The 121,896-nt window shown below is 44.9% G+C and overlaps 1 protein-coding gene, 1 long non-coding RNA gene and 1 pseudogene across 3 annotated transcripts; 2 read left to right on the top strand and 1 right to left on the bottom strand.

Moving 5' to 3' along the window:
• Window positions 1-4,198: 4,198 nt before the first annotated feature.
• TGFBR2 (transforming growth factor beta receptor 2) lies at window positions 4,199-93,371 on the bottom strand. 2 transcript variants are annotated; one of them, XM_070455298.1, is made up of 7 exons: window positions 92,754-93,371; window positions 57,867-58,035; window positions 53,201-53,391; window positions 28,346-29,145; window positions 26,346-26,487; window positions 9,489-9,616; window positions 4,199-6,741 (listed from the first exon to the last, which is right to left on the bottom strand). In XM_070455298.1, exons 1-7 carry the CDS (start codon window positions 92,845-92,847, stop codon window positions 6,562-6,564), a joined length of 1,704 nt encoding a protein of 567 aa, XP_070311399.1. In that variant the 5' UTR covers window positions 92,848-93,371; the 3' UTR covers window positions 4,199-6,561. The 2 variants fall into 2 exon arrangements, with proteins under 2 accessions (XP_070311399.1, XP_070311400.1); XM_070455299.1 differs by lacking the exon at window positions 92,754-93,371 and adding an exon at window positions 69,011-69,153.
• LOC110144548 (uncharacterized) lies at window positions 12,227-33,001 on the top strand. Its single transcript, XR_011483578.1, has 2 exons — window positions 12,227-13,189; window positions 32,445-33,001. It is a non-coding gene; the product is annotated as an uncharacterized lncRNA (long non-coding RNA).
• Window positions 93,372-111,427: 18,056 nt separating the features above from the next.
• On the top strand, window positions 111,428-112,748 carry LOC110144553 (tyrosine--tRNA ligase, mitochondrial pseudogene; annotated as a pseudogene).
• The last annotated feature ends 9,148 nt before the right edge of the window (window positions 112,749-121,896 follow it).

The following is a 121,896-nucleotide window of genomic DNA, read 5'->3' as shown; positions in this document are numbered from 1 at the left end:
AAGAACTGACTCACTGGAAAAGACGCTGATGCTGGAAAAGATTGAAGGCAGGAGGAGAAGGGGATGAGAGAGGGTGAGATTGTTGGATGGCATCACTGACTCGATGGACATGAGTTTGAGCAAGCTCTGGGAGTTAGTGATGGACAGGGAAACCTGGCGTGCTGCAGTTGATGGGGTTGCAAAGTCAGACACAACTGAACAACTGAACTGAATAGAAATCAATACTTACATGCACCTATCTCTGTCCTAACCACTTTGAAAATAGTTAACTCTATTTTTATAGTTATTCTTCCTACTCTCCCTGGTAGGCATCATTTTACTTGGTAAGGAGTCAAATAAAAATGATTAAAAGGCTCACACCATGTCAGATAGTCAGTGCAGAGCTCGGATTTGAACCAAACCGAGGACGTCTGGCTCCAGAGGTCCCAATTTTAATGATTTTGTTATGAATAGACAAAATATGACATTCTGAAGACATGTCATTCTTTTTGATGACTCTCTAGCACCAGGGCTATCATTACTGTCTACATTGCAGACACAGAGGGGGAAGATTAGAGGACAGTTTTAGCAATGCTGTTTTGCATAGGCTGCATGAGTGTGACTTTTCAGGAAGGGGTGTGTGTGTGTGTGTGTGTGTGTGTGTGTGTGTAGAAAGTGAGACAGCACACATTTCCCAGCATGGGCAATTTTAGCTTAATTAGAATAGGAAGACTCTTAATAACAAGCTATTTTTAAATGCACCAATATCAGGAGGTATATTAAAATTAAATTTCACCACATGAGGCTGATTGGCAGGCTATGTAATGGGGGAAAGTTCCCAGTCTTGTCTTTATCTGAACAGTTTGCAAAGTAGGCCCCAAAGCCACGGGCTTACGCTCATGGTCTGGAGCTCTAATTATCCAAGTTAAAAAAAAACAAAAACTAATTGGAAATGTGATAAGTAACGATTAGGCAGCCTATTTCCGGAGGGAAATGAACAAAATTGCAGATGTCAACTTTAGTGACTTTTGTGAAAACGGATGGACAAGTTTGCTTAAATGAAAACTTCCTGCCACTCAGGAAGGCTTTTCCCTCAGGACTAGACTACTAGTGGACATACTGCCATGTGCATAGAGATCCTAAAAGCCACCACTGTACACTAGAACTGCCAGGCAGAGCGTGCCTGCATTCCAAAGCTGATGAGGGGTGCGAGGGCCAGGACCCTGCTGAGGGCACTTGGAGACTTACCGCCACCGGGAATGCTCCCGACTTTGCAGTAGCCAGAACTGAAACAACCGGGCAAAACGGAGCCCGCAAGGAGGGTCAGAAGACCTTGGCTCCCGTTTTGGCTGGAGTGCTTGGGCCGGAGCCCAGAGTCCATTCCTTTGAGGAACACTCTTTACTCCCTGACGGCCACCCCAACCCCTCCAGTGTGCACTGCATCTTCCTCATCTGGGTTTGACCCTCAGGAATCAGACCCTCGAGCACCCTGGGCTCCACCTGCCTTCAGCGCGCGCTTCACCTTGTGTTCAGGGTCCATGTGTGAGCTCCGGAATCTGACTGAGCCTTAGAACCGCTCACCACGGGCCCTTACTGATACCTCGCTCCCTGCATTCGCTTCCTAAGCTCTGATGTGGAGGTGAGACTACCTCATAGGTTGGTGGTGATGATGAAAACAGATACAGATGGTAAAACACAGCACATGGTGTTTAGTGCTTCCCAGCAGCTTGTATGGATCTGCTTCCTTGCAGGGAGCATGCTGACCTCATCATTTCTCATCCCAGCCCCTGCAGCTGCCAAAAATAAGGACAATTATCTACTTAATGCATTAAAAAAAAGTTAGTTCAAGTTTTTAAAGTCAGCTATATTTCAAGCCATAATATTTGTAAAAGTCCAGGTTGAATGTATTAATTTTTTTCTAGCACATGCTAAAAAATAGACACACTAAAAATATGTTTTTAAAGGCTGGCGCAGTCTGAAACCTCCTGAAGGAGCGTGCACATTCGTCCCACAGTCCTGCTCTCACCACGAACTTAGGCAGCACTGCTCACATGAGAGGAAGCATGTCAGGCAGCACAGATGAGGACACGCACACCTTCCCTGTTCTGGTTGTGCATACAGTGTCTGGGGGGCGGGGTGTGAGAACGATAGTGCCGTGCGGACGGGGCAGGCCGTCTTGTGGTGATGTGGCCCTGTCATGCCGCTGGGCAGGCCGGCCCTCAGGAGACAGTACAAAGTAGAGAGAAGAACCAAGCGTTGCTCCGAACGATTATTCCAGATCCGAGGTCCAGGACAACTTGGCTCCGCAAGCAGACCTACCTCTCTGAGACCCCAAGTTTCTTACCGGAGTCTTCTGAGCATGATTTCTCATCTGTGAAATGGGCACAGTACCTGCCTCAGGGAGCAAGTCCAGGCCAGTGCCCAGTGAATGGGCATCTTCCCCAGATGACCGGTGTGCACCCAGGACAGAAGCTGCCCTGTGCTCCAGGCTTGCGGCTCATGCATTTGTCCTCTGTGCTGCTGGCGCTCCCTAAGGTAGATCTCAGTCTTGGCCTCTCTGGGAAGCAGCCCTGGCGCCCTAAAGCAGCCTAACATTGGCCAATATGCACTGAGGGCTTTCCAGTTTCAATACCAACTCCAGAAGCCTTTCCAGCACTTCTCACCAGTGTTCTCTGGCATCAGATGGAGCCTGTAAAAATCCCGCCATACACATGATTAAAGTGAGGCACGGGAAGGTGTAAGTAATTTACTCAGGTTGCGTAGGTGGTAAATGGAGGAGCAGGTAACCACTAAAATTTGTAGTCTCTAAGACTGCCAAGCTACTAGTTGAGATAGCATTAGAACTAATGCCCACAGGAGGACAGGACCATGTCCAGCTAAGGGACCCTCAGCTGGGAGCCACGATTTTGTCCCCAGGGGATATCTGGCAACGTTTGGTGATGCTCTTGGTTGTCACAGCTGTGGGGGTGGGTGCACTGTGGGTGCGAATGCATATTGGTGCAACCACTATGTAAAACAATATGGAGGGTCCTCAGAAATTTCAAAATAGAGCTACCAAACAATCCAGCAATTCCACCTCTGGGTATTTATCCAAACAAAATGAAAACATTACCTTGAAAACATATCTGTGCCCCAAGTTCACTGCAGCATTAAGCCAATATATAAAATTAAGTATCCACTGATTGATGAGTGGATTTTAAAATGTGGCACATATATACAACAGAATATTTTTCAGTCATGAAAATTTAAATCTTGCCATTTGTGACATGGAAGTTGAGGGCATCATGCTTAGTGAAATAAGTCAGACAGAAAAACGCAAATACCATTAAGATCTCACTGATATGTGCAATTTGGGGGGAAAAAAAATTGAGATACAGAGAACACACTGGTGGTTGCCAGAGAGGCAGAGGGTGGGAGTGGATGAAATGGGTGAAAAGGGTCAAAATGTATAAATTTCCAGCTTATAAAATAAGTCCTGGGGATCTAATGTATAGCATGGCGATGATAGATAATAATACCATTTTGCATGTTTGAAAGTTGCTAAGAGTAGGTTTTAAAATTTTTTACCATAAGAAAAAAATTCTGTTAACTGTGATGATGGATATTACCTAAACTTATCATGGTGGCCCTTTCACAATACAAATATTGCATCATTATGTTGTACGCCTGAAACTAGTATAGTGTTGTGTATCAATTATACCTCAGTGAAAAAGCTCCAAGTGAGATGCGGTGGCTGGGTAGACAGGAAGTGACAGGAAGCAGGACACCTGGAGAAGGAAAAAGACGGTGGCAGCCCGTTACTGTGAGGAGGAAGGGAGGGCAGAAGCAAGCATGTGTGGAGCCAAGGCTGTGCCACACCCCGTTAGAAGCCAAGCTCTGAGAGAAGCCGAGCTGCAGGAGAAGCCGCACCCCAGGAGAAGCCGCGCCAAAGCCGCGCCCCAGCAGAAGCCCGTGGGAGACAATGGACATGGTACTCTTCAGAGATGCGGAGCAACACCGTGCCAGCCCAGAGATGAGGAGCAAGCCAGCACCAGCACCTGCCACAGGTCACAGTCCGAAGTGACTGATTTTTAGAAACAGGGACCTGCCACAGTCAGGTGAAGATGACAGGGAATGTGGAAAAGCTGGAGAGGACCTGTCTTGTGGATTTTTCTGCAGACTACAAAATGACCAAATGAGGCTTGCAGGCTCCTATGAACAGGAACAGGAGGCAGGAAGCTGACCTGAGTATTTTTGCTTTATTCAATCGAATAAACATTTTATTTATATAAAAGACAATGCATAGAATGAACATAAGTGCTTGACACATTTGATATAAAAAGAGTATACAGCATTCACATTCCTATTTTAATACATGAGTATTGCTGAAATGTTCCATAAAAGAATAAAACTTTCCCTTTACGTAGTGAAAAAAGTCAGTATTTTTAGGAACTACAGAATGTTATTCCTTGGTCTTTTTCTTGAATGAGGAAAAACAAACATAAAACAAGCCACAGTATCATCTACATTCCAGTTTATGCTGATGATGACCCAGAAGTGATAAAGCTCTTTTGAATCTTGGAAGTTCCCATAATGGACCAGTATTCTAGAAATTCACCACTAGAGGTCGATGAGCAACAGCTCTTGGGGCAGCGTCACCAGCCCTAAAGTGCACGGGGCTTCTGGGCACTCCCATGGCATTGTGGCCAAGCTGCCTTCTCTCGGTCCACCTGAACCGTGAAGGGCTCCTAGAAATTCCACCTAATCCCAACTTCAGCGTGTCTGCTGAAACCCCAATGAGATGCGGCTTCCAAAACCCAAGCAGAGCTGATCTGATCATTGCCAGTCCCTCTCCAATATTCCTACCTATTTGGCCGAAAATAAGCTTCAAATCATTTTTACAAAAGAGCTTGTTATTTGCAGCATTAATACCTGTTTGTGGATTACCAAGTTTCCTATGGAGGATTAAAGCTCATTCTTTGTTCTTACCCACATGGACACAGATTTCCTCACTGTAGATGGGACTCCTGTGTCCCACATTCAAATTCTGCAAACACTGGGAAGGTGGGTGTGACTAAGAGACTGGTAACCATGACAACTTCTTGGAGTAAAGGTCTCCCCGCTTGAATGCAGAGGGGAGCACTCCTAATATACAAGCAGAAGAGATCTGGGTTAACGGGGACCATCCAGAGGCAGTCCCTGTCACTCCAAAAAAAAGGCCAACTTCAAATTTCAACCCCAGGAAGGGGCTGAAACCACACCCTATAGCCAGAGAATGATTGCGTGAATGCACATGTCTTGCAGGGGACCTTGGCTGGGGAAAGAAGGTTTAATTCCCAAACTAGGGTGGGAACAGGGGGAACACGAACGAATGTTCACAGGGGGAGAGAGCAGCTTTCTAAGCGTGTCTACACCTTCATCTGTGAATGACGTGGGACAGCGACAACGGTAAGCCACCTGCGACCTAGTCTCACTCAGGGATCCAAAGTTTTTTTGCAAAATCTCCCGATATTTAAAAAGTGGCTCAATTTTGTTAAACACTGTGCTGGCCAAGCAAAACACACGTTCCGAGTGCCTGGAGAGACAGTCCTGACCACGGCGGCGCCATGCTGCGGCAGTACTGGCCACGTGGGCAGAACGTGCTCAAGTCCCCTGGAGCCTGGAGCATGAGACCGACCAGTGATGCACAGCACGCGGGAGACAGAAAGCAAGCGTGATGAGAAACTGAGCATAAAGAACCTGGGAGGGAGATCCGTCCCCTTTTAGGAAATGGGGAGCAGTAACACAGGTATGGGGGTTTTTTAAAAAGAACAAGTTCTCGTTAGCAAAAGGTGTGGCAATTTCATGGGTAGGGAAAGCGTCCTGATTTTTCTGTAGCTTGTAGAGGTAAAGATGGGACTTAAAACACTGACGCGATGAGACTTTCTGAGCTAGCTGAGGAAGGAGGGTCACAAACCAGATGTGGGTGTGAAGCTCAGTGCCGAGTCCAGGAGAGATGACAGGACGTGCGGACCTCGGGGTCTGGTCCCCAGACAGTGCGGCTCCGACTGGCTCCACAGCCAGAACAGGACCCAGTGCAGGGAGTTACTAGGTTGCGAAAGCAAGTGCAATATGGCACAGCAGGCTCCAAGACCCGAGCCTCTCTCTGAAGGCGGAGGCCCCCCACCCGGTGTGCCCCGAGCCCAGCACATGCGTGCCGCCAAGTGCTGAGGCTACCCCAGGGCGCTTCCCTCTGCTCTCGCGAGCTCGCCCATCCAGCCCACTTCTGGGCACGTGTGATCTCTATCCTCACCTCTTTCCAAGAGTATGGCTGTGTATATATAGACATATATAGATATATATAAACATAGCTATTTCATATTTATATACAGGCATTAATAAAGTGCAAATGTTATTGGCTATTGTAAGATCAATCTCATTTCCTGAGGAAGTGCTAACACAGCTTATCCTATGACAACGTCAAAGGCAGAGGCTGCTTCCTGCCACCCCCTCCCGTCTCGGGAGGGAGCACCCCGGGTTCCAGGAAGCGTCGTCAGGGGCAGCTTCCTGCTGCCCCTGCTCTTTGGCCACAGGGCGGCCGCGCTGGGCCGGCCGCGGGAAGAGCTATTTGGTAGTGTTGAGGGAGCCGTCTTCAGGGATCTTCTCCTCTGAGCTGCTTCTCCCCGAGAGCCTGTCCAGGTGCTCCAGCTCGCTGAAGCGCTCCGCCACGCACTGCGCCGTGAGCCGGGCCTCGGGGTCGTGGTCCCAGCACTCGGCCAGCGTCTCGCACACCGTCTGGATGCCCTGCGGGGGAGAGGGTCCACAGGCCCCTGAGAGGGGGTGGCAGCTCGGGGGAGAGGGAGCCCCCGCCCTGTCCCCCCTGCTGGCCAGCGCCCCGGCGCCGTCTGACCGAGGCATTCCGGGGGCTCCCGCTCACAGGAAGCGGGGAAGCGGAGGCGCAGCACAAGGTCTCCCAGCAGGCTTCCGGGGGACAGCAGTCTGCCCATTTGTGAAAGTTCCCAAGAAGTGGGCTTCTGCTGCCATTTCCCACCTCTCTATTCTGGGGAGTGGGGGCGCAGTAACAGGCTTTACCTCACTGAGGGAAGTTGTAGGTTCATGGCAAAATCAAATGGAAATTACAGAATTTCCATACACATACCCCCTCCCCCCACGCAGACCGCCTCCCCCACCATCAACACCCTACATCTGTGTGAGACATTTGTTAAGACCAGTAAACCAACACTAACACGTCAGTACTGACCACAGTCAACCAGAGCGAGGTTCATGGGGAGGCGCAGGATCCCGGTTCTGACAAACGTCCATCATTACAGCCCCCACAAGGTCACTGCCCTGAACATCCTCTGTGTGAACCTCTTCAGCCCACCTTCCTTCCCCAGCCCCCAGTAACCACTGGTCTCTTAACTGTCTCAGTGGTATTGTCTTTTCCAGAGAGTCAGGGCTGGAATCCTATGTGTATGTTAGTCACTCAGTCCAACTCTTTGCGACCCCATGGACTGTAGCCCGCCAGGCTCCTCTGTCCTGGGGGATTCTCCACGCAAGAATACTGGAGTGGGTTGCCATTCCCTTCTCCAGGGGATCTTGACCAGGGATCAAACCTGGGGCTCCAGCACTGTAGGCAGATTCTTTACCATCTGAGCCACCAGCATCCCTGTTTAAATAGGGCTGACTATCCCAGCTGGAGTGACGTGTGGGCATTATTCTGGTTGCATTTGTCAAGTCCACACGCTTTATGAGGACCCAAGCCCATCTTCCAGCAGTTTCAAGGACACCCTCTGCTAGGCCCTTCCTCTCCAGCTTCAGCTTGGACCCTGGAAAACAGCTGTCTTCATATGTCCTGCAGGCTGTATCAGGGGGCTTGACCTAACCCCCTAAAGGCCCCACTCAAAAAGGCCCATCCAGAAAATGCTGTCCACAACAGACAAGGGTCTTCTCTCACGGCTTTAATTCTCATTTTGCATTGCAAATATTTTTGTTAGTTCAAGTTGTTTTTGGAAATAAAGCAGACACGGACTAAATACATAGCCCAATGGGTGGAAACAGGCTGCGCCTCTCGGAGGCCCAACCCTGTCACTGGTGAGCCTGCACACAGGTGGCCCCGGGGGATGGATCCATCCCAGCCCTTCCCTGAGTGGCACTTCCCTGTCTGTAGTCTGAGCAATTGCACCCAGAGCCAGGACCTGCCCTCCCTTCCTGCCCCGTGAGTGAGCCCATGATGTTGGATTAATTGTATAATTCCCCTAATTGATGGTATTGACTGATGGCCCTGTTAAGACTGGAGTGTTATTGTTGGTACACAAGTAACATTTATTTTATTCTGGCACTGTAATTACAGGCAGTAAATTAAATTAAATATTAAGCATTAACTTGAAATCAATAGGGCAACAAATCTCATTAAGAGAAAAAAAATGTATTATGCAAATGCTTTCCAGAATTTCATCATCATGAACAGTGGCTTCATTATAAGCACTGCACAGCAGAGGCAGCAGAGCTGAAGGGAGCAGTGTCGCACCTTCTGGTTTGGGGTTAACGCGAAACAGCTCTGCGTTTCCAAAGTCAAAGAGGCTCTGCTGAAACCCGGGGAGAAACCCTGGGCCCCCGCGGCTGGGTCCGCAGCCTGCTGCAGGCTCCCCCCGATGTTATCAGGGCCTGCCCGCTGAAGCGGCTCTCAGCCCGGCGGGCACACACCAGGCTTCCTGCTCCATCCATCTCCTTGGCCACCCCTGACTGTGGTTTCTGCTTCTCATCTGCCTTAGGAAACCTAGAACTTAGCCCAGCCCTCCCTGGGTGAGGGAACTCATCCAAAGGCAGCCATAAAAGGTTTACGTCAGTGGAAAGGACAGGGTGCTGGGGAGCCAGGAGCACGGGGTGTGGTCCAGGGCTCCTCCCTGCCGTGCCAGACGTCCCTGCTCCCGCAGCCCATGCTCCCCCCCGACCCCCCGACCACTGCCCCATCAAAATGCCCCCGAAGCAAAGACTCTGCTGCGGACGGACGGCCACATCCACTGCCTGTCAGGAGGCTCTGCAAAGACAGATTCCTGTTTGTTCCCCTGCCCTCTGCTCGTCTTTGCCTTTCTTCGTCCTGGCCTCCTCCTCCCCAACAGGCCTGCTGCCGCAGCCTGAGGACACAGCAGCCCCTTGCAGGCCAGCTGGCGGGCAACACCCCTCCTTTCTCCCTAAGTAGTTCCTGCCAATGTTGACGGTTCCCAGAAGAAAACATTTGGAACCCGGAAAAGAAAAAAACACAACCTCTCTATGGAGAGGAGGCGTGGCAGAAGCTGTAAACAGAGCATTTTCGTTCAGAACCAAGGGGTCTTGGAAAATATGACAGGTGCCCGTCACATGAGTCTGTGTGAGCCTTCTCACTCGTGGTGGGACAGACAGTAACAAGGTCATCCCATTCTACTGAAACTCCTTTATGAAAGAACCAGGCAGGATCCCGGAACACATCAGACTGATGCCCAACGTCCGGGACTTCTCTGCTGCCTGAGATGTCCCTCTCCCTCTGGGTGAATACAACAGTCACTCCTTACCTGGTGGTTGAGCCAGGAGCTGGGAATCTCTGGTCGGCCTCGATCTCTCAGCACATTGTCCTTCATGCTTTCCACACAGGGATGTTCCCGCACCTTAGACCCGAATGGAGGCTCATAGTCCTTCACTTCTGTTGGAGAGAGCAGGCGGACACAGGCCTTGAGAAGGGCATGCGCAGTTGGGATTCTGACTGTCAGGATTCGCCTGTGATTACGCTGGGGTGGTTTTTAATTCTAATGGATTAAAAGTATAAGGAGGGGTCACAGAAGGACCTTGAACTAGTCAACACGTGACTGTTCAGTGACCATGACGTGCTAATGGCTGGAGACAGATTGGAGAACAAGATCAACAAGGTCAGGGGATACAGGCTTTTAGGATCGTGGTTCCTGGGAGGGAGAAACATCTTCCATATTACAAAGGTTTGTGGCCCTACAGAGGTTCACAGCACATAAATAGATTTAATATGTGGTATTAAGTTTCTTGCAGAGATTCAGCCATATAAAAAAGGAATGAAACTGATAGATGCTGCAACACAGATTATGCCAAATGAAATAAGCCAGACATTAAATGACAAATATTGTATGATTCTCCTTATGTAAAATACCTAGAATAGGCTACTTCACAGAGACAGAGAGGAGAATATGGGTTGCTGGAGGATGGAGAGACTGTTCACTAGTACAGGGTCTCAGTTAAGGAAGATGGAAAAGTTCTGGAAATAGATAATAATGATGATTACACAACATTGTGAATGTACTTCATGCTACCCAACCACACCACTTACTTTTTTTTAAATCGTAAACACTTAAAAATGGCTAAACTGGTGAATTTTATATCATGTATATTTTCCCACAGGAATAAAAAGTCGTGGGGAGTAGTGATTAAGAAAAAAAAAAAGTCTACAAAGGTTCCTTTCAATAGTAATAATGAAAAAGAGGTTCAGAAATGCTGTTTTAGTTAGCTGACAGAGGAGAGAGGTTAATAAATAACAAACACAATTTAAAAATGTAATTTTCCTTCAGTGATATTTGCTAAAAAGAAAATAATGAAGGATGATGTAAACCCTTCATCAGAGTTTCAGGTTTCAACTAAGTCCATTTCTTTTCATTTTTTAAGGGAAATTCATGTCACTTATTTTCTCCTAATTTTTTCCTATTGAAGTATACTTGCTCAGTCATGTCCATCTCTTTGTGACCCCCTGGACTGGAGCCTGCCAGGCTTCTCTGTCCATGGGATTTTCCAGGCAAGAATACTGGAGTGGTTTGCCATTTCCTACTCCACAGTATTTGAAACCCTGGGATCAAACCTGCATCTTTTAGATCTCCTGAACTGGCAGGCGGATTCTTTACCACTAGCACCACCTGCGAAGCCCCTTACCGTATTATATCAGTTTCAGGTATACAACATAGTAACTCAGTATTTTTAAAGATTGTGCTCTGTATAAAGTTGTAAAACACGAGCTATATTTTCTATGCTATACATTATATCCTTGTAACTTACCTATTTCATAGCTAGTAGTTTGTATCTCTTAATCACCCTCACCCATTTTCCTCTCCCCTTACCCGTCACCGTGCTGGCAATGAATGACAGTTTATCTGTCTCTATTTCATTTTGTAGATTCCATATTTAAGTGAAATCAAGCAGTATTTGTCTTTCTCTGTCTGCCTTATTTCACTAAGCTTAATATCCTCCAGCTCCATCCATGTCATTGCAAATGGCAAAATTTCATTCTCTTTTATGGCTAATATTTCATTATGTTGTGTACACACATATATACTTCATTTTTGCCTGTAGTATGAAAAAATGTTCTCATTTCATTCTTTGATGTGTAACTGTCCAGCTTTCCCAGCACTGCTTATTGATAAGAATGTCTTTTCTCCATTGTATATTCTTGCCTCCTATGTTGTAGGTTACTTGACCACAAGTGTGTGGGTTTATTTCTGGGCCCTCTATTCTGTTCCATTGACCTACATGTCTATTTTTGTGTCTGTACCACACCATTTTGATTACTGCTGCTTTGTAGTACAGTCTGAAGTCAGGGAGCATGATTCTTCCAGTTTTGTCCTTTTTCTCTCAAGATTACTTTGGCTATTTGGGGTCTTTGGTGGTTCCATACACACTTTAGGATTATCTTGTTCTAGTTCTGTGAAAAATGTCATGGGTATTTTGATAGGGATTACATTAAATCTGCACACTGCTTTGAATATTATTAACATTTTAACAATATTAATCTTTTATTCCATGAACATGGGATATCTTTCCATTTACCCTTCTTCAATGTCTTACAGTATTTAGAGAACAGATAGTCTTCTACCCGTGGTTAAATTTATCCCTAGGTATTTTATTCTTATTTGATTGCAAATCAGATTTTTTTCTTAATTTCTCTAATAGTTCATCATTAGTGTTTAGAAATGCAACAGATTTCTATATATTAATCCTGTATCCTGCAACTTAACTGAATTCATTCATAAGTTTCCATTAGATTTTTGGTGGTGTCTGTAGGGTTTTTTACATATAATATCATGTCATCTGCAAATGGTGACAGTTTCTTCTCTACTTACTTGGATGCCTCTTTTTTTCTTGTTTAACTGCTGTACCTAAAACTTCCAATAATATGTTAAAGAGGTGGCAACCATAGGCATACTTGTCATGTTCTTAATTTTAGATAAAAACCTTTCAGCTTTTCACAACTGAGCATAATGTTAGCTGTAGATTTATTGTAAATGGTCTTTATTATGTTGAATTACGTTCCCTCTGTATCATCTTTGTTGAGAGTTTTTATCACAAGTGAATGAATCTTAGGTCCTATCCAAAGTGGCCCAGGCATGAACTCTAGGTGAAGATTAGAAAGGCTGTTAATTTAAGTGGGTGGGACAATACCCACGTCAGTGAGTCACAGGACAATTGAGAAAATAAAAACAGTACAGTACTGAAACATGTCTGGGCCCAAAGGGAACAGTGGGCATGATTCAGTATCTTCCTCCAAAGTAAATACCACCTTTGGCCTTTACTTCAAAATAACCCTGTTTAATGAGTGAAACTTTCAATAAAGTACGCTTACAGGCTTAGAATTGAAGAAGCATTTAAGGCAAAATGACATTTTGAAAAGACATGGCTTGTTCTTGTTTATTTGACTTTCCCCCATTCCCAGAACCCTACTTGCATATTTATCTTCTTCAGCCCCAACCAACTAGAAGTGCTGGCAGGATATTGTTTTTTCTTAGCTGGGATGAAGGCTTCTCTTACTCTCCTCATACCCCCCACCACTTTGAGACAAGCATCCTACTGTGTGTCTGCTTCTGCTTTCAAGAGCCCTCAGCCCCTAAATCTATACTGCTCTGGAGGTGAGATCTGAACTTTGATTTGGATAATACTTAGTTGTCTTATTCCTTTCTTCCATTCTCTTACCTTTTTACCAGACTGTAAATTCCTAAGGACTAAGACACAGACTGAGTTTTGTATTTTAATTCCCTCCTGAAATTATGTCTTATACATAGGTGGCTTTCAATAAATATGAGCTGGCTTGGATTCAAGCAAGAACTGAGAATCAGAGTTTGTCCTCAGTAAGGGTTTCCTCTGACCCAAGTCTTCATTTCTCTAAACTGAATGGGCTTCTGAACTGGATGACCTCCAAGTCCCTGCTCCAGAGCTGTCCTGTAACCCAATCCAGTCAACTACTGATGCTCTCTTAGTGCCACGCCTTGAGGTATGTATAATATAATGCAATGTGATAGGAGCTGCATATGATATAAACCGCTCCTTAGACAATGTATTAGTCCACTGACTCTCCCTTTCCAGCCGTTTTGGCTGCCATAGCAGGTGTGGCTGGCAGCCTGCCTAAACCCCCCTTACTGAGCCATAGGCACTAGCGCCCCAGCTGCTGCAGGCATTGGGTTGTAAGGGCACACGCTGTCTCCTTCTATGGAGAACTGCCCTTGGCAAATAGGAGCTTCCTGGCCTGGAGATTCCTAGAATATGACAGCCTCAGCCCTAGGGGCAGTCTGAGGCCAATGACAACATGGGAGCCTGAACAGTCTAAGTGTCTTGCCTCTGGAGGATATGACTATGGTGCAGCTCATGTCTAGATCAGGCTCAGTCCTGGGATCAGGCTGGTGGCAGTGCAGGTGGGGAAAAACGAGGCTGTGGCATTTTCCTCTTTGTGTCCTTGATTAAATAATGTGAAGAACAGCAGAGAAAGCAAGTCAAAGGTTAGGCCAGAGAGTGCCATCTTTTAAAAATCTGGGGACTTCCCTGGCATTCCAGTGATTAGGACTCTGTGCTTCCACTGCAGGGGCCACAAGTTTGATCCCTGGTGGGGGAACTAAGATTCCACATGCTGTGTGCACTGTGGCAAAAACAAAAAAAGGAAATACTTCTATGAAAAGAGAAGCAAGGAGCTTAGAGAGCAAGTTTAGCACTTAAAACAAAAGTGCTGACAACATGCATCATAAGTAGGGATATTGTTGGTTGTGCCTGCCTGGATCCCATCACAAACCAGAGATGAGGACTTGGGAAAGAGAGGGCAACACTTCGTGCCCCAGTGTCCATATCCACAGCACAAGAGAGAACGTGCGTACCGCCACCGTCACTCAGCACAGAGCTCCCTCGGGACCCACAGGGGCTGGTCCCAGGACCAGAGGCAGGTCCCAACACCTGTGGACGCCAGTCTCCTGCTTGATCCTCTGTGTACGTGAGCTTTGCATCCACGAGTCAAGCAGCCGTGGATCATAAACTCAATGCAAGATCCGTGAGTGGTTAGAGCTAGGAATTCAGAACCACAAATGCCGGTGGAAGGTACACAAACTGTCAACTGACAGCAGATGGAAGATAAACCCCGAGTCAGGGGTGTGATGCGGAGCTGGGTGTGGGCTCTGTGCCAGGGTCCCCGGCCCCCAGCAGGATCACGCTTCAGATGTCCCCCAGATGACCGCCTGGGGGCACGGAGCTCACCAGCTCCCTCCGCGTCCTGTCTCACCTCCTGCTCCTCTCCTAGGCCTTTGCTGCCTTCTTTTCCCTACAGACCGCTGAACTTGGATTCCTCTTCAAGGGTTCGGTCCGTCCCCAGGCTGACACCCCACTCCCCACAACAGGATCACCTGCTGAGACCAGCCCCCCACACCCCAGGGCTAGGTGCACCAGGGACACCCTGGGATCTCCTTGAAGGCTTCAAACAACTGCTGCTCTAGGAAGCTTCTAGATCTCGCTGCTCTTCTTTCCACCCCCATCCCAGGCTCCCCTGAGGGCCAGGGCCTCACCCCCACCCCTTGGCATTTCTTTGTCTGGCTGGAGGCTGTCAGAAGAAAAGTCCGCATCTCAAGCTCTGGCTCTCAGAGGGGCCTGGGCAATAGGGATGCTCCTCTTAATGTCAGCATATGGTCCACAGCTGCTGTTTTGATCGTGGTTCCAACTTCACAGAGCTGCAAAATTGTTGGCAGTTTTCCCCAGAGCGGAACCCTTTTATATCTGTCTTCCTTCCAAATTATCCTGCCTCAAAACGCAGGAAGACGAAGTTGCTATCCCAGGCCCTCTTCACTCCTCTCCCACCCTGTTCCCTGCCCCCACCCCACTCCTTTCCTTTCGATTCATTTTTTCTGCCTCACAGGCTGCAGCAAGCTGAGTTTGTTTCTCGTAGTCTTGTGAAAATACTTGCTCAGCTGGCTGCTGTGTGTCAGCTGCTATTCAAAGGCTGACATGGCCAGGGATTTGAAAGTCAGGCGGCCTGGGGGCCAGTTTGGCTGGGTGACATGAACACTGTGTCTGCCGTGCTCCCAGAGTGGGGGCCCTGAAAGGACCCGCCTTCCTCTGCCTCCCACACATTACACACAAACTCTTGCATGGACACCAGACAAATCAAAAGCCAGGACAGAGATTTCTTTGTAAAAGAGAGCCAGTCTCTGGCTTTGTCCTGGAGAGATGGTGAGTTCATGACTTACTCCTTTATAAAACAATAACACACCAGCCAGCTCCTTCCATCTTGTTCCCTCCTCAAACAACTCTGAAAAACCTGTTTTCTTGGTTTTTCTGCTGCATACTTCCAGATGGCCTAAGTCTCTGAAATAACAGTCTCTGTTACTAGCTATTGACCAACTCTGCTTTTTCTTTCTGCAGCCATCATCCCCAGCCCTGATACTGACACATTACTTGTCTTTCTAGCATATTTTGTTGTTGTTCAGTTACTAAGTCATGTCCGAGTCTTTGGCAACCTCATGGACTGCCGCATGCTGTATCAGCTCTTCATTAGACACTCTGTCCCTGAGGACAAAGATTTGTCTCACTGCTGCACTCTCAGCATTTTAAAAGTTTTATATCGGTCTATAGTTGATTAAAAATGCCGCACTACCATCAGGCATACAGCAAAGTGATTCCTTTATACATATATATGTATCTGTTCTTTCCCAATTTCTTTTCACATTTAGGTTATCACAGAATACTGAATAGAGTTCCCTGTACTATGCAGTAGGTCCTTCTTGGTTATCTATCTGACATATAGCAGTGTGTATATTTCAATCCCAAATTCTCTATTTATCCCTCTCTATCACCTTTCCCTTTAATAACCATAAGTTTTTCTGTGAGTCTGTTTCTGTTTTGTAATTCATTTGTATCTTTTAAGGTTCCATATATAAGCAATATATCGTTTGTCTTTTTCTGTCTGAACTTATTTTACTTGGTATGATCACCTCCAGGTCCATCCATGTGGGTGCAAATGGCATTGTGTCATTCTTTTTCATGGCTGAGTATTATCCCATTGTATATATGAACTACATATTCTTTATCCACTCACCTAGCAATGGATATTTAGGTTGCCTCCATGTCTTGACTAATTTTAAATAGTGCTGCAATGGGCACTGGGGTGTCATCTATCCTTTTGAACCATGGTTTTCTCCAGATACATGCCCAGGACTGGGATTGCTGGATCACATGGTAGCTTGAGTTTTGTAAGGAACCACCACACTGTTCTCCCAGTAACAGTTTAGGAGGATTTGCTTTTCTCCTCCTCTCTAGCATTTATTGTTTGCTCTGACTGGGGTGAGGTGTTATCTCTTTGTAGTTTTGATTTGCATTTCTCTAGTGATCACTCCAATACTTTGGCCACGTGATGTGAAGAGCCAACTCATTTGAAAAGACCCTGATGCTGGGAAAGATTGAGGGCAGGAGGAGAAGGGAACAGAGGATGAGATGGTTGGATGGACGGCATCACTGACTCAATGAACATGAGATTGGGTAAACTCCGGGAGTTGGTTATGGACAGGGAGGCCTGGTGTGCTGCAGTTCATGGGGTCGCAAAGAGTCAGACACAACTGAGCAACTGAACTGAACTGAACTGAGTGATTAGCAGTGTTGACCATCTTTTCATGTGCCCTTTGGCCATCTGTATGGCTTCTTTAGAGAAATGTGTATTTAGATCTTTGGCCCAGTTTTTGATTGGTCTGTTTGTTTGGTTTTGAGCTGCATGAACTGTTTGTGAATTTTGGAGATTAATCCCTTGTCAGTCTCGTGGTTTGCAAATATTTTCTCCCATTCTGTGAGTTACCTTTTCATTTTGCTCATGGTTTCCTTTACTGTGCAATAGCTTTTGAGTTTAATAAGGTTCCATTTACTTTTGTTTTTATTTCCATTACTTTCGGAGATGGATCTAAAAAGACACTGCTGTGATTTATGTCAAAGAGTGTCCTGCCTATGTTATCTTCTAAGAGTTTTGTATTATCCTGTCCTGCCTTCAGGTCTTTAATCCATTTTGAGGTTATTTTTGTGTATGGTGTTAGAGAATGTTCTAATTTCATTATTTTACATGTAGCTATTTTTTCCCAGCACCATTTATTGAAGATACTGTGTTTTCTCCATTGTATGTGTTTGCCTCCTTTGCAGATTGATTGACCATAGGTGCATGGGTTTATTTCTGCCCTTTCTCTCCTGTTCTATTGATCTGTATTCCTGTTTTTGTGCCAATACCATACTTTTCTGATTACTGTAGCTTTGTTGTACAGTCTGAGGTTAGGGAGCCTGATTTTTCCAGCTCTGTTTTTCTTCCTCAGGATTGCTTTGGCTATTCTGGGTCTTTTGTGTCTCCATGCAAATGTAAAACATTTTTCTTCCAGTTGAATGAAACATGCCACTGGTAATTTGACAGAGACTGTACTGAATCTGTAGATTGCCTTGAGTAGTATAGTCATTTTGACAATATGTCTTCCAATCCAGAAACATGGTATCTTTCCATCTGTTTGTGTTACCTTTGGTTTCTTTCATCGGCATGTATAAAATTTTTGGAGTACACGTCTTTTGCCTCCTTAGGTAGATTTATCCCTAGGTATTTTATTCTTTTTGATGCAATGATAAATAGGATTGTTCCTTTAATTTCATATTCTGGTCTTTTGGTGTTAGTGTATAGGAATGCAACAGATTTCTGTGTATTAATTTTGTATTCTGCAATGTTACTAAATTCACTGATGAGCTCAGATAGTTTTCTGGTAACATCTTTAGGATTTTCTATCTATAGTATCATGTTATCTGCAAACAGTGATAGTTTTAGTTCTTTTCCAATTTGGATTCCTTTTCATTCCTTCTCTTCTGATTACAGTGGCTAGGATTTCCAGAACTGTTGAATAGACTGATGAGAGTGGACATCCTTACCTTGTTCTGATCTTAGAGGAAATGCTTTCAGCTAATCACCATTCAGTGGGATGTTGACTGTAGGTTTGTCATATATGGCTTTTGTTATGTTGAAGTATGTTCCCTGTATGTCCACCTTCTGGAGATTTTCATCATACATGAGTGTGAATTTTGTCAGAAGCTTTTTCTGTATCTGTTGAGAGGATCATATAGTATGATGATTTATTTATATCATATGGTATGAGTTTTTACTATAAGAAACATTTATTCCTCAGTTTGTTAATATGTTGTGTTATGCTGATTCATTTGCAGATATTAAAAAAATCCTTGCATCTCTGCAGTAAATCCCACTTGATCATGATCTATGATCCCTTTACTGTGTTGTTGGATTTGACTTGCTAGTATTTTTGTTGGAAGATTTTTGGGTCTATGTTCACTAGTGATGTTGGTCTGTGATTTTCTTCTTTTCTGATATCTTTGTCTGGTTTTGGTACCAGAGTGATGGCCTCACAGAATGAATATGGGAGTGTTTTTTGTTTCTTGGGAATTTTAAAATCATGGCTTCAATTCCATACTTGTCTGTTCATATTTTCTATTTCTTTCTGGGTCAATCTTGAGAGATTGTACCTTTTTAAGAATTTGTCCATTTATTCTATCTAGGTTGTTCATTTTATTGGCACATAGTTGCTTGTGGTAGTCTCTTACGATCCTTTGTATTCTGTGATGTCCACTGTAGCTTTTCCTTTTTCATTTCTAATTTTATTGATTTGAGTTTATTGATTTAAACTTATTTGATTGAGTTTTTCTTGATGAGTCTGGCTAAAGGTTTGTCAATTTTGTTTATCTTTTCAAAGAACTAGCTGTCAAGTTTCACTGATCTTATCTGGTGTTTTCTTTGTCTCTATTTCATTTTTTACTGCTCTGAGCTTTATGATCACTTTGCTTGTACTATGGGTTTTATTTGTTATTCTTTTTCTAGTTGCTTTAGGTATAACCTTAGGTGGTTTATTTTGGATTTATCCTAAGATAAGACTATATTGATATAAACTTTCCATTTAGAACTGGTTTTGCTGCATCTGTTTTGCATTGTCATGCTTTTGTTTTCATTTGTCTCTAGGTATTTTCTGACTTCCTCTTTGATTTTTTCAGTGATCCATTGATTGTTTAGTAGCATACTGTTTGGCCTTCACATATTTTTGTTCTTCACAGTTTTAATGGAATGCTCTTTAAATATCAATCAACTCCCTTTGGTCTAATGTGTCATTTAAGGCCTGTGTTTCCCTATTTTCTTTCTGAATGATCCCTGCATTGATGAAGTGTGTCACTGTCAATTTCTCCTTTAATGGCTATTAGTATTTGCCTTATATATTGAAGCTCTCCTACATTGGGTGCACATATATTTGTGCATAATAAATGTATCACCATTGCTATATCTTCTTGGACTGACCCCTTGATGCCTATGTAGTATGCATCTTTGTCTCTTGTAACAGTCTTTACAGTCCGTTTTGTCTGATGTGTGTATTGCTACTCCAGCTTCCTTTTGATCTCCACTTGCATGGAGTACCTTTTTCCACCCCCTCACTTTCAGTCTGTGTGTGTCCCTAGGTCTGAAGTGTGTCTCCTGTAGACAGCACATATATAGGTCTTGTTTTTGTAAGCATTTAGCCAGTCTGTGTTTCTTGGTTGGGGCATTTAATCCAGTTACATTGAAGATAATTATCAATGTATATGTTCTTTTTTTGCTATTTTATTAATTGTTCTGGAATTGTTTCTGTAGGTGTTTTTTTCTTTCCTTTCTCTTTTCTTCTCTCCTCTTGTGGTTTGATGACTTAATTTTAGCATTGTATCTTGGCTGCTTTTTTCTGTGTGCATCTACTGTAGATTTTCCGTTTGTGATCACCATGAGGTTTGGATACAGCAGTCTATATATAAACAAGCTTGTTTTAAGTTGCTTGCCTTTTCATTTCAAGTACATCTCCAGTGTCCTGCATTTGTGCTCTCCTAGCCTCACAATCACTGGTTGTGACATCATATTTGAGGGTGAATAATTCCTACCCTTACTGCATGTTTGCCTTTAATGGTGAGCTTTGCGATTTGTAATTTGCTTGTTTCTAGTTGTGGCTCTTTCTTTTTTGCCTAGAGAAGTTTCTTTAGCATTTGTTGCAAAGCTGGTTTGGTGGTGCAGAATTCTCCAGCTTTTGCTTGTCTGTAAAACTTTTGATTTCTTAATTGCATCTGAAAGAGAACCTTGCTTGTAGACTCCTGCTTGTAGATTATTGGTTGTAGAATCTTCCCTTTCATCACTTTAAATATATTATACCACTTCCTAAGAGTTTCTGCTGAAAAATCAGCTTTATAACCTTATGGGAGTTCCTTTGTATGCTCTTTGTTGATTTTTCCTTGTTGCTGTTAATATTTTCTTTGTCTTTAATTTTTGTCAATTTGATTATTGTGACTATTGAGTATTCCTCCTTGTGTTTATCCTACCTGGGACTCTCTGAGCTTTCTGGACATGGGGACTGTTTCCTTTCCCATGTTGGAATTTTTCAGCTGCTATCTCTTCAAATATTTTCTCAGGTCCTTTCTCTCTCTTCTTGTGGGGCCCTATGATGAAAATGTTGGTGCATTTAATGTTGCTCCTGAGGTCTCTCAAACTCTCTTCATTTCTTTTCATTCTCTTTTCTTTATATTCTGTTCTATGGCAGTGATTTCCACAATTCTGTATTCCAACTCATTTATCCATTCTTCTGCCTCATTATTGTATTCATTTGAGTGTATTTTTCATTTCAGTTATTTTATTGTTCATCTATGCTTGTTTGTTCTTTAGATCTTCTAGCTCTTTTTTAAGCATTTCTTGCATCTTTTCTATCTCTGCCTGCATTGTTTCTCTGAGATCTTGGATAATCTTTACTGTTATTACTCTGAATTCTTTCTAGGGTAGATTGCCTACCTCCATTTCACTTAGCTGGTCACCTGGGGTTTTATCTTGTTTATTCATCTCAGACATACTCTTCTGCCATCTCGTTTTGGTCTACCTTTCTGACTGCAGTTTGTGTTGCGTGGGCTGCAGGGCTGTAGGCCTTCTTGCTTCTGTGGTCTGCCCCCTGGTGGATAAGGCTGGTATGAGACGCTCGTGCTGGCGTCCTGGTGGGCAGGACTGGTTTCTTCCCACCCGTGCATGAAACTGGTTCTTGTCCCCCTGGTGGGCAGAGCCGTGTCAAGGGGTGTGTTTATTGGGCAGTCACAGGCTCAGGAAGTTTTTAGGCAGCTTATCTGCTAATGGGTGAGGCTGTGTCCCCACCATTTTGGTTGGTTAGCCTGTGACATCTCAGAATTGGAGCCTATAGGCTGCTGTGTGGGGCCAGGTCATGGTGAAAAAAATGATGGCCTTTAGGAGGGCTCACAGCAGTGAGAACTCCCCAGAACTACTGCCACCAGTGTCTTTGTCCCCTAAGTCACAGCTGCCCCCCAACCTTGCAAGAGACCCTCTAATACCAGCAGGCTCTCATGAGTTCACTGCCTTTTCCCCTGGGTCTTGGTGTGCACAGGACTCTACGAGTGCCCTCTAAGAGTGGAGCTTCTGTTTTCCCCAGTTCTGCAATCAAACCCTGCTGACCTTGAAAGTCAGATGTTCTGGAGGCTTCTCCTCCCATTGACAGACCCCCAGGCTGGGGAGCCTGATGCGAGGCTCAGAACTTTCATTCCTTTCATTCCTGTGGCAGAACCTCTGCAATATAATTACTTTCCAATGTGTGGGTTTCCCACCCAGCAGGTATTGGATTTGATTTTATCGCAGCTGCATCCCTCTTACTGTCTTTTTATGGGTTCTTTGTCTTTGGACCTACGATATCTTTTTCGGTAGTCTTGATGGCTTTTAGCAGTTAGTTGTGATTTTGGTGTTTTTGTGAGAAGCGGGGAAGCTCACTAGCTTCTACTCTGCCATCTCCTGAGAGTCTCTGCACCCTTACCATTTTGAATAATGCCTGCCACACAGAAGGTACTCAAAGAATACAGGTTAGGTGAAAGAAATAATGAATAGTTACATCTTCAGAGAAAAAGGGTAAAGAAGTTATCTCAGACTTTAAGGCATGGAGGCATGTGAGGCACACATGCTATAGCATTTAACAGCTTTGGGATTCCATTAACAGACTCAGAAAGTCCACCACTGGAAACATTCTGCAGTGAGGTGATCACTGAATGTTCCCAAAGTGTGTGACTTTCTTGCCAGGTGCTTTCAGAAAGGCTTCAAGTCAGAGGCCATTATACACAGAGTAGGACTGACTACCCCTTCCACAATAATAATGGTAATCCTAGCTGCCACAGACTGACTAAGCTATCAATCCTCTAGTAGGACAGTTAGGGCCTGTGGGCCAGAGTCAGACAACAGGGCTTTTGATTTCTGTCTCCACTATCCTACCGCTTGAAGCCTAGGTTTACCCACCTGTAAAATGGGGCTAGTAACAGCACACCCTTCAAAGAACCCTTGGTAAATGGTATGAATTGTCCCACAATGCTATTGCTTATGTAATGGTAGCTGTCGTTTCTTGGTTGCCTTCTTCATCTGGACCAAACCTACTTCCACCAGAAAGCCTTTCATTTTTGCCCACCTTATTCACTTATGACAATGCATTTCTTGAGCTCCTAGGTGGACTCTGGTTAGGTACGGGAGCTGGACCAGCTGGCTTCCAGAGGGTGCTCTTACTGCGTCTGCTCGTCCTCACCTAAGAGGAGCGCGGCCTCTCCAGTGTCACGCCTTCTCTTGCTCATGTTCCCTCTGTGCCGCTTGCACAGAGAAGACACTTCTGAGGCTTGCTGCTCCTGCAAGCACTCATCTAACCCTCTGCCTGACCCTGATGTCTCCCTATCTTTAGCCGACCTGGGCACTCAGTCTGGTGCCCTGCCTCGCCTGCAGAAAAGTCTCCTTCAGTGCTCCAGGTCTGACAAGCAGCACCAGCCACAGCCCAGCGCTGAGTCCTGTGGTGAGCGCAGGAAAAGCAGGCAGCGCCTGGGCACCCAGGCCAGAAGTTTGGGCTCAGCCTGAGAACAGAATGGAGTCCTGTCCTCCAGGCAGGGAAGCTGGGGTTTCACAGTCTCCCCTGCAAGAGAGCCCCTTGACGCCTAGGCTCCTGCTTCATTCAGTCAGGGGTCCAGCTCCTCAGAGTAACTGGGAGGGAATATCAGTGGATCTATTTTGTGAAATAAAATACCAATCTATAACTCACCACACTGAAGTAAGCATTTTCCACATTTCCGTTTCTGAAATGAGACTGTCCATGAGAAAAAATAGTAATTTCTTATGTTGTATTTCAAGTTATACAAAGAAGTTTAAGCTTCAGGAACACCTTTTATATCCTTCCCTCTGTATAAACTAAAGCCTAAGATCCACTAGAGTGGTATTACCTATTTTATGTGTAAAGAAAGAAATGTGTCTGAAAGTGCAAATTTTTAAAAAGGAGAGGGGGAAAAAAGCCTGTTTCATCAGTGGACAGTAAGCTTTTTTACGGAAATCTGTGTTTGTACAACAGGGAAGCGGCAACACATCCTAACTCCCCTTAGAAGGTCCTAACTTTAAAGTACCTTCTAAGAATCTCTTTAAATATAAAAGTCTCTGAAATTAAGATTAGGCTGAAAATCTGCCTTTACAGTTTTTGAGACACACATACATGCAAAAAAAAAAAAAAAATAATAATACTTTTAAAAGTAGGCAAAAGAAAGGGGTTACTAACACATGAGTTCACACTTAGACAAGAGAAGGGCTGTCTGCTGGACCAAAGTGAGGATAGACAAATTACTTTGATTTTTGCAGCCTGATGGGAGAAACAGTACTGTGGGCTTAAGATCAAACAAAATGAGAACTGGGATGCCTCTTTTCTGGTTCCCCAAAGCCGCCTGTTCTTATCCTAAAGGTTATGAGGCTTACTGAACAAATAGGACCCTGTTCCTTCCTTGGGAAACCTTGTTTATACTATGTCCATTTTTAGATCTTGTAAAAGCTGGTGAAGTTGGTTCTTCCCCACTAGCCAGAATTCTTCCACACTCAGCAAATATCAACAGGAAAGGCCTTCAGTCATTGATAACTATGGAAGCAGGGAGCTCAGATCAGGCCTTGAGAAGCTGGTGCCACTAACAGAGGGGACGCAGAGACAGTCTCCAGCCTATGTTTAGAGAATGATGGGCCTTTGTGAAGGGATAAAAGAGACACCAAAATCTAGGTGAGTTTATTCTGACAGTGCCAGCAGCACTGTCTCCTCTTACACAATTCACACTGGTCCGGTCTAAGGATTCATTTTGGAACTGTCAAAGCTTCAAGCAGAAAATGATTCTGTGACTGAAACTTGGTTAAACAAATTTCACTGTGCAAGGGAAAATTCAGTTACTTTTGGAAATACTGTGGGGGAAGACATCGCATGCAGAAAACCGGAAAATAACCTGGTTAGCCAGACAGGAAGTGCTATGTCCTGTGAAGAGACCCAGGGGTATGGGTGATGGGACAGCAAGGCTCCCAGCCTAGCCCGTCCTGGAGAGTCAGCTAAAGCAGTTCTCAGCAGGAGGAATGACCAGAGCCAGCAATGGTGACAACCTAACCCACCTGGAGCAAAACACTGGAGCGTCTGGCCCAGTGACCAAAGCTGACCTACGTGACAAAACAAATACTGACAGTATTAAATATCCATGGAGTAAAATGCCCACAGCCACAACCCCATACTCATGCAAACACAGAGTAAAATGAGTAAATAACAGGGGCTGGTGAGAGAAAGGACAGATATTTCCCGGGCATCTATGAATAAACGTAGAAGGGATAATAAAAATAGAAAATCACCATTAAGCAAACATTACAGTAATAATCATTGTCTGTAAGAACTATTAATTGACCCTAAAAATCAGCAGGTAAAATTATTATTAAAAAACAGGTCTAGTCTCCTTATTAAACAGGTGTTTAGGAGAAACAGGTCAAAGTGGCTTCCCACAAGATGTGTATTCATTACAAATGGAAAAGGTAGTATCTTCACAGGGAGAAGGCTGGAGCCACCCTCACCATGTGATAAGACTGGACAGCGCACTGGCGTGCCAGTCGCACGCAACACCGATGGCACATCATTTCTGTGGTATTCCTGCCTGGAAATGCACAATCCCAATGTAACCACGAGAAGACATCAGAGAAATCCACAGTGAGAGGCTGTTTATAAAATAGCTGGTCTGAATTCTTGCCAAGGTCATGAAAGAAACAGACTGAGTGACCATCACACGTTGAAGGAGACGAGGTGGCCTGGACCCTAAGGTAATGTGGAATCCTGGAGTGACTCCTGCTCCCCAGTTCTGGGGACTTGGAAATACAAGTCAGTCCTAGAGATTAATTAAGTATGTGGTACCGATGTCAGCGTCCCGTCTTTCACAGCTGTGCTTGGTTTAGGTAAGATGTTAACGGAGGGGAAGCCGGGTGAGGAGCATGTGGGCACTCCCTGAACTGCTCACGCAATGATTCTGTCAGTCTAAAACTATAATGAAACAAAGCGTTAAACATAAAATTAGAGTGAGCTTGACTTGACTTAGCATCCAGCCAGGCCCAGGTTAGGATATATAAACTAAGGTGAGACCTCCCATCCTGACGGTAACCACTGAGAGGAGGCTCAGAAAAGGATGGGGTGATGTAGACATCAGCCATTCCCATCTCTAGGAAGATACGGGGACAGCGCTCTCTAAATATGACATCCCCGGTACCGCTGAAGGATGCTGCATTCCTCAATAACCTGTCTTCTCTAGATTTTTCAAAACCTAAACAAACCCGTCAAACCCTTCTGCTTGTTTTGTCCAGCAAAGGAAAGTTATGTCCATAAAAGTAAGTTTTGAGTCAAATCTATTTTCTGGACCTCATAATTCTGAAAAACCTTAAAATACCAAAAAAAAAAAGAAAAAAATCAGATAATTTTCTAAATCATGGTTCTTGTTTGATAAGCAGAAATGAATTCTTATAAATATTATTAGTGTTCCTCTCTTGCCAGATTTGTAGATACCAGTGGAGAGATGGGTCTGGGGAAAAGTAATTATATACTTCAGGAAAGGAGATAAAATGCTTTATGCTCCAAACCTGGCTTTCAGCTACAGAACCAAGGCTTTTTAGCACAATTAGTGATTCCACATCATGCTGGAGTATCTGTGTCCTACCAGATCTCAAACAGCTCTTCTGCATCCCTGCACTCGTGCTGAAGCAATGAGCACATCGTCTGAAGGTGCCCAGGATGGTGGTCCACGCCTACCTCCCACTGCGTTGCAGCGAGACGTCATCTCCCAGAGCACCAGGGCCATGGAGTAGACATCCGTCTGCTTGAAGGACTCGACATTCTCCAGATTCATCCTGGACTCGAGGACCTCTGGAGCCATGTACCTCGCCGTTCCCACCTGAGGAAGAACACACACAGCCCGTCATCGCACTCCCGCTGCAGGTCTGCTTTCAAACACAGCCGACGCTTGGCCCCTACTGAGTAGTCAGTGCATCTTTAAAACGCATGGTGCTGTTTAAGATAATGAGACCTGCACAGAAAGGTAGAGCTTATGTAATTTTTTGAAAAACAGGTTGTCTCTCCCTGAAAAACCTTGAAAGAACATAAAGGACAAATGCCAAAATAAGGAAATGGCAAAGCCCAGAGCTGCTGTGTCTAGGCTCAGGACACAAGACCATCAAACCACGTGTGCAGTGACGTCCTTGCAGAGAACCTGAGACCACACTGGTGACTGATACTGTCAGTGCTTTTCCAAATTAAGTATCTTTTCATTCTTGAAACTCTAAGACATGAGGTGAAAGTAATAATTGCCTGGATTCTTTTTGTCCCCTGAGGGTTGCATTAATCTTCTTTGTTCACCCCACGGCACGTTCTAGGTGCAGAGGATGTCATACAATTACATAAAAGCTCTGCTAAGTGGAACTGTATGAAAGCATTTCCATTACAAGCTCAAACCTGGTCATTTTATCATTTTGATAGACATGCTGTGTGATTTTTATCTGACACTATGAAAACACTGTGATACATAGGAAAAAAGAAAAAAATATTTCTAAGGAAAAAAATCATTTGAGTGAGTGACATGCAGCTTGTATAGACTGACTAAATAACAGCAAAGTCCTACCTTCCCAAGGATCCAGGGGTATGTCAAGTTAGTTGATAATATTACCCCCAAATAATGCCTTTTATTGTCATGCATTAGAAGAAAATTTTCTTTTTAATAAGTCCCTTCATGACTGGTCACCCTGGCACATTGATTCGTCCGAGTTCAGCGTGCTGAGCTCCTCACTGGATGTGCATGCCTACATCTGGAGGGCTGCCTGCGCAGTGACGAGATGCTCCAAAAGCACAACGCTCAGCCTGGTCAGAGGAGGCAACGGTGCTCCCAAGACTTTACTCCCAGTCACAGCCAAGCTTCTGGTGTGTGAAGCATGGGGCCCATCTTTTACAAAGGATGACAGTAATGCTGTGTGTGCGCGTGCTAAAGTCGCTCCAGCTGTTTCTGCCTCTTGCAACCCCAGGGACTGAAGCCCCCCAGGCTCCTCCGTCCATGGGATTCTCCAGGCAAGACTACTGGAGTGGGTTGCCATTTCCTCCTCCAGGGGATCTTCCCGACCCAGGGACTGAACCCGAGTCTCTTACATCTCCTGCACTGACAGATGGGTTCTTTACCACTAGCACCACCTGGGAAACCCAACTGAATGTTAGTCAGTTTCTAATAGCTCCTTAGCCAAAAGAGTTTCCGTTTTAATCTGTGAGGTGTTTCAAAACAAGAACCCTCCCTTCACCCAGTCCATCACTCACTCTATAGATACTTATAGGTCTCTTTGCCTGTTCAAGGCCTTGTGTTGGATGTGACCAAATGTATGTGGATTTGGACTTCAAGGAGACTGCCTTCTAAAACGGTAAAAAAAAAAAAAAAGAAAAAGAAGAAAAAGAAGCAATATAAGGACTAAAACTACAGAGCAGAAAGAGGCTGAGTACAACCCTAAGGAAAAAGAGATACTAGCAGTGCTTGAAGCAAAGAAAAAACTGTCTAACTGGACGAGAAATGAGGATTGACTCAAGGAGAGAGTGGCTGTCCTGGATTGGGAAGGGTCTGAGCGCCAGGGAGAGAAGGGCTGTGGGCTGGCGGAGGCGCCCTGGCAGGAGAGCAGGCACTTCCCGGGCTGCGTGGATCCCCTGGACGAGGTCGGAGTGCAGGGCGGACGGAGCACGAGCGGGAGGGGCGCCAGCAGCGAGGGGCAGGGCCGCCCTACCTGCCCGCTGTTGGCCAGGTCGTCCACAGACAGCGTGGGGTCCAGCCGCAGGGAGAGCCCGAAGTCGCAGAGGCAGCAGGTGAGGTCGCCCTTGACCAGGATGTTGGAGCTCTTGAGGTCCCGGTGCACGATGGGCATCTTGGGCCGGCCGCACAGGGTGTGGTCGCTGTGCAGGTGCGCGATGCCGCGGGCCAGCGAGCCGCCCAGCCGGCGCAGGTCCTCCCAGCTGATGACGTGGCGCGTCAGGTACTCCTGCAGGTTGCCCTTGGCGTGGAAGGCCGTGATGAGCCAGTACTGCTTGCCCAGCTCCGTCTTGCGCTCCTCGGCCGTCAGGAACTGCAGGATGTTCTCATGCTTGAGGTTGATGTCTGAGAAGATGTCCTTCTCCGTCTTCCAGGAGGCATACTCCTCATAGGGGAAGATCTTGACGGCCACCGTCTCGAACTGCTCAGACGTGTTCTGCCTCAGCTTGGCCTTGTAGACCTCGGCGAAGCGCCCCTTGCCCACCAGGGTGTCCAGCTCGATGGGCAGCAGCTCCGTGTTGTGGTTGATGTTGTTGGCGCAGGTGGAGCTGATGTCGGAGCGGTCGTCCTCCAGGATGATGGCCAGGTGCTCGCTGAACTCCATCAGCTTGCGCGGCTTGCCCGAGTCCCAGGCCGGGCTCAGCTTCTGCTGCCGGTGCACGCGGTAGCAGTAGAAAGTGACGATGACCGCGATGGCAATGCCCAGCGGTGGCAGGAGGCTGACGCCTGTCACTTGGAAGATGACCAGCAGCAAGTCGGGGTTACTGCTGGTGTACTCTGAAGGGGAGACAAAGAGAAGGAGCAGGTCAGCAGGTGTGCCCTGCGAAGAAGCAGTCACACCCCAGGCACTGTGGGTTTTCCCATCAGCACAGTTTTTATGGACACGGAATGGTAAGTTTTTATTCCAGGCATGGATGCTTGGGTGTGCTTGTCCATCTGGCCATCTAGTCAATGTCTTTTACTCTTCCCTCAAAACTTAGCTTGGAAATCAAAATTCACCATCAACCAATCAGAGAATTGAGAACAAGCCAATTACAAGCTGAGAACAAGGCCCTCCTCACGGGCCGTTAAAAATGCTTTGCTGACACTATTCACAATAGCCAGGGTATACAAATAACCTAAATGTCCATCAACAGATGAATGGATAAAGATGTACATATACCATGGACTATTACTCAGCCATAAGAAAGAATGAAAAAATGCCACTGTCAGATACATGGATGGACCTAGAGATTACCATACTAAGCGAAGACAAATATATAATATCACTTATATGTGAAATCTACAATACAGCACATATAAACCTATCTACAAAACAGAAGCAGACTCACAGACACAGACACAGACACAGGCTGATGGTCGCCGAGAAGGGGTGGGAGAGGGATGCAGCACGGGTCTGGGCTAAGCAGATGCCAACGGTCGTACACGGGATGGATAAACAAACTCCTCCTGTCGCACGGGAACTGTGTTCAACATCCTGGTCAAACCATAATGGAAGATAGTAGGAAAAAGAATACACACACGTATATATGTATATATAACGGAGTCAGTTTGCTATACGGAATTAACATTGTAAATCAACTATACTTCAATAAAATTTTAAAAAACAGGAAGAAGGAAAACTTTGGTGATTGACTCTTGAAAACCTAAGTTCTTACTCACACTGGCAGGCTGCATGGAACGCAGGCTAGGTGGGGCTAGAGGCTGAAGTGTGATGGGACAGAACGGTTGCGGGAAAAGACTGAACTACAGGAGAAACAGAAACTCTGGTGGAGATATGGATGGTCCCTGTTACCCAGCAGAGAATGAGCCTCGAGATTAAGACTGAGGGGACATATAAAATGATACTGACACAGAATCAGCATCAGATACCGCAGCAGATGCTGCAGAAAATAACATTCCTCTCCTGTAACTCCACCTTTACCATCTGGACTATTCAATGGGAATGTTTTCAAGTGGACACCTGTTTGTAACAATATAAGATGTCTTATAAATAAATGTGTTTGATTCTCTGCTTGTTCCTCCCATGAAAAAATAAACTCTACAGGGGTAAATCTAAGGGTACTGATCACCACTCTACTAAGCAGCTGGCGCAGGGCACTTAGATGCTCAGCAAATGTTTCCTGTAGAAGCTGGATGAATGATTAATGAGGCAACATCCCTCCCTTCTTGGATAAAGAGGATGTGGTACATATAGACAACAGAATACTACTCAGCCATAAAGAAGAACAAAATTCCATTTTTGCAGCAACATGGATGAAGCTAGAGATTATCACACTAAGTCAAGTCACAGAAAGACAAATACCATGTTATCACTTACATATGGAATTTAAAATATGACATAAATGAACTTATCTATGAAGCAAACAGAATCACAGACATAACAAACAGACTTCTGTTTGCCTATGGGAGGGCGTTGGAGGAGAGATAGATTGGGAGTTTGGGGTTAGCAGATGCAAACTAGTATGTATATGATGGATAAATAACAAAGTCCTACTATTTAGCACAGGAAACTATATTCAATATCCTATGATAAACCATAATGGAAAAGAATATGAAAAAGGGAATGTATATATGTGTATATATATATATTCCTTTATATATGCATATTGGAATGTACATGTATATGTGTATAACTGAGTTAATTTGCTGCACGGCAGAAATTAGCACCACATTGTAAACCAACTAGGCTTCAGTTTTAAAAACTCCCTCCCATTCTCCACGCTGTTCACAGGGGTCAGCAAACTATGGCCCCAGGGCACAGGGGCTGCTCTTGTTCAGCCTCAAGAGGGACGGATTTTCCATTTTTGAAGGGCTGTTTAAATTAAAAAAAAAAAAAAAAGACACTAAGTAGTTCATACATCAGAGATCACATCTGGCCCTAAAACATGTTACTACCTGGCCCTTTACAGAAAAAGTCTGCTCACCCCCCTTCTCCTGGTGCTATTTTAACAACCTGCAATGCACTGGTGAAATCTGAAGAGACATCACGTTGCTCCAATGTGAATATTCTTTTATGTTTGAGAAAACAACTCAATGAAAAAGTTCTAAATATTAATTGCATAATTATTTAGCTGTGTGTCCAATTCATTAAAGGGGGTAAAACATCCCAATGAACTGTTCATGTATCACTGATAATTTTTCAATTCCTGTCCATTTATGAAAAACAGTATTCCTTGCTGATTTCTAGTCTTTTTCAGGTTAAAGGAAACACAGAAACAGAAATCTGAAATTTACTGATTAAAGAAGACTCTAGAAATCCCCCTTTCAATATCAGAAACCAAACTGTTACCTTCCCCTCAAATTTCCTGTGATTTCTTTTTGAAAACCTACACATAAAAATTTGGTGGGGAGGGAATTATCTATTAACATCTGTCAGTCTTGAAACTTCAAAGAGGTGGTGAAAAACCCTAACAATAGCAAATCAGGCTGAAAGGAAGCTCTGGGATGTGGCTTTATCTAAACAGAAGCCACCCACACCCTCTCAGAGTTAACCCCTGAGTTGCTCCTAGGAAAATCAGCAGCTGAGGGTATAGCAGGTACAAGTTAGCTTCTCCTTTACTCAGGGACCAGCAGGAAGTATTTCTTCCTGCCAACCCCCAATTACACATAGAAGAGTAAACTGAACACAAATTATATACTTCTCTGTGTGCCCAGAGTTTTATATAATATTTATATTTAATTGACAGAAAACCCTATGAGAGAGATACTGCTATTATTATAAACCCCATTCTGTACATTCTCAAACTCTGATTAGAGACGCCTGCTCTTAGCCCCATGCCACACTGTTTCTAAACTTCACATCACTGGGAGCCAATTAAGAATGCCTTTATACAAGCTCTCAATTTGAGGAAGTGGTTGTCTTCACTTGGGGCTGGCCTGAGTGACTTCAGGCGTCCACTCAGTGATCCCGGGGCGTCCAAAGGGGCACATTTGGGTGTGCAGATTGCTCCCCTCGGTTCTTAACGAAGAATCAGAGTGGAGCAGTGTTCCTGCAACTGTGCATCTCTCTCCTGTCTGGGAATCAGAAGTCTTATACAGGAAGAACTGTAAGCCTTTTTGCTTTCTTCTTTCAGAACCCATCATCACAGGACACAGCATGTAGGGAACTCAAGACATAATTGCTGAACTGCTGGTACTGAGGGAGGAGGCAGATGGGCCCCCCACCAGGATAAAGCAACTGGAAATTCATTCTCTATTGACTAAAACTCCAAGACAAGAATAGCAGGACAATTAAGGGAGAAGGCTGGGCGCTGCTCAGACCACATACTTCTCATTCCGGAAGTCAGGGTACCTCCCCGGACCACACATGCACAGAAACGCTCCCTGCAGACCAAAGAGGGAGCAGTGTCATGGGATGCGCTACCCAGAGGCCTCTTTGGCAGGATCCATCTTGGCCAAGAGATGTTTGCGCACACTTGGGAGGATCCTGAGATATACAAAATATGGACTGTGGACCTAGCAAATCAAAATGACTGGCCAAAGGAAAACTGGAAAAAATGCCCCATATAAGTGATTTAAACTGCCTTGAGGAAGCGACTCAGGGACTCTCCCTCTGAGTCTGCCTGTGTGTCTATCCATACACACTGTACTCTTTTTCCTGCTAATAAAACACTTTACTTGCTTCACTACATTCAACTTTGTGGAAGTTCTTTTCTGCAGAGCTGAGAGGCCAGGGCCCTTGTCACTGACCACCGGCCTAGTGGCTAGGATCCAGTGCTTTCACGGCTGCAACCCAGCCCCAATCTCTGAATGGGAACCCAAGCCCCGCTCCAAGCTGTTGCAGGCCGAGGACACCCGAGATCAAAGATCAGTACTCTCCATGAACTATTTCTTGGACGCTCAAGTAACCAGTGCTCAGAACCTTGTTGCAACAAGGGACAACAGTGACCACACAGAATTCAGGGGTTCCTACAAAGGAGGGGGTGTCTCCCAGGGGCACACAAATGTGGCTGTCAGCCTGGGCTCCAGAGACAGAATTCAGTGGGCCTGTAAACTTAAATGGGCAAAATGACACCTTTTTATTTTCTCTAATCTTTAACTAAAATTTCACATTTCCCAGCATGAGCCATACCATGACTTTGTCACTAAGAGAAACCACAGATATTTTTATGCTGTGTTAACGTTTCTTGCAGAGGCCTCAATGAATCCTTTATATTCAGCACTTAGCCATTTCAGTTTGTTCCATCTGATGCTAGATCTTGTTACTTAAACCATTACTATAGAAGCAAGGATGACTATATCACAAACTTCTTAAATCATCTGTACGGTTTAATTGTATGACTCTATGTTGGATTTTCTCTGAATCCCTGTGTGTGCTGTTTTAGACATTTAAAGACCTCACTGTGAAGAGATCCGCAGGCTGCGCTAGGCGCCCCAGTGTGCACAGCACACACAGCACCAGAGAGCTCTGGCAGAGTGAAGGCGGCGAGTGCTGGTCTTTCTGCCCGGGTTTCCTGGAGCAGAAACTTCCAGATGCCTCTGTTTCTGCAGGAACTGAGTAAGGGAGGAAATGGTGCCAACAAGCGATCCTGACCCTCCTGGGGGTGGTGTGTTGTATGCCCCACGGACAAGGGTAGATTCTGCCCTTGTGAGGGGAGCTTTGAAGTGGAAAAGGATGGGAAACCCTCCTCTGAACTAAGTCTATGAAGAACCATGGAGATAACCAGCACATCATGGGTTTTACTGAGCTGAGTCCTGGGTCCCTCACTGTATCAGCAGCATCCAGCAGCCAAGTCAGGTTCTGTTCACTGCCCAGTTCACAGAGGAGGCTACGAGAGGGAAGGGGAGGGAAGGTGGAAAGGAGGAAATGGAGAGAGCGCGTGGGGGTGGGCAGGGCAGGAACTGAGGGGACCCGTTTCCTACAGGTCTGACGGCTCCGGAGCCCGTGTTCCCGCCACACCACCAAGCTGTCTCCCCAGCAGTGGACCCAACAGGCTGTTTAATAATTCCCAAAATTTCCAACCAAATGTGTCCCACATACAGGAGCCCAAGTGAGCTGCAAATAAAGAGCCATTTGCAAATGTCAGAATCTTGATAAATATTTTTTAAGGACAAACATCAAAGATAAATGTTAGTATGCCATAAAAACATACAAACTGGCAGAAAACCTCAAGGGGAAATTCCTTGATATAGGTTCCTCCTGAGTAATTTAAAAGTAAACTTGCCTAATCCCACACACACACACCACAATGAAAAGAGGTCATTCCCAAGCTCTTTCAAGTCCTCTGTGAGGCCCAAATCCATCACTGCTTTGCCAAAAGGAACTTAACACTGAATCTCTATAATTTTTTTTTCTTCAAAAAAGTCACATAGTGAAAAAGACATTAATTTAAGGTCAAGAGTAAAATGCACATATGGACTGCTTAATGCATCGTGATAAAAACCACATCAGCAGAGCTAACTGAGAGAGACCGCTCTGACTCCACTGCTTGAACTGGCTCTGCGGTTCCTCTGACTCAGTGACGCAGTCTGGGCAGAAATTCACCAAGACACGAAGTGACCCAAGCAACAGAAAGGCCTACAGATGCTCGCTCTCTGTACGCCTCAGTGCGCCGGTGAACACTGCACGACAACCACAGAGCTTCTCGAAGCCGGCAGTGACATCTAACCACAGAGACTTTCACACGCCAACATGTTCATCTAAAGCAACAGGATATATACGCAACTGGCCGAGAGCCAAACAAGGAAGCTGTGCACAAGAGAGATAGGCTGGGGGGAGGGAGAATTTCCTGTCTAAAGTCACTGGGTTAATGGTGATACTTAAAACTGCAGCTTTCATTTATTGAGAACCTACTAAACGGCAAACACTGGTTTCATGTGGATTATTTTGAAGCCCTACAGCCATGCTGCTAGATCTGAATCAGGCCTCATTTCCTAGACATGCACACGGGGATCCTGTGTGTACAGTGGAGGCTGGTGTGGCAGGTCATTTTCTAGACACGCGCATGGGGATCCTGTGTGAACAGTGGAGGCTGGCGTGGCAGGTCACTTCCTAGACACACTCACGGGGATCCTGTGTGAACAGTGGAGGCTGGTGTGGCAGGTCACTTCCCAGACACACTCACGGGGATCCTGTGTGAACAGTGGAGGCTGGCGTGGTAGGTCACTTTCTAGACACACACATGAGGATCCTGTGTGAACAGTGGAAGCTGGCGTGGCAGGTCACTTCCTAGACACACTCACGGGGATCCTGTGTGAACAGTGGAGGCTGGCGTGGCAGGTCACTTCCTAGACACATACGGAGATGCTGTGTGAACACTGGAGGCTGGCGTGGCAGGCAGTGGCCAGCTGCAGGGGCAGTGTCCCTTCAAGAGGGATTTTGACGGTGGCTCCCAGGATCTTCAGCCAACAGAGGGTTCAACATGAACATTTAGAGAAAGGACCAGAGTATACAGTCAGAGAGGAGAGAGAGCGAAGAGAAACACTGACATCAGAGGACTGGAGAGCAAAGACACAGGAGGATCAGCAACACTCTGCATAGACTCCGCAGCAGTGACCAACACAGCGACGGACCAAGGGGACACTGACGCAGGGGCCCGGAGAAGTCAGACTCTCAGGACAGCCAAGACTCACACGGCCTGAAAAATGTTTTGCCAGTAAGGTTTGAAAACTTAAACAATACTGGTCAACGTCCTAAAAACTAGTATGTGTAACTTACTAAAAGTGAGCCAAGAAAAACTTGAATAATCTTACAAACATTAAAGAAATTGAGTAGTTAAAAATCTTCCTAGAGCATAACTGTAATTTTGAATCTTTTTTAAAGCCCATGATTCACTGTCCAATTTCTTAGTAACAACAACTGGATACACATGTCAGAGTTTGTTTTTTGCAGAATTGTCAACCCCCTAAACGTCCTACAATAAAAATGCCAGTGGACTCCTTATAGAAATGTTTGACCATCATCTAAACAAGTGGGGAATCATCAGATATATCTGGAATGTGCCTGTATGAAATCAATGGTCCACCTGTTTAAAGTCAAAGTCACAAAAAACAAGAGACACATGGAAGAATCAAAACAACTGAAGGCCATGCGTGGTCCTTGACTGGATCAGCAATGACCACACTGCTTTGGGGAAAATGAACCGTGACTGTAATACACCCCCACCCCCCGAAACACACCCCGTAATGGGAAGGCGGTGAATAGAAAGGGAAGAGGTACACAGGGCTCATTGTTGAAGTCTTTCAGCTTGGCTGAAACTGTCGTTTTCCCAGTAGAAACTGGGGAACAACGTATCCAAAAACATGGGGGCAGTGATGTTCCCCTCAAAGCCCCTAATACACACCATCTCAGATGGAGTGGAGAGCCACCAAGCTTTCAAGGAATAGGTCATTTCAGTGTCACCCAAATTCAGTAGACAGGAAAAGCACACTATCTCATTCTTTGAAAATAGAACAACCAAAAACAAAAAGAATATATGCAAATTACAGAACAATCTCACTCACATACTGCAATTTGAAAAACAAATTCTAACTAAAAATGGTTGTGTCTGACTCTTTGGGACCTTATGGCTGGCCAAGCTCCTCATCCACAGGACTCTCTGGGCAAGAATACTGGAGTGGGTTGCCATGCCCTCCAGGGGATCTTCCTGACCCAGGGATCAAACCCTTGTCTCTTATGTTTCCTGCATTGGCATTCATGTTCTTTGCCACTAGCGCCACCTGGGAAGCACCAATAATAAAAATGGTAGCAATCCAAATCCAGCCAAAGCTATAAAAGTATTATTTTAAATTAAAAACAAATATGCAAAGAAAACAACTCCTATCACTGACCATACTATTAATTTAAAGGAGAAAAAAAAAATGTATGATCAATTCTGTAGATACAGAGAAAGTATATGACAAAGCAAAAGGCCTCCATAAGGAACACACACCAACAATCTTCAGCAAACCTTATTCTAATGGGGATATTTTACATGCATTCCTTTGAAAAACTCTTCAGGCAGTGAGGCCAACTAGAGCTATTTCTGCTCATGACTTACATCCCCCCAACCAGTACTTGGAGGCAGAAGGGTGGAATGTGCCGCGCCAGCTGAGAAGGCCTACCCAGACAGGCTCATCACACCCGATCAGTGTTGTCTGGTCTCCAAACGCCGCTGGGCTTGCTCATCTATGCTACGAACAGAGCCACTGACGGGCAACTGCCCTTCTGAAGATACAATTTACATGTAAGGGACGATGTGGCATCGGGAAGACAAGCTCACAATATTAAAAGCACTCTTCATTCAGTCCAAAAACCCTATTATTTCCAAAGAGACCAACACAAAGTACATTTCCTTAAAACAGCTTATTTGAGAATTTTTATCCCAAGTCTCCTGTATATCCCCAAATCATCTCTCTGCCCTGCTGTGTTTGCTGCCTCAGGTTTAAGGTCACTTCTTGTGCAGGACATTACCCAACAGCAACTTAATTTCAAATCCTGAACTCCTTGTAGCCCTTGGAAGGAAACTTCTCTTGAGCTTTCCAAGTCTACAATCTAAGCAAGGTATTGTAGTTTATGGTCCTTCTTTGCCTCTAAACCAGACACTACATTGAGCTGAGATTTGATTTCATGATTTTCTTAATACACACTTACAAGTTGCCTTTATTGACAATGTGAAGAAAAAATTGTCAATACAAGTCTAGAAAAAAAAGTTCTAGACTTAAACTAGTAATATTTTGTCAGGCAATAGAAAGCCCTAAGAATAATCAAAGTAGATTCTACAATGGCAGTCCAGTGATCAGGACTCTGTGCTTTCATTGGCAAGGGTCCAGGTTCCATCCCTGGTTGAGAAATTAAGATCCCTCCCACAAGCCATGCAGCATGGAAAGAAAACAAGACAAAAACTGACAGTCCAGTTCAGTTGAGTCGCTCAGTCGTGTCCGACTGTGACCCCATGAATCGCAGCACGCCAGGCCTCCCTGTCCATCACCAGCTCCCGGAGTTTACTCAAACTCATGTCCATTGAGTCAGTGATGCCATCCAGCCATCTCCTCCTCTGTCGCCCCCTTCTCCTCCTGCCCTCAATCCCTCCCAGCATCAGTGTCTTTTCCAACAAGTCAAATATTCGCACGAGGTGACCAAAGTATTGGAGTTTCAGCTTCAGCATCAGTCCTTCCAATGAACACCCAGGACTGATCTCCTTTAGGATGGACCGGCTGGATCTTCTTGCAGTCCAAGGGACTCTCAAGAGTCTTCTCCAACACCACAGTTCAAAAGCATCAATTTTTTGGTGCTCAGCTTTCTTCACAGTCCAACTCTCACATCCATACATGACCACTGGAAAAACCATAGCCTTGACTGGACGGACCTTTGTTGGGAAAGTAATGTCTCTGGTTTTTAATATGCTGTCTAGGTTGGTTATAACTTTCCTTCCAAGGAATAAGCGTCTTAATTTCATGGCTGCAGTCACCATCTGCAGTGATTTTGGAGCCCCAAAAAATAAAGTCTGACACTGTTTCCCCATCTATTTGCCATGAAGTGATGGGACCAGATGCCATGATCTTAGTTTTCTGAATGTTGAGCTTTAAGCCAACTTTTTCACTCTCCTCCTTCACTTTCATCAAGAGGCTTTTTAGTTCCTCTTCACCTTCTGCCATAAGGGTGGTGTCATCTGCATATCTGAGGTTATTGATATTTCTCCCAGCGATCTTGATTCCAGCTGTGCCCAGTGTTTCTCATGATATACTCTGCATGTAAGTTAAATAAGCAGGGTGACAATATACAGCCTTGATGTACTCCTTTTCCTGTTTGGAACCAGTCTGTTGTTCCATGTCCACTTCTAACTGTTGCTTCCTGACCTGCATATAGGTTTCTCAAGAGGTGGGTCAGGTGATCTGGTATTCCCATCTCTTTCAGAATTTTCCACAGTTTCTTGTGATCCACACAATCAAAGGCTTTGGCAGTCAGTAAAGCAGAAATGGATGTTTTTCTGGAACTCTTGCTTTTTCGGTGATCCAGCGGATGTTGGCAATTTGATCTCTGGTTCCTCTGCCTTTTCTAAAACCAGCTTGAACATCTGGAAGTTCACAGTTCACATATTTTTGTCTGAGGAGGCCTTACAAATAGCTGTGAAAAGAAGAGAAGCGAAAAGCAAAGAAGAAAAGAAAGATATTCCCATTTGAATGCAGAGTTCCAAAGAATAGCCAGGAGAGATAAGAAAGCCTTCCTCAGCGATCAATGCAAAGAAATAGAGGAAAACAACAGAATGGGAAAGACTAGAGATCTCTTCAAGAAAATTAGAGATACCAAGGGAACATGTCATGCAAAGATGGGTTCGATAAAGGACAGAAATGCTATGGACTTAACAGAAGCAGAAGATATTAAGAAGAGGTGGCAAGAATACACAGAACTGTACAAAAAAGATCTTCACGACCCAGATTATCACGATGGTGTGATCACTCTCCTAGAGCCAGACATCCTGGAATGTGAAGTCAAGCGGCCCTTAGAAAGCATCACTACAAACCAAGCTAGTGGAGGTGATGGAATTCCAGTTGAGCTATTTCAAATCCTGAAAGATGATGCTGTGAAAGTGCTGCACTCAATATGCCAGCAAATTTGGAAAACTCAGCAGTGGCCACAGGACTGGAAAAGGTCAGTTTTCATTCCAATACCAAAGAAAGGCAATCCCAAAGAATGCTCAAACTACCGCACAGTTGCACACATCTCACACACTAGTAAAGTAATGCTCAAACTGACAGTTATTATTCTGTATATTTAGAGGAAGCAGAGTGGTAGAAGTTGGTTGAGACCTTGGGATCCTGAAGCTTCTGCACAGCAAAAGAAAGCATAAACAAAACAAAAAGACCACCCAAAGAATGGGAGAAAATGTCTGCAAATGAAGCGACCATAAAGGATTAATCTCTAAAATATGCAAAGAGTTCATGCAGCTCAATATTTAAAAAAGAAAAAACAATAAAAAAAGCAGGTGGGGGTGTTCCTGGTAGCTCAGAGGTAAAAAATCCATTTGCCGATGCAGAGTATACAAGTTCAACCTGACACAGGAGGATCCCACAGCCCGTGGAGCAACTAAGCCTGTGCTCTGGAGCCCAGAGCCACCAGTACCGAGCCAGCACGCTGCCACTACGGAAGCCGCGTGCCCTGGAGCCAGTTCTCTGCAATGAGAAGCCCACGCGCCGCAACCAGAGAGGAACCCGCACAGCAATGAAGACCCAGCGCAGCCAAAAATAAATAATTTTTTTTTAATTCTGAAAAAAAAAATGACAAGAGCTAAATAGACATATCTCCAAGGAAGACACATATAGCCAAAATGCACATGGAAAGATGATCAGTATTTTAATTATTAAAGAAAAGTGAATCAAAACTACAATGAATCAAAACCACCTCCCATTGATCTGAATGGCCATTATCAAAAAATCTACAAACAATAAATGCTGGAGAGGACGTGGAGAAAAGGGAACCATCCTACACTGTTGGTGGGAATGTAAATTGGTAACAGCTACTATGGAGAACAGTATGGAGGTTTCTTAAAAACAAAGCTACCATATAATCCAGCAATCCCACTCCTAGGCAGGTATCTGGAGAAATATGTTGTCCAGTGTTCACTGCAGCACTATTTACAACAGCCAAGACATAGAAGCCACCACAATGTCCCTCAACAGAGGAACATGCTGTGTACACACATATAATAGAACGTTACTCAGTCATGAAAAAGAATGAAATAATGCAGCAACATGGGTGGGCCTGGAGATGATCAAACTAAGTGAAATAAGTCAGACGGAGAAAGACAAATGTCATATGATAGCACTTCAGGTAGAATCTAAAAACTGATACAAATGAACACATTAACAAAACAGAAACAGACTCCGAGATTTCAAAAACAAACTTACAGTTACCAGAGGGGAAAGTGTGGGAGAGGGATAAATCAGGAATATAGGATTAGTAGGTACAAATAATTGACACTATATATAAAACAGATAAACAATTAAGGACCCATATAGCACAGGGAACTATATTCAATACCTTGTAATAATCTACAATGGAAAAGAATATGAAAAAGAATACGTGTGTGTGTGTGTGTGTGTATATATAAAACTGAGCCACTTTGCTGCATACCTCAAACACCCACAACACTGTAAATCAACTATATCAACTTAAAAAAAAAACAAGTAGAAGGTTATGGAGGGAGTCAGTCTGGCTATACTAAGAGAAGACAGGCAGGTGCTTTTTGGCCATCTGGTTTGAATTCTGTTTTCCCAGAGGCAAAACTCAGTTTTCCATATCTAGTGATGTTGGACCCAGTTACGATAAATAAAATGTTGAAAGCGAACAAAAGGTACCAACATCCCGTTAACATTTAGTGGCTGAGTTCTTAGTGTGTTCAGTCAACATACAAGGGAAGCATTCCTGAGTCGCAGCCCTGGCCGGGCGTGGGGATCCCTAGAGGAAAATATACAGGATCTCCTAAGAAGCAAAGCAAACTGCCTCCTTATTCTCAGACATCCACATCCTATTAGCTTTCCTCTGTTCTCGCCCCATCTCTCCCTAACATCCTCATCCATCATTCTACATATATACTTTCTCATTCGAGAGGTACTACATATACATACTTTCTAACTTGGGAGTTCCAAAATTTTGTATATTTTCTCATCTTTAAAAATACTGATGGCATGCTGCAAAAAGAACCTCCTGGAATGCGGCTGTTCAGGGTATGCCCTCAGACCAGCGCAGTCAGCAGGCGCCACCTGGGGACGGAGGGAAACGCGGCATCTCAGCCCTGCGCTACACTGCAGCAGCAGAATCTGCATGGGGCACAGTCCTCTATCAGATTCACTTACACAGTGCGGTTTGAGAAGCACTGCCTCAGCAAACATCCCTTGGAAGTCTGCCACAGATAGGACTTGTTGGCAAAGCCCTAGGACAACCATACTCTGCCAGCCAGTGAGAAAATGGTCCATGAGAATGTTCTAGTAGAAATACTGCAGGGGGAGTGCAGAGAGAGATATAATTCCCTATCCATCATTTCAAGAAAAAGTAAACAAATTCAGCCAAACAGTAAAAAACCATTTTAATTACACAACAGAAGGCCAGGAGCTCATGCAGGGCTTAATTAAACTTCCAGCATGTGGACAGCACTGTTTGACACTCTAGACAGACTTTGAGAATACTTTTCCCCCAAATGATGGAATTCTCTCAAGCCCATTTGATTGTTTTCTAATTGTACATATTTCAAAACTAAGATTTTGCCTCCCACTTCACATCCCATTCCACAGTCTCCATTATGTCACTTCTTCCCTTCCTCTCTCCCCTGAAAAGGGCCTTTCAGGCAGTCTACTCCAGAATGACACCTTTTCAGAACACTCCTGAGAGGTGCAGATGAAACCCGTCATAAAGGTAACCACAGCGGGCCTCCACCCCTCTGTAAGTCACCCCATTCTCTACATCCCAGCAGACATCTTAGGAGAAAGTCTTTAACACTGGGTTATTCTAAAACATATTCTTTATAATCAAGTATGGCCTTCCCGTAAGTCCACTTACCAGCTTTCCTGCTATTCTCTCAAGAAAAAGACAACACAATGATTCCCCCTTCTATGGGATGAGAGTTCTCAAGCTGTTGCTGGGCATTTAGCCCATTTCCCTAAATCACCTTTTTCAGGCTCAACATCTCTATTTTCTTCAGTCTCTCCTGAAGAGACCTATTTATCACACTCATATTTATCAGACCCTAAAATCTGCCCGCCCAGCATGAAGCAGGCACCCCATATACGCTGGGTCCTTTTTTGAGTATCAAGCAATCTGTTCTCTGAAATTGTTCCTGTTCCTCACGACTCTGTGACGTTTCACCAGGCCCAGCTCCACCGTGTGGAGCGTGATGACGCAGGACTCCCACCGTGCGGAGCGTGATGACGCAGGACTCCCACCGTGCGGAGCCTGATGACGCAGGACTCCCACCGTGCGGAGCCTGATGACGCAGGACTCCCACCGTGCGGAGGGTGATGACGCAGGACTCCCACCGTGCGGAGCGTGATGACGCAGGACTCCCACCGTGCGGAGCGTGATGACGCAGGACTCCCACCGTGCAGAGCCTGATGACGCAGGACTCCCACCGTGCGGAGCCTGATGACGCAGGACTCGCAGGACTCCCACCGTGCGGAGCCTGATGACGCAGGACTCCCACCGTGCGGAGCGTGATGACGCAGGACTCCCACCGTGCGGAGCGTGATGACGCAGGACTCCCACGGTGTGGAATGTGATGACGCAGGACTCCCACGGTGTGGAATGTGATGACGCAGGACTCCCACCGCCCTTAGCCAGTTATGAAGACGGCTCCTGGCTCGTGTGCTCTGTCTCCTTGTCCCTCTCTTCACCAAGTCCCCAATTTCAGAATGACCTGAACTCACCTCTGAACCCGCTGAGCAGATGCCAAGCCCGCTTTCTGATAAGCTGCTTATTCGCCCTCAGCCGTGTGAATTGACGGGCCTCGTCTGACGTGTGTCTGGCTGTTCCCCACGTGGTCGTTTCAGGCAGAGCCCGGGTCCCGTCCCTGCCGTGAGCGCCCCTGCCCCGGGCCGCCCGTCCTTCCCACAGGAGACAGCGCCTACGAGGAGCCAGGCTCTTCCCGCGGCACGGACCCGTCTCAGGACCGTATTCCTCCACGGGCTGACCCGCGCTCTCTGGAGTAGGATCTCCTCACCCCCGTGTCCGGGGCGAGTCCTCCGAGCGCTCATTCATGCTGGGCTTGGTGTAGAGCCCCGTCCCTGCCGCTGCCCCAGCCCCCTCATTCTGTTCCCTGACTGGAAAAGAACAGTCTGGGTCCTATTGTCTACGCTGTCTCAGGGCCCGTCATGTTTTCGGGAAACCTGAAGGTAGAGAAGCCGGGCTGGAGTGACCTCACTATCCTCTCCAACAGGGAGGCCAGAAGGCTTTAGAAAGGCACAGCAATTGTGCACGTTACCAACACCTGTCTTGTTACCAAAACACCTCCGCCCCCTGCCTTCCCTTCAGTTCTGCCCGAAGCTCGCTCTGGCTGGTTTTCGGCCCTCACCCCTGCCCTCTCATCTCCGGGCTGCAGATGAACCTGCCCGGAATGTGTCATTTCCCCGGTTCTGAGATGCGCACCCAGGAGGCCCCTGGCCTTGTTCTGAAGAGCTTGCTTGTGGGGTGTGGTGAGCGCCGTGATAACCTCTAAAGGAATCCTACTATCCCCAGGGAGGGCTCACCCAGGTGTGTGTCCTGCTTGTTTTTCTGCTCCTCTATCCTCAAGGGCTGAATCTGGCTACTTCCTGTGGTGGCTGCCGCTCTAATTGTTACCATCCTCCTTCAGGTTATTTGGGGAACAGGATGAAAAATATAAATCCCTTTGGCAGAACAAACTGTCTTGAATTCAGTGGTTTCCAACACTGGCTGAGTATTAGAATATCTTGGTGAGCTGTTTTTTTTTTTTTTTTTAATCCTGACACCATGCCCCAGACCAATTAAGTCCGAAACTCCAGGGCTAAGACCCAGTTAATGAGTCGTTTTTTAAAGCTTCTCAGGTGTTTCCAATGTGTAGCCAAGGCCAAGAACGACCTCAGCCTGACAGAAGACTAGGATAGGACCCCAGAAAAAGAAGTCATGAAAAGAATTTTAATCACCAAGTGTAGGATCCGTTGTTCCTGACACTGCAGCCAGCAACAGACGTGTATATCTATTTTTTAAAGTAGAGAAGCAAATATGTATTGTTTCTTTAAAAGTTAATATTAGCTTTTGTAAGGCTTAATTATTGCTGGGAACATTGAAATTTTACATAATTAGCAACGAGCAAGAGTTATTTGAGGATCAGAAAAGGTTTTCCAAAAAACCAGTCAGCCACATGTCCAACTGGAGGTAAATACAGCCTCTGGGGTTCAGAACAGGCGGAAATGAGGGTCGGTTTCGCAGTGGCTAGCTGACTCCAGTGTTTTTCCACTGGTGGGACACTGGGATACTTGGACAGGAGCAAACAGTCTCCTGGACCCTTCTTGCCATCACCTATCCGTGTGTTGTTTACAGAACACGCAGCAGCGGCTGTGAGAGGAGAGACTTGTAACAAGGCCAGCCCACTGGCCCAAGCGTCTCACTGGTCTCTCACATCCAGGGGCTGGGATTTGAGACAGACTGTGTCCTTAGTGGATTCCACTCGGCTGTGATTCACGTCAGAATGAGGTTCCAGGGTAGAAATATTCAGAGCCGGCAACCACACATGGCCTCAAAGCAACTTTGTTTACTTTGCTGCTTACGGAAAAGGGAAAAAAACCTACAGAAGCCAGTTGCTTTGCCTGAAGACACTTCAAATACACGCTAAGCCTCACTGGACTGAGTCACCACGCCCTCCAGCATGTAGGATCTTTATCATCTCCTTGAACAGACATGGGCTGTACTCGGGGATTTGGGGGGTGCTTCTAAGTCATTCATGACCCAAGGCTCCTTCAGCACTGAGTCATCACCTCAAATAACTGATTTCTTTTCCCTGGAACGAGACATGGAACTTCAATCCATAATTTTCTCATCTAACAACTTTTCTCTACCACATGTCCACACTTACTTTTTTCCTTTTGCATTGAGACCAGAAAGTAAATCTGCTTTGTTTTCCATGAAACCGAAAGGCCCAGCTGGCGAGCCGGCTGTTTTGAGTGGTGAAGGCACAGCTCACTGGCAGCAGCACACCCAGGGCTGCCTGGCACCAGCATTCTGCCACTGCTTTACCCGCAGAAACTCGGCGCTTCCCCACGGAACCAGCCCCTGCACGCGGGAGCAGAAGGAATGCAGAGTCTGGAGAGGAAGGAGGCAGCACGTGCAAGCCCTCCCTGCCTCACAAACCGAGGCGCGTCCACAGAGCGCCCAGAGTGGGTCTGCTGGGTGGCGGGAAGCGACAGGATTAAGGTCACACAGGTCCACGGGACCCAGCTGGCTGAGATGATCTGCTAGCAAGTTAAACAGAGACAGGAAACCGCGTGTCTGATACTGTAAAAAAAAAAAAAGTCATCTGTCTTCCTGCCAGCTTTAGGCTTGCAAACCAGAGAGTCTGTTTTCATTTAAAAGAAACTCGACAACAATGAGAGAGGAGAGAAGGAGACTCTGTGGCGACCAGGAGCCCCGGCCCCTTGCGCTCGGCCTCTGGGGTACCTCGGGGCCTGCAGGCAGCTCGCGGGCAGCTAGTGGCACTCAACATCGCTGCCTGGAGGCTGCATCGCTATTTACCACATCGGGTGAACTCTGAGTCAGAGTGGTTTCTAGAGCCCCGGTTTCTAAGTTAATTAGATATAACTGACGTATTTACTGATAGTTCCATCCTGTAAAAATATAAAATCTCATGCAACCTAGAGACAGATGGAGTCACAGGAAAGGCCAAGAAAAATTAAGAATGGGAGCTGGAATCAAGACAAATGGAATGTAAATGTAGGAAAACTGGCAAACGGGTGATGTCAGTATACAAAATCCTCACGAACATACTTGCCAGAAGCATGACTCAAGCTTTTCTGGTAGCTAGCACTGTAGGGAGAAATACAGTAAAACATAATATCCACATCAGGGGCTGGCCCGAAGCCGTGTTTTGTAAATAAAGTTTTATTGGAACACAGCCGTGTCCGACTTGTTTACATACTGTCTGTGCCTGCAACAGAGACTCTTTGGCCTGTGAAGCCCCAAATAATCAGAAACTGGTCCTTTAGCAAAGAAGTTTGCTGATCCCTGCTCTGCCTGAAGCTCTCTATGCTTCAAGCTGTCCTGAAGATCAGAAGCAAATATACCCTCATGAAGGGAATATTATCCTTCCAAGGCAGAGAGCTGAGAGAAATTTCTCCTGGTTTCCTCAGTAAGGTGACAATGCAGAGAATAGTTTCCTCAACAGCGTTCCTGACAGATTTCCTCTGATTCCCAGCGCTGTTGCTGATGATGGGCAATACCTATACATGTGTCTGCTGAAGGAATTTTCTGGAAGGAGAACACAACACGATGTTGGTACAAAGTGCCTTACTCCTCTGGCTAAATCCAAAGACAAGATTCAAATGGATCAAAGGAAACAACAGTGACTCTTTACAGTCAGAACGTATTGCGTACTTGCTCTCTGCCAGGCCTTATTCTACGTTCCACACATAAACAAACACATTTATCCTCACAGAAATCCTATTCAGAGTGAGCACTGTTTTCTATCCCCATTTTTCAGAGGGGAAAACTGAAACTGGTTCATCCAAGGACTGCTGCTACTGCTACTGCTAAGTCACTCAGTCGTCTCCGACTCAGTGTGACCCCATCCCTGGGATTCTCCAGGCAAGAACACTGGAGTGGGCTGCCATTGCCTTCTCCAATGCATAAAAGTGAAAAGCGAAAGTGAAGTCACTCAGTCGTGTCCGATTCTTCGAGACCCCATGGACTGCAACCTACCAGGCCCCTCCGTCCATGGGATTTTCCAGGCAAGAGTACTGGAGTGGGGTGCCATTGCCATCCAAGGACAAACCACTTATAAATAGCTTAGCTGGGATCTGAACCCAGAAAATCTCACTGGGGAGACCACGATCGTCTCAAAAGATGAGCATCCCACTGGCCATCATTTGTGAAGATCATTCCTCTCACAAGCCCGTGAACGATATAGCCTCTGGTTGAGCTGCCTGCCTCAGACTGGCTGAATGGGAAGTCTGGGTGCAGTTCAGCGATCAGGTGTGTGTCCATAGCCTTGCACAGAGTGAGACCATTGTTAACAAGCAAGCCTCCCACCCCCGAACATGGGAGGTTGATGGTATTCCCTCAAAAACAGACCAAATTATCCAACTCTCCTGCAGACAACTGGTGGAGACCCATCTGTGAAATCTTGGGAAATTTACATCACTCTCTAGAAACCCATTTCTTTGTGGGTAAAATGAAAAGTTTGGATGAGCTAACTGCATGGGCTTCATTTCAGCATAAAAAAGTTATGACTCTGAAAAGGACCGAGATGACAAGTGCTGGCAAGAAGGTGAGGAAAAGGGAACACCCTACACTGTTGATGGGAATGTAAATTGGTGCAGTCACTGTGGAGAACAGTACGCAGGTTCCTCAAAAAAAGAAAAACAGAATTTTCATTTGATCTGGCAATTCCACTCCTGGGTATTTATCCAAAGAAATAAAAACAGGATCTCAATGAGATACCTGTACTCCCATATTCATTGCAGCCTCATTAATAATCAGCATGACATGGAAGCAACCGAAGTGTCCATTAAGGGATGCATGGATAAAGATGTGGTGTGTAGACACAATGGAGTAGTATTCAGCCACGAAAGAGGGAAATCCTGCCATTTGTAACAGTACAGATAGACTTTGAGGGCATTATGCTAAATGAAATAAGCCAGACAGAGAAAGACAAATACCCCGTGGTATAATTTACATGTGGAATCTTAAAAAAAACAAAGCAAACTCATAAAAACAGAAAAAAATGGTTGCAGGTTGCAGAGTTATAGTCAGTGCTTTTTAACCACATTAGAAATAAATTTAGGTCCAACTGAATCCAAGAATACACACATTTAACATAAGCAAAATAAATGTGAGGAAGTCAGCAAAAAATTTTTTAAAAATGGTGGTTGCCATGGGCTGGAGGATGAAGGAATAGGAAGATGTTGTTAAAAGGGTACAAACTGTCAGTTTTAAGATGAATGAGTACTGAGGATCTGGTGTAAAACATGGTGATGACAGTTGATAATTATTGTACAAGTGAAATTTACTAAGAGAGGAGAACTTAAATGATCTCACACACAAAGAAGACAAATATGTGAGGTGATGGATATGTGAATTGCCTAGATGGGGGAGCGGGGAGGGGAAATTCTTTCACAAAGTATATGTATATCAAGTCACCATGATGTACACTTTAAATTAATCTACAACTTTATTTGTCAATTATACCTACGTAAATTTGAAAAAAATGCTAGAGTATGATGTAAAAAAAAGTTATGACTATAGGAAACAAGGCAATGCACCTGAAAGCAGTTAGCACAGGCAGATTGACCAGAGCAGGCTCTTAGCCAGGAAAGAGACCACTGCTACTACTGTTCCAGGAATCTTCACCGGGGCTTTGGGCATGCTGCACGCCAGGTAAGGCAGGGGCTGGGCCTCTGGCCTCGAAACCAAACTTTTCAGAGTCCAGGATTGAGGTTACTGCTAATGCCCCTTCCCGCATGGCCAAGGGGCCTTGCCATTTCCAGAAGTTCAACTCCAAGTCAGGAGGAGAATGGGATGGCCAGGGATCCAGCCATGGGGGCTGGAAGTAGGGCAGAGGCGCGCCTCCTTCAACCTGCCAGGAGTTACCTTCTCACCCCCGCAGATGAACATAATAGAAAATTGAGGAGCAAAAGGATGCAGGCGACCTCCTTTAATGCCTCTCTGCTCCTTGTCCAGGATTCCTCAGGCTACCCAGCAGCTCCCTTTTAGATCCAGTTCAGAACAGCATCTTGTGAAATGCATCCTGAAGGCATTCCTACATGTCTTCCTGCTTTAGGCAATAGTATGGTTACAATTCCACAGAAAAAGTAACGTGAAGATTATCATGGAAACCAAAGAAATGTTCCTGAAAAGGCACCTCACCTTCTCTACGTGGAGCTCCGTGCTGGCACAGTCTGTGGAGTCCACACACACATACACCACACACACACACAAAATGACTTCACTATCACTATGGAAAAACGCCCCCATTTCATTGGGGAATTCTGTCACACGACAGGACTGAGTCAAGCTTACTTAGCTCATTTCCAAATGACCAGGTTTAAGATCAACTGTATCCTTCTTGGGTTGACTGATTCGTTTGGCAATGTTACCAAAACGTCCATCAACAAACGAGTGGATAAAGAGGTGGTACACATATACAATCGAGTATTGCTCATCCATAGGAGAGAATGAATAATGCTGTTTGCAACAACCTAGATGGACCTAGGGATGGTCACACTAAGTCAGAAAGAGAAAGACAAACATTGTGATATCACATAGATGTGGAATCTAAGATATGGCACAAATGAACCTATCTATGACAGAAACATGAACACAGGAAACAGCCTGGTGGTTGTCAGGGGGAAGGGGTTGGGAGAGGATCAGCGGAGAGGTTGGGATTAGCAGATGTGAGCTTTTACATACAGAATGGATAAACAACAGGGTCCTACTGTGGAGCACAGAGAACTATATTCAATCTCCTGTGATCTGTCACAAAAGAATATAGAAAAAAAAGAACGTGTGTGTGGGGGGTGGGGTGTATAACTCAGTCACTTTGCTATATAGCAGTAATTATTAATCACACATTATAGGTCAATTATACTTCATTTTTTTTAAAGTTTTCATCCTTTAGTGTAAAGAATAGATAGTGGCAATAAGAGAAATCGATCCCAAAGTGTTCTTTCTAATACCTGATGTTGTAGGTGAGGAAAATATCCCACCATAGAGGAAAGACTTATTTTTAAACATACTCCTTGGAGCATTTTAGAAGACTCTGAAATCACTCAGATATCTGACTCATCAGCTGTGCTGGATTTCTTGAATTGTACAATGAGAAACTGCCTTTATGCTGATTATCTCACCTCACAAGGAAACAAACAGTCTGATAATGAATAAGAGGGAAAACATGAACATGTGTCCATGATTATCACATGAGTTGAAATACACTGAAAACTGAAGTCATAAACACCTTAAGAGCTTACGGGAGTACACACATACATATAAAATATATCCAATTTTCAAGCCATTTGTCAACTTTTGTCACCTTCGAATGAAATAAATTAGCCCACTGTGGATAAGCCAGTATGCAAAAGGAGAGAAAAGTTTCACAGATGATAGTAAACATGAATGGATATTCCACTATTAGGGATTGATTCTTTTGGCTAAGCCTGGGCCTTCTTTTGAAAGGTGAAGTACTTGGGGAAGGTTAACATGGTAACCCAGGATACCAGGGTTGCCACGTTTTAGTGATTAAATCTAGTTACAGCATCTCTCCTAACTTAGATTACATAAGGAAAAAAAGAAATGGCGTGCTTGTAGGATGAAAAAGTAGGACAGAGGTATGATTTTGAAAAGTGTTATGGTAACAAAGTATACATACCTGCCTTTGTACTCTGAGAATTCCACCCAGATGGGAAGCTGGACAGGAAGGGAGGGAAACTGGCTAGAGGACACAGAGAAAGGGGCGGGTCTGCAGTGCCCACGGGCAGCGCAGAGCATGAGACTCATTGTTTCCCGTAACTGGCACGCACACGGTAGAAGGGATAGGATGTCAACCCAGCACCTGTGTTCCAAAAGGATTTTTTATTGAAGTGGACCTATTGAGGGCTAAAAAACTTTTCCTTATTCTGATTTACAATCCTAATACCAAAAGAATATTATTTTCACTACTGCCTGGAAAAATTAAAAGACATAATCTCCAGTTTTGGAGAAAGTAGATGGAAATTCATATGCTTATGTATCTTTGGAGGCATAAGAACAATTTAATAGCGGTTATCCAAATTTAAAATGTGCATATCTCTGATCTAGAAATTTCATTTCTAGAAGTCTGTCTTGCAGAAATATTAGCACAAATGTGGAAGATGTCTTTACTGTAGCACTAAATGGAAAACTGGAGATATCTAAAACAATCTATCAACAAGGGAATAGTTAAGTCACTTGTAGAAGATATGCTTATATGAATTCTAGACAACAATGAACAGGTTACAATAGATCTATATATATTATCTTGTTTAAAAAAGTAATAAAAGTGGCTGAGTGAAAAAAAAATATTGCCAGGTAATATTTATGGTATGGTTAACTATTTGCACTGAAAGATGGATGAGTGGGTGCAATGAATGGATGGACAGATAGATGGATAGACAGATGGATGGGTGGGTGAATGCATGGACACAGTAACAGATGGGTGGACAGAAAGACGGACAGATGAATAGATGGATGGGTGGATGAATAGACAGGTGGACAAGTGAATGGCCAGATGGATGGACAGATGGGTGAGTGGATAGACGGATGGATGGGCAGATGGAGGGAGGGAGGGTAAGTGGGAAAGAGGGAGGTAGAGAGTGGGGGAAGAGGGGAGGCAAGGAAGGCTAATATGGATGAACGGCAGAGACAGGGGTGCATCCAACAGGCCGTGAATACAGCTTATCTGCTGGGTTGGGAGTAAGGGAGCAGGTAAAGATACTTCCAAAGTTGTTATATACTGCTAGATTGTTTGTATATTTGATAATATACTATATTTGACATATACTACCTTTGTCCTTAAAAATCACTGAACATTTTTCTACACTGAAGGAAACATGGGTGCCCTCCTCTCACACTGAGACAGATGCTGAGCTTCCCCAGTGCGCACTGGCATCTTAACGCGCTCCCTGTCCTGAAGGTGAGCCTTAGCTCCTCACGGCCTCTGCGCCGCAGCTCTCCTCAAGCGCAACAAAGGCTAAGTACCCTTTAGACAAATCCGAGGAGTGAGCATGTGCACACAACCACCTGAGCTGACTCAACGGACGGCTCTTCCTGAATCACACAGCTTCCGCCCACCGCTGGACCAGTCGTTCTCAAACTTGAGTGGCGCCAGAATCACCCGGAGGCCTGTTTAAATGCAGACTGCTGGACGTGCACCCAGAGTTTCCAGTTCCACAGTCAGGGTGGGGCCCGGAACCTGCATTTCTATCAAGTTCTCAGGTGATGCCGCTACTGCCTTTCTAGGTCTTGTGCCTGGAGAACCACGGCTCTGGGTAACACAAACTATTTCTCAGTGAAGAATCATAATGTGGCTCCCAGGAGCCAGACTGGATACAGACCGGAGCCGACCCTGTCACCCCTTAAGCCCCTCTTTCCAGCAAGTAAGGGGGCCTGTGAGCCCGCTCCCAGCACCAGCCATGGAAGGCCGTACCTGCGCCTGCAGGCTGTTTGGAAGAGAACACTCACCTTCGGAGAAGATAATGTGGTCGTTGCACTCTTCGGAGCTGCAGGAGCACATGAAGAAAGTCTCTCCAGACCCCTTTCTTTCCTTCATAATACACTTTGAAGAAGCAGCATCATCCAGGACAAATCCATGGTAGGCAATCTTGGGGTCGTGACAGACCGTCTCCAGCGTGATGTTCTCATCATTCTTCCTCCTGGGTGCAGAGAAGGCGGGTGAGTGTGACCCGAAGGAGGCGGTCTGGGCCGCATCAACCTCAGGACGTCGTCTCTAAATGGCGCTGCCTCCCATTACTCCCGGCCCCGTCTCTCCCGGCCCTGTCCCTCCCGGCCCCGTCTCTCCCGGCCCCGTCTCTCCTGGCCCCGTCCCTCCCGGCCCCGTCTCTCCCGGCCCCGTCTCTCATGGCCCATCTCTCCCGGCCCCGTCACTCCCGGCCCCATCTCTCATGGCCCATCTCTCCCGGCCCCGTCACTCCCGGCCCCATCTCTCATGGCCCGTCTCTCCTGGCCCGTCACTCCCGGCCCCGTCCCTCCCGGCCCCGTCTCTCATGGCCCGTCTCTCCCGGCCCCATCCCTCCCGGCCCCGTCACTCCCGGGCCCATCACTCCTGGCCCCATCTCTCATGGCCCGTCCCTCCCGGCCCGTCTCTCCCGGCCCCGTCCCTCCCGGCCCCGTCTCTCATGGCCCGTCTCTCCCAGCCCCATCCCTCCCGGCCCCGTCTCTCCCGGCCCCGTCCCTCCTGGCCCCGTCCCTCCCGGCCCCGTCTCTCATGGCCCATCTCTCCCGGCCCACCTCTCACAGCTCGCCCGGCATCTCCTGCTCTTTCCCACCCAGCCCACTTTTCCCTTTGCTTATCTCAGAGTCCACTTAGGATCATAACATCGGGAATTAACTTCTTGGAAAATGTACACTTGAAGCCTTAATTCACTCATTCAATCATTAGAGGGGGGGCGTGGGGAAAAGGAGATGGCTAGGTCCTCGGGGTGACTCTAAACCTTCCCTCCTGACCACCCTGTGAGGCTCCCAACACATCCCTAGTTTGTTGGATAGAATCTAGTTAAATTATTCTCAGGGAGTGCGTCTGGCAAAGAGGCTGCGGTTCTGCTCTTTTTGTTTGCTGGGCCCGGGGCTCCATGAGTGAGGGCGCCATCCCAGCCAGCAGCTGGCGGGGTTGGAGACAGAAGAAACTTCTGGATGAAGAACTGCAGGTTTCTTGCATGACAGAAAGGGACATGAGGGAAAATACAGAGATATGTGGGAAGGAACTGCAAGGCGTCCTTCCGTGCCAACCATAAACCGAGTGTCCCTGCACACCGCACACTCGGAGCCCAGCTCAGCAGAGAGCCGGGAGACTCCCCCACGAAATGTGTGCCATCTGCAGCATCACGGATGGCTTTGGGGGAAGTACGCTAAATGAAATAAGACACGGGAAGACAAATACTGTATGATATCGCTTAGATGTGGAATCTAAGAAACACAACAGAACAGTGAATGGAACAAAACTCAAGCAGATTCACAGAGAACAAATCAGTGGGGAGGTGTGGGGGGTTGGGAGGCACAAACTACTGGGTGTAAGATACACTCAAGGGTGGGAATATAGGAGTATTTTCTAATCATCGTAAATGGAGTGTAACCTTTAAAAATTAAAAAATAATTTTGAAAAACACTAAAAAAAATCCTCTCCTTAACTCCCAAGTTATTGGGAGGTCTTGACAAAAACAGTGGCCGTGAAACAAGAGGCCCTCCTTACCCCCACAGGGTGCGGGCTGTGTGCAGAGAACTGAGGGGCTCTCGAGGGGAAGACAGGTGTGCGCTCGTCTGTGCTGGGGGGTCTGTGTTTGATTTGGTAACACAATGAAGGCGCGCCGAGTCCGCCAGGCTCCCAGGGAAGGGCATGGTGTCGCTCCTCTGAGAAGCTTCCAGAGGCCCTGGGGTGGGACAAGGACGAAACTGGGAGCCATGAAGAAAAGCCTCTCCAGAGCCCTGAGCCGGTTCTAGGACCGCAGGGACAGGGCTCAACCTCAGTACCTGAGGCAAAACAGAAGCACAGTCACGGATGTAGAAGACACATGTGTGTTACCGGGCGGGGGGGGGGGGGGGGTGGCCTGGGGCTGACATGCACACATGACTACACGGCTGACGCTAATAAGGGCCTGCTGGGTAGCACAGCACTCAACACTCGGCAACACCTGTGTGGAGAAAGACTCTAAAGAAGAGTGGAGATACGTATATGCATATACAGAAACATGTGTGGGCTTCCCTGTTAGCTCAGATGGTAAAGAAACTGCCTGCAGTGCGGGAGGCCCGGGCTCAGTCCCTGGGTCGGGAAGATCCCCTGGTGGAGGAAATGGCAACCCACTCCAGTGTTCTTGCCTGCGAAACCCCACGGACGGAGGAAGCTGGCAGGCTACAGTCCATGGGGTCACAAAAAGTCGGACATGACTGACAGACTTCATTTCCTTCACTTCACACATATATGTGTCAAAAAAAAAAAAAGGACTTGAGGCTCCGCAAGGCCCTTAAGAGCCTCCTCCACCCAGTGCTGTAACAGTGCCGCCTGGACAGACAGGGCCCACTGTGCAAAACATTCTGGATTCACTGAAGCACCGAAAGGAAAAATACAGGGAAATAAACACAGACTTCTTTGTCCTGCAACTGAAGAGATTGTCAATATCCATGACAAAAGAACCACAGTAATCAAATTAATATTGGTTCCAAAATATTTCAATCCTTGAAAAGGACTTAAGCATTTCCCATGGTGAGAGTGAACAACTGGCGTTAATTCAACAAGTGAATGAATGAGAAGACTAAAGCGGATCACAGACAGCAGTCTTCTACTCCCCGCCTGGCTGTTTGTAACACAGACTCGAGCCTGCGAGTGAGGGTCCCGGCACACAGGCCCTGAGGCTGTGACAGCTCCGTCCAGGTGCTGTGGGGTGATGTCCCTTCAGGGAGCAGAGCTGCACAGAGCGGGCGAGGGGTCTGCAATGAGGTCTCAGCCGCCCTCTGGGCGGCTGGGGGCTGGGAGGGCCCACCAGAGCCGTCCCAAGCTGAGGCCATGTGGTCGAGCGTTCGGGCCCGGCACCAGCCAGTCCCAGACGGCTGGGCCCCGGCACGGGCCGGTCCCAGGCAGCTGGGTCCTGGATGCAGAGTGCCTCCAGCTTGGTAAGTGGAGGGGAGCGGCCCTCCCAGAGGGCGCGGGGTGAGTGCCTCGGTGCTGTGGGGGTGGGGGCACAGGGGAGCACCCACACGAGCATCCCCTCTCCTCACCTCTGCATGTGTCTTTCTGCATACAGGGAGGAACAATATTCACTGTGTTTACTCTACATCTGAAACATGGAGGGGACAGAGCGGGTCCCCACATGCTCCTACCTTCTGAGATGGCAAAGCATCAATGCCAGGGGTGCGTGGTTCACATTCTACCCCCTGCACTTGGACTAGGGGTAGGGAAATCCCCCTTAATGAAAAAGTCTGCTCTTGGTGCAGAAGTTAAGTTCTCACCCCCAGTGGCTATGTAAGCAAAGGTGAGCAGAGAACAGACACGGAGGAGGAGCCTGGGGTCACCCGGCCTGGGGTCTGAAGCCTCCTGCCCTGAACCAGACCGGTGGCCACTCTCCCCCTCTTGACCTTGGTCTGATGCTTCCAGAGAAGGGTGCCTGCCCCCCGGCAGGAAACCACGACTGAGAGAGCACCGCAACCGACCCTGAGCACAATCTGTCTGTCCGTCCCCTCCCACACACGTGCCCCTCTCCTCGAACACCACCTCTGTCAAACCGTTTGGCAAAAGCAGGGCTCAGGGCGGGACACAGTGCAGCTGGTAGGTAATGGCGAACCCCCGTGACAGGTCTTGGCTGCGAGCATTCCTTCAGCTCTTAAGAGCCGGATTCGTGCCCTGGTGTGCAGCGAAATGTGCCAGGCTCTCAGATCCATTGTCCAGGCTGAGGGCACATGGTCTGGAGGAAGTCTCCAGAGACTCCTGTCCAAAGGAGCAGGCAAAGATAACTGGGCGGATATTCTCATTTGCAAACAGCCAGGAGACACAGAGCTTACTTTAAAAAAAGTAGCTGATACATTGAAACCATCCGTATAAGTCTTCAAAATGTTACATTTCATCAACAAATGTACACTTTTTTTTTTAAAAAATGAGGACTTCCTTAATTATCACTTTTTTTTAATCTCTGGCTCATACCCCCAATTCATAATATGTGTTAATAACTACGTGCTAATCAAATGATTCCCACTATGTGTGTGTTTGTGTGTGTACGTAGCAAAAATGAGAGGATGAGGGAGGGAAGAAGAAAGAGGAAGAAAGGGAAAGGGAGGGAGGAGAGAATCTGCTCCCAGAGAAAGATGCGGAGCAAGTGCGTCCCTCTTGCAGCAGCCACCAGCCGTCTCCGTGAAACAGGACCGAGTCTGCCTCCACACGGAGCTCTGGACATCACTGCGCAGTCCCCAGGGGTGTTGGTCCAGTGGCTGGCAAGCGGCAAGTCCCCCGACTCAAGGAAGGGGAGTGTGTGTATCTGAAAGTGCAGAGTTGTCTCAGGAAATTGCACCATGTGACTGAGAGAGAGGGTCTGAAGCGGGGGAGACGGGACGAGACACGCGACCCTAGGCCCCGCGCGTGCGCACTGCTTGAAGAGGAGGACGGAGGAGCATGAAGAGGCGCCCTCACCAGACGGCCACGCAGACCTCCTCCGGCTTCTCGCAGATGGCCGTGATGCTGCAGTTGCTCCAGCAGGACTTCTGGTTGTCACAGGTGGACGACCTCACGTCGCAGAACTTACACAGCTGCGCCAGCTTGACAGCGCCGTTGCCGTCAGTGACCACCATGTCACTGTTAACTGCGAAGAGAAGAGAGACGCCACGCGGTGAGCCGACAGAACCAGCTGCCCACGGAGTCCTGAGCGATGCGATCTCGGATGAGCCTGCGGGCGTTAAGGAGGAACGTGGAGAGGGCTGCCCAGCACCTCCTCGCCAGAGGAGGAGGCTGGAGTGAAAGCCAGCGAGCGGTGGGGATGGCTGGGGTCGGGAAGGCCTGGCGACTTCTTGCCTTTGTCAGTGACCATCGTAAGGCACTCCTCTCACCAAAACCTCCGCGCTCAATCCAGAGACAGGCGTCAAGCCGGCCTACCACGTGGTACTGGGTGCTGTTGAATGTACTCTTAAAGGAAATTATAGTTTAGTTGGTGGGTGGACATGAAAACAGACCAGGGCAGGGCAATTCAGAATAGAGGCAGGCACAGAGGATGCGGGAGCCCGACGAGAGCCGTCTCCCAACGGGCAGATCGGGGTCACGCGGAGCACAGCTGCCACGTCTGGAAAGGGGGTCAGCTGGCTCAGAGCAGCCCCTGGGGAAGAGGGCAGACTTGCCGCTGCTTTCCTGACCTACACTCGCCAGAGCATCAGGGTCTTCTTGGCAAAAGCCTGGCTCTGACTTCTCCCTATAAAGTGTGTGTCCTAGACAAACACACAGGTGAGTGCCAGGGCTCTGCCGCCTGCCCCCTCTCCGCCTCAGCCCTCCCGGCACCACCGGCTGCCCGCTCACTCTTCACGCATTCCCTCGGGGACACCAGGGCCTCTCCCAGGAGAAGCCAGGCTCCCACCTGCCTCAGGTCCGTCCGTTACTCTGGCCTTCGCCTGCCTGCTTGTCGCCGTCCTGGTCTCTGTTAAACGTCACCGCGTGGTCCCAAAGTGGCCCACAAGGGAACCAACGCAGGGCTTTGTCTGATCTTCTGCACATTCTCCATCACCCAGTGGCTTCCAATCCACACCAAACGCAAGTGCCACACGGCCTTCTCTGCCTTCTTCCCACGCTGCTTCCCCAGGGCCAAGAAGAGGGCCTGTCACACGGATGCTATCCAAAAAGGTACTGATGGATGCTGCCTAGCTAATCCATGAAGGAGCAAACACAGAGGTGCACATCTGGCTCTGGCACCAGGGAGCGAGGGACCGGGCGCTCCCCCCTCACCCCGGGCAGAGTGCTAACAAACAGGAGACTCCTTCACGTTCACCAGTGCCCCGCTGAAGGCAAACTGTCCCTGCAACACACGGCACGCTACGAGGCTCTGACGAGGCATGATACCCTTGACTCTCTTCTTCCTCTGCGAGACCCGCTTCCACTGGCAGCGCTGGTAACTGAAGGCGTGAGCTGGGAGATGGAGCCCGGGCTGTCCTCAACAAACATGAACTCAAAGGCCCCTCTGTGCCAGGCGAGAAAAGACAGGGCGCCCGGGCACAGGGGCCCCAGCCCAGCCCGGCCCTCAGGAGGTGGGATGGTGCTTCTCCCAGGCCCGGGCAAGTCCTCCTGGTCCGCCCTGTGTGAAGGGCGCTCGGGCCCGAGGCCAGACGCACAGCTCCAGGGCCCTCCCCTGCCGCGCCCTGCCCATGGAGTCTAGTCTGCCCTCGACATTTTGCCACGCAGCCTTCTGTCGCTTGGGCAAAGCACCTGTTTCCTGGGTCTCTAAAAATAAAAACTTACATAAATTTAAGATTTGCTTTCTTGTGGTACAATAAATATAGAAGCAAAAAAAAAGGCCCATTCATCCCTCTCAGGCCTCAAGTCCATTTCAGGAAGTGTATTTTGAGGTAACAAACTATTTTGAAATTCTCAATGTCTCCCGGACCAAGAGCTCTAACTAAACTTAGCTAAAAATACAGGCTGCAATGTTCTCTGAATCTTGCGTTCCATTTGGGACTAAGACAACAGGGGGAAAAAAAAAAAAAAATATATATATATATATATATACACACACACACTGGTTAGATTTGGATCCATTTGTGAAACAGCTAATTTAACCCTTTGGGCTTCCCTAAAAGACATAGGCAAGGAAAAAAAAAAAAAAGCCAGGCCATGTTCTGTTTATTTGATTTTTGTTTTTTAATAGTGTAGCTTCAGACAAACATCTATTTGCTGATTAGAAAGCTTTGCTACTTTTAAATATAAAATCAAGCCTCTAGGACTTGGAATTCAGCCTTCCAGCTTTTAGGATTTTAGCCTCTATTAGTGGTTATCAACTTTGGGGCCAATGCTGAAATAAATCCATCATTTAGGGTGCTTAACAAATTCATGGAACACTCCACCCCGCAGACATGCTGATTTAATTATTCTGGAGGGTGGCCTGGGCACCAGGACTTTTAGAAGCTGCTCAGACAATTCTCACATGCAACCGAGGCTGAGGCACTGCGCTGGAATTAGCTGGAAATGACATAACGCGCACAAAGCAAAGCAGCACAAACATGCCCTCCCTGTCCCCAGCACACGCGCGTATAATGCACGCGACAGAGGAGGAAAACACGCACCCAGAGCCACGCGATCAGCACTCAGACACACTGCCGACGCAAAGGAGTCCTTCCCTGGGCTGGCAAACCTTTTTCTAGCAAAAAGCTAAGAAATGCGACAAACGTGACAGTCAGGAGTGATGGGAGAGCGAGACAACCCCACGTGACTGGTGGTGGAAGCCGCAGCAGCAGCCACAGATGTGCGGACAAGCAGAAGTGCTTCAGATCTGAGGCCTGCAAAACAGTCCACAGCGAAGAGACAAAAAAGTGTCATCCAAAAAAAGAGAGAGAGAAAAAGAGAAGAAGACAGAAGGACCAGCAGGCTGCAGGGTTAGGGGGCCGGGCCTCGGGGAGATGCCCGGCCTGGCTGCCCAGTGGGGAGACCAAGCAGAATTCCGCCGGTGAATTCTGGGGAAGAGGCAAAAGGACAGCTTGACCCCCGCTTGGAGGCACAGGCCCGTGGAGGGGGGCAGCTCACGATCCTCACCTGTTTGTCAAGGTGTTCAGTTACCACAGAGCCTCCTGAGTACCGCAAGGAGGCCCCATTTTCCCCTTTGTTACAGTAAAAGCTACCACTGCTAAGGTGAATGGACTTTCTAGCTTGGCGGCTTTTCTTCTTTTCCAGTTTGAAAGCCTTGACACAGGGCATAGTCTTTGCCTTGCCCGCACCCCCACCAGCCACTCCCTATGAGCTGATCAGGAGGCTCCTGACCTGGACCATTCCGCCAGCAATTAACTTCCAACCTCTGCTTAAAGCCAGCATCGTCCTTTGGGAACAGGAGCGCTGGTGGGACAGAGAGCTAAGTGCAGGGACGCAGCTCTCTTCACACCTTTGTTGGGGGTCACCTAATCCAGATAAAAGATTTCTGCTCTCACTCTGGAGCGAGGGGGTAGAGAGAAATGCATGCAAACTTTGGTTCATCACTTCACTACTCCCTGAAGGGCCATGGTCCCAGGTGAAGAAACCTAGCCCCCCTCCAGAGTCCTCACAGGTGTCTGAGAACATGCCAGATAGTTCAAGGCTAATTAGAATGGGAGGCAAGAGCGGTGGGGGGAAGGAGCGGGGGCAGGGGGAGATGGTCATTCACTCCACACACGACTGCCTCTGTGCATTCCAGTCCACAGGAAAAGAATGGCAGCCCACTCCAGTCCTCTAGCTTGCAGAGCCCCATGCACAGAGGAGCCTGGCGGGCTACAGTCCACGGGGTCGCAAAGAGCCAGACACACTGAGCCAGCACGCAGCGTCCTCCAGAATGAGACGATCTCTCACCGAGAAAGCCACCCAGCAAAGGAAGTCAGCGAAGGCGGCCTGCTTCAGCATGTGACGGTCACATGGACTATCACATGTCACTTCTTTTCAAGCAGACCCATGAGTAATGGCAAGACCTTCAGTCTTGATCATGTTACCTTCCTCATTTTAGAGCATGTTTTCCCCAAACTTGCTGCCTAGAGACCTGCTGCCAGGTCTTGAGAATATGAACAAAGTAAATGCCTAGCTGTGTCTATTTCTAGAACAGTACTGTTATCTTTGAAGGTCAAAGATGAGCAGCCTAATAAGGATTAGATTATTCCATAAAAATATTAAGGATTTTGCATACAAACTGTGACTGTATATATACCTTTTGGAATGGTGTCTAGCATTAGCTGAACTATTAGGTAAAGTCTCAAAGTTCCAGAAATAATTCCAAACATTTGGGCAGAAATGCACTTTGGTAGCTTTGAATTCCTGCATCTATCTACTGTCATTTTATGACATGCTTTGAGGGCACTTAGAAATTCATTTATTCTACAAACACCTGTGGATGTCTTGCTTTGTGCTATAAATTTCATAGCAAGGACTATTATAAAACTGATATAACCAAGTGCAGCATCTCAAAGAATAATCCAAGGCAACTGGCGAACAGAACCACTATGACTCACAGCAGAGCTCCTCCGATATTAATAAGCACACAAATTCCCTGGGAACATGCTAAACCCACACGGGTGTGTGTCCTACGCATACTGGTTCATGCAATGGCGGGGACGGCCAGTCTGGAATTTCTAGCAGGCTGGCAAGCTGGAAACTCAGGCAGGAATCAGTGTTGCAGTTTTCAGGCAGAATTTCTTCTCCAGGAAACCTCAGTTCTTGCTTCTATGTAAGGCCTCCCAACTGACTGGAGGACGCCCAGTCACGTTACTGAGGGTAATCTACTTTTCGGAAGGTCAGCTGATTGTAGCTGTCAATCCTCTACCTTCACAGCAAGCCCCAGACTCCTGTCTGATTACAGAAGCAGCACTGGAGCCTGCCTACCCACTCACAGGTGCCCGCCCCTCCTCTCAGGTAGGCACTGACCTGTCCTCAGCTGACGCTGAAGCTGCCCATTCACTCTTCGGCACTCTTGTGGAGAACCCAGGTTGTGGCTGGCCATGATTCCCCTGTCTCCACTCATTCTGGATCTAGCAAAATTGAATACTCATTCCTCACCATTTTTCCAGCCATGGTATCCTATGACAGTCCTTCCCATCTGCTCTTCTCTTGAGCCTGGCCCCATAAATGATTGTGGGCCCAGAGGCTCTGATCACCATATGGTCCCGGAATGGAAAGACTTGTTCTCAGCAAGAAGGTTTTCAATTGCAGTTGGCACTTCAGAGTCAGACACGGAGGCAACCGTCTGGCAGCTAGCCACCATGGTCTGCGATGCAGGCAACAGACACCCGGGGCCCCTGAGACCAGTGGGACCAGTCTACTGGCCTGTCACACGTGTTCTCTAGCCCAGAACGAAGCACCAAACAACTGCACAGGACCCTTCCTGATTCATAATGAAAGAGAGACATTCCCCAGTGAGTCAAAGCCTTTGGCCAACTGCTATAAATAAATAAATAAATAAATACACCAAAAAGACACCTTGTAATTAAGCCAGAGATAGTTGAGAAAGGTTTTCCTTCCCTGAGCATCTGCTGCATACTCGGAACTTCTAACACAGGGCAATACCTTCTTTATTAGTTTTAAAATTGTGTTTTAACCCTCATCCTTAAGTAATGATAAGTATACTGAAGCAGGAGAGGAGGGGCTTTTCTCCAATGACAGTCCCCCAAGGTCTCTGGGCACCAGGAGCAGTTCTGGAAAAAACTACCACAAAGGTAACTGGGAGGCCAGAGTCTGCACGGGAAAGACACAGACACTGGCCTGAAGGCATCCATGTTTTTCATGCAAGTATTTTTTGTAATGATAATACTCCTTAAAGACCCTCCAAGCATGACCTAGTCCATACTCTAAAATCTATTTGAAAAGGCAAGGAGATCATTCCTAGCAGTCAAAAGCCTAGTAAGAAAAGACACATATTTTTCCACATTGAAACTGCCTACCAAATGGTCAACAACCGGGGACTCATCAGGTCTCTGTAATCCTCTCCACACAGAGAGAGACTTAAAACAAACATTAGGTGGGTCCACACCCTCCTGTGGCTTACGTACTAGATAGAAAGACAAGGCTATCAAAGGCAACCAACTTGCTTTCCGAGCAAGCATGAGGTCAGAAAAGGACAAAAAGCTGATATAGGGAGAGCCACATTCATGGAGGAGCTTGTCCTTAAAGGGTGGGTGGTTTTCAGAGGCGTGAGAGGGCAGGAAGGCACTCTGGGAGCAGAGCGTAGACTGCGAGCAGCTGAGCAGAGTGGGGAATCCAGGCAATGCAGGGGCAGGATCTCTGGAGACAGAATCATTCAACAACGATTGCTGTTCTGACAGATGGAGGAAGGAGAGCCACGGGGATGTCCGAGGTCTACACAGCCCACAGCACGGCCTGACCAAAGCTAGATCTACAAAAGGCAAGGAGGGTGAACAGGCATAAGAAAACGTCCCAGCGGAAGCAGAACAGGCAACAACAGAATCTGATTTTCTCTACCTAATCTATTATGAGACTATAGAATAGGACTGTTCTATCCTCATTAGAAGGACTGTTGCTGAAGCTGAAGCTTTAATACTCTGGCCACCTAACGTCAAGAGCCAGCTCATTGGAAAACACTCTGATGCTGGGAAAGATTGAAAGCTTAAGGAGAAGGGGGCGACAGAGGATGAGACGGCTAAACAGCATCACTGACTCAATGCACCTGAGTCTGAGCAAACTCTGGGCGACAGTGAAGGACAGGGAGGCCTGGAGCACTGCAGTCCACGGGGGCCGCAAGGAGTCAGACTCGTCTGAGTGGCTGAACAACAACATTCTAAAAGTGAACTGAAGACACTCAAGCCTGGTTTAAAAACTTAAAAATCAAGAGCTGGTGAATAAACCACTGAATCTGGACAGTTGCAGGCCCTCTGCCCTCTTAATAAAACTCTAGTCTAATCTCACTGTTATGAAGGTAACTATGAATGCCCTGGAAAGGTGGCAGGGGTACCTGTGTGTGTTTATGTGTGTAATTCCCCACCCTCTTTGACTTGTTCAACCGAGGGAACTTAGCTTTGAGGATTTCTTTTCTTTTTATTTTTTATTTTTTTGGCCTTTTTGGCTCACGAGTCTAACACTTCACTATGGGTCTATGGATGGCTTTAAGCCATATAAACATAAATTTGTATTCCCCAGACAAGCAAATTAAGGAATTATGGGATGTTTCAAAGGGATTAATCCCATAGAGTACTTTAAATTGAAAACTTGATTGTGCCTTTGAACTAGGATTTTTAAATTTTGATTTGCAAGGAACTATTAAAGGAGTTATATACATATAAAACTAAAAATATATGTTTAATACAAGCGAGAGCTGAGTAGACTAACACACATAAAACAGCTGAGTAGGAATCCCACCTGCTTCTTCCCTAGTTCACACTCCCCGGCCCCACTCCCTCCAAACACCGCCCAAGTAGGCAGGCGCTGTTCTCTTGCTTATCCCCGAACTTCTCGGGTCACCGAGGAATGGAGGGCAGTTTGAGTTCTCAGACAAGCTGCTGAATTCGCGCTTTTTTTTTTTCCCCTGATATATGTCCCAGAATCAGGTCACATATCAGGTGACAAAACGCAAACATTTAAAATGACTCTTGCAGATGGAAATATCTGTCTTGTTGCCAGAGGCAGTATTTCAAAATTAGGCACTTCTGCCTGTTCAGAGAGCTGCAACACTTTTAGGTCTCCCAACTTTAACAGAGATCTCATGGATAAAACACTCTTCTGAGAAGGCTGGGCAGAGGTGAGAAGGCTGGGCAGAGGTGAGCAGTCTGCAACAAAAAGCACTGTCCAAACTTGCCAATTTTAGTTCATGACTGAGAAAGCTGGTTTTTAACAGCGCATTTATCTGTAGCGCATAAATCACTGCAGAATTTTTGAAATGAGCCAAAACCCAACAGCATGCAGGCATTGGGGCTGAGGAAAAGAGGAAACAAACACAAAAATGAAGCTACATCAATGCACATGGGATTGATCACTGAGTGAAGAGCAGACTGTGGCACTATTTCACAGACCATCAAAATCATAACCATCCTGCTAGGAAGGGCATTAAAGTTGGTCCGTTATAGAAAGTAATAGTAACGGAGACAACAATTCTCCCTCAGGTGATATGACTTGACAATGGACTGCAGTAACAAGGAAAATAACACAGAGATTATTGAAAATAATAGATGATTAACTCTCTTAGTGACAGTCAAAACAACATGGTAAATAGTCTGATAGAAGCAAGATAATGAGCACAGGATTTATGGAGTGTTATCACATTCCATTTCAGCCAAAATCATTTATTACTTAGCAAAAAAATTAGCCAACATAAACAAACATGCATTATTTATCTGCCCTGGAAGAGCCTTCACATTAACCTTTTATGGAAAGGTTGGACAGAATAGAGCATGGCTCTTTCTGCAAGATGTTTATGATCTGACAGGAAATAAAAAAACATGCACAAAATGATTTTTACCAAAAGAACTTTGAAATGGTCTACGCAAAGATATGCTTTTCCATTAAGTTATTTATTTATGAATTAAACAATACTTTAACTCAAAATGCTGAGGCAACTGAAAGCAAAATGCCAGAACTAATACAAAATCCTGGTAGGAAAGGATTTTTTTAAAAGGTAGCAACTATCTGACAATCAGAAAAATAAGTATTTGGGTTAAGCTGTTTGCTTCAACTAAGCAAGGAATTTGGTCTGAGTATCAATTTCCTGTGAGATCTGGCTTTTCATTTCTAAATTTCTGTGGCAATTTTTCCCTGCCTCTCTTTCAAAATGTGCTTCAGTGTCCTGGTGCGTGCCCGACGCTGGAAAGGTTTTTCAATCACAGTTTTATGAAGTATGTGAAAATGTCGGTCAAAGCAGAAAATTCCCATATTTGTGATCTGGAAAAGGGCTGAAAATACTACTACACTCATGAGAGATACTCCTTTAGGTGGTGAGTCTGGTTCGAGAGGCTGGGTTTCTGGCAATGAAGGTCCCTGGGGCTGGCCCAGGCTGGGAGATGCCACAGCCGAGATCACCAGGCTGGGCGGGAGGTGGGGATGGCCCCCAGATACGGTCCAAGTTCTGTTTCAAATGTGAACCAAGTCTGAAAATGAGGAGATGTCACATGAAAAGATGGATTTCTAACTGAATTTAAGAAAATAAAAAGATGGGGCAGCAGTGGGCCACCTCATCTCATGATGACTGCGTCTGGAGGGGAGGGTCGCACCCTCGAGGTGGTGCAGAGCATCTGTACCTGCGCCTCCTCCCAGCTGCTGCCCTGCGCCTCCGGCCTCCCTGCCCCGCCCTGCAGCCATATGATATTTTCCATTAGTGAGTATTTATCATGTCCATTCGATGCCCTCTTCCATTACTAGAGGTTTCACAGGAATGTAAAAATTTGCGATGAACTCTCTACTATGGGTATTTCCCAATATGCATTTGCTTTTCTACTCTGTATCCTCACATTTCAGGTCAAGGAGAAGGAACATTTTCTACTTCAGAAATCAGATCTATGCGGACTAATACTAATAACAACAATAATTATTTCTATTATCACCATTTACTGGATGCAAGCCAAATGCATAGCCCAGTGCTAAGTTCTGTGATGATTAGTTCATTGACTCATCACAAATACCATGAAATTTTGTCATCATCATTTTATAGATAGGGAAACTAAGGGTCGAAGAGGTGAATAACTTATGGAAGGTCAATGAGAGACAGTCAAGGAAAGACAAAGCCATGGGTCATATGTAAGCCCTCGTCTTTCTTGCTATGAACAATAAAACAGATTCCTGCTACAGAGGTCTAAGAGCAAAAGTGTACACTCATTTGGGCCAAAGGCAAAGACCCTGAATGTGGTCAGCTGGAGTTGAGGGGAGCAGGTAGAGGGTGGGGGAGCAGTAAGCTTCTGAGAAGACAGCTTTGGTTCTCTGCAATTACTTTGCTTATAATAAGGGCAGGCTGGTAAAGTCCAAGACTTTTCAAGACAGAAATGTGAGTGTGACTTCAGGTTTGGGGGTCAGCCACTTAACTTCTTAGAACCTCCATTTCTTGATCTATGAAATGGTACTTTTTAGGGTCAAGATGAAGAGAAAACAGGCTTGACATACATGTAAAAACCATCTAGACAGAAGTGCCACACAAGCACTCTGGTGAGAAAAGGAACAGGGCAGGCAGTGCTCTCTCTCCATTAAGAAAATTACAGGAAAGGCATGCCAGCAACAAAGATAACTAAGAGTCTGGTAGATCTATTCCCAGTTATCAACTGGATGCAGCAGTCTGATGACTTCCAAGAAATCTTTCAGGACATCTGAGTGAATAGACAAAATGAAATATAATAACTTTTGTTACTGTGATGCTCCAAAGCTTTCAGAGATAGAATGGAAACAATCATTGTTACCAAAAGGTTCCCAAGAGTGCTTAGGGTCTTCTAACAATCCTTCTAGAAACAAATCATGTGGCTTTAAAATATTGTTCATAACCAGCTTAGACTGGCAAATAGGTAGTAAGCTGAAGGTTAAATTTTCCAATCCTCTGCTGACCTTTGCAAAACATTCAACAAGCCAGAACTGGTCTGCTTTGGCTTTGAGACACCTAGTGTGTTATCTGGCAACGTGCTGATAAAATTAGTGAATTTCAACACTCAGAGACGGGAGGCAAGGAGGGACGTTAAGATTCTGGAATTCTAATGTGCTGAAATAAGGTTAACGTTTGGCTCTCCTTCTCAAGCAAACAGAACCGGGACGCTGAGGTTCACAGCGGACAGAAACCGAAGAACACAGACAACAACCTGGCTAGAGTTGTAAGTGTCTAGCTAAGAGGGGCTCCATGCCATTCAGATATATGGAAAGCACTAGTCCTTAACCTCTTTTCCTTTAGGCCATTTCATCACGTAAAAATTCACGGAGGGGCTACTGCTCCCCGAATCACACCAGAGAACACGCGAGACAGGGAGTGGAGAAGGCTCTAGATGACCATGGCCTGGCTCTAGGCTCCCAACCAGTTTACACAGTTCATCCCTTGACCAGTCAAATACTGTGCTGAACACAACGATGTCTTAAGTCCTTCTCATTTTGGAAAATATTCACAGTTCCATCCCCAAAGTCCTGAAAGCTGAATAGTTCAAACACGTCCCAGCACTGACCTGGCAGCCCTACTTAAGTGGCATGAGATGTCATGTCTCCGTTTACATGAGAAAAAGCTTCAGGACTACTGCGTTGTCGCGTGTTCTCTGCAGATGGAGAAATCCACTGTGGGCCACTTCTCAGCACACTGCAAAAGGACCACAGCCCCCCTTGATGCGCACAGACACACACCTGATCAGGGCAGCTGACCCGGGCTTCTAAGAACAAAACTAGAGTGTCATCCGGGCATCACGGGATTGGGAAGAAGGAAAATGTTGTCAGGTGACAGATGATCACTTTCCGCTCAGCCCACAGAGAGGCACTTCCACTAACTATGAGGGATGAGGAGCAAATTCCAATTTAGAACACAGACTTTTACTATTAACAGTTGACTCCAGATCCACTTCCCCAGCTCAGTTTGAAACATAACTAATAACAACAGGTATGGTTACACAAAAATTCTTTTGCTTGCTCAATACCTTGATTATGTGTGACATAGAGTTATGAAAGACTGATGTGCCGGTTCTCACTTTACAGATGAGGGAAATGTTTAGGTAACTAACTGAGGCTGGTAGGCAGAGGCTGGCAACTTCATGGGGGCAGGAATGTCACCTGTCTTGTTCCAGGACAGACAGTCTCAGCCCAGGTGGACCACATGTTAGGAGCTCCATAAGTCTTGGCTGAGTTAAAGGCCATAATTCAAAATCAAGCTCCTAATACTATGCCATCTGTTTAAGGTTGATTCTCCCCAAAATGCAAATTAAGGAAAAGAAAATACAGTCAATTTTAAGGAAATGAAAGTAAAAAGCACTCTGAGTCTCACTGGTATGTGAACAGGGACCCAATTCTAGAAGAACTTGGCCATGGGCAAGGGAAGGGGAAGTGGGGCACCTTTACTGGATTAAGAGCAGCCAAACAAACCTTGACTTGCTGGCATCAGAGGAGGAAAAAGCATGCTCAGGTTCACTTTGGTTTCTAAGATAGCACCACCCATTTTGAAACCCCCCTCTTCATGTCCTTCAAGCAGAGGAAGTGAAACAGAAAAGAAACAAGTTTCGAGCATTGTTAAGTTCAAGAAAGGACAACAAAGGGTAGGAAACTTGAAACAAAATGAGAATCTGCCCTTAAACTGGGCAACTTGGCCTGTTCTCTCAAGGCGCAGCTGGGCGAGAACGTGAGGCGGGTCTCTGCCCTTCCTGGGCAACACTCGTGGCTGTCATGACCTTACAGTTACTTGCAGTAAACAGTGTGAAAGGCTCTGGGGAGGGAAGTAGCTGTGAGCGGCACCATGCTACCTTCCAACAAGTGACAAGTTAAAAGCCCCCCCTTCCACCCCTGCAAGTCCCGACAGCCCCACAGTTGTTGAGAAGAGAAAGCAGCATTTACGTGATGATCTTTGTCAACAGGCTGCAGGAGGGTCAAGATAGATCCCAATAGACATTTTACTTTTTAAATTTATTTTATTTAAGTATAGTTGATTTACAACATTGTGGTAACTTCTGCTGTAAAGCAAAGTGATTCAGTTATACAGAAATATAAAATTTTAAATATTCTTTTCCATAATGCTTTATCACAGGATACTGACTACAGTGCCCTGTGCTACACAGTAGGGTCTTGTTGATCTTCCATGTTACGTATAATAGTTTGCATCTGCTCCGTCTAAACTCCAATCCCACCTCCCCCTTGGCAACCAAAGCCTGATCTCTCAGTCTGGGTCTCACAGATATGAGAGTCATATTTTAGATTTCATATGTAAGTGACAGCATGTGGTATTTGTCTTTCTCTTTCTGACTTCACTTAGAATGATGATCTCTAGATGCATCCATGGTACTACAATGACATTATTTCATTGTTTTATGGCTGAATAGTATTTCATTGTATGTACCACATCTTCTTTATCCATCCAACAGTCATTTTAATAAGGAAAAATGAGAACCACAAGGCCCTGGAAGTGCATCTTATCACTTAGTACTGGAATCCAGTGGGCTGCTTCCAATGATGGGTGATAGTGAAGTAACATTCACAACAAGGGCTAAGGGTGGAGTATGCAACTTCAACTTCAAAATGTTGTCAATTACCTTTGACTAGGAAGTCAAGCTACAATACTTTACAGTTCTTCAGAAGAGTTTTTATGCAAGCTCTTATATGCAGCTGACTTCAGTGTCTTTGAATCTGCACCCAGTCTCATTCATTAAACTGAGCTCGTGCTGGAGCGAAGGCCAAGGTGTGTAGAAAGCAGCATGGTTCCTAGGAAGCTGAGAGAGCACATCTACTCCATTTCACAGTCTCTCACCACCTTGGTGGTGGTGGTTTTAGTCGTTAAGTCATGTCCGATTCTTGCAACCCCATGGACTGGAGCCTGCAGGCTCCTCTGTCTATGGGATTCTCCAGGCAAGAGTACTGGAGTGGGTTGCATTTCCTTCTCCAGGGGATCTTCCTGACCCAGGAATCGAACCCAGGTTTCCTGCCTTGCAGGCAGATTCTTTACTGACTGAGCTACAAGGGAAGCCCCCTCACCACCTTAGTCTGATCTTCTTACCTACACCAGTGCTGGTGCAGTCTGGCTCCATTTCTTACGGAGCACAATGTAAGATGTTTCTATAAATGTAAAAAGAGAAGTAAATATGAAAGCCAGGAGGCAGCTGGGCGGGGCAAAGGTGACAAGCGGCCTCTAGTTTTAGGGCATCTGAACCGGCTGTTGCCTCCGACCAAAATGTTCTTGCTCCAGACACCTGCCTTCTGCTCACGAGGATATGCCAATCATCGCTCTCTGCCCAGACTCTGAACTCACCATCCCAGCACAGCAGCAGAGCCCCGTCTGCTCACTGGCACACACGGACTTTGTGCTCCAGACTGTGGACACTGCTTGGCACGCAGTAGTCCCCCGTCGAGTTTTCCATCTCCCTCCTTGGGTTCCAAGAGAAACCTTCTATCCTCATGATAAATTCTCCTCACTTGTAAAGAATTAACACATATTTTCTGGAGCAAGAATAAAAATATACTCACAGAGAAAACAGGACAATAAAGACAAAAAGATGTCCTGGAGCCAGACGTGGAGGTATGAAAAGTTAAGGCAGAGTTTAGAGAAAACGAAAAGCTCAAGATCTGGTTGGTCAACATTAGCTATAATATAAAGAAGTCAGTTCAGAAGTCAAAGAAGGATAAACAACAAGGTCTACTATATAGCACAGGGAACTAACTATGTTTAACATCCTATGATAAACCAGAATGGAAAAGAATGTATACACAAGTATAATTGAGTCCCTTTGATATACAGCAGATATTAACACATTATAAATCAACCATACTTCAATAAAATTTAAAAAAAGAAGTCAAAGAAAGTTGACATTTCAATTTAAATTAACTAAAGTGAAATAGAATCAAATCTCCAGTTTCAAGCAGCAATAGCCACTTTCAAAAGGCTTAGTAGTCACATTTGGCCACGATAGATTTTAGAGCATTTTTCATTACAGAAGAAAGGTCTACTGGACAACACAGATACAAAGAAATCCCCAAAGACCTGGGTTTCTCATCTTCCGAGGAGCTCTGAAACCAAACGCTCCAAGGGACACGGAAGGGGAAGCAGGACAGAACAGAAAAGATGTCCCCCAGAAAAGATGTGCTGACTGGCGACGATGTCCTTGGAAATTAAAGCTCCATCTTGACTTCTTAAGAAATGTGATTTGTACTAAATATGTGTTAAATGACTGCCCGTGTGCAGTATTACAGCTGAGGCAGGGACAGAAGACAGTAGGGGACAAGGGCTAGAGTTCCAGAGTAAACCCACACACTGTGAGTGGCAGCCGCAGAGGGTTCCAGAAGTGAGAAAACATGGACTGAACTAGATCTGCAAGAGGCTGGCGCCTGGGAGGACCCACGTCAGCTGGCGCCACTCTCAAGATACAAATCCCTCTGTCTAAGACAACACTGCTCACAAAGTGAGGCCCATCTGACTCCTAAGGTATCAAACAGTTCTTATTAAACCCCATCTCAATGGCTGAGACCAAATGCAGAGTGAGGCACACAGATCACATTTCCACTCAAAGCCCACATAAGCCTACAGCAAGGAAATGAACATTTCAGGAAAAATACTAGCCTTTTTTTTTTTTTTTCAAAGTCTTTACAAGGGTGTAAGTCACAGCATGCCAAAGAAGGGTGAGCTCCCAGAAGAACATAGCAGAAAGTTGACCAAGGTGGGGAGGGTTTATTCACCAGGGAAAATTCCAGTGCTCTCAGGGAAGTTTCTTCCCCTGGAGTCTTTTGAAGGAAGAAGAACCCAATGAAAAGCATTCCTTCAGGAAAAGATTTCTACCTGCCTCTTTAACTTCTCTTTACCCGGTTTCTCAGGAGGAATATTTTACAGTCTCTGCCTTTCCCTGGGCAGAGACATTATGCATATTCTTTTCCTACAAGGCAGTACTGTTTGTTCAGTCTTTTAAAGATTAAAACAAACAAACAAACAAAATCCCTCCCACACAGATAATAAAACAGGGCTAGCTGTATCCTCTTATAGCAAATTATAATTCAAGTGTTACTGCAGATGAGTATTTCCATAAACATCAGGATATCATGGATCCAGGAAAGAGATGGACTCTAATTCCGAAAGACTCTAATTCAGTCTGTCCCACTAAAAAATGACCTGATGACCCTCCCTGGATGACTTGAGGAGGACGGGAATTTTAAGGCAGTAACTGTCCCGTCCATTACGGTAGCCGTGTGGACAGCTCTATGTGCATGTGGATATGTCCATTCAAGCTAACTGAAATAAAATAACATTTATGATTCAGTTCCTGAGCTGCAGCTGATGCATTCCAAGCCACCCGCATGTGGCTAACGGTTATCACCGAAGACAGCAGCCACGGATGCTAGGTAAGGTCACCACTGCAGACGGTTCCACCGAGCCCTGCTGCTCACCAAGATGGCGGCAAGGTTTGTCTTCATGTCGTCATGGAGACCACGAAATGAAAAGCTCCCTGAGTACCACGTTTCTGGGCATCCTTCTCCACCTAGTGAATTCCTTGCAGAGGTTTATATATGTTGTCCAATCAACCCAGCCTCCCTGGGCGCAGGCCCATTCAAATGGCATTAGGTAGAAGAAAAGGATTCCGCTCAGGCGCTCCTCAACTGAAACGCTGCATTCTTCAGATTTCTAAAAGTATGAAGCATACGTTTGAGGTACGTGTGGCGCAGACATGCCAGGAAAATATGAGTGAGACCTGGTAAAAGAAAGTGCTTGCTTGGAATGAGTGAATCTGTGCCCTTGTTTTTTTCACACTGTATTTCAGAGGAGTCAGCAGGCTGTGAGTGATGTGAGGTCTACGTGGAACCTAAGGTAAGTGTTAGTCACTCAGGTGTGTCTAACTCTTTGTGACCCATGGACTGTAGCCCGCCAGGCTCCTCTGTCCATGGGATTTCCCAGGCAAGAATACTGGATGGTTGCCATTCCCTTCTCCAGGGGACCTTCCCGACCCAGGGAATGAAGCCAAGTCTCCCGCATTGCAGGCAGATTCTTCACAGCCTGAGACACCAAGGGTAAGTGGGGATACTGAGGGCCCTGGGCCTCTTAAGAGCTTCCCCATATATCTTTGGAGGTGTAACGAAGAAACTACTGTTTTAAAAATTTATGAAGTGTTTGGGGGAGAGAAGGATTGGGGGTCTGTGATTAGCAGAGGCAAACTAGTATATATAGGATGGATAAACAACAAGGTCCTACAGAACATGTGTGAGTGCTAAGTCGCTTCAGTCATGTCTCACCCTTTCTGACCCCATAGACTGTGGCTCACCAGATTCCTCTGTCCATGGAATTCTCCAAGCAAGAATACTGGAGTGGATTGGCATGCCCTCCTCCAGGGGATCTTTCTGACCCAGGAATCGAACCTGCATTTCTTATGTTTCCTGCTTTGGCAGGTGGGTTCTTTACCACTAGTGCCACCTAGCACAGGGCCACTATCCTGTGATTAACCCATAATGAAAAAGAATATATCTATGTGTATAACTGAATCATTCTGTTGTGCAGCAGAAATTAAAACAAAATTGTAAGACAACTATACTTCAATTAAATTTAAAAATATGCATGTAGAACCATGAGACATATATTTCACCATGGGATCAGAAACAAGGGTCCAGGAGCTAACTTGACATGCAGGGAGGTTGTGACGGGCTCCCCTGCCTTTTGCTCATTGCACACGAGTGATAGGAAAAGAAGAAAGGAGCCCACTACCTGAACATCACACCCTCCTGGTATTGCAATGGTTTGAGGATGACATGCCCCTACTTATAATCTGCCAGTCACCAATTAGGCCAAAGGGTTTCCCCAGTGGCTCAGCAGTAGAAGAATCCCACTGCCTATACGGGTTTGATCCCGGGTAGGGAAGATCCCCTGGAAAAGGGCATGGTAACCCACTCAGTGTATCCTTGCCCGGCAAATCTCATGGACAGAGGAGCTTTGCAGGCTATAGTCCATGAGGTCTCAAAAGAGTCCAACCTGAGTGATAAACAATAACAATAATTAAGCCTAAAGGCCCTCATAATCTTCCTGCTCAAAAACCCCTTATCAGAAACCCTTTGATATATTCATTTCCTCTGCTTTCCTCACCCCAGGCCTTTCTACCTCCCCGCAAGATCTCCTGTCGGGGCCAAGGCATCACCACCAAGGAGGCCTGCCCTGGCCCCCCAGAGTTCAGTGCCTCTGCCAGCGGCTGGGAGGGTGACTGGGGCCAGGAGAATGGCTTCTCCGAGGAGGCCTGGTGGCCGCAGCAGGCTGAGGCCCGCCTTGGCTGTGGTCAGGCAGCTGGAAAATGGCCTCGGTGTGCTGGGCGGGCACACAGCACAGGCAGGCGTCTTCCCAGCTTGCTGTGTCCTTGGAGCAAGTGCACAAGTCTGACCTTGGCTGACGAGGGGACGGTGGTGCCCGTCAACCGTTTCCTCCTGTGGAAAAGTCATCAATCTCCAGCCCAATCCACAGCGTTCTGCCCCCTTGGGTCTTGACTTTTCACCACCTTTATGGTGACATGGGCCTGTATTTACCCTACTCTGCAGATAAGTTTCCAGGAGTAAAGGGATTCGGATCCTCCTTCAGCTCTATAACAAAACCTTGCTTTTATCGGTTACACTGGATTTAAAGTCAGAAGATGTGAGATTTTGAACCTAAAAAATGGTACTTCTTTGCTGGGAGACCAAATAAATCCCTTGGTCAAATTCTCCATTTGTAGCCCAGCTGGGTTAGGCTAAACACGTGTTTCTCACTCTGGGTTCCACATGAGAATCATCTTGGGATCTTTCAAAACAAAACTGATGCCAGGGCCTAAACCCAGGGCAAATAAGTCAAACTTTTAGGGGTTTGGTTCAGGCATCTAAAAGCTCCTTAGATAAACTAATGTGCAGCCAGAATTTTAAAAATAAGTGCTGTTCAGGGAGGATTTATGCTATACAGAATGAAGAAGTCAGCAGGGACAAACTTAGGGTGTAAGGATAGGGGCATGGTCTCTGGACATAGGTGGCCAGGCATACCAGCCATCGTCCTGCTGTTAGGAAAACCAGGACTGCATTCAAACTGAACCTTATTATAAATAGGTAGGGTCAAGTTCAACCTAAGCAATCTTCCTATGCGACTCAAGAAATCATTTTAGGATGAAGCAGGGATCATAAACATAATGGCCTCCAGGCACTTGTTTGCTATTGTATGAATTCCTTCCAGGAAGATCATTTTTAGATTAATTTTTAAGAGCAGATTTCACAAGTTCCTATCATTTAAAGGGTGGAAGTCCTCTGCCAATCACGAAGGGGACAAAAGGCCTAAAGGAAGGTCTGTTTGAAAAGTCTGAGGAGCAGGCTTCCTGAGAAAGCTGAATTTCTCAAGTGTTTTGACCCCCGTAAGGGAAAATGAATAGTGAGTTCAAGGAGACGAACGTGAGAAAGCATATCTCCCTTTAGAGAAACTAGCAAAGAAGTTAACAAGATACACAGTTCCTTAGATCAGAGTTAACAGTTGTAGATAAACTCTTCCTTCAGAAAAATCACATAGTTAAGTAGACGAAAAAAAAAAAAAAGTTAAGTTTTAAGTTAGTATGCTCCAGGATTGTAATTTCTGTTTCCAGTCTTCATGAAATTTTTCTTTTTCTATTTAAACAAACATATTGAGCACATGCTTCTATTTAAACAAACATATTGAGCACCATCTATATGACAGATCCAAAAAAGGACCATTTCTAAAATGTTCAAAATGTATTTTCCTTATTACATTTGCCTTAACAGGAATCAGTATGTAAAATGATACATTTTAAAGGATTATATAAAAGGCATTATTCCAGAGGATTTACTACAAGTCCCTTTACAAAAGAAAGTGTATAAAGGTAACACTGAAATTTACACTGAAATTTATTATAGTTGGAAGAGTCTCTCCAATTATGATACAAATTCATGAACCCAGTCATTACGTAAAGAAGCTCATCTGTTCTAGGAAACGTTCACTGAGGAAGAAGGATCAGACTCATCCGGGGTCCTGGTATGGGAAATCATCCTGATGGACTGCTCAGAGAGAAAGTGGTCGATGGGACATATGGGGCGGCTTTTACGCACTTACTTAACTGAAATACAGTAAAACAACAGCATAACCCAACTTCTCTTTTATCAGCTCTCTGAACTATCCTTGTGTGCTGGCAGCCTGAATGGTGCTTCTGCCAACGAGGTCGTTTCTTACCAAATCCTTTCAAAGTGTCACAATCACAGGTGCAGTCTTCACAGCTCCTCAAGGTATAATTTCTTTACTATCAAAGCAATGTGACTAACCCTTAGATGTCTAATGTTACTCATATTCTGCCAGCCCAAACAACTCTGTTTCTCCCTCCATCTTTTCCAGACATCTATCTTTAAGAAGATCTTCGAAGGGATCCCAGAAGTCATTGATCTCTGGGCCGTCCCACATGAAGACCCTCACGCTCCTGACCACATCATGTACCCTGAAGCTCAAGGTGAGAGGAAACCCAGAAGACTAGGGCAACGGCCACAGGCCCTTCACATGGCGACATCTGTCTCCTGACAGTGGTGACATAACGCTCAGAAAGCAGACCACATGGTGTTAAAAAGAGAAACTGTCCCCACAGAAAAGGGGAGAGAGAAAAATGACTCACAACACAGTCTGAACTCCAGTAAGACTGGTGGACAAAACCCTCAGAAGAACATCTGGCAGGAGGGAATGATCCAGTCCTAAACCCGGCTTCTCAGGTTTAAGGCCAAAAAACGAGGCTCTGACACCAACCTTCCCATTCCCTTTTCTACAATTCAGTTATGGAGACAGAAAAACATGATGGGACCAGAGTTCTGATCTTATATTTAATTAGAAATGAAGCAGCGAGGGAGTATGATGACTAAAATTGATGAAAGACAAACGATACTTTACGATGCCTCTGGGGGTTTCATCTTTCTAGGCTTCCGTTTCCACGTCTGTGAAATGGGATAAGTAGACCCATCTTGGAGGGTTGCCTCCAAGGTTACATGTGATGGGCAAAGCAAAGTGTTTTACAGATAACAAAGTATTCTGTGAACATACGGGATGATTAAAACACCATTATAATCACACACGGTCAACACGTTTTCTTCAAAGTTATCTGACTACTCTTTCCACTGGTCCCCTCTCCCCAGCTCGTCTCGATGGTAGTGCGTGTATATGCGTGCTCAGTCGCGTCTGACTCTTTGTGACCCTATGGGCTGCAGCCCACCAGGCTCCTCTGTCCATGAATTATCCAGGCAACAATACTGGAGTGGGTTGCCATTTTCTTGAAGTTATTCAAATCACTTCTCTTTTCTGTTTCCCTGGCACTAGTTTTTCCATCTGCCTGGACAAGTAAGCAAAGGACTGTTTTTACAACATTTGCTGTGCTTTAAACTTTCATTTAAAACAGCTATTTTAACAATGAAAGACATTGTATATGCTCCCAAGAGATACGCACACAGAGGGTGGTGGGCAGAAACGCTCACTGAAATCAGGTCCTTCCCCTGCGGCCCTGCTCGCTGCTGATAAAAGGCCAACGAGCGCATTGTGTCCTGAGGTTTATGTGGCGGCTGTCAACCGGCACAACCCTCAGCTCCCCATGGCCTCACGCTTCTCTTACAGCTTCAAGACACTGCATCTGAGACCGCACCAGGGCCACGTCTGCTTCCGTGGGCTGCCTCTGTAACTGGGGAGATGATTCAAGAAAAGTGACTTGGGACCAATTCGACTTTGCCAAGATTTTTCAGGGGCTTCCTCCAAAAACTTTAAGGAATATAAATTATTTTAGAGTACGGGTCATCAGCAAAACAGTCCACTGTATCAGAGGTCAGGAATTGTTTGAGGCTTCCTTTTCCAGAACTTAAGGCTAGATGTATAAATAAAGACGTACAGAGAAGAACAAAACTGCTTTGACTGGCAGAACGTGAGTGACACAGACAACTAACATTTAGTGCATTGTTCTTACATAAAAGAAGGCATCCCTTGAGAAGCAAAGCCAATAGGCTTAGAGCAGAGGGGCTTCAAGGTTCAAGTTCACTGGCACTCTAACACTCAAGAAGCAACCACTGCACTGTTAGGAAACCAGATTCCGTCCTGGCCCCAAAGACACGAGAGGCCTCTAATTCAAAAACTGGTAATGCGACATACTGATTTTGACAAACTGCTTTGCAAAGTGTTGAATAAACAGAAGTGAGTCTAAAATTGCCACAAACATCCCCACATTTTGGAATATTCATGTTTTCAACAGTTTTGAAAGCTCACCAACGGCACATCAAGTTAAAAGCATTCTCTGTCTAGTAAGTGCCACAGAAACATTAAGACGCAAATTCCTTATTTCACCTCCTTTCCCCCCATCAATAGAGCAGGCGGGGCTAGCTTGCTAGTCCATGTCTATGTTGTTTTATGAAGTCTACTCCAGAATTCCCGCAGAGGAGGGCTGAGGGCTGAGGGGTGATGACTCGGCTGGAAAGGAGGGGAGATGTGTCTGGAAGCCGTGCTGGCCCAAGAGGCACCCCAGCAAGGGAGCGTGGACACAGGGGCTGTGGAGAGCATGGTGATGGCGGGGCTGGGGCCTTCCGGGCCTTCTCTGGAGACCCATCCCTGTTAAGTGCCCACCTAAGGGAGCCTTTCCACCTGTCTCCTGCCCATAAGCTATTTCCACAGGACTTTTCCAAACGTGCCAACAGGAGTCCCTTGCAGATAGGATGTTTTCCATTGGGCAGGGAGGATGATGTCTTCAGCAGCTCTCCACCGGCCCACTACCCCAGCATTCAACAGCCCCTTCTCCAACCATCCCAACACAGGAAATAACCTATGAGTCAGAAAATGAAAGGCAGAACTGGCAAAAAAGAACACACAATTGTCCTAAGCCGTCAGATGGTACGATTTACTTTGACTTTTTCTGGCCTCTGTGGTCATAGCACGTTGGGCCCTCGACAAAAGATGCGCACAAGAAGATAAATGAATCAAAGGCGGGCTGTGATGGGGTGGAAAAACAACAGCCCTCCCCACCCACAGAGTGCAGCTCCCCCGAATTCACAGAAACTACAGGCTGAACACACAGGAAACCTCCGCTGTAAAGAGCCACTTACACAAATCAGGACGCTCGATTTCCCACAAGCCCGTGGCGCTCTCAATACCCCCACAGGTGGCTATAAATAACCTGCCCTGGAGGACACACCTAGGGGAGAGCAGGCGGTCTAGCAAAAAATAAACTCTTGTCACCCCCCCACCCCCACCCTATGTTGGATTTATAAGCAGTGTCCCTGGCCTTTAGAAGTAATGAATTTCAAACCCAACAATCTTTTCAGTGACAATGCACGCTGAGCACCAGGGAAAAATCGGACAGATGGCTCTCCCTCAAAGGGTTTTCCTTCTAGGATGAGATTTAAAACACACACACATCCAGCCACAGGGAGCTTCCCACCAGGGCTGCCCAAGAGGAAGCCAGGCCTGACGGAGAGACTGTGAAGGAAAAACAGGACAAATCTGACTGCAGATGCGACAGGAGAAGTGGGGTTTGGCCAGGCGTTGTTTCAAAGGAACAGAGGTATCGCAGGGTACGAGGAGAGAACGGGAAAACTGCGGAGCAGCAGTCGCAGGTTAGAGAAGCTGAGTGAAACCAGGGCCTCGGGATGCAAGAGGGCAGAACGGGGGCTGAGGGAGAGGCTGGTCCCACCAGGCCTGCGGTCACCTAACTGATGCTGGGTCCTGTCTGTGCGTCCGAGGACCAGGGATGCACCCAGACCTCAGGAAGGAAGCGAGGGCCTTGCAGTCACCCGGGGTCCATGGAGAGGATCCATGGAACGCTCTCCAGCAGGTCACCGGTCAACATGACAGCCAAGGGAGACTTAACTTATGGGATACACGCTGTGTACTGCAGAGACGAGGGGTGTCCATGGGCGGAAACCAACGAGAAGAGCCTCACAGAATGACGGAAAACAGGAGTTCAGTCTTGCACTGTGGTAGCATAATTTAAAAGCAAAAATGCATTTCTTGTACCTAGGTAACTGTTGTAAATAGTGGCTGATTAATCAAGAGAGTCAGAGGCTTCTCAGGTGGCACTAGTGGTAAAGAACCCGCCTACCAATGCAGGATCCCTGGGTCAGGAAGATCCTCTGGAGTAGGAAGTGGCAACCACTACAGTATTCTTGCCTGGGATGGACAGATGAGCCTGGCGGGCTACAGTCCATGGGGCCACAAAGACTTGGATGCGGCTGAGTGTGCGTGCGCGTGCGCACACACACACACACACACACACACACACATGAGAATCTATTTGAAAGTTACTCTGATAGTAATTTGCGATCTGATAGAAAAGAAGCAACATGAGACAAGGCTGCAATGGAAAGTTTTTTCTATGTTTTGTTTGTTTTTGCCAAGGAAGATGTCAAAAGAAAAAAAAAGTCAGAAAATAAAATTATTTGGAAAAATAAAAAAGGTGTTATGACAATGAGTTGTTTCAACTGGCAGGGAACCACAACTATTGGAAGATAAAAGCTGCTGAGGTGCAAACACTGCCTTCTGTTGAGTAAAATACAGAAGCTCATCAATGAAGAAGCCAGTCATAGGGCTCTCAGGGCAGTCTAAAATTAATGTTGAGGGATTCAAGAAAAATGGAATCCTCCCTGAGCATTGACCAAAACCATATCTCAAGACAATAGATTTTTTTCCCATATTGAAAAGTAGAACCACTTCCTGAAAAACCTGATATTAATCCATTAATTTATTGGAAACATACTTTATATACAAGGGAGTGCAACATATTTTAAGACATGCCAGCATATCTTAATTACATTAATTAATACATTAATAATTAATCAATTAATTAATACATTAATCAATTAAGCTCCTGACTTAATCACAACCTACAAATGTCAAGGAGTTTTGCGATTAAATACCTGAAGAGTAAACATGATGAATGCTGAGTTTAGCAGAGAAAAGGATCCCTAGGAGCTACACTTGGTGGTCTTGGGACAGTCCGTGGAGGAAACAGGCACGAAAGATGCTCTGGGTAAAGTGCAAGTGAAAGTTGCTCAGTCGTGTCTGACTCTTTGCGACCCCATGGACTATATAGTCCATGGAATTCTCCAGGCCAGAATACTGGAGTGGGTAGCCATTCCCTTCTCCAGGGGATCTTCCCAACCCAGGGATTGAACCTGGGTCGCCTGCATTGCAGGCGGATTCCTTACCAGCTGAGCCACCACAGGAGCCCAAAAGACATGGGTTAAAACCTTCTCAATTAACTGACTCACTTTCAGCAATTTTCTTTCCTGCTAGCCTCAAAGCATTACTTACCCTTGGTTAAAACGGGCCCTGTGGTTGAGGATGAGTCAAAATACCCTCATAAAATGGGCTGCTACCCTTCCTTGAATCCTTCCTTCTTTTCCTCATTGACAGAAAAGTCTGATCTGACAAATTGAAATCTCTGCAGATCACTTGATACTCCTGTGGAAAGGTTTCCACAGTATGACAACAGTGCTTCTCACACTTTAATGTACACATACATGAATCACCCAGAGATCTCGTTAAAATGCAGAACCAGATTTGAGGCAGTAGGTCTGGGTAGGGGTCCAACATTCTGCATTTCCCATAAACCCTCAGTGATGCAGATTCTGCTGGCAGCTGGACCGCCCTTTGGGTAGCAAAGTACTGGAGCATCTTTCGTTGTTGTTAGCAGGGGGTGATAGAAAGGCATCATTTCTGAGCTCAGGAATTTGGCCTCATGGCACACTTCAGGTCATGAAAGGTAGATGTGGAAAGGGAAATGAGGCTCCTGGAGAGTGAGAAAGGAGAGCCAGAAGGACTGCAGGGAGAGGGGACGGAAAACAGAAGAGGACCACAGACGAAAAGGATGGCTGGCCCGCTGGCCCATTACAGTGAGTAAGCGGTGATGAGAGAGATTAGAAGAATGCCCAGGGTGGGTTCAGAGGGTTAGAGATTATTTTAAAACAACAGACTTCAAGGGATTCCAGAACAGGGAATACAAAGTGTTACTACTGGGTGGTTTTTGTTTTTGTTTTTCCCTTTTCACATATTTGAAGGCACATTTTATCATATGGTCTTTCTTTTTTTGCTCAATACTATGGGTTTGAGAGACTAAAACATAAATGTGAGCTGTGATAACAAGACAGTCATCCAAAGCAACAATCAGAAGATTCCTCTGCTGCTGACTATACAGAAATGCAATTATGGGACTCAGAGCTACTCCCCTGCCGAAAAGAGTAGCTGAAAACTGCCCAGATGGAGCAAATTCTGTCTTTTCTGAGAATGTTTTGAGAAAAGAGATCGAGAAATTTTTGAAAAGCAAGACAAGACTAGTTATATTCAGACAAGTTTCCATTCTTTTCCCCCAAAAGACAGATGCTCCTTCAGGGTTCTCTTTTCCTAAACATAGAGAAGCATTTCCTAACTCTCTACCTTAGGAAAACTATTCACAGACCTTCTTACCAACTCAGAGGAAGGGGAGGATGCCAACACTGTAATTAACCAGAGGGAAATGGTTCCCACCCGAACCCAGGCCGCCTTTCTCTGGCTAGGAAGAGAAAGCAGGAGTTGCAGGAAACATGCTCTTTACTGAGGATGTCTTGCACTAGGAGATTTCCAAAATAACTGTGGTGTATTTCTTTTTTAATAGCATCCATTCCCAACAAACTCCAACTGGATGTCTGTGGTATTTGTCCGTTCCAATCTGGGATGACTTTCAATAGTTTTCTATTTTGATTAGTTAATGATCATGTTTTCTAAGTCAACATGATGATTTCCTTTACTAACACCCAGCTTTTTCAGGGCAGAAAAAGCTGCAAATCTTACCCAGTTCAATATTTGTCACTCTACATTGAAGAAAAAGGAGACCCATGGAGCCCAAAGAAGGTGCCCAGGCCCCGAGACACCTTGACGGCCAGTGTGACGGGGTTTAATCTTCATCAGCTGTCTCCAGCAGAGACTTAATCTCAAAACCACCATGGGTCAAAGCAGAGTTAGATCATTCAAGATCAAGGCTTTGTGATAATTACATATTTACAACTTCTTTTTCTACTTGGCATAGGGCCTCTAAACTAGGAAAATGATGAAGACCTTGGGGAAAAGAAGTTTTGGTCTGGTGATGTAACAATGTAGACTTCGGGGTATTTATATGGAGTTGGGGGTGGGGAACATTTAAAATTTATTTTCTAAGTCAACAAGCAAACCCTACCATTAAGCTGAAGTTTATCAATTTTAAGGGCACTCTTTAAGAAAAAGAATATAAACATTAAGAACAGAAATTTAGGTATGAAAGTGAGTATTTAGAATTTAGAGTGGCATCTTACAAATTCCAAATTTTGAGAAGCTGCAGATACCACAAGTATGAAATTTAAAAGAAAACAAATTAACTGCCTGATACACCTCTCAGATACATGCTACTACAGTTTTTGGTTGCACTGTCTTTAATTATCTCCTCCAAGGGTATTTCATAATATCTCTTTAGAGAAAATTTAAAATAACTCTACATTTCTTCTAGAATTGTTAACCATAATTTGTAATTTATTCTTCTTTTCCCCTTCTTTCTGGATGCACTGTATGGCATGCAGGATCTTAGTTCCCCAACAGGGATTGAACCCACATCCCCTGCAGCAGAAGTATGGAGTCTTAACCACTAGACTACCAGGGAAGTCCCTGGAATTTTTAAATTTATTCTTGAATAACTTGGAAGTATTTTTTTGGCTTCATAATTAACCTATGTAAGTAGTGTCATATGAATGTTTTGAGATGCCTCTAAATTTGGGAAAGCCTCTGTATCAAGTTTCTTCTACAGATGAGCTGTAATTTTCAGGGCATTGCAAGATGTCTTAAATATTCTTTACCTTGATGACACTTGTTAACCGTATTGCCAGGGTCCCTCCTAGAGCAAGCAGGCAGGCCTGTACCGGGGAGAAGCCTTGAGGTTAAGTTCTATCCACATCATAGTAAAACCACCTTGGCACACCATATATATCTCCCACCTACTTATACATCTTTGAATTCATCCTTGAATTTTCCCAGTCCTTCCAAATAAAGTGCCTGATTTGCTCAGAATACTTAAACTCTTTGATGGCCATGATTCAGCCAGGGCTATTTCATCTGATGTGTATATTTCATTTTCCCATTAAGGTCACAAGATAGGCCTAATGTCTGACTACCTGGTGTATGGATTAAACATTCTTTGATTTAAAGAAATTAAATGGGATAACATTAAAAAAGGCCAAAGCATTAAAAAAATGTTGGCTATCACCACTATTTCTCTGAACCCCCAGAGTCTCCCAGCACCCAGGCTATAACGGAGAAGTGGTCTGTATCGAGGTGGCCTGTCCAATACAGCATAACACTTAGGGTCTAGGTACCCAAACCCGACCATCTTGGGTTCAACCCCAGACTAACCATTTGCTAACTGAGTGGCCTTAATTAATTTCCCTGATCTCTAGAAGACTTACTACGAGCACTATAAAGTTGACCTGCCTGGAGGTTACATAACACACATGAAGGGCTCAGTGTCATCCAATCAGTGTAACTAAAATCATCATCGCATTATCAGGACACCTGTCCACAAAATCTCTCACATGAAGCTTCCTCAGGACGAAACACCACCGCGGGGGCCTGAGCCACCGTCACCTACTTTAGCAAAGTCCTGCAGAGTTCAGGACAAGCAGCGGTCATCCACAAAGCAGCGGAGTGAGCCTCCTGCCACAGCTAATGAATCCTCCACCACAATTTACACCTTTAACAGAAAAAGGGGAAAATGTCGATAATACACACCTGACTCCCTATTTTCCTTCAAAGACACTCATGTTGATTCTGCGAAGCTACCAGCTCCCCAAAATGCACAGTTTTGACAAAAATACCTTATACAGTATCCTAAGGGCTTTTTATTTCTTTGTACTGTACTGATATTCCTGTTTCCTTAAAAAGGCTTGAGAAGGCCACAGATCACTCAAATAAAATATTTACAATAGGAGAAGAAAACATGCAGATAAGCTGCACCGTGCCTCATGTTCCCAATACCAAGAGGAAAGGCAAGCAAGACACTGGGGAATCTTAAAGAAGCTGTGTGAGTGAAATCCTGACTAGAACAAGTCAAACGAATAGAGCTTAAGTTTTCTGCAGGAAAAGACAAGCCATGAAAAACTGAATTTCCTCAAGGAGATACAATACTATGATTACAGCCAAACTCTTAGCCTTTTCACTAATGAGCAACCTCTTTACTCCAGGGAAAATATGATACAATCAACAACAACTAGTTTTGTGCCTAACACCTCAGCAAAGGCATGTGGTTGGTATAGATCCACCCCCGGCATCGGAACACCCAGGGCAGCAGCATACATGTGGTGGCCCACAGATCACAGGTCAGAATACTCAAAGTTATAGATCACACTAATCAACTGTTCAATAAAACAGGTTTGATCCTTCTGCCTCAACTGACAAATGCACCTTCATAACGTCTTAGAAAATACCAAGTTCAACTCTCCAACTCTTGACCTGCTCAGAGTCCAGCCCTGGAAATGGGGAAACACCGTCCCAGACCCGGACAATGATCTACCTTCCTCTTTCCACTGGCTGCTCCATCCAGAACCAAGAGAGGCCTTGTGACACGTAAACCTCCCCAGTTTTAACGTTCACACTCCTTACACCCCACATATACACAGCTGTGCCTTCGCCACCCCTCAGGCCCACAGACCAGTGGCTCCAAGGGCCCACAGGAGGATGGCCCCAAAGGTCCACACAGGCTGTACAAGCTGGTCCACAGCCATCTGAGCAGCCTACTCTGGGTTGCCAGACACCTGAAACTGATCTACAAAGGGGAGACTTTGAGGACTCCCCTGGGGGTCCAGCGGTTAAGAATCCAACTTCCGGTGCAGGGGATGGGTTCGATCCCTGATGAGGGAACTAAGATCCCACATGACGTGGAGCAACAAAGCCCACGGGCCACAGTTAGGGAGGCTGTGCGACGCAATGGAAGATCCCACGTGATGCAACGAAGATCCTGCATGCAGCAGCTAAGACTCAAGGCAGCCAACTAAATAAATGAATACTTTTTAAAAATACAAAGGGGAGACTTTGGACTCACAGGCCATGGACAGGGGCCTGACCAGAGAAGAATAAAAGCAGTGCCCTCTAAATTCCAGAGCAGAGGCTCCTGTTGCCTGTATACTAGGCCTATATTTTAACTAAGCAGAAAAATTTGGGCGGGGTGGGGGTGGGAGGGGGGCGGCGGGGGGAATATCTTATTGGAAAAGAGTAAAAATAAATAAAATAAAGAGCTGCATAAAATAAAGGGCAGGCAACTTTCCCCAGATACGATCTCACCATCCCACACACTTGCCCCAAGATAAGTCCATTCTAATGATCTATAGCTTCAGCCCCGAGAACAGACCTAGGGAACCCTGAAAAGGCTGAGCAGGAAATCCTAAGTCAACCACAGGCAAGGAGGCAGTTGAGTGCCAAGACTGAAAATGCTGATTACGGCAAGTAAAAGAGAGATCCTTTCGGGAGGCAAAGAATATTAACTGCTTACAAGTTTTCCAGTGAGTGAGACACCAAAAATCTAATCATCCCCCTTTGTGATCCTGGATAAATCCTACTCCTCCCGCCCACTCCAGCAGCTGTTGGAGGTCTGTGCACAGATGCTGGTCCTGCACGCCTGGAATCTAGGGTTGGCAGAGCACATCTTGAGAAAGAGTCCACATCCAGCTGCTGTCAGTGGTCAAGGGACGGGTCCCCGCAGGGTGTCCCCCGACTTAGACGCTATTATTAGGAATGGCTGAGTTTCCCTGGGCAAAGAGACTCTCCTTATCTTGATTTTCTGTAGTATGATTACAATCAGGAAGAAGGCAGATCACAGGAGCAAAGCGAATCATGATCTCTGGGGCACTGAATGGACACTAGATGGTAAATTCCCCTTCCCTGTGACAACCCTTGACTCACTGCATACCTTCCATCTCCACACACATCCACACAGATACACCGAGGAGAAGGGCCAAGCAATATACAAGGAAGGCGAGATTAGAAAATACACACAGAGGCAAACTTCAAGCGGCCTTGTACAGACGCCACCTTCCCCATTTATAAAATAAAGATAATGAAACTCATCTTCCCCATTTTTTCTGAGGATTAAACTGGATAGTAATGTCAGGCCACTGGCTCAGAGCAGGTTCTCAAATGTTACTTCTCCCTTCTCCTTACTTGTCCTTGAGATGAGCCAGAGTGCCTGCTTGGCTTCCCAAACCCCCTAACATGCCAGGCAAAAAGGACCATCATCGTTGTCCCACCTTAGTCAGAAGCCACAAGTGCATACAGAGCAAAATATTACGAGGGAAAGAAGGAGTGTGAAACACATGGTGAGCATTCCTGCTGCTAATGCCTATCTGTTAAATCACTTCTACTGAAAATCATGAGTTATTCTGGAATGCTGTACCATCAGCCCCAAAGGGCAGGACCCAACAAGGTGAGAGAGTTATGTTTTTCTGTGGAAATTGGCTAAATAATGCCATGCTGCAGCCAGGAAAGACATTTCCTCCACACCCTATTTTAAACTGTTTTGGTGGTTTGCATCAGACCTAAATAATAGCGACACTGCTCGTCTGCAGACAGCAGCTGCCCCACGGCCACACTTCCCTTAGACAAACTCTGCTTCACTGCTTAAAAACCCAAACAGAAGACCCTGATGAGAAAAGAAACTTCAAAGCTAAATTTAGATTTCTGCACTTCATTTTTAACGAAAGTCTCCTTTCGACAATTTTCTAGGAAAAAGAGGAGGGAGGGAATGGATTTGTATTCCCAGTATTCACTGGAAACTATCTTTGGGAGAAACTTTGAAAAAGTTCTGCAATGGCTTTGAATGCCCTACACAAATTCAACCGAACAGCTAAAGAGGCTGGATGAACACTTCTCGCAGCTTTCCACCATGTTTGTCGGAAGTTAAATGCAGCTTTTCCAAGAGATCATCAGAATAAAAGGACCAATGACACAGTATAAAACAGCAAAATTGCCTATGGAGGTCAGAGCTAAACTATTCTCGCTAAAAGTAAAGATTTGACCATTCAGACCAAACACCCAATGAACAGTGACGGCCTGGGTGAGAACATGCCCCCTGGCCTGCCCTGCCTCCCGGAGGATGAAGTGGGTGCTAAGTGATGCGCCAGGTGTTGCCGGAGACCCTGGAGACAGAAAAACAAGTAAGACAAATCCACTGCCTTTGAGAGAGTCCCATAGAGAATTCTGCCTTACTGTTGTTACCAGAGAGGCCTGCCCCCTGGAGGGAAACTTTCGCTCCAGCCAGGGCACTGAAAGCAGGTTTGCTTAAGAAGATAACCCTTGAGGTGAGTCTTAAAAGATGACTGTAAATTAGCCAAGGCAGCAGGAGTTCCAGACAGCAGGTTGAACAAAAGTGAGGTGACCCAGCTGAGGGCCTGGAACAAGGCGGGCACATAAAAGAACGGATCAACGAAAAACCTATGTTCAGAGGGACAGTGGAGAGAATGGAAGGAAACACTCAACAAAGTGGGCTTCTGACAAAGGGGTCCATAATGCTTCCCAGCACCCAGGGTTAAAATGTGAATCCTTCTCTGGGTCTCAACACACTCCTATATCTTAGGCTCAACAGAGGCAAAGACCAGGCCTGTCTTGTTCATTCAAGATGCTGTTTCCAGGTCTGAGCCACCTGCCCGGCACAAAATGACATTATAAACACTGTTAAGAAGGGAGAATGGGTAATGGACATTTTCTGCAACAGCACCAACGAAGTGTCATTCTTAATTGGAAAAATAAGGTTTAAAATTTTTTTTTAAGTTGTGTTGATAATGGAAATGGGGACCATGTAGCAGGTATGCTGGTTCTACAGACAGCAATGTTTCAAGGTGGGGTGCTACCTTGAAAAAAAGACCAAGAATCCAAAACGTGATGAGTATCTTATAAAAACTGTAACTGCTTTAAAATAAGATGTCATTAATCCAAGTGGCCTAGAGGTAAGAAATGTACTTTCTGGGAACAAAAGCAAATAGATCAAATTCTAGGCCTAGTGGTTTCCAGAACCCTGACAAAATCAGCAGTGATTTGGGAAAAGAAATTTATCTGTACTGACATTTTTATCAACACTGAGTCCTCAACAAGGATCTCCTATTAGGTATTTGAAAAGTAAAAGTTATATTTTTCAGATCTGAAGAGTTTTCAGACATTTAAAGTTCTCCCCCAAAGAGCAATTACTTAATTTGAGGCATTTAGGATAAGTGAGTCTACGAAGTCAAAAACAAAAACTAAGATACCTTTAAGAATATATCTTAGTGAAGTTTATTCGTATACTGAAATCCTTGGCTCACCTGTCCATATCCTAAACATAAGATGCAATTTTTTTTTTAAGTAACTGAAGAGAAGGCTATAAAAAAATCTGATTTCTTCCCTTACTATGCATTAAGATACTTTGAAAAATGTCACGACAGGTTACTAATTATGTTAGGAAAATCCTGAAATCACTGACTTCCATGGAAAATTAAATACAAGTGGAATTATGTTTCCTATCTTGATTACAGCTACCTTTGACCTTTAACTATCTTCAAAAATGTAACTTCAAATGAATACCAATTACAAGGGTTAAGCCATTTTGTGGCTTTAATTCCATAAAAATATGAAATCTGTGGGTTTTGTAATACTGTTTAAAAGCCCAAATAAAAAGCCAGTTGGCTTTGAAGCTAATTGTTTAAAAGTGTGTATGTAGATGAACTGAGACTGACTCATGAACTACTGAGTCTGGAATTTGCAAATCATAAATCTGATCCTTGTAAACAAACCCGAACAGAATCAGGGCCCACTAATTTCCTTCTTTCATAAACGGAAACAAAAGTTTTAATGATTTGTAATGTAAACTGAAAACTAAGGGTACCATTTAAAATATTAGCAAAATATCACTTGGTTTTTTAAGAGTCTGGGGTGTAATCAGAGAGTCGAACATTCTGGTACTGCAGTTTAAGAAAGCATCCAAGAATGAAACAGTGGAATGTTAGTAAACTGTAGAACTCAAATTTGTGTTAGGATCTTTTTGTTTACAACACTGCTTCTTGCTCATTCTATTAAAAACTCCCATCTCCATGCCACCTTCAGCATAAAACATAATTGTTAAAAGTTGTCAATCCACTTCAAGTACTATGGAATGTCCTGTGTAGAAACTCCTCCACATTTCCTCCAGACAAAACCAAAAGTGGTCTGCCTCTGGCCCCTGGTAAACAGAATGTGTCCTCAAGAGTGAAGGGGGCTGTCTGATCCTCTACATTTCATCCCTAATCCATGCAGGGCATCTCCAAGTCATCAAACAGAGAGAGACATAAGATGATAAAGATGAAGGGAACTAAAATGATCCAAACCTAACCACGTCCTTTCACAGATGAGGAGACTGAGGCCCATGAAGGTGCAAAGACTCTGGGTCTGTTACCAGATCCCAGATGCATATACTCAGTTCTGTAGCTAAGGGTTGCAAAATTTCTAACTGTCGAGGTCTCAGGGGTTGGATACTTTCCATAACAAATCCTTAAGAGCGCAATTTCTGCATTTTTCTCCCCTCAAAACCCTCTAGACATCAAGATCAGGTGGGCAGGGGGATTTAAGATTTTAACTCCTCTGTTTCCAACAAACCGCTGCAGAGAGCCTTCAAGCCCGGAAGGCGGGGCTGTCCTGCTCCAAAGCAACATCTCAGGCACCCAGCACCTAGCAGGCACTCAGTAAACACTCCGCCTTCCACCTGACAAGCCCCCCCACTCTGGCCTCATCCATGCCTACCCCAAGTGGAACCAGACAACTTTCCTTTGGCAATCGTTCTCTTCCTCGAAACTTTGCTAAAGTTACTCCGGGCCAAGAAGCCCGGTCCGGGGGCATGTGACCCTGGGAAGGGGCAGAGAATGGGGGACCCTGCCCTGTCGGGGCGCTGGGCCATCCCAGGCCCGGACCAGGTGTGCCAGCCGCTCACTCCGAGGCCCGCCGCGTCCTGCCTCTGCCGATCACCAACTTCTCAAACTTCCCTTTCCGGGGGTGGGGGCGGCCCGGGACGCAGCGCCCTTCCTGCCCGCACAAAGGGGACCGGGCGCCCCGCGCGCCCCTCGCCGAAGCTACTTTCCTGGCCTTTGGAAAGAAAAGCCCACCCGTCCCAGAACAAGGCACCGGGGCACAGGGACCCAGGCCACGTCCCGGCTTCCGCCCGCCTCCCAGGCCGACTGTCAAGCGCAGCCCGGCGGGGACCCGGGGACCCCGGCGCCAAGCCCAGGCGGGGAGCCACTCACCCGACTTGGGAACGTGCGGCGGGATCGTGCTGGCGATGCGCGTCCACAGGACGACGTGCAGCGGCCACAGGCCCCCGAGCAGCCCCCGGCCCATGGCAGCCCCCGCCGCTCCTCATAGACCGGCCCGAGCGCGTACGCCGCGCCTCCGCGCCCTCCGGCCCCGCGCCGGGCGCCCAGCGGCGGTGCGGCCAGATGTGGCGCCGCGGGCCGCGGGGAGGGTGGCGGCGGGCGAGGCGCGGGGGGCCCCGGCGGCCGAGGGGAGCGGAGCTGGAGGCCGGCCCGGCCGGCGGGTGCGCGCGCGGAGTGTCGTCGGGCCCGGCGTGCGAGTGACTCACGACTTCGCCCGGGCGCCGCGGGGGAAACAGGAAACTCCTCGCCAACAGCTGGGCAGGACCTCTCGCCGCCCGGAGCCTGCTCCCCGGCTCGGCTCCCGGCCCTCGCCCTCCCTCACAGCTGCCAATCACGGCCCCGGGACCGGCCCCTCCGGGGCTTTGGCAAACTTTCAGCGGCCCCTCGCTGCCCTCCACGTTCCTCACTCCGAGGACTGCTGAGCAATAAGTGCACAAGTTCCAGAAAGTCACTGAACGCAGGGTGTATGTGCACTCTCCAGGGCACCCCCAACCAGCATCCTCCCACTTCCCTACAACCCTCTTCGGGCTGCTCCTAAGTGCCTCAGAGCGGGGTTTTCAAACTTCAAGTGGCTACCCAAGAGTAGATGCTGAAATCCGAGTTGTTAGCAGTTTTTTCCCCCAATAAAGTAGTATTTCCTCATTAGACTTTTGTTTCAATTAATTGTGTTTGCCTACACCATCACATTGTAAAACGTTTATCTTACTGCAGGTGGAAAACTTCAATGTGCCCACGGACCCCCTGAAAATCGTGTTAAAAGGCGGCTTCTGCTTCAGCCTGTCTTAAGAGGCATCGTTTCTGATGAGCTCTTGGGTGATGCCTCTCTGTTGGAATCGCCTGTTTCTGGGAGTGACTCAGTGAGCGATTACTAATACAAACAACCACAGAGTGATAATTGTAACGGGAAATGTTATCTTCAGAATGTATCGGGTAAGGCAGAATGTGTGAGAGTAAAAGTGGCCTGGGGTCAGCTAAGTGCCCGGGCTTGCCTTCCAGCTCTGTCTGTGATAGGACAGGGCCCTGGGGCCCTCCCTGCAGAAGGGGATATGGGTGAGAGGGGAACAGGATGAACTTCCAACTTCCCCATCTCGGTCAGGTGACCAGGTTTGCCCCCAGACAACCCTGGTGTATAATTGCTTCAAAGTTGAATTATTAACAGGCCCCCCCTTCTATTTCCCATGTGTCCTGGTTAGATTATGACTCATATGCTCACCCTACTTCTAGCCCTGAAAGACTTAGATTCAGTACAGCCCTCTGGTCAGGAGATCTTCCAGCAGGTTACACAATAAAACGCTTTTATCTGAGAGAAAGCTTGTTTGCAGAGGCAGGTGGTCAGCCTTACTGGGAATAAAGGCAACTAGCTCTCCCTGGAAACCCAACCCTGCCATCTTCCCTGTCAATCTCAGAGTTCTTTTGCGTGATCCTGGAACAAACTTAAGTCTTGTCACCACTGCTCCACCCAGCATGGAAGCTGCTTCTGCATGCATCTTCTGGAAAAGACCACTTCCTAGCTCTAGAATTTGGGATGCAGGAAGTGGGATGAAATCAGCATGGCTGGGCATCTTCCTTCCCACTAACAGCCTTGCCAAAGCCCCTTGAGTAATGGGGGAAAGCTGAGTTCAAAATCCATTTCTCTTGTTTCCTCCACAGTCGCCGCCCAGGCCACCACCATCCCCTGAGTCGGAGTTTCCTATCCATGCATCCCCAGTCAGGGCCATTCTGGGCCTTTTCACTCCATTTCTCAAATTAGAGTGAAAGTCAATTTTCCGAAGGGCAAACCAGATTGTACCAACTCCTATTAAAGTCATTTGCAGACCTTCCGCAGCTCTTGGGCTAGAGGATGGGAACAAGATCCTTTAAGGTGCCCTGGAGCCCCTTCCTTTCTAGTGACCTTCCCTGGTTCCTCCTCTTCCACTGAGAGCGTCTCTAAATTCCCAGAACTTGCCCGGTGTGTGTTCCTCCCCGCTCCACCAGAGGGGTGTGCACGCCCCTTCTTCTGCTTCCTCTGTCCTCCCTTCCACCCAGCCTGCTCCTGGTATTCCTGGGTGAATCCTGACTTCCTTGATGGGCAAGCTTTCCCCGCCCTCCCTTTTATTATAGATTCACTTGGCACCGTAGGCCTCTCCTTTTTAGCACTTACTACACCTGCAGTTTTATAATAATTTGTGTCATTTTTTTTCCTTTCCACTCTCCCAATTTAAGTCCAAATTTCTCAAGGACAGGAATTATATATCTTTTCCTCCACTCACTATTGTATCCTCAGGACCTAGCACAGAATAGTTGTTTAAGAGACATTTGTTATGTGAATAAATGAATGAGGTAATCATTGAGTAGAGAAAACTGTACTTAATCATCCTATTTAATCACTTGAGACAAGGCATTCTATTACCTAACAAACTGAGATATAAACAAGCTAAATTTTAGCTAAGGATGATGTCATACTACTTCCTTTTCTTACAAATGGAGATGTGGTTTTTTTTTTTTTCTTTTTTTCTAAACTCACCCAAGTTCCTCTGGCCAGTATACATACACTCACTTCCTTACTCCCAGAAACACAGTGAGGCAAAATAAATGCCCAATCAATTCCAAAGGCTTTCTTTTCTATAATTATTGCATGCAATGAACAGACATTCTACATTCTTAGAGGCCCAGTTTAAGGTATTTGAATCCAGGATGGGATATTTAACTGGTGATCTCTGTCATTGTATATGATTAATACTGATTTTAATTTTATTTGCCTTTAACATTTCTGATATAATCCTCAATCCCCTGTGAAATTGAGAGTCTGAATTCAGCATTGCCAAGTGAAGACTCATCTTTGAGAAACTACTGAGGTGAAATCAGTCATGTAAACTCACGTATACTACAATTTGACAATCTTACAAATCTGTCAATATGACCTTCCTTTGGGGATTTTCACTGTAAGAACAGTCCGATACCCTTAAGCCACAGTCCTCACACATAGTTGCATATTTAACTTAATGTCATCTACTGCGCATTCACACAAGCAGTTAAGATCCAGTTGCAAAAACTAGACCTTTTACAGATGGAAACAAAAACTAAAAGTGTGACTCCGGGCTTGAAAAACAAGGAAGGGAGTCTTCTCTGGTTGTCTAGTGGCTAAGACTCCGAGCTCTCAATACAAGGGGCCCAGGCTCAACCCCCGGTCAGGAAGCTAGATCACACATGCAGCAACTAAGACCAGCACAGCCAAGTAAACAAATAAATAAATAGAAGGCTGGAGTAACTGTTAAAAAAAGGAAAACAAGGAGGGTAATTTTTATGTTCTGATAAAATTGAAAAACAATGAAAACCAACTTGAACAAAAGTTACACAGCTTGTGTATCTTCCTGTCTTCATTTTTGCAGCTTTACAAACTCTGAACATATACACAGAAAACAACTGGACTGGATCAAAATGTGGTTACTTCAAGTCTTGCATCTCCCAGCTGTGATGAGGCAAGAACTTTCCACTCCCCTGAACTTTCTGACATGCAGCTGTCGAGGTTACTGGAACTAAAGCAGTGGTCAGGGAAATTCCTCTCCATGTACCTTGGCCATTCTGCATCCTCAGTTCTTATCTCTGGACCAATTTTCCTTCCACTGTGAAGCTGACCAATAGCACTGAGACAGCAGTGAATGTGTGAGGGACACCCAACCCCTCAGGTCATCCAGGATGCTACCTCCTCCAGGAAACATTTTGTGATTCCTCCAGCCTAATGTCATCTCTCCTCCCCCAGGGAGAACCGTAGGAGCATTTATTTAACCTATCAGGCTTCCCTGGTAGCTCAGTGGTAAAAAGTTCGTCTCCCAGTGCAGGAGACTTGGTTCGATCCTAGGGTTGGGAAGATCCCCTGGAAGAGGAAATGGCAACCCACTTTACTATTCTACCCTGGGAAATCCCGAGGACAGAGGAGCCTGGCAGGCTACAGTCCATGGGGTCTCAAAAGAGTCAGACACAACTGAGCGACTAAACAACAACAACCTATTTTTAAAATGTTTTGTTCCATTTTGACATGGAGCATATTCATTTATTTGGAGGAATTCTAATGCACCAATTATAAAATCTCTGAAAACACAGATTTTTCTCAGCTGTGAGTGAACCCAGCTCTGTGCCCTACAGTATTCAATGTACGTTTGTCTTCACTAAGGAGAAAAATGAGCATCTTTCTCCACTCCATTTTCATTTCCTTGTTTTCAGTTCTCCAGATAGTCAAAGAAACTACAATTCTGCCACATGTTTACAGAGAGCATGAACAGCTTCTTTTGGAGATAACAAAACCTTTTAAAATCACAAAAGTAATATATATTCATTTTAGGTAGAAAAATTCTCAAATACAGAGAAGTCAAAGGCAGAAAATGAAAAGTATCTTTAACCCTGTCACCCAAAGATAATCCCTTAACTTTTGGAGCACGTCCTCACAGTAGTATTCTACTTTTCGCTGTGCAGGTAAGCACACATAAGCAACTGAGGTTCAGAAAGACTGTATTTGGCCAAGGTTGCAGGTAGTAAGGACCAGAGTCTGGCTGCAAAAGAGGCCTGTCCAGCTCAGGAGTCTCCACTCCAGGGTAAGCTGATCAGGCGGTTGATCTATCAGCACCCTTTATTCTGAGAAGACTCTGGAATGGTCAGTGCCACCCTTTGCTGTTGCTTCCTCATCTCTTACTCACTAATCAGCCACTGCAGCCCCCTGTCCGGCGGAAAGTCCTTTTGTTCGGCTCACACCTTGGTCTGCAACCAACACTCCCAGCAGGCACAATTCAGTGGGAATCCGGTCTAATGCTGCAGCTACCTGCACACCATCTCCTTCCTTTGACTGCAGTGTTGCTACTGTATTCCCTTGGTACTGACTGAACTGCATCCCCAACATTCACAGGGTGAAGCCCTACCCTGCAACATGACTGGATCTGAAGGTAGGATCCTGACCCCCATGACCGATGTCCTCACACGGAGGGGAACAGACACCAGGGATGCTGCTGTGAATACACAGAGAAGGAGCCATGTGCACTTACAGCGAGAAGGCGGCGGCCTGGGAGCCAAGAAGACAGGCCTCAGCAGAAACCAAACCTGCCAACACCCTGACTCTGGACTTCCAGCCGCTAGAACTGTGAGAAACAGATTTCTGTTGGGTAAGCCATTGAGGCTCTGGTATTTTGCTACGGCAGCCTTAACAAACTAGTCCACCCCACTTTCTGCCTGCTTCTCCGGCTGCTCCTTCTCTTATCTTCACAGGTTTGTTTTCATCCAGCCATCATTGGTCAGTGCTGGCTCCTACTATGTCTGTGTTCTGCCCCTTCTCCCGTTCCTTCTGTGGAACACAGCTATTCCTATGACTTTACTAATCTATGATTTCCAAATCTAATTATCAAGCTCTGGTTTCTCACTTAAGCTACAATTATTCCAGCTGCCTACTCGACTCTCTTCATGGGTGTTCCACTGGTACCGCATGCTCATTATTCTAAAATTGGACTCCAGAGTATCTGCCCTGTGGTACATTTCCGGTGTGAAGAAAAGGCTCAATCTTTAATGGGTAACCCAAGCCAGAAACATAAAAATCAGCTTAGAGTTTGCCTCTCTATTACCCCCCAGAACCAACTGGGAATTAGGATCTACCTTTTTATTTTCTAAATATGGAGTGTGTTCTGCTCTCATCCTCAACACTGGCATTATTTTAGTTCTCTCATTACTTCATAGAGTCTTATGTCAGTTTCCTAATCTTTTCACCTCTTCAATCTCACCCATTCTACTACATTCTTCACTGCTACCAAATTACAATAACAGTCACATTTAAAATTTTCCAGTGGCTTCCTCTTGCCTTCAGGATAGAATTTCAGCCTACTGTCCATCCATTTACTCGACAGCATTTGATTCCTTACCGGGACCCAAATACTCTTTAAGCACGGAAGATATGAGGACTCAGAAAATGTAATCCTAGCTTTAGTTGAAGGGCATTAGGCTGTCTTTACAGTCTAATGTGAAACATATATAAGTAAATACATGATATTAATAAATCTGATAACATGATTAGCACAGTGGTGATGAGCTCCAAGTACCATGGGAGCAGACAGGCAACAGAGGCCATTAATCTAGCTTAAGAATAAGAGAAGGCCCAGGGGAAGAAACGCCTTTTGAGCTGAATCTTGAAGGATGGTCAGGTGAAGGCATGAGGAAAGATGTTACAGGTACATAGAATGGCAGCATCAAGACAAGATGTGTGGCCTTGGAGTGCATAAGGACAGGAAAAGGTTTCAGAATGCCTAGATTGTAAATGTGAGGGGCTTTTAGATGGAATGTTTGGGCCCCAATTCTGCATACCTCCCTCAATTCATGCTCTTTGCCTTGGATCTGTGTGGCTCTTCTCACTGGAGGCAAAGAGTTCTTAAAGTCAAACACTGGTCTGGGGCTTGTTATGTGGATGGTGGATGGTAGATATCTAATGTGAATATTACAGTGTTATCTGAAGTTATATACAATCATATTGTTCTACAATGTTGGTTGTAGTATATAAGCTATATTTAAGCTGTTATAGAACATGGCCAACCTTGTTACTTGCTCGTACAAAATCTATTCTCCCCTTCCCATACTGCTCTCAGAAATCCAATTTTGATTAGGATGTGACTTTAACTACAACTTAGGGAAAGGACTCATCCTTTTGAACAGTAGATCTATGATCTGATTTTGCACAAAGACGTAAAGAAGAAACCTGATTGGGGCTTGTGAGAAAGACTTTTTCTTTATGTGACTACAAAGAAGTGCCCAAGGAAAGCCACCATGCCCCTCAGCACTTCCATTTCCTACCTTTGGACATGATGACAGAGACTGACACAGAGATGTTGCAATGACCTTTCAACAATGAGAGGGATGCCAGAGGCATCACAGTAGAACCAGTGAATCAATACGGCAGCTACCTCCATATGGATGTTACCTGACTGAGTAGCCAAGCCCTCAGAATTGGCTGTGATCCCTTCCTCCCCTCACCGGACTCACACGTTGCTTCCTGCATCCAGAGGTGAGATGGGGTCTATAATCTATTTTCCCTCTCCTTTAAAGGGCTGGTTTTGTATCTTACTTTCACCAACAGAATATGATGGAAATGACACAACACCAGTTCAAGGACTAGTCTCAAAGAGGGCCTTCCTCTCTCAGAAATGAGTTACCAGGTAAGAAGTCTACATACCCGGACACTGTCATGCTCTGAGGGAGCCCAAGCTAGTCACGTGAGACCACATGGAGAAAGAGGCCCCAAGCCAAGCACCAGCTACCCCAGCACCCCAGCTGGAGCACCAGACATGTGAGTAATAAAGCTATCTTGAACGTTCTAGCCCAGAAAATGCAGAGGGAATAGGCTCAGTAAGTTCAGTCCAGATGGCAGAATCATGAGACATAATAAACTGATATTGCATAAGTTGTTAGTTCCAGACAAAATCATTTCTAACTAATACAGAGAAGTTCATTGATCATAAGGAAAGAGGAAGATGCTCTAGTCACCATATGGCTATTAATCTGTGTACCAAATATGAATCACATCAACTATGAATTAAGAACTCTAGAATTTCTCCAATTATCTTGTGAATTACACAATTATATTTATGTATTTGTTCTCATAAATACATATGAATATGTATTTGTATGTTTATCATATGTTGCAGAAATGTAAATGTACCAAAATTTTGAGAGTTCTGTTCTAGCATTTCTCCATTTTCACACATTAATAAGACATTTCAAAACCCCAAAGGGGGGACTTCCCTAATGGTCCAGTGGCTAGGACTCCATGCTCCCAATGCTGGGGACCCAGGTTTTATCTCTGGTTGGAGAGCTGGATCCCACGTGCCCTAAATAAAAGATTCCACATGCCACAACTGAGACCTGGAGCAGACAATAAAAATAAGTATTAGGTGTTGTGGTCCAGGCACGGGTTGGAAAAGAATTTCCAGACATGAGACTGAAGTAAGAGGGAAATAAAGTTTATTAGAGTGGGAGATGCTGTTAGAACAGCAGGCCAACTCCAGGGAGAACTGATGTTGAACAGGGGTCCTTCGTCCACTTTTATACGCAGGGTACAAGGGGTGGGACAGGGGTCTTGAGGGTGATTTGCTGATGGGATGAGGCACGTATACTGGGTGGGGGAAGAGTAGCACAAATACCTCCTCCCTATGGGGTAGGAGGGGAGACAGGTCACACTATTCCATTAATAGTTACAACGTGAGGGAGGGAAGGATGATAAGGGTCTGGTTTTTCCGTTCCCGCATTCCAAGACCCTCCTCGGTTCAATCTGCTCTTTCGTCCTTGGGTCACCACATTCCAATTCCTTGGCCCCCTTTGATACCCCTGCTCATGTCTAATTATCTAAATGTTTCCCTTCTCCGGCATTTGGGAACGCAGTCTCAAAGGAAAAGGGGCGAAGACCACTCTGGCTTCTTCAGGCTGTACAGGGTGTCGTGGGGCTCTGGGTTCCCTTTGCCTGTTCTCTCTCAGGATGCATTTACGGAGGGAGATGAGAGCCCATGGAATGATAGGGTGGCTTGTTTCAGCATTGTCCGGGTGTTGGACAGAAAATATTCTTGTCAAACTATCACTTGGAGATTTGTTGTATTCTAGAAGAAACAAACTTCACAAGAAAGTTAAAGGTACATGGCCGAAAGATTAATAGAAATAGAAAAGTTGCTCAGGAGCTAGCCAGGAGAACCAGGACCAGACATTGGTTCATGACATGAGTGTTTCTCTAGGTACAAGAAGATGTAAGAATTTGGGCTCATAAAATCTTTACCTGAAATCATATGACTATCCAAAGGCCGGTTCTTCTGGGTTTTTCCCAGAGCACAGGGTGCCTTATTTCTGATCTCCACCCTGAGCTCCTTTCAGGGGGTGCTGAAGGTCAGCAGCTTGCAGTGGTCATGATGTAATCTTTGTAGAGGCAGCTTGCGAGTGCCGACTTCCAGTGAGCAGGGTCCCTTCATAGCCACATATTTGACCATGCTTTGGGGGCATTTCATGGCCACTGTGTCCCGTGGGGCTGGGAAGGCTCATTTCCAGGTTTAACGAAGATTCCATTGACGGGCCACTTGCAGTGCTGTTATTGGACCAGGCATTGTGAGTAGCAAGAGTCTCTGGACCATAGCTGTGTTACTAGCCTCTTGGTCCAGGAAAATATTCCCTCTTGTTGCTTCTTCCCATATCTAGAGTTACATTATTACAATCATTGATCTCATATGGAACTGCATATCAGCATTTTATCACAGGCGCAGTCACACATTTGGTAACGTATGAAACAATCTTCTGAAACAAGTGATGTAGAAAATAGTATGCTGCTGAGTCACTTCAGTCGTGTCCGACTCTGTGCGACCCCATCCATGGGATTCTCCAGGCAAGAACACTGGAGTGGGTTGCCATTTCCTTCTCCAATGCATAAAAGTGAAAAGTGAAAGTGAAGGGTGCCATCGCCTTCTCCAAGAAAATAGTATAGCGAGCAGTCATTAGTAAGGTCATAAGCAAGAATTTAAGTCAAGAATCTTTATTAGGTAGAGCCCAGTATACCCCAGGTCATCTGACTTCATTTGTTAAATGCCTATAGCCTGGTGTTAATTATGGAACATCTGATCTTTATCTGAAGATTGGTAACTGTCTCAGAAGCGAGTCTTAGTAAACACTAGACCTCAATTAACAAAACCAGAAACTTAGTTTAAAAATGAAAAAAACTTAATATTCAGTGAAACATGATTTTTTTCATCATGAGGGCATTAACCCTATAGCCAGGGAAGGCTTTAACCCATCAAATAAAAATGAGGTTTGTCAGGGAGCCGAAAAAAGCCAAGCAGCTGTCTTAGATTTCCCATAGCCCTGACTCTGATTTACAGCTATTGTTCACCCATTTTTAATTCCCCCATTTAGGAGTAGACTGTTGCCATAATTTTAAGGACATCAGGATAGCAAAAGTTTAACCATGAGGGCTTATTTTTTGTAGAAGCAGAATGAGCTTTGTCTCCATGTACCATAACCTTAAATAATGCTTCTTTACTTTACCAAAGTAACAAAAGATTTAAAAAACAAATATAAATCACTTAAAGGCAAAGAAATTCATAATCTGTTATCGAAAGCTACATTCTAAGAAAACTTTGTTCTCTTAACATAGAGAGTAAACTAAATTCCAGTCTGTTACCAGTTTACCAGATAACAAACAAGCAAAATTTGTTTATCAGTTAATCTCAGAAAAGTCTTTTCCATAAATCTTGAAGTAGCAGTATTCTTGCAAAGGCATCAGAGTGAAACCATATAGGGCTTCCCTCATAGCTCAGCTGGTAGGAAGGAAGATCTTCCTCAGCTGTGTCAGGAAGATCCCCTGGAGAAGGGATAGGCTACCCACTCCAGTATTCTTGGGCTTCCCTTGTGGCCCAGCTGGTAAAGAATCTGCCTGCAATGCGGGAGACCTGGGTTCGATCCTAGGGTTGGGAAGATCCCCTGGAGAAGGGAAAAGCTACCCACTCCAGTATTCTGGCCTGGAGAATTCCATTGACTGTATAGTCCATGGGGTCGCCATAGAGAGTAGACTAAATTACAGTCTGTTGCCAGTTTATCAGATAACAAACAAGCAAAATTGTTTATTGGTTAATCTCAGAAAAGCCTTGTCCATAAATCTTGAAGTAGCAGTATTCTTGCAAAGGTATCAGAGTGAAACCATATAAGACAAGTTTAAAATCTGATTAAATTGCAATTGCCCAAGTAGCCTGGTCATTGCTGTGATATGTAACACTTTAATATGATAACTAGAATTATAATTGACCACATTTTATCAGGGCATATAAGATCTATATGAATTCCACATAATTTCAGAATATCTATATTAGTAACATCAACCATACAGTATAACCTGAGAAGATTTATCACCCCTTCAACAGTACTTCCCATGTAATTTAACATGTCCAATGAACCCAGGTAGTTTAATAGCTCTTTTGGGATGTCTCAGGGGCCCTCTGAAGCATTCCAAAGTCAGCTAGAAGTCAAGTTATTTAGGAAGTTTTGTCAATAAATATCAAAAGGGTTTATAACACTCAGTCAGATAGAATCATATAGATCACTGTGAAACAATATATTCACTTAGCCAAAGTAACAAAGAAGATTTCAAAGGTAAACATAGAACAGATCACTTCAGAGGTAAAGAAACTTAAAATCCATTATCAAAGGCAGTTCAACATCTCAAGAAAACTTGTATTTATGCACAAAACTCTTCCCTTGGGGTCCACTTTCCATAAAATCTTATCACTTTCTGTACCCATTACTTTGTTCTCCCATCCTGAAACAGCCACCTGTAAGTCAGACCTACTTCCTTTTCCCTTCATAAAATGTAATTTCATTCCTCATACCTTCTTTACTGAAAACACACATCCTGCTTTCCTTAAGCAACCAAGAACGGACCTTTATATTAGCATTCTGTAGACTGGTGAACATAAATACCAGTGATAATTTCTTTAAAAAATTCTAGAGAACATCTCAGGATGGCATCAAACATTATTCATTAATGGTCCAAAATCTCTAGTTCCTCTGTAAGAGGAAGTTAGTGTTCAGAAATGAATGTTACAGAATCTTATTTTATATGGAAATGACCTAGCTATTCAATAAACTTCCGTCACTTAGTTTAGCACAACCCTAGAAATTCAGGTTACCAAAATCTGGAGAGACTATTTTAGACAGACATTTCTAAAGTATAATTATTCTTAATAGAGTTTACCTAAAAGCTCATATCTCATTTACATTTTCAAGTGTCTTCACTTGAAGTGCTTTCCTTGCTGACAAACTTGTACCAGATAACTTGTAACAGAGACCTCGTTCTATGGTGGCAGGCTAGGACTGGGCTCTGGTATGTCCCGGGAACCTCTCTCAGACTCACCCCTCGGCTACATTCTCAGAAAATGGAAATTTTTGACCCTGTAAAAGGCCTGGCTCCATTACAAACTGGGGGACGAAAAAAAAAAAAAGGCTTCTGAATGGCACACTAGCTTTTGACACAAGATGATAACTTGTAACAGGGCGCCTGCCACATGAAGACTCCTCCCGTGTGAGGACGAGGGGGACACAGAACAGATCAGGCCCCAGGGGCATCCGCCCCCAGCAAGACAGCTTCCGTGCTCCGTGTCAGGCATATAGTGGTTGAAGCAAAACAGAGACCATCATCCCTTGGCCATCGCCAAGGGAAGATTTTGAACAGGGGAGGGAGATGATTAAAGACAATTATATAAGATTTTCAAATTAGTGACTGGGATGACTGACAGATGCATCTGAGGGCCTAAGACTCTTGTCAGGGAAAGCAGTGTGAAATAACAACTCTTACTAGAGTCACGATCAGGAGTGGAAGGAAATCCTAGATAGTAAATGTAATCAAGAGCTCAGTTTGGAAGGAATTGGTGTCTGCATTGACTCAGATAAACCAGACGGATTTTTTGTGGAAGCAGCTCCCCAAGCACCCTACACTCAATAATAACTACAACCAACACATGTTGTCTACACACGTTACTATGTAATGTGTACTCATTTTACAGGGGGCGATACTAAACCACAGGGAGACTAAATAATGACAGAGCCAGAATTCCAGCCCAGCAAGAGGGCTGCCGAGCCCAGGCTCTCGGCAACTTTGTCACCGACTGCCACCATACCAGCACCTCCTACTCTCCCCACCAGACTGAGACATTCTTAAGGCAGGGACTGTGTTTTTCAAATCTTTAGCTTCTTTTGCCTGATCCATATTTGTTGCTCAATAGATACTGTGAAGGAGAGGCTGGTTCAATGGATAAATTCCGTACCATGTAACACTCAAGAACTGACACTCTGCACATTGTGACATTTGGGAACTAGAACCTATGGTGCCCTTGATGCCTGAAGATAAAATGAGACTAGAAATGCCTGTCAAGAGATCTACACACCAACATAAGCTTCCTTTTAAAATGCTGTGAACAATGGGGTGCATGTGTCTCTTTCAGATCTGGTTTCCTTGGTGTGTATGCCCAGAAGTGGGATTGCTGGGTCATATGGCAGTTCTATTTCCAGCTTTTTAAGAAATCTCCACACTGTTTTCCATAGTGGCTGTACTAGTTTGCATTCCCACCAACAGTGTAACAGGGTTCCCTTTTCTCCACACCCTCTCCAGCATTTATTGCTTGTAGACTTTTGGATAGCAGCCATCCTGACTGGCGTATAATGGTACCTCATTGTGGTTTTGATTTGCATTTCTCTGATAATGAGTGATGTTGAGCATCTTTTCATGTGTTTGTTAGCCATCTGTATGTCTTCCTTGGAGAAATGTCTGTTGAGTTCTTTGGCCCATTTTTTGATTGGGTCATTTATTTTTCTGGAGTTGAGCTGGAGGAGTTGCTTGTATATTTTTGAGATTAATCCTTTGTCTGTTGCTTCGTTTGCTATTATTTTCTCCCAATCTGAGGGCTGTCTTTTCACCTTGCTTATAGTTTCCTTTGTTGTGCAAAAGCTTTTAAGTTTCATTAGGTCCCATTTGTTTATTTTTGCTTTTATTTCTGAAATTCTGGGAGGTGGGTCATAGAGGATCCTGCTGTGATTTATGTCGGAGAGTGTTTTGCCTATGTTCTCCTCTAGGAGTTTGATAGTTTCTGGTCTTACATTTAGATCTTTAATCCATTTTGAGTTTATTTTTGTGTATGGTGTTAGAAAGTGTTCTAGTTTCATTCTTTTACAGGTGGTTGACCAGTTTTCCCAGCACCACTTGTTAAAGAGGTTATCTTTTTTCCATTGTATATCCTTGCCTCCTTTGTCGAAGATAAGGTGACCGCAGCACTGTTTATAATAGCCAGGACATGGAAGCAACCCAGATGCCCATCAGCAGACGAATGGATGAGGAAGCTGTGGTACATATACACCATGGAATATTACTCAGCCATTACAAAGAATTCATTTGAATCAGTTCTAATGAGATGGATGAAACTGGAGCCCATTATACAGAGCGAAGTAAGCCAGAAAGATAAAGACCATTACAGTATACTAACACATATATATGGACTTTAGAAAGATGGTAATGATAACCCTATATGCAAAACAGAAAAAGAGACTCAGATGTATGGAACAGACTTGTGGACTCTGGGAGAAGGCGAGGGTGGGATGTTTCAGGAGAACAGCATTGAAACATGTATATTATCTAGGGTGAAACGGATAGCCAGCTCAGGTTGGGTACATGAGACAAGTGCTCGGGCCTGGTGCACTGGGAAGACCCAGAGGGATCGGGTGGAGAGGGAGGTGGGAGGGGGGACTGGGATGGGGAATACATGTAAATCCATGGCTAATTCATTTCAATGTATGACAAAAACCACTGCAATGATGTAAAGTAATTAGCCTCCAACTAATAAAAATTAAAAAAAATAAAAAATAAAAAAAGAGAAAAAATAAATAAATAAATAAAATGCTGTGAAATGCTTCCCAGAGTGAAAACAATACAAAAGAGGATAGATTTCACCCAGGGGAGAAGATTTATGTATTTGACAATTATGTTAACCAATTCTGTCTAACAATCTTTTTTGTCTAACAATATAGCAGTCTTTGGTATCCACAGAGAATTGGTGCCCAGAGCCTCTCAGATACAAAATCCTCAGATGCTCAATACCCTTACATAATACTGCTAAATATTTGCTTATAACCTATGTACATGCTCCCTTAAGATATAATTTAAATCTTATTTCAATTACTTACAATACCTAATACAATGTAAATACTATGTAAATGGTTGTAAATACAATGTAAATGCTATGCAAATTGTTGCTGGTAGATTAGGAAAATTCAAGTTTCACTTTTTAACCTTTCAGGAATTTTGTATATGTATCAAGCTTTTTGGAAGCAACAGTTAGAACTGGACATGGAACAACAGACTGGTTCCAAATAGGAAAAGGAGTATGTCAAGGCTGTATATTGTCATCCTGCTTATTTAACTTATATGCAGAGTACCTCACGAGAAATGCTGGGCTGGAAGAAGCACAAGCTGGAATCAAGATTACCAGGAGAAATATCAATAACCTCAGATATGCAGATGACACCACCGTTATGGCAGAAAGTGAAGAGGAACTAAAAAGCCTCTTGATAAAAGTGAAGGAGGAGAGTGAAAAAGTTGGCTTAAAGCTAAACATTCGGAAAACTAAGATCATGGCATCCAGTCCCATCACTTCATGGCAAATAGATGGGGAAACTGTGGAAGCAGTGGCTGACTTTATTTTTTTGGGCTCCCAAATCACTGCAGATAGTGATTGCAGCCATGAAATTAAGACACTTACTCCTTGGAAGGAAAATTATGACCAACCTAGACAGCATATTAAAAAGCAGAGAGATTACTTTCCCAACAAAGGTCTGTCTAGTCAAGGCTATGGTTTTTCCAGTGGTCATGTATGGATGTGAGAGTAGGATGGTGAAGAAAGCTGAGCGCCGAAGAATTGATGCTTTTGAACTATGGTGTTGGAGAAGACTCTTGATAGTCCCTTGGACTGCAAGGAGATCCAACCAGTCCATGCTAAAGGAGATAAGTCCTGGGTGTTCATTGGAAGGACTGATGCTGAAGCTGAAACTCCAATACTTTGGCCACCTCATGCAAAGAGCTGACTCATTGGAAAAGACCCTGATACTGGGAGGGACTGGGGGCAGGAGGAGAAGGGGGCGACAGAGGATGAGATGGATGGATGGCATCATTGACTCAATGGACATGAGTTTGAGTAAACTCCGGGAGTTGGTGATGGACAGGGAGGCCTGGCATGCTGCAATTCATGGGGTCGCAAAAGTCAGACACGACTGAGCGACTGAACTGAACTGAACTGATCAAGATTTTTTCATCTGTGCTTAGTTGAAATGTGTAGATGTGTAACCTGTGGATACAGAGAGCTGACTACATTTACTTTGTAAGAAATGCTAGATAACTTTCCTCTCATTTTGACATCATTTTCCATGCTTGAAAATCATTCAATTGAATAGTTATTAGTTACATTATAGGACTTGAAAGTTAAAAACTTAAAACATAAGTTATGACTTTACAACCAACTGTTTTAATTGTTCATTTCACAAAAGTACAAAATCATTTAACAGTACACGTTGAATGACAAAAAAAAATATAAGTATCTTAAGAAGGATTTATTTAGTTGGGGTCAGAGAAATACATAGCCATTTTAAGAGCTGTATCATTTAATTTGTACTTCAAATGCATGCTACTTTACAGCTTAGAGCATAAAATATGCATCTGTGCTAATTAGATGTAATGCGTATTTGAGATTTTCTGGTAAAAGCACTGCATGGTAAAGTATTTGGAGGGTAATGGTAGCTTTCAGAAAAAAAAGTGAAAGTCGCTCAGTCTGGTCCAGTTCTTTGTGACCCCATGGATTATACAGTCCATGGAATTCTCCAGGCCAGAATAATGGAGTGGGTAGCCTTTCCCTTCTCCAGGGGATCTTCCCAACCCAGGGATCGAACCCAGGTCTCCCACATGTGCAGCAGCACCCATAGGCAGCCTCCCAGGTGGCGCTCCTGGTAAAGAACCTGCCTGCCAGTGCAGAAGACATGAGATGTGGGTTTGATCCCTGGGTCAGAAAAATCCCCTGGAGAAGGAAATGGCAACCCACGCCAGTATTCTTGCCTGGAGAATCTCATGGACAGAGGAGGCTGGAGGGCTACAGTCCACAGGGTTGCAAAGAGTGAGATATGACTTAAGCAACTTAGCACTCATGCACTTAGGCAACTTCTCCTATTAATTAAACCTGTTTTTGTTTGTTTGTTTTTGCTGCACAGCTTGTGGTATCTTTGTTCACCAACTGGGGATCAAACAGAAGCTCCAGCAGTAGAAGTGCAGAATCCTAACCACTAGACCGCCAGGGAATTCCCAAGCCATCTTTATCGCTAACTCCAGAAGGTTGGTCAATTGACAAAAGGAGATGAGAAATGAATTTTCATTGGTGAAATCACTGGTGCTGGGACATGGAGACTGGTTTAAAGGAGTTGTCCCTTAAGCCTCACCCAGTATCTTGTGTTAGCCACTTTTGGGAGAGTCTCAGAGTCTCACCCTTCATCTCAGAGTAACTGAATTCTACTGCTAGAAAATAGTCACATTTTCCTGAACTGGCTATTTCCTGCAAAATAATTTCAGGATATACAAAAGGACGGAGAGCTGAGTCTTTCCCTTTCTACAAAAGAAGCCAATGCTAGTTTGCTGACAAATATTTGTACACATAGCAGAATTCAGCCTGAGATCCACTTTCATTGTGAAACGTTACCTGGTAGCCAGGAGGTGGGGAGACCTGGAGCTCTGATTCATTTCCAACTTGTCTCATCAACCAAAGGAACAAATATTTGTCAATGATAAATTGGTGCATTCACAGCAACTCTATAAACAAAGAAACTTTAGATTAATGGCTAAGAACGACTGCAGGGAGTATTTGGTAACAAAACACTTAGCCTGAGCATATCAGGGGTGAAGAATTCACAGTGGGCTGCAGTGCTCTTGTGTAACCAGTTGCACAAGACTCAGATGTTATTAATTATTAACCTGCTGAATCACTGGGAAAGCATTAGTCACTTGAACTGCAGGCATTTCAAAGGGCTGCCTCCCTCCTGAAGTTGACCATAGACTCATTGGTCCTTGTTTAGAGTTGCCAAGGCAAATGCTTATCGCCAAGTCATAATAACATTAACACATCTGCTCCATGTCCTCATTCCTCACCTAGAGGCTATCAGAATGCTACCAGTTCTACAGATTTCACAGGAAGTCATTCAGAGAGGCTGCCTTTGAAATTTACCGTTATCATTTTCCCTCCACACACAAAACAAACTTCTGAAAGACAATTAAAACCTTGAGCTTTTTTCGCAGCACTTAATGTTTTGCTTGACTGATTTTATAGACACCTTTTATTATGCTCCACTCTTTCATCTCACCCATCTGCTCCAAGAAAACATACTTCCTTCTCTTAAGGGGAACACCCATGTTCCCTAGGACATTTTTCTTTAATTAGAGCAAAACAAGATTATGGTTTTACCACTGAACTTTTGTTAAGTTTTCAAATCAGGTCTTCTACATAAATGTTTAACATAAAAGTAACAACTCTGTACATAAAATTCTACCTCCGGATGAAATGTACAATACAATGTTCAGTTAGACCTTAATACTGGTGTAGAATTTGCCAATTTGCAGTCTCTATACACACACACACACACACACACACACACACACACTGTGTTATCTGTTTCTCATCAAAACGACATTATGCTGGGGAGAGGGATAAATTAGGAGTTTGGAATTAACACACTACCATACAGGTAATCAACAAGGACCTACAGTATAACTCAGGGAACCCTACTTGATATTCTGAAACCTAAATAGGAAAAAATTTGGAAAAAGAATAGGACAATATATAAACGTGTAACTGACTCTCTTTGCTGTACGCCTGAAACTAATACAACACTGTAAATCAACTATACTCCAATGTAAGATAAAAACTAAAACAAACATAAAAAAATTAGATAAAAACTAAACCCACATGAGGCACCATTGCTTTCGTGAAGTGGCCAAGATGGCGCACACGTGCTGCGTCCTGGAGGGGGAGTCTGTGAGCCTAGCCGGGTTAGGCGTCTTCCCCCGGGGACTGCATGAGGCCCACTCCAGCCCTCAGGGGTTGCTGACGGTGTTGAAGCCTCTGGGTCTGTGCAAAGGATTCACCCCTGAGAGACGGAGGAAGTCAGAACTCCCCAGCTTTTGGACCCCGACCCAGTCGGCGGCTTTCCCAGACCACGCGCTGCGGCCCTGACCCCCACGGCCAACTGGCTAAGCGTCCGGCGCCTACCGGCACTTTGGGGAGTGTGACAAGCCCTGCGAGCTCGCCACTACGTGATCGCACTGCTGGGAGGACCCACAGAGCTCACGCGAGACCCGAGCAGGGCATCACGTAGCACGTAGGCGACGCTTGACGCAGAGAGGCTCCAGGCTAGTGGCCCCAGCTGTTCTGGAAAACTCGCCTGGTACCAGAAGCAGCGCCTGGTGGATTTACTAGCGGCAGGGAGCGGCCACTTCCTCATGAACACGCACCTTGACAGATGGAGCATGCTGACTCGCCTCGAGAGCCCCAAAGGCAGGAGGTTGGCAGTTTTTATACCAGGTGCTCCAGGCCTCTGATTTCTCCTCCCTGTTCCTGCGTTATGGATGTCGGGTCTAGCTGGGTGGATATGATCAGATGGGAAGGACCATATCTGGGTCCAAGTTCATCTGCAAGTTGAGTGGCGAAGATGTGTTTGGAATCTCTGTTCCTCTAATTACAACTGAAGCAAAACTGGGAAAGTCCGCTGACAATGCTGTTTGGCTGAACAGAGGTAAGACATCTCCATTTAAATGGTATTAATTTTTTTTTCAAGCAGCAGAATAATTGGGTAGTATGTCCCTGAAGCTCTTCACTTTTTTGACCCTTGCAGAGGTTGACCACATAATGCAGCTGTATGTGAAAGGGCCAAAAAAGCAAGGTCCTCAGAGACAAATTGCTGCAGAAGTCAGAAAACTTGTTTTTTGGACAAGGACTCTGGACTCTGCTCAAAGGTGCACACAAGCCTTTTAGCAGTATAGATGCACTGGAAGTCATGTCTGACCTAGAGTTAAAAGAGTTTTGAAAGTTTCTGAATTCTTCATTGTGGAATGAGCGTCGCAGATTTGCCGCAAAGCAAATGCCATTTCTGATGGTTCATGAGGGTATGAGATGGTCACAGGAGGCGGAGTCAGTGTATATCACAGTAACAAATGCTGAGAGTTGGTTTTGGTTGTTGGACTGTGTATCCTTAAGAATGGCCTTTCCTTACTTAAAATGGGAAAAAAAAAATTTCCACATGATATAATGGCTTCAGCTATGATGAAAAATCCTTCTGGTGGTTCACGTTTATCCGTCATTCATTCTCAAGACATGGGAACTTATACCTTGGCTTATGGAAATCCAAAACAGTATGGAGTATACTCGAGGCCTGACAGTGTGAATTACTTCATTATTTATATAGGTTGGGTATGTTTGTATAATAGTGTGCTATTTTATTTCCTAATCCTTGAACATTGAGGACTACAGTAGAAAAGCATGATTTCCAGGGTTAATCTCTTTCAATAATAGTTTTTTCGTGAAAAACTAAATGCTGCCTTTCCCATTCTGTTCCCTCTTTTAAAGATGAGGAAGAACAGTGAAAAAGAAGTATAATATGGAATTGTAGATACTTTTTTTAATTTATTTTTTATTGAAGGATAATTGCTTTATAGAATTTTGCTGTTTTTTGTCAAACCTCAACATTAATCAGCTATAGGTATACATATATCCCCTCCCTTTTGAAACTCCCTCATATCTCCCTCCCCATCCCACTCCTCTAGGTTGGGACCCCTGTTTGAGTTTCCTGAGGCATACAGCAAATTCCTGTTGGCTATCTATTTTGCATATGATAGTATAAGTTTCCATGTTACTGTTCCCATACATCTCACCCTCTCCTCCCTTCTCCCCATGTCTATAAGTCAATTCTCTATGTCTGTTTCTCTACTCTTTACCTGTAAATAAATTCTTCAGTATTATTTTTCTAGATTCCATATACGAATATGATATTTATAGAATATGATATTTATCTTTCTTTTCCTGACTTACTTCATTCTGTATAATTGGTTCTAGGTTCATCCACCTCATTAGAAATGACTCATATGTGCTCCTTTTCATGACTGAGTAATATTCCATTGTGTATATGTACCACAACTTCTTTATCCATTCATCTGTTGATGGACATTGAGGTTGCTTCCATGTTCTACCTATTGTAAATAGTGCTGAAATGAACAATGGGATGCTTGTGTCTCTTTAAATTTTGGTTTCCTCAGGGTGTATGCCTAGGAGTGGGATTGCTGAGTCATATGGTGGTTTTATTCCTAGTTTTTTAACAAATCTCCATACCATCTTCCATAGTGGCTGTATCAATTTACGTTTCCACCAGCAGTGCAAGAGTGTTCCTTTTTCTCCACACCCTCTCCAGCATTTATTGTTTGTAGACTTTTTGATGATGGCCATTCTGACTGGTGTGAGGTGATATATCTCATTGTAGTTTTGATTTGCATTTCTCTAATAGTGAGTGTTGTTGACCATCTTTTCATGTGATTGTTAGCTATCTGTATGTCTTCTTTGGAGAAATGTCTGTTTAAGTCTTCTTCCCACTTTTTGATTGGGTGGTTTGTTTTTCTAGTATTGAGTTATATGAGCTGCTTATAGATTTTGGAAATTAATACTTTGTCAGTTGTTTCCTTTGCTATTATTTTCTCCCATTCTGAGGGTTGTCTTCTCACCTTGCTTATAGTTTCCTCTGCTGTGCAAAAGCTTTTAAGTTTAATCAGGTCCCACTTGTTTACTTTTGTTTTGATTTCCGTTACTCTAGAAGGTGAGTTATAGAGTACACTGCTTTGGTTTATGTCATCGAGTGTTCTGCCTGTGTTTTCCTCTAAGAATTTTATGGTTTCTGGTCTTACATTTAGGTCTTTAATCCATTTTGAGTTTATCTTTGTGTATGAAGTGTTCTAATTTCATTCTTTTACATGTAGCTCTCCAGTTTTCCCAGCACCATTTATTGAAGAAGCTATCTTTGCCCCATTGTATATTCTTGCCTCCTTTGTCAAAAATAAGGTACTCATAGGTACATGGGTTTATTTCTGGACTTTCTATCTTGTTCCATTGGTCTACATTTCTGTTTTTGTGCCAGTAGGATACTGTCTTGATGACTGTAGCTTTGTAGTATAATCTGAAATTAGGAAGGTTGATTCCCCCAGCTCCATTCTTCTTTCTCAAGACCACTTTGGCTATTCAGGGTCTTTTGTGTTCCCATATGAATTGTGAATTTTTTTGTTCTAGTTCTGTGAAAAATGCCATTGGTAATTTGATAGGGATCACATTGAATCTGTAAATTGTGTTTGGTAGTATAGTCATTTTCACAATATTGATTCTTCCTACCCAGGAACATGGAATATCTCTCCATCTGTTTATGTCATCTTTGATTTCTTTCATCAGTGTCTTATAATTTTCTGTGTACAGTTCTTTTGTCTCCTTAGGTAAGTGTATTCCTAGATATTTAATTCTATTTGTTGCAATGGTGAATGGAATTGATTCCTTAATTTCTCTTTCTGATTTTTCATTGTTAGTATATAGAAATGCAAGTGATTTCTGTGTATTGATTTTCTATCCTGAAACTTTGCTAAATTCACTGATTAGTGCTAGTAATTTTCTGATACTATTTTTTGGGGTTTTCTATTTACAGTATCATGTCATCTGCAAACAGTGAGAACTTTACTTCTTCTTTTCCAATTTGGATTCCTTATTTCTTTTTCTTCTCTGATTGCTATAGCTAGGACTTCTAGAACTATGTTGAATAATAAGTGGTGAAAATGGACACCCTTGTCTTGTTCCTGATCTTTGGGGGAATGCTTTCAGTTTTTCACCATAGAGAATAGTGTTTGCTGTAGGCTTTTCATATATGGCCTTTACTATGTTGAGGTAGGTTGGAATTGTGGATACTTTTTATCAGGTGTATATCTCATTGGATTTTGGGTTGTTCAGGAAGCAAATGCAGTTTTCTGTAAAAAAGGAGAAAAGTTAGAAATCATAGTTGGCATTAGAAGTTACAGTAGAAATAGTTTCTTTTCATGGAAAAGAAAAATCAGTACTTGACTTTTCAGAAAATTCCTAATCAATTTTCCAGTCCCTTGCTTGTGTTTCCATATAATTAAACTTATTCATAGTTTTGTTTTTTTACTCGGTAAAAAAGGTAGCAATGTCTTAAAGCTAACTTAAAAGTTGATAAATCTATCTGAAATCTGAATCTATTTCAACTTCTATCCCCAGTCAGATTGCAACTTGAGATCAACCAAAGTTAAGTAGCCAACAAAATAAAAGAGGCAAATATTATTGCTAGATATCCAACCATGTCTTTTGGTATTCTCATACCAAAAGATATTCCAATCACGGAAGTTTTCAAGTTGAATTTAAAGGCTTTGCAGTCAAGACTTGGTTCAGGGTTCAGTTAAGTCCTGCAATCATTAGGCAGGTTGGTTCTACAGAACTTTTTCCAGCATCTGAAAAATCAAGTTAATAGCACCCCTGCCCTATTTTCCTCTGAGGATCAAGTGAAACACAAACATATACACAAAGTGACTTAGAACCAGATTTGTTCTAGAAAATCTTACAGGCAGCAAAGCATGGCTTTAGAGTTCAAATTCTAGCCATTATTTATTTATTTTTTTTACCTTGATTACTTGGAGCAAGTCATTATCTCCATATGCAAAAATGGAGATGAAAAAATATCTCAATTACTAAAATCTACAAGGAAAGTAGTTGTAAAACTTGCATATAGTATAAGCTGTTTTGCTATGTTCCAAAGTAGATTCATGTAAAAGCTGTAGTTTATATCTTCTGGGAGTAAAGTTACAAACAATTCCTTTATTGACAGACTCTAATGTCACTTCATACTAGCAATTTTATTTACATCATAAAAACATACAGGCATGCATTATAAATGTCAGAGATCATCTCTACATTTCAGAACTTCACTCAGTTTAAGGGCCAACAAAAGGTGGTTTTCACTTGTTGAAAGTCATCTGTGTTATTTCCAGCTCGGGACTTATTGTGAGCAAATCTACTATAAACATTCTTTATCATTTTTTGGTGTGAACAAGTATCTTCATTTTTCTGGGATAAAATGTCTAGGGATTGAATTGCTCAGTTATATGATCTCTGTATGTTTAATTATTTAAGAAACTGCCAAGATTTCCAAAGTGGCCACACCATTTTCTGTCTTACCAGTAACGTGAGTGACCCAGTTTCTCTACAGTCTCACCAGGATTTAGTGTTGTCCTTATTTTTTATTTAACCACACTCATAGGTATACAGTGATAGCTCCTTGTGGCTTTAATTTAATTCTCCAATAAATATTGATGTTGGACATCTTTTATGGGCTTATTTGCCACCTAAACATTTTCCTTCCTAAAATGTCTTCTCATGTTGTTGGCCTATATTCTCTGATTGCTTTGTATTTTGAATTTTGCAGATTCTTTTTGTATTCTAGACACTAGTCCGTTATCACATGTGTGGAATGTAAAATTTTTACTTACCCATAACTTGTCTTTTCATCTTCTTAAAGCATCTTTCACAGAACAAAGATTTTTATTTTGATGAAATCTAATGTATCAGTTTTTTCTTTTTTACTTTCTCAAAACTAAGAACTTTAATCTACAGCTAGCTCTCAAGGATTTTTCCTTCTCTGTTTACTTTTCTAAAGTTCTTGTAGTTTTATGTTCTACATTTAAGTCTCTGATTCATTTTTAGTTAATTTTCTTATAAGAGAGTTCCAGCTGAGCCACCAGGGGAAACCCAAGAATACTAGAGTGGGTATTCTGTTCCTTCTCTATTGGATCTTCCTGCCCCAGGAATCATACCGGGGTCTCCTGCATTGCAGGTGGATCCTTTTACCATCTGAGCTACCAGGGAAGCCCTCTAAGAGAGTTAGGTCAAAGTTCCGTTTTGTTTTTGTTTTCTGCATATGAAGTCCAAACACTCTGGCACCATTTGTTGAAAAGGCTCCAGTTCCCTTTGCCCAGGAACCCTGTGCTTCATCTCGATTTCTCTTGTGCCTTCTTAACAAGATGTGTCCTGAGGTAATTGCCTCTTTTCTTCACACCGTTTCAGCCTATAAACATTTCATAGGAACGATCTGCTTTCAGAGAACAGGGGAAATCTGTGGATAAAATTCCACAAGTGAGCAAAGTATAAAATTGGAGAACAGATGAGTGATTGCCAGGTGTTAAGGAGGGTGGAAGGCAGTAGGGAATGGATGTGGCCAGTAAAAGGCAACATTTGGGGACCTGGTGGTGGTAGAAATGTTCTGCATCTTCTGCATGAAAGTCAGTGTCATAGTTGAGATACTGTATATATTTGAACTGCTATAGATTTGAATGTTACCGGTTCAGTGGAAAATTGGAAAATTGGGTTTGAAATATATGGAACCTGTCTGCTCTATTTCTTATATCTGCATGTGGATCTATAATTACCTTAAAAGTTTGATTAAAAATCATGTCTATCTAGAGTTCCATGAGAATCAAATGTGATCACGTCTATGAAGGCTCTTTATAATATATATGTATGTATTTGTGTGGCGGTGGTGGTGCTTCGGTCACTAAGTCATGTCCGACTTCTGCGACCCTGTGGACTGTAGCCCTCCAGGCTCTTCTCTCCATGGAATTTCCCAGAAAGAATACTGCAGTGGGTTACCACTCTCTTCTCCAGGGGATCTTCCCCATCCAGGGGTCAAACCCATGTCTCCTGCATTGCCGGAGCCACCGGGGAAGCCCATATGCATGTGTGTCTATATAATTTAACATCAAAATAACACACGTGTTAAGCATTTCTTTGCAGGCATATGAATGTGACATTTTTTCAGTCTGTTGCATTCAGTGCATTTTCAAGCATTTAACTTTCAGGTTCTTATGTGTATATGAAATGAAAAATAGCCAATGAGCGTGCAGGTCTGATTCTAATGAAAATGAGAGATAGATAAGCTCACTCCTGTGTTTACACACACAGCATGCTTTTTAGTGTTCAAGGATGCTGCTGCCAACAGTGTAACAAACCGTGATGCACCAGTGGTCCTGGGCAACCGATTTAACTTCTCTGAATGTTATTTCCAAATCTTGAGGAGATATTTTCCCTGGCTTAGATCAGTTCAGTTCAGTTCAGTCGCTCAGTCGTGTCTGACTTTTGCGACCCCATGAACTGCAGCACGCCAGGCCTCCCTGTCCATCATCAACACCCAGAGCCTACCCAAACTCATGTCCATTGAGTCAGTGATGCCATCCAACCATCTCATCCTCTGTCATCCCCTTCTCCTCCTTCCCTCAGTCTTTCCCAGCATCAGGGTCCTTTCAAATGAGTTAGCCCTTCACATCAGGTGGCCAAAGTATTGGACTTTCAGCTTCAATATCAGTTCTTCCAATGAACACCCAGGACTTATCTCCTTTAGCATGGACTGGTTGGATCTCCTTGCAGTCCAAGGGACTATCAAGAGTCTTCTCCAACACCATAGTTCAAAAGCATCAATTCTTCAGCGCTCAGCTTTCTTCACCATCCTACTCTCACATCCATACATGACCACTGGAAAAACCATAGCCTTGACTAGACAGACCTTTGTTGGGAAAGTAATGTCTCTGCTTTTTAATATGCTGTCTAGGTTGGTCATAATTTTCCTTCCAAGGAGTAAGCGTCTTTTAATTTCATGGCTGCAATCACCATCTGCAGTGATTTTGGAGCCCCAAAAAATAAAGTCAGCCACTGTTTCCACTGTTTCCCCATCTATTTGCCATGAAGTGATGGGACTGGATGCCATGATCTTAGTTTTCTGAATGCTGAGCTTTAAGCCAACTTTTTCACTCTCCTTTCTCACCTTCATTAAGAGGCTCTTTAGTTCTTCACTTTCTGCCATAAGGGTGGTGTCATCTGCATATCTGAGGTTACTGATATTTCTCCTGGCAATCTTGACTCCAGCTTGTGCTTCTTCAGCCCAGCATTTCTCATGATGTACTCTGCATATAAGTTAAATAAGCAAGGTGACAATATACAGCCTGATGTACTCCTTTTCCTATTTGGAACCAGTCTGTTGTTCCATGTCCAGTTCTAACTGTTGCTTCCTGACCTGCATATAGGTTTCTCAAGATGTGGGTCAAGTGGTCTGGTATTCCCATCTCTTTCAGAATTTTCCAGTTTCTTGTGATCCACACAGTCAAAGGCTTTGACATAGTCAATAAAGCAGAAATAGATATTTTTCTGGGACTCTCTTGCTTTTTTGATGATCCAGCAGACGTTGGCAATTTGATCTCTGGTTCCTCTGCCTTTTCTAAAACCAGCTTGTACATCTGGAAGTTCACGGTTCACGTACTGTTGAAGCCTGGCTTGGAGAATTTTGAGTATTACTTTACTAGCATGTGAGATGAGTGCAATTGTGTGGTAGTTTGAGCATTGTTTGGCATTGCCTTTCTTTGGGATTGGAATGAAAACTGACCTTTTTCAGTCCTGTGGCCACTGCTGAGTTTTCCGAATTTGCTGGCATATTGAGTGCAGTACTTGCACAGCATCATCTTTCAGGATTTGAAATAGCTCAACTGGAATTCCATCACCTCCACTAGCTTGGCTTGTAGTGATGCTTCCTAAGGCCCACTTGACTTTACATTTTAGGATGTCTGGCTCTAGGTGAGTGATCACACCACTGTGATTATCTGGGTCGTGAAGATCTTTTTTATACCGTTCTTCAGTGTATTCTTGCCACCTCTTCTTAATATCTTCTGCTTGTGTTAGGTCCATACCACTTCTTTCCTTTATTGAGCACATCTTTGCATGAAATGTTCCCTTGGTATCTCTTAATTTTCTTGAAGAGATCTCTAGTCTTTCCCATTCTATTGTTTTCCTCTATTTCTTTGCACTGATCACTGAAGATGGCTTTCTTATCTCTCCTGGCTATTCTTTGGAACTCTGCATTCAAATGGTTCTATCTTTCCTTTTCTCCTTTGCTTTTTGCTTCTGTTCTTTTCACAGCTATTTGTATGGCCTCCTCAGACAGCCATTTTGCTTTTTTGCATTTCTTCTTCTTGGGGGTGATCTTGATCCCTGTGTCCTGTACAATGTCACGAACCTCTGTTCATAGTTCATCACGCACTCTGTCTATCAGATCTAGCCCCTTAAATCTATTTCTCACTTCCACTGTATAATCATAAGGGATTTGATTTGGGTCATATCTGAATGGTCTAGTGGTTTTCCCTCCTTTCTTCAGTTTAAGTCCATGTTCTGAGCCACAGTAATCTCCTGGTCTTGTTTTTTTCTGACTGTATAGAGCTAATCCATCTTTGGCTGCAAAGAATATAATCAATCTGATTTCGGTGTTGACCATCTGGTGATGTCCACGTGTAGAGTCTTCTCTTGTGTTGTTGGAAGAGGGTGTTGGCTTTGACCAATGTGTTCTCTTGGCAAAACTCTATTAGCCTTTGTCCTGTTTCATCCTGTACTCCAAGGCCAAAGGTGCCTGTTACTCCAGGTGTTTCTTGACTTCTGCTTTTGCATCCCAGCCCCCTATAATGAAAAGGACATCTTTTTTGGGTGTTAGTTCTAAAATGTCTTGTAGATCTTCATAGAACCATTCAACTTCAGCTTCCTCAGCTTTACTGGTTGGGGCATAGCCTTGGATTACCATGATATTGAATGGTTTGCCCTGGAAATGAACAGAGATCATTCTGTCATTTTTGAGATTGCATCCAAGTACTGCATTTTGGATTCTTTTGTTGACCGTGATGGCTATTCCATTTCTTCTAAGGGGTTCCTGCCCACAGTAATAGATATAATGGTCATCTGAGTTAAATTCACCCATTTTAGTCCATTTTAGTTCTCTGATTCCTAGAATGTCAACATTCACTCTTGCCATCTCCTGTTTGACCACTTCCAATTTGCCTTTATTCATGGACCTAACATTCCAGGTTCCTATGCAATATTGCTCTTTACAGCATCGGACCTTGCTTCTATCACCAGTCACATCCACAACTGGCTTAGATAGGGATGGTATAACATGATGAATCAATGGATATAAAAGCACCTTATGAAGGATATGCTCACATATTTTAAGATTTATTTATTAAAGTGTTATTAAAACAGGGAAATGATTTGGGGGCATTCTGATCTACAGTATTTCTGAAGATTAAATGATATTCCAGGTGTGAACCTGGTGCTTTTAAATATAGCATGTTTTAAGAATCTGTGTGAGTATCCTCTCCTCTTGAGTCTGAGAGAACTTGGAATGCCCTGATCCACACAGCACCATGAAATAACAAGGAGTGATTTCTAAGGCTAGGTTCTAAAAGACCATCCAGCTTCCACCTTGTTTGTGGCAACACTTGCTGTTGGAATTCCACACTGCCGAGTAGGAAATCCGACCACCCTAAGGTGGCTATGATAATGAGGCATTCTGG

Source organism: Odocoileus virginianus, chromosome 26, assembly GCF_023699985.2.
Source record: "Odocoileus virginianus isolate 20LAN1187 ecotype Illinois chromosome 26, Ovbor_1.2, whole genome shotgun sequence".
NCBI classification, from domain to species: domain Eukaryota; kingdom Metazoa; phylum Chordata; class Mammalia; order Artiodactyla; family Cervidae; genus Odocoileus; species Odocoileus virginianus.
This window is presented reverse-complemented; position numbering and strand designations above follow the sequence as displayed.

Bases quoted from the DNA above. Each gene is read 5' to 3' on its own strand.
- TGFBR2 (XM_070455298.1), bottom strand. From the start codon at position 92,847: ATGGGCCGGGGGCTGCTCGGGGGCCTGTGGCCGCTGCACGTCGTCCTG. The intron at 53,392-57,866 runs GTGAGGGCGCCT...CTCTGCACCCAG, and splicing joins GAGGTCTGCGTGGCCGTCTG to GAGGAAGAATGATGAGAACA. The intron at 6,742-9,488 runs GTAAGGAGTGAC...TCTCCCCCGCAG, and splicing joins GCTCCTGGCTCAACCACCAG to GGCATCCAGACGGTGTGCGA.